The sequence below is a fragment of the Mus musculus genome, chromosome 9 (assembly GCF_000001635.26).
Source record: "Mus musculus strain C57BL/6J chromosome 9, GRCm38.p6 C57BL/6J".
NCBI lineage: Eukaryota > Metazoa > Chordata > Mammalia > Rodentia > Muridae > Mus > Mus musculus.
In genome coordinates this window covers 76,735,707-76,879,885 of record NC_000075.6, presented here as the reverse complement: position 1 = coordinate 76,879,885, position 144,179 = coordinate 76,735,707, and the positions used below count along the sequence as shown (strand labels likewise).

Here is a 144,179-nt window from a genome sequence, read left to right as displayed (position 1 = left end):
CAGCCTCCCTGAGGAATACTGGTTCATCTCCAATTCTGACTGTACATTAAAAAGCAGTGAGGCTACGCATAAGGAATCCAGTGCACTTGAAAATCAGGGAATGGGTAGTAAACCAGAATGAGAGACTCTTGAACTCCATTTGGAGCACATTTACCAGGCAAAGGGCGTACAGTGTGCTGTCAGCTTTATTCCCCACATTGAAGGATAGTGTGTTCTGTTCCATGTCAAGTGTTCTAGCATGACTCAGAAAATAAAGGGAAAGCACTGAGTCTGGCTAGAAAAATTCCTAACATTCTAACTTACTGTGCTTATAAAATTCTAAAAAGAAGTTGTATAGGATATGGTAAAAACCGTAATTCTGAAATACAGTTGAATATGCCACTGAAGTATATACATGCTCATTTATCCATTCATCACTTCTGTGTGCAATCACTGAGCTTCTCCTAAATATTGGACATGGTACTCTGCACTTCTCTCATCCATTGTAGATGTGACATGGGAACTTTTGAAGATACACATGAAAAATCAAAAGGCCACAGTAGCTAGGGGAGTGAATTATGCAAAGACCCAATTCAGGTACTCTGATAGGAAAAAAGATAGCACTCTGGAAATGACGTTTATTTAATATTCCAAGTACTTCATTAATGAAACAGACTAACAGTAAAAATACCGAACATGGAACCTTTATGCTTAAAGGTGGGGGAATGCACTTGTGGTCATGCTTACAGAAACGGCCATATTGGTGTGATTTTGTTTCATTTTAGCCATGAAGAATTTCCATGGTTCATGATGGTAGTTTCCAGACAGCAGGAATTAAGAGGAAAAAAGAAATATGGGAAAGGAAGGAAGGAAAGAAACCAGATATTTAAGTTCTGTGTAACAAGATACGTTGAGAGTACCTACCATCAGGAAAATGACTAGAAACAGCCTAATATTTCTAAAGAAGTGCTTGCTAATGGAAGCAAATGCTTCAGGATAAGTGACTAAAAATCCAGCATCAAAGCAATCTGGAGGCTCCCTAATGTGCATTGAGGTGTAACAGGCCTATCACAGACCCAGAAGCCCCAAACACACACAGGTTTAGTCAAAGGGGGAGATGGAAAAGGAAGATCACTGCAGGAAATGGAGCTAAAGGCAACATGAGAAGAAAGCAGTTTGCTGATAGGACTTCAGCAAAGCCATTTGCAGTTAATTATAAACCTCTTTTATTTTAGTGTGAACTTACATTGAAAACTCCTGTCATTCTGTAACATGTGCGGGATTTGGTAGGGACACCTTGATAGCTCTCTCTTTTGCTCATCAGATATGGAGCTTTGAAATAAAGCTTTATATCTGTGGAGATCCAGGATGAGGGCTGGGTGAAGGGAATGCATGCAGTTGTGGTTTTCTCCTGAAAACCAATTATAAATGAAACACACACACACACACACACACACACACACACACACACACACACACACTTTGTAGCCTTGTGTATACATGTTATTTCCTTAATGACTATGCTAGCTCTTTGTGGAGGTAATTTGCAGCTTTGTTAGGATGATCTAAAGCAGCCACTACTTTAGCGATGAAACAGCTCTAGGTCTCAGGATTAGGATTTCAGTGGGGCTGTGCTATAGTGAGTCAAATATTCAGGGTGCTCTGGAAGGTGCCCATAGCAGACTGGCATAGTGGCCCAAAACTCCTGGCTTTCCATGTTGTTGTGAGCTCCAGAGCCTTTTCGTACTTCACAGCTTTCCAGAAAACATGGTTTGCTTGGGTTTTGTAATTCAGTAAGCTTAAAAAATGGACTGCGTAAAGGATACACATATCTGAATATTATGGGCATATTTCATTGTATGTGAATATCTCAAAGAAGTACTTGAGGGAGAAAAGCATAAATTTTTCAAGAGAATGGGGCTGAGATAGAGGAAAAAAGCAAATAATCATAAAGAAAATAATTAAAGACAGCCATGAACAATCAATTAATACACACACACACACACACACGCACGCACACGCGCACACACGGGATCAAAAGAATGAAACATAACACGTATTTAAAACAAAAAGCATCCAGAAAGAAACCAGAATTTTGAGTTGAGTTTTACAAATGAAAGTTGACCCAGAGTGAAGTATTCTAAAACATATTCTAGCGTAATTTTATATCTTAAGGACTCCTGGGACAAGTGGTAGGCTAGGAACTGCTTTTTGGTGAGTGACTATAAAAGAGAGAATAAGAAATGGAAAGAGGGAGCTCTGTTACAAAGTTAAAGAGAGGACAGGCTGTAGAAATTTACAATGATGGTAAGAGGCCACCTGAAAGGAACCAACTTATATGAGAAATAAGTCAAGCATGGCTCCAGCTACACGGGGCTTCTGTGTGGGGAGGAGAATCTGAGCATCTTCCACAGGTGAATCACTGACTTGTTTAGCCTGACGATAAGCCTATGACCCTCATCAGCTTCAGATCCAGTTGTGGGTTTTGATGACACAATGATTCCTCTTGAGGATGGATAGGCAGTAGAGGAAATCACTTTTGTTGGGCGCAGACAAAAGTGTTTTCGATACAGAAGATGACTGAATCTACTGTTCAAAATTGAATTGCCCTAGGAATCTCAGGATAGGACCCTCATTTTGGCCTGCCATAGCTCCAGGGTGTGCAGAGTCTTTTGGAGAGAGTTATAGAAAAGGACGAGAGTTGAACACTAACAATTCAAAGGGAGTGGGGTAGGAGATGGTAGCTCAGTCAAGGAAACTCTTCAGAGCCCTACCTTTGATGGTCAGGAGTGGGTCCCATCAGCTGAGTCTATCCTTGGAGTCTTAAAACTCTGGGTTTGCTGTGAGTGGGTGCCTTTAGAGCTATTTGCCTGCTGTTGATCACTGCAGAGTCAGAACTTACTAGCATCCAGACTGATCCCTCTAGCAGGGCGATTAACACCAAGTACCTCCGGAAACACCTAAGATAGGTCCTCTTCCAGTATGGATCTTGATGTTGTGAGAGCATTCCATATTAACAAAGCACTTAGAGTTTCCCGGTCAGATCCCTAGATAGGGCATTAGCCACCACAGGGGTATGTGCTCAGCAGATACCTCAGGTATGGGAAACACAAAAACTACCACGCTGAAGACAGCTCTGGTGGACAGCAGACACTTGTCCAATACAGATTAGACAACTGTATGTAGAAAAGAACAAAGCAAAACAAAACAAAAACAAGAAAACAACAAACAATGGAAACATGAGTTTACAGATTTTGTGTCAAAGCGCCTTTTGTCTCTCTTTTCTTTTCTATCTCTGCACATTTTCCTTCTTTCCCTATGATATACTTTTAATAGTATTTTGACACCAGCTTATTTATTCTTAAAATATACATGCTCTTTAAAATTCCTCTTCTTACATTCATCTAATTTTGTCTTTGAGCATTTCCTCTACTGAGAAATAATTTTAGTGTTTTCTTCCCTCCATTTCCTCTTCCTAAAAACAAAATTCTTTCCGTCTCTTCACGTTAAGCCTCCCCTCATCTCTACTTCTCACCATCTTCTTTTATCTCATTTGCTTGCCATTTCCACAAATGCTTTAAATAATTTAAACGTCAGAGCTTGTGCAATGATAGAGTCAGAGCCTAGTGGAGCTGGTTAGGATGATCACGGACTTCTAGCTCATCACATTCACTAACGTGCTGGGCATGTCGCTTTTCATGCTTCTGTTTTTTTGTTAATACGTGGCAATCAACAATCCCAAAAAGCAGAAATGAAAGTGGCATTTTTCTCCTCTGCGGAATTCGAGGACATAGTCTGAGGCAATATCACTTCACCTCTCCTTCCATCACAGCATACATAGCAAACACACCTGGATATTTCCGAACAAAGTGACTACATTCTTTTCTACTCCCTCCTCCATACATACACATACACATACACATACACATACACATACACATACACATACACATACACATACACATACACATACACATACACATACACATACACATATACATATGTACCTATGTGCCTATGTGCCTATATACCTATACACCTATATACCTATACACCTATCACATAAACACATATACATATATAAAACATAGAATACATATATTTTAAATTTTATTTTATATTACATATAAATAAAATACATATATAAATATATATGTTATATATATAATATGGTACATATATTTGTGGTCAAAAATAATTTTAAACTTTATGTCATATCTACACTATTTCTACAGTTTTTTATGATTATTAGTGAAACTTTCATGAATTTAACTGATTTTAAGTGTATGTGTGCATGTGTGTATGTGTATGCGTGTGTATGTGATATGTATGTGTGTGCCTGTGTGTGCCTGTGTGTGTCTGTGTGTCTGTATGTGTGTGTGTGTGGCCTAGTTTAATGTCGGTGCTGCTACAGCAGTTTGATTTTTACTCTGTGTGTGGTCTGTGAGTGGAAGCTTCAGTAGCAAGCTGTTCAAAGATGTTCAGATCACAGTGCAAGAATGCAGCAACCACAGAAAAGCAAGGCAGTGCGCCTTCTTTAAAAGATTATAACTACGACTCATGGGATCAAAACTGAAACAGAAAAAATGCCAAGTCAGGATTTCAAGTTTACTGACAAAAATGCTCAAGGATCTAAAAGGTGATTGAAACACACAATGAATTAAACCCAGGACCTGAAGCTTAAAATCAGCAGTGAGGACAAGACACATCAGGGATGTGGATGAGAAAATTCCCAGCACGTATGAAAAATTAAGCAAGGAAACAGAGACTTTGGGAAACAAACAAAAAGTGTCAAGAGTGGAAAACCGAGTGAGGAGGGGTCTCCAGCTCTGCCACCCAGCATAACCTCGGGCTTGCTGGCCCAGGAGCTCCAGGGTGAGTCCTCTGTCTTCATCTCAAAGCTCACCATAGTTCTGGAGCTGACTACAGATGTGTGCTATTACACCCAGGCTTTTTACACTGAGTCAGAAATTAAACCCAGTTTATACAGCAAGTTCTTTAATTTCTTGCTTTTGAATTACAAAAGCAGATTAGAGTTCTTGTGACAGAAACTACACAACCCATACAAGGTAAAGTATTTACTATCTGTACATCACAAAAGGTTCATTAATCCTAGTTCTCAATAACTGCTCACACCAAAACTTGCCATTATTAGTCATTTTTATAACAACTTTGCGTAGTTTAAAGTGGCTTATTTCACTTAACATAATACTTTAGGTCCATCATTTTCTTAACTTCAAAAATATTAACTTTCAATAAAATTATTGATATTATCGCCAGCATATTACTTAGTGTAGAAACTCCAGAATTATACTTGCTACTAAGTATTATATATCCTACCGTTCAATACTATACTGGTGACATTTAATACAGTTAAAACAGATAGGTCAAAAAGTATATCCCATTCTAGGTGGTATTGCTATATACTTAGATAACTCAACAGCTGTTGGAAGACTGCTATTAAGGTCATAGTCCACCATGTTCAGATAAGCTCTCAGAGCTTGTCACAAATTGGAGGACTCCCTTTCTGAGCAGGGCTTCTTTTTCTCTGCCTGATCTTGTCTGGAGAGTGTCTCCTAGCACAGTTGCCTGATCGTTTCTGGAGGATGACCCTGTACGGAGCTTCCATCAAGTGCTGCATGATTCAGCACATTAAGTCTCCCTCAGCTTTTCCTGCTGAATGATAGATAGAATCATTCTTGGAATTTCTCTTCATGTAAATGAAGCATTCCTACATTAGTCAATTTCCACCCTGGAAGTTCTTACCCGCTCTTCAAGATCTATATAGTTCTCGTTCACCCCAAATAAAGTTGACCTCTCTGATTTTGGCAGTCAATCCATGCAGAACCCCCCCCCCCCGCCCCAACCTTTTCTTCTGCTCCCTTTGTCCTTAAGAATCAGTGGCCAACAGCCTCCAGGGAGAAGGGAAGACCACAAACAACCCATGATGAAAATTTAGAGTGTAAGGGAATTCAGTAATGCTGAAGGCAAAATAAGCATGTAGACATCGATGGCCTTTATATGAAAGAATAAAACAGCTTTTTGAAAGATTTATTATTTTTATTTTATGTGTATGAGTGTTTTGCCTGTATCCTTAATCATCAGGGAAATGCAAATCAAAATAACCCTGAGATTCCACCTCATACCAGTCAGAATGGCTAGATTAAAAACTCAGGTGACAGCAGATGCGGGCAAGGATGTGGAGAAAGAACACTCCTTCATTGCTGGTGGGACTGCAAGCTGGTACAACCACTCTAGAAATCAGTCTGGCGGTTCCTCAGAAAATTGGACATAGTTCTATCGGGAGATCCAGTACTGTATACTGCACTTACGTCTGTTGCTTACAAAAGCCAGAAGAGGGCATCATATTCCATAGAATGAGTTATAGGTGGTTGTGAGCAAATATATGGATGCTGGGAACTGAACCAAGGTCCTCTGCGATGGCAGTAAGCATCTCTCCCATTCCATCTTGGTTGTTTTTTGCTTGTTTGTATTGTTTATGTTGTTCTGAGACACTGTTTCTCTATGAAGAAATCACAGAGATCTACCTGCTTCTGTCTTCCAAGTGCTGGGATTAAAGATGTGTACCAACAAAACATGGTTTGGATGACTTGAGTTAAGGACTTTTTATGTTTTCTGCAAATAACTTGTATTTATTATTACATATCATGTGATTTCAGCACCATAAAGATATGGTTGCAACTATTCAATCCTGCTGCTTTAACATTGAAGCAATCACATATAACACAGAAGCAAATGAGCATGGCTGTATGGAAATAGAAATTCATTTTGAAAATGAAACATTCTGCTATTTTTGGTCCTTGAGCCATAGTTTGTCAATTAGTGAAGTAGATGACCAGAAAAAATAATTTATATTAGCAAAACCAATGTATGCTTTATGTGGAATTGGTATTTTCACCCTTTAATTTATCTGCTCAAAATAAAACACAAGAGTAAACAAGGAGGCAATAAGATTGATCACCTACAGCATGCAAGGAAACAGGAGAGGTGTGAGATCCATCATTCACAGGAGGTGCAAGAGAAGGAAAGAGCAGAGGAAGCAAGGAAGAGGAATGTCTAACCATGCTCAGGTGAGACACCACATATCCAGGTATATTTGAGATGGACAAGTTTGTCATGAAGAGTATGAAAAAAGAGACACAAAGCTGGATAGGCAGGGCAGGGAGGAGTCTGGAAACAGTTGGGCAAGTGGGCTGAGTATGAGCAAAACAGGTTGTACAAAACCTGCAACTCACAAAGAACTAAAAAAGATATAAAGGAATATAAATATAGATGTGTGGGTTTGCTTCCTATCTCTGTGTGTATTGCCCAGATGATCTGCCGAGAAGATCCAGAAACGGGAACACTCTAAGTACTTGAAAGCTCTTAAACTGATTTCCTCTCTCCCTCTCCCTCTCCCTCTCCCTCTCCCTCTCCCTCTCCCTCTCCCTCTCCCTCTCCCTCTCCCTCTCCCTCTCCCTCTCCCTCTCCCTCTCCCTCTCCCTCTCCCTCTCCCTCTCCCTCTCCCTCCCCTCCCCTTCTCTCCCTCTCCCCCTTCCCTCCCTCTCCTCTCCTCTCCCTCTCCCCTCCTCTGCTCCCCTCCCCTTCCCTCCCCTCCCCTCCCCTCCCCTCCCCTCCCCTCTCCTCTCCTCTCCTCTCCTCTCCTCTCCTCTCCTCTCCTCTCCTCTCCTCTCCTCTCCTTTCTTCCTATCAACGCCTTCCCTTCCGTTTTGTTTGTCATTTCAGAAATCTGAAGCACCCTCAAATCTTTCTACTCCTAAGGGTTTCCAAAGACAAATTACAATTTAAAAACTGAAATTTAGGAGGAGGAAGATATTGCTACTCCTGGAATGTAAGTACATGACAATCTGACTTATTCTAACTTTCTAGAGTGTAATGAGATGTTTAAAGAATCCAGAAAGCCAAATAACCCTATTTAAAAAAATAGGGTACAGAGCTAAACAAAGAATTCTCAACTGAGGAATACCAAATGGCTGAGAAGCACCTAGAAGAATTTCAACATCTTTAATCACCAGGGAAATGCAAATCAAAACAACCCTGAGATTTCACCTCACACCAGTCAGAATGGCTAATTAGGATCAAAAACTCAGGTGACAGCAGATGCAGGCAAGGATGTGGAAAAAGAAGAACACTCCTCCATTGCTGGTGGGACTGCAAGCTGGTACAACCACTCTGGAAATCAGTCTGGCAGTTCCTCAGAAAATTGGACATAGTTCTACCAGAAGATCCAGAAATACCACACCTGGACATATACCCAGAAGATGCTCCAACTTGTAATAAGGACACATGCTCCACTATGTTCATAGCAGCCTTATTTATAATAGCCAGAAGCTGGAAAGAACCCAGATGTCCCTCAATAGAAGAATGGATACAGAAAATGTGGTACATTTACAAAATGGAATACTACTCAGCTATTAAAATCAACGAATTTATGAAATTCTTAGACAAATGGGTGGATCTGGCGGATGTCATATTGAGTGAGGTAACCCAATCACAAAAGAACACACATGACATGCACTCCCTGATAAGTGGATATTAGCCCAAAAGCTCAGAATCCTTGTTAGAAGGGGGAACAGAATAGCCATGGAAGAAATTACAGAGACAAAGTTCAGAGCAGATACTAAAGGAATGACCATCCAAAGACTGCCCCACTTGGGGATCCATCCCATAAACAACCACCAAACCCAGACACTATGGCAGATGCCAACAAGAGCTTGCTGACAGGAGCCTGATATAGCTGCCTCCCGAGAGGGTCTGCCAGTGCCTGGCAAATACAGAAGTGGATGCTCACAGTCATCCATTGGATGGAGCACAGGGTCCCCAATGAAGGAGCTAGAGAAAGTAACCAAGGAGCTGAAGGGATTTGCAGCCCCATAGGAAAAACATCAATATGAACCAACCAGTGCCCCCAGAGAAAACATATGGTGGGACTTGTGGCTCTAGCTGCATATGTAGCAGAGGATGGCCTAGTTGGTCACCAGTGGGAGGAAAGGCCCTAGGTCCGGTGATCATTCTATGCCCCAGTATAGGGGAATGCCAGGGCCAGGAATGGAAGTGGATGGGTTGGTGCTCAGGGGTGGCGGGGGGGAGATAGGGGATTTTTTTGGGGGGGATACTAGGAAATGGGATAACATTTAAATTTTAAATAAAGAAAATATCTAATAAAAATCATTTAGACATTTCTAGAAAAAAAAAGAATAGTGAAGAGATGTCAAAGGGTTTGGGACCTAATTTCAAGGGATTATCACTTTTCAATTTTAGAATAATTTGAATGCTAAGAGAAATAAAACTAGTGAAGAAATATAATGCAGCAAATAAAATAGGGATTAAAGTTGGCCTGCAAGTAGAAAAGTAGATAGAGTAAAAGAAAAAAAAAACAGAATGGCAAACAATAAATGAGAAAGAAATGATGGGATTAAAATAACTACTGGACTGTAAAAAAATTAAAAATAATAAAAATAAATAAAAACTTATAATATGAAAAAATGACCATCTAATACTCTCTTAAAGCAAGAAGCATCAATAGGTCATAAGACTGGGTTGGCAGCATAATTTATAACTGGTGTTTCCCTCAGTCTCAAAGTGTATTTCCCTAGCATCCTTAATTTCTTTTTTGTTTATTTACTTATGTATGTGTTTATTTATTCAGTTTATATCCCAATTACAGCCCCCACTTCTATTCTTCTCTTACATAGCTCCTCCCACTTCACCCCTCCCCTTCACCTCCGAGAAGAGACCGGACCCCTGGGTACCAACCCACCCTGGCACCTCCTTTGACTGCAGGACTAGTCAAATCCTTTTCCTCTGAAGCCAGACAAGGCAGCTCAGTTAGGGGAACAGGATCCACAGGCAGATAACATAGTCACAGTAAGCCCCGCTCTTGGGAAACCCACATAAAGACCAAGGTACACATCTGCTACATATGAGTGGTGCAGCCTAGGTCCAGCCTCTTAAGGTTGATGGTTCAGTATCTGGGAACCCTCAAGGAAGAGATTAGTTAACTCTATTCTTCTTGTGCAGTCCTATTCTTACACTTGAAGGAAGTTCCTCAATCCTTCCCCCAACTCTGTCACAAGACTTCCGGAGCTCAGGAGCTCAGTCCAATGTTTGGCTGTGAGTCTCTGCATCTGTTTCAGTCAGCTGCTGGGTAGAGCCTCTCAGAAGACAGTTATGCTAGGATTCTGTCTATAAATCTAGACTGACAGATACAAACATAGCCTGAGTCTCCAAGGTAGTTGAAGGAGGAAGACAAGCCTACAATGTGTTCCTATTGATCCCTGAGGACAGCTCAGCACATCACCCTGCTCCCAAATTTGTAGGGGTTGCTACTGAATTCATTCATGTCCGTCCCACACAGGGCACCTGTATATCTGCCAATTGCTTGTATCTGCTGTGAACAGTGAGTTGGAAATTGATGAATGTGCATACCAGCCATGTCTACACAGTGCCACGTGTCAGGATGTTTTTGGGGCTTACTTCTGTGACTACACTTATGGATTCTTTGGGAACCATGATGAAGTCAGCTTTGATGAATGTGCCAGTCAGCCATGTCTTCATGGAGGTCTATGTGGATGAAGGAAACAACTGCTACTGTGACTGAACAGGTAGTGGAATCACAAGGACACACTGTGAGACTTTGATGCCTCCTTATTGGTCAAAGCCTTGTCACAATCATACAACATGTGAAACATCCTTAATTTCAAAAGAAAAAGTAATGCACACATAGTAGACACAGTTAGCAAAGGCCACATTAGCCAGTTGATCTTAAATTAGATCTCATTTACTGCTGTTTAAATTAACAGCAGTAAATGAGATATCACACTGGCATTTCCATCTTGATATGTGATGTCACTGTGGTGAAAAGTCTTTCAAATGCCTGATTACTTGTTAGGATACATCAGACAAACTGAGATTGAAGTAGCTTCTAAAAAATTGCTAGTCTATATTTTGAAACAAACATGACACTACACAAATTTCCACCCATGATGCAACATAGCTATTGCATAGATGAACTCAGGACAGCTGTGGTCACCTACAAAGGACCTGTAAAAGATCAAAACAACTCAAATTTAAATATAGAGGAAGGAATATGCCCTGTGACGCCACTCCTAGATAAGGAACTATTGGCAATTGATGGCTGAAGGGAGTGGGAGAGTTATTTTTCTTTGAGGTTGCCACAGTGAATCACCTCACACCTATGTGCAGAACTACAGCACTAATCTTGACTCAGTAGACTTAAAACTATCTCATCATGCAATAGTGTCTGGGTTTGGTGGCTGATTATGGGATGGATCCCTGAATGGGGTAGTCTCTGGATAGTCCATCCTTTCGTCTTAGCTCCAAACTTTGTCTCTGTAACTCCTATCATGAGTATTTTGTTCCCTATTCTAAGGAGGAATGAAGTATTCACCCATTGGTCTTCCCTCTTCTTGATTTTCTTGTGTTTTGCAAATTATATCTTGGGTGTTCTATGTTTCTGGGCTAATATCAACTTATCAGTGAGTGCATATCTAATGACTTCTTTTGTGATTGGGCTACCTCACTAAGGATGATATCCTCCAAATACATCCATTTGTCCAAGAATTTCATAAATCCATGGTTTTTAATAGCTGAGTAGTACTCCATTGTGTAAATGTACCACATTTTCTGTATCCATTCTTCTGTTGAGGGACATCTGGGTCCTTTCCACCAAACCGAGACACTATTGCATATGCTAGAAAGATTTTGCTGAAGGGACCCTGTTATAGCTGTCTTGTATGAGGCTATGCCAGTGCCTGGCAAATACAGAAGTGGATGCTCACAGTCATCTATAAGATGGAACACAGGGCCCCCAATGGAGAAGTTAGAGAAAGCACCCAAGGAGCTGAAGGGGTCTGCAACACTATAGGGGGAACAACAATATGAACTAACCAGTACCCCAGAGCTCATATCTCTAGCTGCGTATGTAGCAGAAGATGGCCTAGTCGGCCATCACTGGGAAGAGAGGCCCCTTGGTATTGCAAACTTTATATGCCCCAGTACAGGGGAATGCCAGGGCTAAGAAGTGGGAGTGGGTGGGTAGGGGAGCAGGGTGGAGGAAGGGTATAGGGAACTTTCGGGATAGCATTTGAAATATATATAAAGAAAATATCTAATAAAATAAATTTTAAAAAGCTATCTCATCAAATAAATTTTTTAAAAGACTTGAAGTTGAGAGGGCTATATTATGAAGGAGTCCTGAGGGCCAGTGGTGGGTGGGTGAATATCATCAAGATACATTGTATACATGTATGAACACTTTCAAAAAATGTTATTAAAAACTTTCTAGTACACACATTTAAAAAGTAACTATGTTTCTCTCAGAATCAAGGAAAATTATAAAGAGAGGTAGACATAGCAGAGTAAAATAACTATGATAAATATTTATGTTAGTATTTCTCAAACCTGAGAAAAAAGCATGGGAAGCATTTATATATATATATATATATATATATTCTCACAGTGCTTTTAGACATTTGCTGTAAGTCACAAGAGAAGGTTAAGGAGAGTAAGGACCACATCTTCCCCCAAAAGCATCCTTACTGCTCATGACCTCCATATGGGAGCCTGGCAAAAATCCATAGTTTAAATACAGATTGAAATATCATTTACGATATGAGTCTTGGCAGTATAATTTCTGAATTAAGATTATGTATTTCCAAGAGGCCACGTGACTTCTCTGTGCCCTTAAGTCTGTAGAAGGCCATAGAACCAAGCAGGATTTTATCCTAAAACAAAGACAAACTTTCTGGGTTGAATCAACTAAGAAAACTGTGATAGGACTGCATTTAGATGAGAAAATATAGAATAAAAGATGCAGGCACAGTCTCTCCAAGATCTGCCAGTAATTGATGCTAGATTAGTAACCCTTCCTAAGGTATACAAAAAAATTAATGGACTGCTCACTGATAGTAGTGTCTGTTATAATAAATTATATAATTTTTATTTATTTCAGGTAATATCAGTTGTTTAACATTCTTGTACCCTCATTGGAAAACCAAATATACACTGTGGAAATATGACCCCTGTTCAAATTAATTATGCAATCTTTCATCAAGGGGATCTTCCCAGAATCATCTCTCTGAATTTCTGTAATTACTCAACTCCTCTTAACCAGTACTTCCAGCTCTGTGTCTTTGGGAGGTTGCATTCCATTCACACACCCCAGAGGAGCTTCTTTTCTTAACAACACTCTGAAATGGAATGAATGGTTTATCCTTCATTTTATTCAAAAAGCTTTTTTTGTTGTTGTTGTTCAGAGAGCTTTTAATGAAAAAGCCAATAAAACTGGCTTTCCCAGCAATAAGTGGGAAAGCTTGCTGTTAAATCTAATCTCTTATTCTTTATCACCCCCCCCTGAGAGTTGGTTTTGTTTCATTTCAACATCATATATTCAATATAGTAATCTATACAACAGTTGGAGACATCCACCTATAATCTGTTAATGTTTAGTTTATTTAAAAACAATTTTAAAGCTGGGAAGGAAATTTAAAGAAAATAGGTATCTTAAAACCATTTAATTGGTTTTTTTTCTTTGTTTATCTAAATGTGAAAAAAAGACCCATGTTTCAATTAATTACCGCATCACCCATCTGTCCATATCGTGGCTAGAACATTCATTATCATATTAGATAAAAAGTCTTAATCACTTAGTTTGCATTCTAATGTTGTCTGACTTTTAAGATTGAGGAAGTTGGCGCATTAAAAGTCTTAAAATATGGGATGAGAAAAATCAGAGGCCAGCCTGTTAATGCTTTTAAACATCTGTGTTTTTATTTACACCACTTGCTGAATGTAATTCCTAAAATTTCATCTAAAGAATCATGCAACTGGTAAGAAAATGTAATATGATTGCTATAATAAAATCTACTAACAATTTAAGATGTATTATGCAACTCATATCTATTTTTAAACTTCAATCAGGCTAAAATCTCTTTTTAGTGCTAGATAGAACACTTTCCTTATCAGTGTATGTTGTATTTGCAACAGACAACACAAAGTAAAGGTTAATATTGAAGAATTATTTGTAAGTGTAATATGAGCAATACACTAAATTTAAAAAGAGATTTGAAGAGTTCTTATTTTTACCAAAATGATAACCTATATACATCATATATCCCTTGTCTCTGTCACTCGCTCACACATACATACAGTGTATTCTTGTTTCACTGATCTAGAACACAGCAAACTCTGGGCTGACTGAAAGATTTTTATACATACTCTCTCCACGTCCATAATGTCCTTTTCTTTTCTTTTTGCACACCACATACACATAAAAAATCCACATCTTGTCAGACCAATGGTGCGATGAAGGGAGCAAGGTAGAATGAGCATATGTACAGAGTTGTTTGATACATGATAGTTAGTGAGGAAGTCCACACACACACACACACACACACACGCTGAGCCTTTGAGATGAATATCTTTATCATATATAAGAAATTGTCCAGAAGAAAAGTCCTGATGTAGGAGATTGAATCACAGCAGCCAGAGAATTACCTGGGGTCAGTTCATGTAATACTTTGGAAGCCATTTTAGCAAACGTTGTTTATGACATGGCTTCAGTCTCCTGAGCTCATAGCGCCTGTATTGTTGTCTATGACATGGATGCATGTTCATGAACTTCAGATTTTCAGCGCACTTTGGTACAGAGGCTTGTGTCTGTTCTACTCTTTGACCTGGCTATCCTGCAATAGCTGGCAGCATGCAGCAGTTTGAAGATATCTTTGCACCAGTTCAAACATATTCTGCCTCTTCAATAAAGGTTTACATAAAATATTTAATGTATCCTTAATTTCTCCTTTTTGGCTACTCATAATATTACCTGTTTAAAATTGTTGTAAAACATTCTGTAATAAAACAAGAATATTTAAATTTTAAATTGGTACAGAGAGTAAAAAAAAATGTGATAATGAAAATTCATAATAGACTTATGTATCAGATAATGGTAGCTTTTAGTGTTTTTCTTGTTTCCTTTGCTTTATTTTGTGATTGTAATGTTGTCTTCATAAAATTTATGACCATCTGGAAACTGAGAATGTCACCTTTTGGGAAATAAGCTCTTCTTACATGTAATTTGTTAAAGAATTGTCTTAATTTATTTATATTACTGTGATAAACACCATGACCAAAAGCAAATCACCTAGGATTTGGCTTCCTGCTTCCAATCCATCCTGAAAGGAGAGCAAAGCATGAATTTAAAACTTGGAGGCAGGAATCAGAGCAGAAGGCATGGAAGGATGCTACTCATTTGACTGCTTCCTATAGTTCAATCAGCATTCTATTTTAGATCACCTAGAACCACCTGCCCAGGCCTGGCACTGCCCATAGAAGTCTAGACACTCACACATAAATCATTAATCAAAAAAAAAAAAATCCTCCATGGAATTTTCCTACAGAACACTCTGATGGGGGAATTCTAGATTGAGGCTTTCTTTTTCTTTCCAGGTGACTTGAGCCTAGGTCACAAAAAGACTAATCAATACCAGCCAGTCTGCTAAGACATGACCACTCATGCAGTAGTGGATTAGATATCAGGGGAGTAACCAATCACTTTCTCGTTGAACTTAAAGCGTACTCTGCAAGATTAAACTCATACCTGACACCATTATTGAGAAAAAGGATTATGGCTAGATAAAACACACAAGTAGAAAGTTTAGGAGGTGCTCCATTATTCTGCTAAATAAAAACAGTATGACACCAACTCATAGTGACCTGTCATTATTTTGATAGTTTAAGACATCACTCAACTCTCATCAGAGAAGCTTCTATTTGCAGTAGATGATAATTATCATCAACACTCACAGCTAAACAAAGTTGAAAGAATAAGGGATTGCGGAATGTCCAGCACTAAAGGGATCATATAGGGATCATAGTGGAGGTAGAGTGGAAAAAAATGAACCAGAGGTGGTGAATGACTGCAAGGAAACCATGCATTTTCTGGACACAGCAGGGAAGTTGAACTCACAGCTTTTATGAACCATATACAAGACTTGTGCAATTTTAAGTTAGATGAAAACCAAGCATGGAGAAATGAGTTGGGCATTAGGGTTAAGCCTTAGCCAAGGAGCTATTGACAACTCTCAGTTGCTGGGAGAGGAAGGAATGACTTTCTCTAAATTTCTGATAAGTTTATTTTGCTCCAGTGGAGGGCCACACATCCAAGAAGAGTTGGTAGTACAAATTAGCTTGATGTGTGAAAAAGGATGCAAGTTGGGTAGAGAGAGATGGGAGGAGATCTGAGAGAAGTTGGGGAAAGGAGAATGAATACAAGGGAACCATATTATACAAAATCCTCAAATATTGTAATAATTCCTATATTATCTGGTTTTGTGTCAACTTGACACCAGCTAGAGTCATCAGAGAAGGAGCCTCAGTTAAGAAAATGCCTCCCTAGCATTCAGCTGTAAGACATTTTTTTTTCAATTATTAATCAGTGGAGGAGAGCTCTGTCAACTGTGGGTGATACCATTCCTAAGCTAATGGTCCTGGGTCCTATAAGAAAGCAGGCCTAGCAAGCTGGTAAGCAGCACCTTCCACAGCCTCTGTATCAGCCTCTGCCTGCAGGATCCTGTCTGGTGTGAGCTCCTGTCCTGACGTCTCTCAATAATGAGCAATAATATTTAAGTACAAACCTAACAAACACTTTTCTCCTCCGCCTGCTTTTTGGTCTTGCTCTTTCGTTGCAACAACAGAAACCTTAACTAAGATAATTGCTAATAAAATTTATTAAAAACAAAACAAACAAACTAGTCAGCACATACAAGAATAGGAACTTAAGACAAAATCTCCCTGAAGGTAGTGTAGTCACCATAATGAGAGGAAAGACCATCAGAACAGAGAAGACTACAAACATGAGACTCAGATGTGCTGAGCACAGCCACTGAGGGCAAGCGATCACTGGACCTTTGGAGGTGATACAGTAAGATGACACCCTGCTTTCAGAAACCTGGTACTCAGAACCCTGAGAAAAACCTCCCATGCCATTTGAAACCACTTGATTTATAAGCCTTTTTGGTAGAAGCTCTAGTAAACAAATGCAACATTCATTTTAAGGCTTTAATTCTTTTCTTTATCTGAAACAGGGTTTCCCCATGGCAGTGGTTCTCAGTCTTCCTAATGCTGAGACCCTTTAAATTTCTCATGCTGTGGTGATCACCAACTATGAAATTATTTTATTGCTACCTCGTAGCTGTAATTTTTTTACTGTGATGTAAATCTCTGATATGTAAGTCCTGAAAAAGGTCTTTAGGGGATCACGACCTACATGTTGAGTACTTCTGCCCTATGGCATACAATGTTGTCACTGAACTTGTGGCCACAAAAACTAACTCTTCTATCTTCCATTATTAAAAATAAACCAAAGAAAAGCAAAATAAAACAGTGGATGCTGAAAAGAGAAACCAACCAGCCAACGAACAACCAACCAACCAACCAATGAAGCAACAAACAAAACCCACAGAATCCTTCTAGAGAATCCAATTTCAGGTTCCAGTATTCATGTCATGTGACTCCACTTGCAGGGGGATCCCATACCTCTGTCCTCTTCAGGTACCTATAGAACCATGATCATACCTGCACAGACATTATCATATCATTTAAAACAAACTGAGACTTTAAAACGAACACAATATAGAATGTGTGCCTTGTGTAGTGATCCATGTTTATCATTCCTGGAAAGTGAGGTAGAGGGATTGTGTCAGTTCACATATTTGAGATGACCCTAAGCAACATGACTCAACAGAAGAATAGCATTGGAGAATTGCTCCGCACTGACCCGGATAGAGAATATTAGTGTGGCTGTACTATCATGGACTTCAGACCCAAAGGTAGCCAGAGCAGCCAATTCTATACTCTTCACTTTCTTATTCTCTATGGATAGAGGCAATTCAGTTGAAAGCCCTCAAAATAAAGTATGAGACAACTGGTGTTAGTAACTTATCAGACCTTTGTTTTCTCGTTGTGTTACTTAAATGAGCTCTGAAATAGTGTTTGTCAATTTTTTTCCTTTTCTTTTTACCTGTCCATATGAGGCAGAGAAGAGCAAAAGACTGGGAAGAAAATAATACCTGTATCTCTGCCCCCCCTTCGTCTCCTGTGTGCGTGAGCTTTGCCCTAACTAGCATACAATCCATCACTTTTATAGTTGGTGTGTTATGGTGGAAATTGGGATTGATTCCTACAAAAATGAAAAGAGAAAGAAATAATTCATATTAAATGTTAGACGCCCAAAATTTGATTTCTAAAACTTCAGGAAAAAAAAAAAACAATAACCTTAGATTCCTTGGTTATGTAAGCATGACTTCTTATCTATCACACAGAAACATAGATTAAGAACAGATTTGTAGAGACAAGAAGTACACGAATAGATTGTTAAGAGTATCATAGTTTGGAACAAATGATGGGCTCAAGCCCTGAAGAAACTTGTTTTCTTTTTCATTATTATATTGATATTTATTAACTGTGCAAATTAATGGACGTTTAATAGTGTTTTCATAACGCACCCATCATGATGCGCTGCCTCTGTCCATCCACCTCCCCCTACCAATGTTCTACTCCCTAACAGACTTGGGGAATCACAATGTTTCTGCCAGGGGCCAAGTTTACTTGAAGCTTTAGCCATCACACTAACCACCCCAGGAAAATTGGTTTCAGCCTCACAGTTTGTAATTAGCATCATATATGCTTTTATAATTGCTGTCAGATCTAGAAAGCTCACTGTGTATACCATCCCATTTACCTTTTCAGTACACTTTAGATCTTCTTAAATGCTTTTGAAAAGGACTACAATATTCCTAGGAATTTTTCAAAACTGCTAGCAATAATTTAACCTACACTGTAATGGCTGCAAACCACATTACTCTAATGTTCTCTCTCTCTCTCTTTCACACACACACACACACACACACACACACACACACACACACACACACACACATTTTGATTGTGAAATGTCCCTAGGCAGATTACAAAACATATGGACATATTAATATTATCAAAAAAGGAGGATGGTGACAGAAGGAAAAGCAGAGGACAAACAGCCAGGGTGGCTGATGTCTAAAGTATCTTCTTGTAAGTAGATTGCGTAGCGATGGGGAAGGATCTTTGAAGCTTGAACTGTTTGTCCTCCTCAGCCATTCAGGGCTAGCTGGAGAGGAGTGGCATTATGTGGTTGTTTCCTTTGTATTTAACCATCCTCTCCTAGAGAAAGGAGTTAGAATCCTGAGACTCGGGAAGCAAATGATTTTTAAGAGACTCTATACTCTCAGGAAATTGCAATACTTCAAGGATCCTCATAAATGTCTTAAGAGCAGCAATAGGCCTGGCTGGGTGGGACACTCTTTTAATTCCTGCACGAGAGGCTGAGGACAGCAGAACTCTGAGTTCAAGGCCAGAGTCTGGTCTACGTAGTAAGCTCTAGAATAGACTGGGATACCTTCTGGGAACATGTCTCAAAAATGAGTAAGTAATTATAGATATGGAGAGTCTTTGTTAGAGCTAACTTTCAATTGTTAACAGAGAACTCAAGGTTTGCAACTTCTTTGAGTTACTCTTTCAAGTAATCTCCCACTCATGCTCTGAGGAGCAGCTTCTTATCTGTGCTCCTTTGAGTAACCTCTCACCCTTGCTTCTGTAAGTAAACCCCCATCCATGCTCCCACATACACTCCTATAAGCAACCTCCTTTCTATGTTCCTATAAGTAATCAAATGAAATCCTTTGATTGCCAAGTTGGACTTGGGTGGAATTGTTGAAATGCCCTCAGTTCCTTCCCTGGGGTAAGTGTACAGTTGTTGACATCCTTCTGGTGAAAAGGCCATAAGGCAAGTCTTTAAGTTTAGTGAGTGAGGCAGTTTGAATATGCTTGGCACAGGGAGTGGCAGTAATAGGAGGTGTGGCCTTGGAGTAGGTGTGGCCTTATTGTAGGAAGTGTGTCACTGTGGGAGTGGGCTTGGAAGTCAGTTTTCTTCTGTTTGCCTTTGGAACAAGATGTAGAACTCTCAGCTCCTTCTTTGGCACCAGGCCTGCCTGAATGCTGCCATGCTTCTTGCCATGATGATAATGGACTGAGTCTCATATCCAGTAAGTGGGCCCCAATTAAATGTTGTACTTTATAAGAGTTGCCTGGATTATGGCATTCCTTCAAAGCAATGGAAACTCTAAGATAGTGCGAAATAGGAAAACAAAAATATCTAAGAAATACGAATGATATTAAAAAGGAGTGTGCAAGTTTAAAATACTTTCAACTAATTCCTATCAAACCAATGCTATCATATTAAAATAGATGTGCCGATTTCCACTTAGATCCACTGTTGATGATTATCTTGTCTTTAATTGTACCATTCCGTTGTGTTAAGTTATGTCTTTAATTATGTCTTCTCGTTATTGGAAATGTATAATAAAGGCTTTACGTTATTACATTTGCATTGTTAAGGACTAGTACATCAGAAGTATAATGATAGCAACTAACTTATCAGATTCCAGGTATAATGAGTCAGATGGTTCATTTCCCTCTGAAATTGCAATCTTCTTTCTTCTCAAACTCATGATTAGACAGAGGTAACAGCATAAGGTAGAAAAAAATATTTGTCCAACATCTGCTTTCACTACTAAATATATTGGTGCCTGTGGCATTGAAATGAAGATTAGACTCCAAAAACCAGATGTGAGCTAATAAAATCACACCAATTACTTATAGCAAATCTTCACATTGTATTGGTGACTTGGGACATTCCCTTCACTGCTAGCATACAAAGATGATAAAATGATAAAGACAGGGACACAGTCCTACAATAAACACTCACTTCTGAGTTCCATGTCTGTGCTCAGCAAGAATGGCTTGAGGCTTGAGGTCCATGCTGAGCAGCCAGGTCCACATGACTCAGATTTACTAGAATACACAGCAGTTCAAGTTCCTTAGGCTCAGGATATCTTCCTTTCCCCCAAGACCTTCCCGCTTCAAGATAGGGTCTCACTATGTAGTGGAGGCTAGCCTCCACCTCCAGAGTTCTGGGATTAAAGACAAGCACAGCCATGTCCAGTCTATGAACTTATGATATATACAGAAGATTAAGCTTCTGTGCTCTTGGGTTAGTACCTGTTGAGATTTGTTTTGCTTTTTCTCGAGTCATGTTCTCACTGTGTAGCACTGCTCTTGACTTTCTCTCCCCACCCTTTTGTTATTGTTTTTTTTTTCAAGACATGGTTTCACTGTGTATTTCTGGCTGATAAGCCGATCTTGAACTCATAGAGATCTGCCTCTGTCTCCTGAGTGCTGGGATTAAAGGTGTGTTTCACTATGCCTGGCTTCACTCTATCTCTTCAGTGTGGAGATTATAGGTTAATACTATCATGCCTAACTAATGTCTGTTGCTGCATATGACATTTGAAGTTTAGAACAGAAAAACAACTATATGTATGAATTTATATTAAACTAATAATAAGCTAACTATAGTTTCATATGAACAGTATCTGTCTTATTTTTAAACTTGTTTCTGACCCAGGCAGTGGTGGCACATGTCTTTAATCCCAGCATTTGGAAGGCAGAGGCAGTCAGATCTCTAAGTACAAAGCCAGCCTGGTCTACAGAGTGAGTTCTAAAATAGGCAAAGCTATACCAAGAAACTCTGTCTTGGGGGTGGGGAGTTGCTTCTATGATGGTTGTTGTTGGTTGTCAATTAGACTACATCTAGAATGATCTATAATCTAGAAATGTAAAGAGAGATTTGTTTACTTGGTTTGAAGTAGGTGAATTTATTTCTAGTCCGTACCTTTGAGGAAGAAAGACACATATGTTTGATCTAGAGGTTGAGGTGGGAAAACACACACACAATCTGGGCCTCCTGATGGACGCCTGTATAAAGACATAGAAGAAGGAAGGTCTTGCTCCCTGCCTGCTTGCTCTCACCTTGCTAGCTCATCCATTCCCTCACTGGCATTGGACTCTTCTTCTTTGGGATTACAGCACATACTGAAGACCAGAGGCATCCAGCATTATGGACTGAGCAACTACTTGATTCTTGGACTTTCAATTCACAGCTTGCCGTTATTGAATTTACTGGGTTGAGAGACAGTCATCTTATAAATTCTGTTAGAGAATGCTGACCAATATAATTTCTGAAGTAAAATATATTTTCTTAAAAGAATATTAAATATTAAGAATTTAAAAAAGACAGGGACACAGTCAGAGCTGTGTGGGTAGATTCCATTTTAAAAGCATTACATGCATTCTGTATGTTCCTACTGCTATGTACTGAGAATAGGCAACAGAACTATAAAAGGGGTTTTGATTGTGGTGAGTATAATGTTGAGGAGAGGTCTTCTAAAGCATAGTATATCTAGTGTACTGGCTAGTTTTGTGTCAACTTGACACAGCTGGAGTTATCACAGAGAAAGGAGCTTCAGTTGAGGAAATGCCTCTATGAGATCCAACTGTAAGGCATTTTCTCAATTAGTGATCAAGGGGGAAAGGCCCCTTGTAGGTGGTGCCATCTCTGGGCTGGTAGTCTTGAGTTCTATAAGGGAGCAGGCTGAGCAAGCCAGGGGAGGCAAGCCAATAAAGAACATCCCTCCATGGCCTCTGCATCAGCTCCTGCTCCTGACCTGCTTGAGTTCCAGTCCTGACTTCCTTGGTGATGAACAGCAGTATGGAAGTGTAAGCCGAATAAACCCTTTCCTCCCCAACTTGCTTCTTGGTCATGATGTTTGTGCAGGAATAGAAACCCTGACTAAGGCACTAGGTTAGATGGGAGATGGGGAAATGTGTTATGTAATGTATAGGATAAGTGCCTTAAGGAAGAGGGAATAGCATTTCAAAGTAGAAGTGAAGATAAAATATGTTGGCAGCAGGCACAGCTGCTGTAAAGATGGAAAGGAGGAAAATGGGGAGATACTCAGGAAGGAGAACATAAATAAATAACACTAAGAATGTTTGAAAAGATCACAGAGAAACATTACATTTTATAAGCTAAATTTGTGTGTGTGTGTGTGTGTGTGTGTGTGTGTGTGTGTAGAATGTAGTTATGCCACATAGATAGCAGTTTTCTCCCCAGAGCCATCTTTAAAAAGCCTACCAGTATGACAAGTGAACTCTTTCCCTTTGAGTTGTTGGTAAGAGGAATGTGAAACAGAAACAATATCTGTTATTCCCATTCGCCTTCACTGTTTCCCAGAGCATGGAGGAAAAAGTGTTAATGATGCCAATCTTCTCAACAATTACATCCTCTCTTCCCACAGATGCCTTTGTAGGACATTCCCTATCCTCTTGCTCTCTGAATGGCATGTTTTGTACCTCTTTGCCTTCCTTGCTCCTTTTCGCTGTACACTTTTATACACATTATTAATAGCAACCATGCCACAGAGGCAACCTTTTATAGTCTTCAATTTTCCTCCTCCAAAGAAAGTAATCAATTACCTTTTTAATTTAGCCTCAAGACCTGAGGGCAGCCATATTCTTTGCCAAAATCCCAGGAATGACCTCCATTCCAGTGGCTAATGTTGGACCCTTTTCAAACTTCTTGAGCTGATTCTCTACAGTCTATTTTGCTCTTACACTGTTGTCCTTTCAGACTCCTGTGATGCCCTACTTACAAGTATTGGATTATTTTTTTCTGGTTTAAACTTTCATAATCTTCCAAGTTACTCTGCAACAATCGCCCACTCCTTTTGATCCCAATTTCTCTAATAGTTACTTTCCTGTGGCTGTGATAATACATCATAACCAAATGAAATTTATGAAAGGAAGAGTTTATTTGGCTTACCAGAGCCAGAGGAATAACAGCCTATCATGACAGGGAAGGCAGTAACAGCCGGCTAAGAGCTTACATCTTCAAATGCAAACACAAAGCAGAGAAAGAACTGGAGCTGGGTTGAACTTTAAACTCTCAAAGCCTGCCTCCACTTGTGTACTTCTTCCAGGAAGGTTGCACTCCTCCATAACCTCATCAGACATTACCAACAGCTAGGGACCATGTGCTCAAATGCTTGATCCTGTGAGACACATTTCTCATTCAAACCAGCCCACATAGGCACCCGACTGTGTACTAAAACAAAGAGTAGAAAGCAGTTATGTCTTGATACTCCATCATCAAAATCCTAATTGGAACTGAAAGTCCATCATTTTATATTGAGGGTGTGGTGTTTTGAATATGTTTGTCCCCCAAAGATTCATGTGTTTCAGAGCTTAGTCATAGAGGATGATACTATTAGGAGGTGTGGACTTACTGGAGTAGATGTGGTCTTGTTGGAAGGACTAAATCATTGTGTAGGTAGGCTTTGAGGTATCCTATGATCAAGCTCTGCCCAGGGAGGAATCAGAGCCTCCTCAGGGATGCTTGTGGAAGCCAGTATCCTCCTGGCAGCCTTTAGAACAAGATGTAGGACTCTCAGTAACTCCAGCCCCAAGTCTGCCTACACACTGCCATGCTTTCTGCCATGGCACTAAACTTCTGAAACTCTAAGCCAGTACCAATTAAATGTTTGCCTTTGTAAGAGTTGCCTTAGTCATGGTGTCTCTTTACATCAATAAAATCCTAACTAAGACAGAGAGTGAAAACAGGAAATTTTCAAAATGAGTTAATTTCATTTGATCTTGCATGGCTAATAATTTTCAAACATAGAACACAGAAACATTTACTAGGTACTTCCATATGTGTGTGTGTGTGTGTGTGTGTGTGTGTGTGTGTGTGTGTTTGTGTGTGTGTGTGTATAAAATCAAATGGAAACCTCATATACATATTCTGAACCTGTAGACTAGAGAAACTCCTAACAATATTTGATCTTGAAGTTAAAATAGCACACAGGATGTCAAAATTTGTACCTAGGTCATCCGTATTTGTTGTCTAGAAAGTGTAGCTACTTAATAAATTTTCATTTTGACTAACATCTTAATCCAACCTCTACTACTTTGCATTTATCTCATTATGTAATTTAATGCACTATTATATAAACTTCAGATAATATATAACAATAAGTTGCAAGTCTAACATGCTGACAATGTTTGCATTTTTACGGCAAAATCTCAAACTCAAAAGAGATCTTAAACAAGAAAATGCATTATATATACAAAGCTGTGTCCCAAATTTCCAACTTTTCTGATGCAGTGCGCATTCTGAGTCCAGAACAATCAATTACACTCTTCCCTCCTGGTGTGAATATCTGAATACCAATTAAAAATGAGACACATGTTCACAACATCTGAATAAAGATCAAAATTATTACTCAGATTAGTTCAGAATGTTCATATTGGGCATAACTATAATCAGGAGAGAATCACATGTACTCTCATTAACAGTGGCAAATACCTCTATTAGTTTTGAAAGGTCACAATTTATCAAACAGAAGACATTTTAGCAAAAAGCTAAAAGTTCTCAGGTAAGTGATGCAGTATTTGAGTTTAGAAGACAAGAAAGGCTACAGTTTCCCCACGAGGCTACTCTGGTGAGTCTGATCAACTCCCCCTTCATAAATCCTTCCCAGTTCACTATATCTAGTCTGGGTCCCACATTCAGTGCCCAGGCCTATTCTTGCAACCCTTTTCTGTGCTGCAACCAACCAACAGTACTTACCCAACTCACTCCTAACCCACAGGTCTCTCTCATACCACATCTAACACCTCTATACAGCCAGATCCACCCCACTCCCCAATGTTAGGCCAGGATGAAGATTATGCATATGAGCCCAGACTCCTCTCCATCTGACTTTGCCCTACCTAAGCCATTTACATCCATCCTGTAGGCCCAACTCATCCACATAGCCCTTTTATTGTCTTAACCTGCTGTCTCTATATCAGACAATGATCTAACAAAAAAAAATCTCAAAAATACAAGCAATAATAAAGATCACATTATATCTCTCCTCTACAAGCTGTCAGTACTGTAAAAATGTTTTCCAATGAGAAATACCAAGATAAATCCCTGAAAATGAAAGTTAAACATACACAAATAAATTTCATGAAAATTTTAACTAATTTAAAGACACAAAGATACAGAGCAACGAAATTAAGAAGGAAATTAAGGAAACTAAATTCCTGAATGATGCACGATGAAACACAAATGCGAGGCTGATGAAAATGACAATGATGATCCAGGACTTGGATATAGAGTTCAAAAATAAATAGGAACACTGAATAGAATTCAAGATAAAATGAAGCTAGAATTGAAGGATGTCAAGAAGTGCTTGCTGACAGGAGCCTGATACAGCTGTCTTCTGAGAGGCTCTGCCAGAGTCTGACCAATACAGATGCAGATGCTCACAGCCAACCACTGGACTGAGCACGGGGTCCCCAGTGAAGAGTTAGAGAAAGGACTGAAGGAGCTGAAGAGGTTTGCAGCCCCATAGGAAGAACAACAATATCAACGAAGCAGACCCTCCAGAGCTCACAAGGACTAAACCATCAACCAAAAAGTCGGCCATCACTGGAAAGAGATGGCCATTGGACAGGCAAACTTTATATGCCCCAGTACAGGGGAACGCCAGGGCCAAAAAATGGGAATGGGTGGGTAGGGGAGTGGGGGGTGGAGGGGGGACTTTTGGGATAGCATTGGAAATGTAATTGAGGAAAATACGTAAAGAAAAAAAAAGTACACATGGAGGGATCTATGACTTCAGCCACTTATGTATCAGAGGATGGCTTTGACAGTCATCAGTGGGAGGAGAGGCTCTTGGTCCTATGAAGGCTCAATACCCTAGTGTAGAGGAATGCCAGGGCAGGGAGGTGGGAGGTGGAAGTGGGTGGATGGGTGGGTGGGTGGGTGGGGGAACACCCTCATAGAGTCAGGAGTAGGGAGTTTCATGGGTGGTGGTGGGAAAAGGGATAACTAAAATGTAAATAAAGACAATATCCAATAGAAAAGAAAATAAATGAATTAATTAAAAAAAGAAAGACCTAATAATTCTGCTTCCCCTACAAATAAACCTGAAAGGAAATCATTATAGGTGAATAAATCAATCAAGCAGAAAGTAGAATATTGTGATATTGGTGCTACTAAGTAGAGGATCTAGACAAAATAGGCAATGGACATGAATTTTTAGAAATAGTACAGGATAGGAACATACAGGAAATGTGGGACACTGTCCAAAAACACAAAAACTAAACTTTGAACTATAGGTGTAGATGAGAAAGAGGAATCCAAAGCCAATGCCATAGATCACATCTTTAATAAGATCACAAAAGAGATTTGTCAAACTAAGGAAAGACATACAGATACAAGAAACCAATACAACACCAAATAAACTGGACCAGAAAGAACATTCCTACAGCATATCACAGTCAAAACACCAAGTATACAGAATAAAGAGAGTATATTGAAACCGCAAGGAGAACAAAACAAGCCAAAATGAGAACAAAAGTCACATACAAAGGAATATCAGAACAACCATTTACTTCTTAACAGAAATTTGAAAACCACAAAGACCCTGGAACCATGCACTCCAAATTGTACAAGACCACCTATATAAATATACCTAGCAAAACTATCCGCTATAGTTGAAGAAAAATATAAACTTTGTATGATATTAATAGCCTAAGAAATTTATATCCAACAATTCAAACCTGAAGAAAATACAGGAAGCAATATTTTAGGCAGAGAGGAGTGAGCATATCCAAGAGAGTGTAAGAAGAAACCATGAAGTCATGATCATTTAAACACTAAGAGCTCCCACAAAATAGTTGTGGCAACACAAACTGTACCACAAAAATCAACAACACAATGAATGCAAGTGACACACACCTTTCAGTAATACATCTAAATATTAATGATCTCAGTTCTCCACTCAAAGGACACAATACTTGTACAAAATCAAGCCAGCAAATATTCAGTCATGGAGCAGAAAGGATTTCAAGTTCCATGCCTCCTAAATGAGGAGCTATAGACAGTTGATGACTACTGAAGAAAGAAGGATCCCTTTTCTTTAAGAGCATAGTTTCTGGTTTGTTAACCATACTCCAGTCACTGGCCCCACATTCAGGAATATATTGGCATCACAAATTAGTGAGAATACACAAAAAATAAAATATAAACAGAACACAAATGTAGGTATTAGGGATATGGGGATAGAGAGCTAGGGGGAAGGGTTGGGTGATTATGATAAAAAATATACTGTATGACAGTCAGAAAGAATTAATAAAAAATTAAAATTGAACAAAAAAATCAAACAAAACATCAAACACAAAAGTTCAGGTATATATTATACTCACTTTAATTCAATATTTATGAACAGTATCAACTATGAACTTTTAAGATTTGTATAATATTTTAGTATCTATTTATGATTATTTGGTCTTATAAAATGCCATGTTTTTGTAGTATAACTACATGTGGCTGTAGGTTTCATTGCTTAGACCATTTAAAGTTAGAGAAACTTTGAATATAGATAACTTTATGTGTTTATGAAATTGTTATTTGAGATATGAAGCAGATAGGAAAATTTTAACTCGTGAACCATTGTTTCAGAGTGGTATATTCAAAGAATTAAGGATTTGGCCACCTTGGTCACTCTATTGGCATTTTGGAGAGCTTATGATAGAAAAAATACTATTACTAATCTAAATTAACTTTATATTATCTGCATAATGATACTCTTACTACATGCATCTATTGAGGAACAATAGCTAAAATATATTGACTGTATTTGAATTGATTCCATACTAACATTTTTGCCTTTCTATTTTTTGTGGAGATCTTTGTGTTAAAGTATGAGTTGTTCGTTTTTCTATTCCATACAGGACTAGGTTGTGGCAGGCATCACAGCTCACTGTAGCTAGAATTCTGCATGGGCTCCAAATGGCCCTTTGCCTAGCTTGAAGGAAAGATTTCCAGTCATTATAATTATGCTGATAAATGCCCTTTCCTTGGGATGGATGCTATTTCGATTGACTATTGTGGTTCTTGGAACTGCACTAGCAGTTCTTTTCGCTGTGATGAGCAAGCCTAAAGCTGATGCAATATGCAAAAAATAATAGAAAAGAAAGATTAGGAAAATAGCTAGAGGGGTAGCTTAATGGTAGGGCATTGTTTGGCATGCGCACAGCCCTGGCATTGATCTCCGGCTCCTCAAGAAAAGAAAATGTTAGACAATGAAGAGGCTTGGTCCTCACTGACTTCATCAAGCTCTTGAAGCAACATAAGAATTCCGTTACCTCAGAAAATTGCCTTACAGGGAGCTGAGCTCTATTCTGCACGCTCACTGAATTATGTTCCAGTCCTAACTTGTACAATTTGTGAGTCTGGTAAAGAAAACACTTTCAACCTGAATTCCATATTTGCTTTGATGTCTTCTAGGCACTGCAGTGGCACACAGCACAGGGCAATAGACCCTCATCTATATTCTCAGGGCAATTAACTTTCCATGGTTTTTTGGAAACCAAAACTTTATCTTCTAGACAACATCCTAGCATCCAAGACAACCTTTCCAGCTCTCACAGTATTTGTCTGCAGCTACTCTGCAACAGAATTGCAGTTAAAATTCTGTTTCTTGATGTAGACTTTTCAAAAACATTAAATGAGCCTTCATAGTTAGGGTGCCCTTTCTCATCCTCTTCCTACAAGTGGACCTGGCAGTCCTGCCTCAACATCTAATTTTTGGTTTTGCTTGAATGTTTTCTAGTCTTGATTTTTCAAGTTATAGTACATCAAGTAAATTGGAATCCATCCCTGGATGGATCATTATACAGATCCATATCCAGAACGTATGTAAATACACCAAGAGTAGCTGCAAACAAATACTGAGAGAACCGTAAACGTTGTCTTGGGTGCTAATGCTATTTTCCAGAACATAAAGGCACAAGCTTGCCTTGTGCTGCATTCGTTTGTCTTATAATTGATAAATATAGCAGGAAGTGCTTGGGAGTTTTGACATCTTGTTGGTTTAATGAACACACAATTGCTCTAAGTCCTAGTTCGTGTTGATTACTATGAAGAGCCATTATCGACTATAATTTATACAAAGAGTCAATGGCTTGGGGAGCTACGACTTATCCTACAGACAGACAGCTAATCTGACTGCTCAAGCACACATTAGGTTTCCTGTGTGAGATTTCATTCTTTTCAGTGACTGGTTAGAGATACTGATAGTGGAAATTGCCAAGAAAGTTCAAACAGCCTCTGGTCCTTTCTCTACTTATGGAAACGGTGGGGACCACATTAGTGTTATGAATTACAGTGGGTATGGTTATAGTGAGGAGACAAGGTTTGCCCTGCCAGCAACTACAAGAAGGGGTCTATAATTCCAGATTTGGGAAATAAAACACTAGAGACATTTGCTTATGACTTAGAAAGCATGGCATCAAGCATAAACGTTATTCAGTGTTTGATGGAAGTGTGAGTCATATTCCAACATACCAACAAGGTGGAACACAGACAGTAAAGTATGAACACTTGAACTCAGGCTCCACCTTAGTCTTGTGTGGTTTTTGTTTTTGTAAATTGTGATGAAGGTGTTTAGATAAAGATAAATGTAGAGAAGATTCTCAGAAAAGTTACAGAAATAGAAAATATCAACTATCTTATTTCCAAGGCACTCATGTTTGATCTCCTTGGTTACAACAGCATTGCAGGTGATCAGAACAGGAAATGAAGAACCTAGTGTAATGGCTCCTAGAGTTGTTTGAATATATTCTATGTCACTTCATCTTTTGCAAAAATGTCAAAACGGTATAAATTGACATAAGCAAAATTTAGAAAAGGGACACTATAGAAGTCTACAGCTATTGACCACATAGGCCCTGGAGGCTTCAGCATCAAATGATAAATGATACTGAGTGTTTTCTACAGTAAGTGAAACAAGTAATGTATATTTAGCCAATCATCATGACCCAGATTCAGAAAGGCATACTTGAAAAGTTTGCTAGTGATTGAAAATAAGTTCAGGCTACTGGCTGCCCAACACAAACTATCCCTCTGGTACATGGCTCATTGAGGGCAATGGTCAGGGTACCACGGGTGCTTTTCTAGTGGACCATACCTATAAGTTGAAACAATGTTTCCTCCCTGGAAGGAGTATTTGAGATTTCAATCACCAACAAATACTTCCCAGGCATGATATTCCTACTAGCTCTCTTCTCAAGTGTGGTCTCAATAAGATATACTAAGTGGTAGAAAATAGCAACTGTTAAAATGTGACTCATCTGTTCCATTTAAATGTCAACAGCTAGTCGTATACTAATGAGGCTTTACCCTTGCTAAAGCATGCTTTTCATATAGTCCTTTACAAAATGTGAAGACAGTCTCCAATTGTACTTCTTCCAGGTACTACATAATTTAGCCAAATATGTGCCACTTTCTGAATTAAGGAAAATATGGGCCTCAGTCTGGACCTCCTGGTAGTTCCAGCAAACTTCAAAATTCTCTGGAGTTCTGCCCAGTGACACTTGCCTTTCTCTTTTGTCTTCATGTTCATTCTCAGGAAGACTTTCATACTATAGCAATTTTAATCCTCTGTAAATTATCCACTGACATGCAGGCACAATGTTATATGTTTTGCAGCAGAAACCCACTTTTCTTTAGTGTTAGGTTCACTATAAGCTTCTAGAATAAGTGCCTAACAATGGGATGTTAATGCAAAGGACCCCAAGATGTGAACTTAACAGGGCAAGGTGTGCATGGCACAGTCTATTCTGTGAAAGGTTTGCAGAATACTGGATTAAAACTGCCCTGAAGTGAAAATAGTCTGTTTAGAGTCAAGTCTCTGTACCCAAAGGGCACAACCTGTTCCTGGCATTCAACACTCTTTGGGTATCACTACAATTTTTCATTTCTCAGTCTAACTCTATGAGATCACAGAACTTCACTCTGCTCAACTTTTAGAGGAGAAAGAAAGGAACTTAGCACCTGGCAGATAACTCCAAACAGAACAGTTTGAAACTTGCTGGGACTGTGAAGATATCCAGACTGGGACCTGTGTTTACCTTAATTTGGAGAGAAGCTAATTATATTTGACTGAATGATAAAATATGTGGAGGAAATACATTTGGAGATTTGTGCCTTGGGCTTTTGGATGCTTACCATATAAAGAGCATCTTTAGGAAAGAGACTAGCACTCGTTACTATAGAAACAGTTGTTAACTTTTTAACTGACTGGATGATGGACATCTTGACAGTTGCTATTTTCCCTCCTGGTCTAGCTCATTTTCTGGTTGTGAACTAAAGACTACAGTGTCACAGATGAAAGAAATGTGGACTGTCTGGGCATGATGGGCTAGCCTCTTGTTGCTAAGGTAATTCTATCTGCCGACATGGCCATGGAGTGACTGTGTCAGTTACTTCTCTTCACCGGGAACACTCCTTTGATGTCTGTACTGAACTGAGGCCATGCTACTTTTGCCTCTGGCTTAGACTAATTTATTCCACCAATCACCAAGCTCCTTCATCAATATTATTCTATCATTGAATTCACTTTTTAGAAACAGAGGTAAGATACTGAGCCAAAGTCCAGGCAAGAACATACTGTTATTTTTCACAACATGAATATCAGGGTGATCTTATGTAATGATAACTTGACTACTGAGAATTCATTTGCACCAAAACATACTTCACTATGATGGGCAAAAGTTCTTCCACATGCTGTGTAGTAAATTCTCTTAGACAACATTTTATACACATTGCTGCTTCTCCAACATTCAATTTAAAAACTGAAGGGAATTAGGAACAGCGACTGCACTGTTAAAATCCTGAGGTGCGCAGGATTGAAAGAGACAGCACACGAGGAGGCAGTAGACTACACACTACAGCAGACATGAAATCTTGGACTTGTAATATTACAATTAAAAGATCAACACTGTATGAAAAGGAGTAAGTCTAATTTCTTAAAGGAAGACATTGAAAATATTGAGAAAGAGAGAAATCTATGTCACTGCCTTTATCTGTTAACCTGCTGAAAGCTAAGGAGAAAATAGATCTCAAGATGACTTGAAAAGTATTTTTCATGTTAGCCTATAAAGCAAGCATGCTGTGTCAGCTGATGAACTAGGTAAAGGGCAAAAGAAAATAATAAAAGTATAACACTAGAAATGAAATTCTATTAAGTTACTTATAAAGTATTGTAAATATTAAAAAGTAAGTGAACATAACTAGAGAAAGCAGAGTTTACTTCTTTTAAATTTATTTCTATTACAAAAGGTTCAATTAACATTGCATATACTTGAGAGTATATTTATGGTTATTTTGTGTGAATCATATTCTTGGGACTTTCAAGGGAATGTGCTGGATTTGAGTGGCCTAGGAAAGGGCATTTTAGCAACATTTTTTTTCTACCAGCCATGAAATAGCCATCTTTCCCTCTTCTCTTGCCTATTACAGTTTCTTCCTACAATCCTTTTTGAAAATTATAGCGGTACCTGTGGACATTGGCTACGTTTATGTAAAACAATATATACTTTTTAGGGCATCAAAAATGTAGTTGTTTTCCTGACTTCTTTTTCAGAAAATTCATTGATACTATATGGAAAAACTACCTGTTTTTATAAGGCTATATTATATCCCGCTACTTCACTGAAAGTGTTCTAGGTTCTTCTGTGGGAATTTTTAGGATGTGTTTAGTATAGGATTATATCATATGAAAATATAGGTCATTTGACTTCCTCATTTCACTGTCTTTCTCTTGCCTGTTTCTCTCGCAGTTTTAAGGCAGTGTACTGAATAATAGTGAATATAGTGAGCAATTTCATCTTATTCCTGGCCTTGCAAAAAAATGCTTTTGTGTCTTATGCATTCACTATAATGGTAGCTCAGAGTCTATGATATGTAGTCTTTATTATATTGAGATAAAATTTTAGAGGATTAGTTTCGGGACCATTTTATCATTAAGGACTGTTATACTTTGTTGAAGGTCTTTTCTACATCTTTTGGGGCAATGCACGTTTTTGGCTTTGTATATACACTATATTCCATCTATTGATTTGCCTAGAGTGATACAACGTTGCATCTCTGAAGCAAATCCATGTGATCATGAGGTCTGATTATTTTTGCACTGTTGAACTTAATGAAAGTACTTTATGATGGAGGTTACTATTGTTATTACTTACTAAGAAAATGTATCTAGAGTTTCTTTTTGCATATTTACCTGCTTTTAGTTTCAAGGTGACACTAGTGTCATAGTCTATACTAGTTTTGAAATTTGAAGCATTCTTTTACTCTCTGTTTCCGAGAATAGCATGAAGAATATATACTGTTCACTTGAAATTATCTCCAAGAATTCAGCACTTAATTCAGCATCTGATCTTTAGATTTTTTTGTTGAGAAATTATTTTAAATTACTATTTCAGTATTATTGTTTGTTATTGCATTATTGAAGTTTTAAATTTTTCTCTGTTCAGTATTAGTGTCTAAAATTTATTCATTTCTAACTGATTTTGGGATAAAGCTCATTCGTGTCAATGTAGTTAACACTATTTGTCATCAGGAAAATCAAAATCAAAATTAAGAGACCCATATTCTGTCTCTTCCCACTAAAAATTACCCTCTGAAAAACAAACAATACTAGGTTCTAGCAAGAAATGCAGGAGAAAGGGATTGTTTCTACTGCTCCTAAAGTGGCTAACAACTCAACCCACCCTGAAAATGTGTATAGAAAGAAGACTCTCACCATTAAAATTCCAGCTTCTACATTACAGTGATTCCACAGGCCAATCTGACGGAGGCCATTTCTCAACAGAGATTTGTTCTTTCCACATGTGACTAGGTATGTGTAAATATGACACATCGAACCAGTTCAATGTAATTCTTCTCAACTTTATGTATGAGTACACCACTTTAAATGATAACCTTTCTTTTCTCATTTGTCCCAAAGACCATTAATATCACAATATAAAACACATAACAGCTTTCAAAGCCCCGTGGTCTTAAAAAAAAAAAAAGGTGGAGTACTTTAAAATTTAACGTTTCTTTAAAAGTTCAAAGATTCTCAACTGCAGGATCCTGTGAAATAATTATATATACACACACACTCACACATATACATATATACATACACACACACACATATATATATATATATTTATATGTGTGTGCACACACATATTTCTTATTCTAGGAGGGAAGAACAAGAGCATGGCCACAATCAGATAAAAATAAAACACAGTTCTACTACTGTAGCTCAAATTCTGTTTCTATGTGTCTGACATTTAAAACTCACAGTGTTCTGGGTTCTCTAACATCTTCAGGACTTACAGCTTGCTCTACAGAATCAAACCTGCTCCACTCTTGCTTGCCACTGCCCTTATCTGTTAACTCACATTTCTGGCATCTCCAATGTGCAGAGCCTCCACCACAACTGACATTACCTCTCCATCAATGGACTCTCCTGGCTTCTAAAGGACTCTGACCCTGCCACATGGTGACCAGGCTCAGTATTGCTCCATGACCGTCTCGATCCTGTAGTCTCCACTGTAGCTTGGGTTGCACATTTACCAATACCCTCTTTTGGCCTCTCATACCGCAAAGACTCAACTGCTATCTATAACTCCTTCAACCCTTAAAAACCAGGAACTGTATAAAAGTAGCTTACACATTGCCAAGTTCAGCTTCCAGCTTTAAATGTATCCTTGGCCCTATTTAGAGCACAGCTTCTGTATGCTGACCCTTGGAAAATACTTCCCAGAAGGTTTTGCTTTAATGGTGTTGATCTCTTACTATTCATAGCTTTTTAGTCTGAGCTAATTAACACAATTGTTCCATTACAACAAAAATTTCAACTTAGTGATATTGGTCTCTTATTAACTATGGATGATTCTCCAGCCCCAGTTGATCATAAATCAGAGATTCTTCATTCAAAATATGCATGAACAGTTTATAGACTCTTTGAGGAACTCTTACACTTTCTTCTGAAACCTCATTATCTAGGCCTCCATCATCAGCATTTACCTTCAAATTCTTATCTGCCAAGCTTTGATAGAACAGCTCATTAGACTACTGACAATGAGTTTTCAGCCCAAAATCTCTAAAATCCTTCCCAGTCATATGGTCAGTCCATCATAATAAGATTCGATTCCTGACACTAATTTCTGTCCCATTTTGCTTTTTTGTTGCAGTGACAAAAGACGCTTGGGAAAGGAAAGGGTGTTTTTCATTTTGCAGAATATACTCCATCCTTAAGGGAAGGTAGGATAAGAACTTCAGACAAGAACCTGGAGGCAGGATCTGAAGCAGAAGCCATGAAGAAATGGAGGAAGACTGCATAATTACTGGCTTGCTTCAAGTTTCACTTTTAATAACATTTCTTACATAACTTAGTATCCTCTACCCAGAGATGGCAAGACCTACAGAGAAATAGGTCCTCCCACATGGACTGTCAGTTAGAAAATGATGCAGAGACATGCCTGCAGGCCAATCTGATGGAGGCCACTCCTCTGATGAAGTTACTCTTCCCAGGTATCGCTAGCTTTTGTAGTTGACAGGGTGTAAATAGGACTGTTTACCTTTTGAGGAAAGCCGAGCAAGCCCTGCATTTTTTACTTCAAAATGTCATCCGTTCACAAAAATAACATTTCCTAAAAAGCTCTGAGCTTAAATTTATCTCAATGAGGAAAAAGCTCACTTGGGTGTAAAAATATTCTACTAATATTTTGAAAGTATTTTCCAGGTATTTAATATCTTTTTCTTAGAATAACACATCAAAATATCTATCTACCATGAAAAAATAAAAAGGAACAGGAACAGCCTTGGTTGTGAAAGATTTTGCAATTAGGTCTCTCATGAGACTTTTACACGTGTTACTGTTTCTAAGCAGTGGATAGAAAGATTGTCTTTCTTTGCAGGGAAGTAATTAATGACTAACATGTTGTTTTCTTCTTTTGATGGAAGTTTGGGTCATAATTTTGATTACTTTTCAGTTACTTTTTTGATAGAGTTGTTAGAAGTTTATAGAGCTTCAGTTTCGCCAAGACTGGTTGCAGAAGGATGTGAACACATTTAGCAGAGTACAGAAGCAAGGCTTCAATTGGCCACAGTGGAATGGATTTGGATTTGTTTTATTTTTTGAGACAGGGTCTCTTATGTAGTCCTGGAGCTTTCTATATAGACCAGGCTGGCCTCAAATTCATAGAGATCGTCCTGCCCCTACCTCTTAAGTTCTGGAATTAAAAACATGTGCCACCACACCTGACCCATGATATGCTTTATACAATATGTCTTTTACCAGAAATTAATAGATTTATGACATAATGTGTGAAATATTTCTAATATATTCATATTCAGTAAATGGATTATTATACAGAATATATAAGAAGTGCAGCACCATAAGCAAAAATGACCTAAGCTAAAAGTTAATGAATGCCAAGAGTAAGGGAGCATAGCAATAAGCACAGAACTGAGGAGATACATGTAATAATAGGATTATAGTTTTAGGGCCATAGTGAGACTCTATCTCTTGTTTGAGCAAAACAGCCAAATGACCTGAATAGACATTTCTTAACAAAATGTACAAAAGGCTAAATGTAAAAACTACCAGCACCATTAATCACCAGGAGAAAACAAGTCAAAATAGAATGAGATCGCATTCATGTGTGTCAGAATAGCTATTATCAAAAAGATGGAGAAGAACAAATGCTGGCAAGGAAAAAGAAACTCCAGTACACTGCTAGGAGTGTAAATTAGCACAGCGATTATGGGAAATAACACCAACTTTCTCAAATTTGCCAGAAGTACAATTGTCATGTGACCCTGCAATACCACAAATAGTACCTGCCCTTCCATACCCACTGCAGCGTCATTTACAAGAGCAAAAACATGGGATCAACCTATGTGCCTATCTATAGATGACTAGATAAAGAAAACATGTTACCTATACACAGTGGAATGTTATCCATCCATACAAGATGAAGCCTTGCCATTTGGTACAATCATGTGAAACTGGAGAACATTTTCTTAGGTGGAATTTCTGTTGTACAACATTGAAAACTTCCTCCAGGAGGAGTGGGAGGCTCATGAGCTTCAGAGAGTAAATTAAAAGTCACAAATCTGGAAGAAAAGAAACTTACAAGATTCCTGGAATCCCTTCCTCAGAAGCATAGAAAGAAACAATACAAAAATAAAAATGGCTTTTATTTTTGTTATTTTGATTTCCAAATAATTTGCTCACATTTTAACTTTATTTCTATTTTCTTTTAATATTTACATTCATTGTAATATGAGAACACATTTTTTAGGATTTCTCGTCTATATTGATGAGTGGATTTTAAAGGCAGATTTTAACTAACTTTGATTGATTTTTCTGGGAAAGCTTGAGAAGATTCCATGTCTGTGTTTACTAGATAGTGTTAGATTAAAAACAAAAACAAAAACAATTCACACAGGTTGATTGATAATTCTGTTCAAGTCAAGTGTATCCACATTGATTTCTTCCTATCTGTCTGTCTGTCTATCTATCTATCTATCTATCTATCTATCTATCTATCTATCTATCACTGAAAGGAACATTCTGAAGTCTACCACTTTGGCAATGAATGTGTGTGTGTGTGTGTGTGTGTGTGTGTGTGTGTGTGTGTGTGTGTTTCCCCCTTTGCAAATCTATCACTTAGAGTCTGTTGTTGGATAGACAAATGTTAGGGGCCAGAGTGCTTTGTTGGATAATTGATTCTTTTTGATCATTATGGAATGTCACTTCTTTCGTTTTTGGTGATTTTACTTGTTTTGAGTTTTCCTTGTCTGAAATAAATATAGACACATTACTTTTAACTTTTGACCTCCCTCTTTGTCTTCTTTCCTTTTTTTTTTTTTTTTCTTGATTTTTGTTTTGTGGCTCAGGAAGGTTCAGAAATTACCATGTTCTCCATGCTGGATTGTACTTGTAGTACTTCTGCCTTGGCTTCTCCACCAAGTGCTAGGCTGTGCCAGGCTTGCTTTGGGAAGGATCTGCTGACATGTTTTCAAGCACACTAGTCCTTTCTTTTTTATATTAGATATTTTCTTTTATTTATATTTCAAATGTTATTCCCTTTCCTAGTTTCCCCTCCAAAAATCCCCTATCCCCTTCCCTCTCCCCCTGCTCACCAACCCACCCACTCTAGCTTCCTGGCCCAGGCATTCCCCTAGAGAACCTTCACAGGACCAAGGGACTCTCTTCCCATTGATGACTGACTAGGCCATCCTCTGCTACATATGCATCTAGAGCCATGAGTCCCACCATGTGGTTTCTTTGATTGGTGGTTTAGTCCCAGGGTGCTCTGAGGTACTAGCTTGCTTATATTGTTGTTCCGCCTATGGGGCTTCAAATCCCTTCAGCTCCTTGGGTACTTTCTGTAGCTCCTTTGTTGGGGACCCTGTGCTCCATCCAATGGATGGCTGTGAGCATCCACTTCTGTATTTGTCATGCACTGGCAGAGCCTCTCAGGAGACAGCTATTATCAGGCTCCTGTCAGCAAGCTCTTGTTGGCATCCACAATAGTGTCTGGTTTTGGTGGTTGTTTATGGGATGCCCAGGTGGGGCAGTCTCTGGAAGGTCATTCCTTCAGTCTCTGCTCTGAACTTTGTCTCTGTAACTCCTTCCATGGGTATTTTGTTCCCACTTCTAAGGAGTGGGAAGAAAGTATCAAAGTATCCACACTAGTCTTTTCAATGTTTGTCTTGTCTATTATAGCCCTTCAAGGATATGTTTCAGTCTTTTCATGATTCCATTTCTAGTAGTTCCTTTCCATTCTTTCTTGGTTTTCATCTCTTTCAGTTTGCCTCTTCCTTTTTACAAAGGTTAATTGCTATAGCAGTCTATGCTAGTGGCAAGCAGATATCTACTCTGTGTCCTAGATGTTTCTCTGGATTCTTAGGTAACATTTGTCCTACAACTTCAGTCTCATGATGACTTCTGATAATTTTTAGGATTTAGCTTTCTCTTTTGCTATCAAAATCAGATCTGGAACCTAGAAGTTCCCTGTAGAATTTTTTTTAATAGACCTATTCTGGGTTTTTAATTTCTTTGATTTTATAATGTGTAGAAATGTTTTACCAGAGAAAACATCTAAGTCACTTTGCATTTTTAAGAACTCCTAAGAAGCATCAAAGAAGAAAGCACACCCAGGTTCTAAGGAACAAGTACAGACAAATGGGTGATGGGTGATGTCCACCTCAGGGGCACTGCCCTAAAAAGTATTTGCCTGACTCCCGAGGAAAGTTAGTAAACCTGGGTGTCACCAAAAAAAAAAAAAAAAGACTTTTTAAAAACTTTATATGAAGTTAGAACCAAGATCCTGTTTTGATGCTTATTAAATACAAAATACAAAATACTTTCTGACCCAGATGAGGGAGAGAAATTCTCCTTTCCATACTTCAAGTCTCATAAAATCAAACCCAGAGGTCTGTTAAAGCTGCCTTTTCAATTCAGATACTTCCTACATGTTCTCTTCTGAGACATATTTTGGCATAGGTATTTAGAGAGCCTTCTATCTTCCTCCCTTTTGTGGAGTTGAAAAGAGGCAAATCACATTAATTAATTTATTTATTCTTCTTCCTTTGCTTTATCCTCAGAATTTTCTTCTGAGGTGTTTTATTCTTTAATTCTTTAGTTTCTTTCTCTTCTTCAATTTTTACAAAATAGGAGTCTGTGTTGTTTCTCCTTTAATGTCATTGCCACTGTGTGTCCATCACTTGTTTAGAGCCTTTAAGGTTTTCAGACTTATGCTCATCTTTGCATCTAAATTCATGACACATCTTTGCTGCCAGTGCCACAATGTCTCAAATACAATAAACAAATTATAATAAAAAGAAAACTTAATGACAGTGAATTTCAAAAAGTGTAGAATAGAGCTGTCAACTATTCTTGACACACAGCTGCCCCTCTGCACTTCCTCTGTAGAATCAACCAATAGCAGTTGAGAAATGTGAGGGAAACACTTGTCTGTGCTAAACATGTACAGCTTGTTCGTAGATGTTCTTTTCTTTCTCTGTTTTTAATTATGTATGTGAGCGTTTGTATGTATGTGTACGTACATACATACCTGTTGGTGCAGGAGGCATTGAATCCCTCAGAAACTGGAGTTACACACAGCTGCTAGCTGCCAGATGTGAGTATCAGAAATTGCAAAAGAAGTTTGTGCTTTTAACCAGTGAGTTATCTCTCCCATTCTGTTGTTATTTGATAAGTTATACAATGACATAGGGATGTACATTGCAGTTACAGTATAATAAGAGTCATATAAATACCTATATGATTGGAAATACATGAGAGTATATGGATGAGATCTGCAAACATCATGACACCTTATAGATATGGACTTGAGGTGCTGCAGATATAATAGGAATCCTAAAGTCAATGTCTCTTATTATTATATTTAAATATGACCATGTTCACAGGCACCAGGTTCTCAAAACCAGAGGAAACAACTCTCCTAAGCTTAGTTTTTAGTCTTTCTCCAATTCTCTGTGTCATTGCTTCAAAACAGGAATGCCTTCATGATCTCAGAGTGACCACGGATGTAGAGAAATTTCTTTTTAAACTTATGTCTCTTTACTTTAGCTGCAAGATGGATGAGTAATTTTATTATTAATATATATTGACCTTCAGTCTGATTTAAGTGGATTCAAAGGTTTTATAAATTTTTATGGACATATCATAAGAGTGATTGTAGCTTGCCTGTCCAGCTTTTCGAGTCCACACTTGTCTTTGCATTGTGGACTTAATTTAGGAGGCAATTCTGTGAAATCTATATTTAAAATAATTTTCATCTTTACGTTCCAGAATAGGGCTCTTTTGGACTTTAACTCTGATTTACATATCTGTATGCTGTGCTAGCTTATCATATTCAGTTTCATTATCTCTATACATGTTCTGTATATTGGGAGCAGGACATATGAGATGCATATGCAGTACTCTGTCAATGGTTTCTCTTCTGCTTGTCTTTTTTTAAAAGAGATTTATTTTACCTTTTAATTATATGCATATGTGTGTGGGTGTGTGGACCAGACCATAGTAGCCATGAAGGTCAGGAGAAGGCATTAGATAACTTGGAGCTGGAGTTACAGGCAATTTTAAGCATCATGTTTGTTCTGGGTACTGAACTCAGATTTTACTAAAGAACTATATCTGCTCTTAGCGGCTGAGTATCTCCCCTGTTCTATACATTGTGCTAGCTTATTGGTGGACAGAACTTTGTGTGTTTTGAACGTTTTATGCTGTCATAAACAATACTGCCCTTGCATCTGCATTTTGAACCATAACTCTATCTTGTTTATCTAGACAATTAAGCTTGTTGACATTTTTCAAGTGATTATGTGAATCAGATATTTCTATTTAAATATCTGGAAAAAGTACTTTGAGGCCTTCAGATGCATTATATTAACCCCAATTGCCTTTGTACACTTACTACAGCATTCTTGTAGATTATTATTTTCTTAAACTCAATTAGTTGGGTTTTTTTTTTTTTTAAGACAAGCTTAACTCTTGATTTATTTTCCTTTTGGAGTCTCAGATCATTAAGTTAGATGTATTTTTGTCTCTTTCTTTGTAAATTTATGTATACTATCTAATTAGACAGCAGTTTTTAATTAGTGTATAAATTTAGAATTAAAGTAATTCTGAGTTATTTCTATATAAAATACACAGAAATGACTTCTTTCAAAGGAAGAAGCAAGATTAAAGTGGTATAGATTTCAAAATTACTTAATTTCCATGGGTAAACATTATTCTTGATTAGCACAAGATGTAGATATGCTTTTTCCTCTCAATTCCCACTCAGTTTAGAGCTTTTGCTGGGAGCATCTGTTCAGGACTACCTTGCTTATTAATGAATAGTGACTCACTACGCTGAAAAGAATCAGGAATTTACTTTCAATCCTAAGGTCAAAGGTCTCACACCTGAGAAAACCCCACATAAAGAGTTTTGCTGGTTGGTTCAAGTGGAAGGATAGAACAGGATGTCTTAGAATACAAAAGAGAATGGCTGCCAGTACATGGGATGCCTGAAGAGAATAGCTGCTAACAGGGAGTGGAACCAGCCGAAGAGAGAGAAATATGTTGCAGTCAGTAAAGCTGAAAGGAGTTGGAGATCTAAAGAGCACTTTGCCCTCACACTTGGAGATATAGAATCTGGAATTTCATCAGCTAGATGTCAGGCTTGCTTTGGTCCAGTATTTCCTGACTATGTCCTTCCTTTTGAAATGGTAATGTGTATCCTGTGCCACTTTATGTTGGAAGTATGTGATCTGCCTTTTCATTTTGATTTTACAGGGGGTTACAGTAAAGAGATTGCCACAAGTCTCAGAAGAGACCTTGAACTTCTAATCAGTGTTGAGGCTGTTATAGAGTATGGAGATTTTGAAGTTGGAATGAGTGCATTTCTTCACTATAATTTGCCCGCTAGCCTATGGGGGTCAGAGAGTGGCACATGCTGGTTTAAATAGGAATGGACCCCATAGGCTCATAAATCTGAATGTTTTGCTCACCAGGGAGGGGCACTATTAGGAGACCTTGGAGTAATATGGCCTTGTTGGAAGAAGTGTGTCACTGGGGTAGGGGGTGGGGGGGGGTTGTCTTGAGATTTCAAATGCTCAAGTCAGGCCCAGTGTCTCTTTTTCTACCTGCTTCCAGCCAATTCAGGTGTAGAAGTTTCAACCCCCTCTCTAACGTATGTCTGCTTGTGCACCATCATGCTTTCTGCCATGATGATAATAGGCTTAACATCTGAATCTATAACCAGCCCTAATTAAATGCTTTCCTTCATAAAAGTCGCTGTGATCATGGTGTCTTTTCACAGTGATATGAACCTTAACTAAGATAGTATGCTAATAATGCATATAATAGGCATATTATTTTGATATGGTAATGTGCATAGGATAAACATGTTTTCAGTAAGGCAATGTGCATGATAGGTAAATGTTTTCAGTAGTTGCAATATTGGTACTAGGTGGGTGTTTTCTATCAATTTTTTTCTCAGTAAACTTTAGGAGCTGGACTTTGATCAAACATTCCTGCTATGCTAGCCATTTCTCCCTTTGTAAATTCACCCACTTATAATATTTGATCAGCTTCTAAAGTGAAGAGTTCAATTTTATTTTTATAATGATTCTATTACTATGCTAGCAGACTGACTACACAACGATTAGTAAGCAAGACCATTGTAAGTTTCATGGAAAATGTGTATACTGAGGACAATGATACCTGTGTTGTGTGCTTCCCCTTGCCATGACACATTGTAGATACTTAAAAATCTACTTGATTTGGATGGTTTGTGACTCAGTTGTCAGTCTGTCTCTATTAACCTTTCCCCCTGTCCTTTTTTGAAGTAGAAACTTCTGGTTTCTTTGGGAAGTCAGTTATGTCAAATGATATTTTCCTGGTTCACACAGATGAAGGGATGTTTTGCTGTGGCAGACATGTGGAAAGACACATGATGTTTAGAAATAATATAAATATGACCCCACAGACAGTGGGAGCTCAAGCATTGATTTGCTTTGCTCACCTTGCCAGTCTTCACTGACCACATGCGTGTATTGGTTCACCTTATATTACATTGCTGATATTCACTCGTGGTGACTTCATAGAGAGAAACTCAAAGAAGATCTTGTGAGATTCCTGCAGCATTTTGCTGTTTCCAGGGACATGGGCTGATTGGCAAGCCTCAAGGTTTCTTTTGGATTAAACTGCCCTTGCTGATTTCTGTGTGCTGTCTTCTGAGTGAACTGGACTGCAGCTGCTGATTCGTGTTTAGTGTTTGCTTGTGGACTACACTGAGAACAACAAATATTGGAATATCCCCAAAGAACTATTTCTAAACAGGTCCTCTTCCCCGTATCCTCATAACCTCTCTTTCCCACTACCTCTGGTAAGGGGTGGGATAGATGGGAAGTTGAACTCTTATTAAAGGAGGTTGTAAAATATATATAATATATGCCAGGTGTGGTGGCGCATGCCTTTAATCCCAGCACTCGGGATGCAGAGGCAGGCGGATTTCTGAGTTTGAGGCCAGCCTGGTCTACAAAGTGAGTTCCAGGACAACCAGGGCTATACAGAGAAATCCTGTCTCAAAAAACAAAAACAAAACAAAACAAAACCCCCCCCCAAAAATATGGCTACACATTTTGTTGTAATATGTCACACCGGAGCACATCTCAGGGCATGTGGAAGTTCTGAAATCTGCTTCCAAATATTTCCAGGTTGTGAAGAGTTCATTGCACTCTTGTGGGAAGGAGAAGTACTTCTGAATGTGCAGAACACTTGGATTCCATTCTGTGAATGAGAATTGCTAAGGGCCATTCAGTTTAACTTCATCAGTAAGCACCTAGCATATTTACAGGGGTGGCTTAAAGCAATTTGGAAGTTGTTTGCTGGAAAGTTTGTTGATTGGAAACAGTCATTGGGTTTTCATTCAAACTAGGAACCTCCTGCTGCTGTACGGCCTTTCTGTATCACTGAGAGCAAAGGGAAGAACCAGGCTGTGAGAGATATAGCAGATCCTGGCACTCAGCAATCTAGGTGACAGTGCCTCCTCTCTGATGAGTAGAGGAGTGGTCAGTTCTCTCCTAGAGATGGATAGTGAAACACCTAGAGAGGAGGCAGAGCTGTATAGAAAGAGGTAATGGAGACCTGAAGAAGAAAAGGCAAACCTTCAGAGATAGCAGTGAGGTTTCAAAGGCAGCACAGTTAAACCGATGGAGGAAACAGTGTTAAACACTCAAATCAAAGGACAAAGCCTTACAGAATAAACCCAATGTATGTTTTCACAAGCATACTTCAGTATGCCTTCAAGCTGCATTATATGCTTACAATGAGTTATTGTAGATTATGGATGCCTGAACACTACAATGACAATGACGATGGGTAAAGCTCACTTCTTTCTCACTGTTCTTTGACCTCCACAGTGCCTTGATTTTAGTAGAGATTTGTTATACATTCGTTCTTATGTAAGTATGTAAGTGTGTGTGTGTGTGTGTGTGTGTTTGTATGTATGTATGTATGTAAAATTTAAATAACATCATATATTGAGAAGTTCTACATATAATCCCAAGTGTTCCGCACTGCAAGTAATCATGTTGTAAATCAATCCCACGGCCAGGTGAATATCTCTTCGTGTTGTTCTTTCTCATGCATGCTCAATAATGAACATCCTAACCCCCTTCTCTCTCTCTCTCTCTCTCTCTCTCTCTCTCTCTCTCTGCCTTTCTCTCTCTAGTTTACTCTATTTTTTCTCTTCCTCTCTTTAAATCAGGATCTCCTACAACCCAGCCAAACCTCAAACTCACTGTGTTTCAGAGGATGACCTTAAACTTCAAATACTTGTGCCTATATCCCCCAAGTATTGAGATTACAAGTGCATACCATCACACCTGGTATAGATGGTGCCGAGGAGAGAACCCAGGGCTATGTGCATTCTATGTAAGCATTCTACCAACTAAGTTATATACCATAATCATTCCTCAAAATATTCTATTTTCTGTAGCCACAGCTTAATTTTGCTGACTGCCATTTAGAAGAAGAATAGTGTGTTTGACATTTTCATTCAACAAGCTTTCAACATGATGCTGCGTTCTCACCTTTATTATTTCTGTTTTTTCTTAATACCAAGTAATATTTAACTGCATAACCATAATGTAATGTTTTCCACTCAGGGTTTAGTGGGGATCTCAGTTCATTCAGTTGTTCTCCATGTGTGTGGGGTATGTGTGCATGTGTATGCAAAGTGAGTGCAGATATATTCACACATATGTGCAATAGTGGAGGAGGCAAGAGGATTTTAAATCTTAAAGCATATTCTTTCCAGATTTTAGAAAATAATAATCAAGGTCATTATTAAGGTGTCTATTCTGACTAGAGAAGAATTCTATTATCCCTTAACCCTACGTGTCCTCTGTAGTCTGTTTAACATTTCCACCCACTGCAAGTATTCCTTGGTGGGAACAATGGAAATCTGCCTTGCATATATGCAGTCTAGTATTAAACAACAAAGGCACATAGAGATAACTAGGGTGACCTATGTGAAGGCAGTGCTTCTTTGGTTTCTATCCAACGAACTTTGAATACTTCTCTGGTCCTGAGGTCTGATCTCTGCTTCTTTATCATGAGCAGGTTCGTCACTATTTGAGCTTCACCTCTCAGTGTATTCTTGGCATTTGTTAGTTTTCTACCACGTTGATAAGATAGCATGGCAAGAGGTGAAATGTCCAACATTATGGGGCAGTTTTCTTACTGAAACCACCACAGTAGTTTAAAAAAGTGCTTCCTGAGAAGTCATAGTTCTGACTTCTTTTTTTCTCCAAGAGGACTGCACTATAGCCATTGTCTGAAGATAGTTGTCTCAGATAGCATTATGGTTTTGAGGCTTTTCAATATTCAGAGAACATGTTCTTCAGAAGTTCTTATATCCTGGTGAGAAATAGAAGCCAGTCAACGCTGTAAACATTTAAAGAGAATTGATTAGGTAATTAGAACTGGGAATTCCTGAGGAAAGCATCCTGCCATCTATGAGCACTGCTTACAAGCGTGTTAACAATGGACATCTACTGTATTTAGGCTGCTCATCTCTGTTCACTGTTTCTTCAAATGTGCTATATGTTGCTTATTCACTCACAAACCACATTTATCATCGAAATTTATCCTCTCCTCCCTGTTGATTTCTGCACAAATCTCTCAGTACTAATCATTCTGTGGTTTTTGCGTTGCTCACATTTTTTATACACACTAGAGAATTGTTTTTGGATTTTATAGTTATTTTATTTTTGCTTTTTTTTTTTTTTTTTTTTTTTTGGCTTTTTGAGACAGGGTTTCTCTGTATAGCCCTGGCTGTCCTGGAACTCACTCTGTAGACCAGGCTGGCCTCGAACTCAAAACTCTGCCTGCCTCTGCCTCCCGAGTGCTGGGATTAAAGACGTGCGCCACCACGCCCAACTATTTTTGCTTTTTGAGACATTCTTACTATATATCTCTTTTGATTTCATTTCATTTTGATTTCATGTTCACTGTGTACCCTATGTCTTTGCTACATTTCTATTGCTGTGATAAAGACCTTGACCGGAAACTTGGGGAGGAGGAAAGACTTTATTTCAGCTTACAGCTTACAGTCCCTCATTGATGGAGGTCATGGCAGAAACTTGGAGGCAGGAGCTGAAGTAAAGAAAATGGAGGGCTGTTGCTACTATCTACTCCCCATAGCTTGCTCAGTTTGCTTTCTTATACAACCCAGGTTCATCTCCCCAGGGACAACACTGCCTAGTAATCTTAACCTTTCCATACCAATCTTCAATCAAGAAATATCTTACAGGTTTTCCTGCAGGCCAATCTGATGGAAACACTTTCAAGTGAGGTCCTCATCTTCTCAGATAACTCCAGTTAAGTCAATGAAACATTAACTAATACATCCATGCTGGCTTCATAGCCAGGGTGCTCAGGTGTCAGATTCTTACAATTGCAGCTACCACACCTGTCTGAAGCTTTTTAGTATATCATACTCATGCGTTCTCTCTGGGATTTTCACCTATGTGAAAAGTCTATGAAATAAGTTCATTATTTCTTGATTCTATCTTTTCCTCTTTGAAAGTGATCACTATAGAATATCTGTTTAAAAAAGGGTTGTAGCTTTTATTATATCCCTATAACAAATGCATTAATTTTCAATATTTGATATGATGAGAAAGTATACACACACACATATATATATATATAAAGTATTACAACTAGCAACTAGTAAGCAACACTTCTCCATATTCTCTACACATATAAATAATATATATGTATATAATAACGTATATATATGTATGTTAAGTATGATACATGCAGATATATATACATGTAGATATATAAATGTATGATATATATTTATGTAGATATATACATGTAGATATATTTGTATGTAGAAATATACATAAATGTATATGTAAAGAATATATTATATATATTATATATATATTATACACACACACATATATATATATATATATACACACACATAGCAACTAGTAAGGAGCATTTCTCCATATTCTCTACATATATAAATAATATAAATATATAATACATTATGTGTGTATTATGTGTGTGTATAGTGTGTATATATATATATATATATATACATATACATACATTTAGATATATATATATATATATATATATGTATGTAGAGACAAACATATATATATTTATAAAATATAAGACACATGTATATATTTATAAAATATAAAATATATATTTATATATTATTTATGTATATAGAGAGTATGGAAAAATACTGTTTACTAGTTACTCCCCATAGCTTGCTCAAATTGCTTCCTTATAGAACCCAATGTATAAAAAAATCATTTTTCATATATGGTTCCTGAGTTATAGTTCTCTTCTCCAAGGAAGAGCATAAGACCTGAATTTTCTGCTCTGTAGGTGACCAGAAAAACACCCTCATTTCTCTGAGAAGACCGTTATTGGAGAACTCTTGCCCCCAGCCCTGGACAAAAGCAGCCACTACATTTTCACACCTACCCAAACAGCATTAGATAACAACTTTTGCATCCAATTTTATTTTTGCACCATGGTTCATATTTCAGTCACATTCATGCAATTGATGCGGCCCATTCTTCAATTACATCTATCCATAAAAGGCCAAAAGGAACCCGGAGAGATGGTTAAGAGTGTGGACTCTTGACAAGGAATCACATTTGATGGCCAGCAGCCACTTCAAACAGCTCACTGTTGTTTGAGCAGGCTTCACTTTTGATCACCATCTCCACCTGTATTCACACGTACAACGGACACACACATCCACACATTTTGTTAAATATATATTTTAAAAACTGAAAAGTTAAGGATTTAGAGAATGTCCCGGAGAACTGAACCCAGCGGTCCCTGAGGGACAGTGCACTTAGAGGGGGGCCTCTAAGAGACAATTCACACTACGGTGCTCTTCCTGTTTATCTATTGTGAGATCTATAACACCAGAAAACAAAAGTGTTTACCTAAGTTTTGTGAGCCACTTCAGCAAATAAATCAAAGAAGGAGGTCCAAGGAACTCCAATTTATTGTCAACCTGCCAGTCAGAGGCGAAAATAAAACAAACCCAGAGCTTTGGACAACAAGAAAGTGGGGGAATGGCCTGTGTTGTGAGCCTGTGAGATCTGACACTCTCTCTAGGTACACAGTATCACAGTCATTTGCAAGAGAGAACACCAGCTGGGGCCCATTGCAGAACGAGTTATGAGTTATGTGCTTGTGGGGGAGGAGACATTCCCACACCTTTTGTGGCCGGGGAGATCTTCTCATTGAAGTCTGCGTTGGTGGTATAAGAGCAAAGGAAAAACACCTTCCTTTTTCTGAAATAACTGATAATTGGAAATTTCATATCTTAACCTCAAGATGTTACCTTTCTCTAAAGATAAAAGAGATAAATGCCACCCAAGCCACTCAAACTAATAATCTACCCTCAGAAAGCTGAACAAAAACTCCCTTTCTATTTTCCAAAATATTTTGCTGCCCAACTAAAAAACAAAATTTAAATTATGGGGTGCACATTTCCATTATCCATCCAACGTGAATTATTCATCGTGCTTTTGAATTATTTTCCTCGTCCATTAGTTTCCCTATTTTTATTTCTTCAATCCTAGTTGAATCTTACTGCGACTCTCAACAGAATTATGGCCATAGTTTCCTAAACTTGTTCCTCCATTGTTGACATACAGCCAAAGGTACATTTCTGAAGCAGACTTCTAATGTCATCTCATACGGAAACCTTTGCTAATTATTTATCAATTTTTTAAACAGAACAAAATAAAATGAGTACATTTCTGACCATGGATCTGATCCACTACGCCTGCTATCAAGTGTTTCTTTCAAATCTCTCCCCCACTAGCGTTGCTCATTCCCCTCTCTTGGGATGGCGTATTCTTGGCATCAGCTGTCACTTCTAATCTTTACTATCTAGATCTGACATACTCATCACAATGCATTCTGTATTTGGGCAATCTACTGTCAGCTAATTGATTTCCCATCTTTCCTTGTCCTGAGCTGCAAACAGACATGCTCGCCATCCTTCAGCTTGGTTAAATTGATCACCTTCATGATATAAACCCTGACCTTTTTGCCCTTGTGCACTTGCTCCCATTTTGTTTTTTCAGAAATGCTCCTGTCTGCAGTGCTTTCAAATGTAATTTGCTTATAGCCTTCACACTTTTCTCTTAGAAAATTGTTGCTGTATTTATTGACTTCCATCTCAAAGTGTGCCAAGTAAAGTACTAAATACATTGTGTACTTTATTATATCATTAAATTCTCAGAATACTAGGACTGTCATTTTATATATGGCATATTACATAAATACCCACAATTCACTTCTAGACTACAGATCTTTGAAGAACAGGATTCAGATCAAGTTCCCCTAGTTTTTTCTTTAATATAATTTTACTGCACAATATGCAACTTCTTAGCTGAAAATAATTTGCCTTAATTTTTTTCTTCCCTTTGGCTTTTGTTCTCGCTCTCATTTTGTGTACATTTCCTGTCTATTTTTAACATTCACCATCCACAGTTATGGTGTAATTTTAACTAAACTCCTCTAGAATTTCACCAGTCAAAGAATATGGTGAAGTTATATATGAGTTGATATTTGGTTATCCCTGTCCTTTATTGCCACCCGATTGAAGTCATTAATCTTTGGGAGAATCAAGGGTGATGTGAGTTTTTGGATAGTTCTTTCATGTTCTGATTTGTTATTCTCTATGAAGACTTTTAGAAGCACTTTTCTACTATTCATATTTCCAGAAACGTTGTTTTCTGATGCTGTTCAAACAACATACATTCATTTTGATAATGCAAGACTGAAATGCCAGGGCCTTCCATGGCACCAAGGCTGAGTGGACTTCTCCGAGTAGAGGAAATGCTGGACTATCATTGAGATGGTCCTCCAGGTTGTTTTTTTATCACAGAGAAGTCCTGATTGTATTTCTGAGAAAAATGTCCATTACATTTTGACTTATGGTTATTACTTCTTTTTTATAAGGCACTGTTTACAAATGGTTGTTTTCTATTCCATCTTCTTTCTCCTTTTTTCTTCCAGTAACTTGACTTTTAGATGAATATCAAATCTTTAAAACTGTGTTTATATTTCTTGAAGGATCTGCATATCTGCTTTGTGATGAAGCACCTGATACAAGCCCAAGCTGCTTTATACGAAATCATAACCTAGCCTATTTTACATATGGTAAAATAAGTTATACCAGTCTAATATAAATTACAATTATATTACCATGCATTAAGTTACCATGGGGAGTATGATAACAGAGGTTTATCATTTTCTATGGACTTAAACCAAGAATTTTAACAGTCTTTTATGGCAGGATGGAAGTTAGTTACTTGAGACAGATAAGACAGAATAAAATGTAGGAAAGTGTAGTGGAGGGAGGCAAAGAAAGAGAGACAAAGGGGATTGTATCACATAAATGCAATTTTACAGCTAAGCCTAAAGCATGGTAATTGTTGGGTTTCTCAATTTTGCTGAGTAACATACTTTTTAGACAAGGTTTCATTATGTTATCTGAGACAGACTTGAATTTGTTTTTTGTTTGTTTGTTTTTTGTTTATTTTTGTTGTTGTTGTTGTTGTTTCAAACCCTCCTCAGACTTGAATTTATAATCCTATGTGTCAGCCTTCCAATAATGGAATAATAGTCATGTACCATGCCTTCATCTCAATATCTAACCAGTTGGGTTTCTGTTGCATAGCAGTTTTCTCTGAGATTAAAACCTTCCATCTTGGAGGGAAGCTCATTAAGACACAGGATGTTAAAAGCAAAAGGAGACAACATGATGTTTTATGGGGAAGGAAAACACACTATCCTGCAGGGCAACTCCATAAGCTTGGACAGGGAGTAACTCAAAGGCTTCAGGAAGGTTCTGGAATTGATACACTAGGCCCCTTCACCCCCAAGCATATGTAAGCTGTGTCAACTGTGGAGAAACAAGGTGAGCTGCCTGGAATCAAGTACAAGGCAAACTACTTTGGAAATCACACCTGTCTGAAGATTGTGCAGTATGCTCCAGGTTTTCAGTTCTCCTCACGTGTCACTCATATTGGTTGGGCATTTTTTGATCCAACAGTCCTTGAGTTATTTCTTCACCTGTGTGTAACCTCTGCTCTTATTCCTGTAAGTAACCCCAATAAAATTCATTGTTTCACCAAGTTGGACTAGGGTAGTATCCATAATTTTTTATTGCTGTTGTTGTTCTCCAATCTGGGGTACACATCTCCATAGGGATAATGTCACACGGCTGTATCTCTTTCTTGCAGCAAAGTCAAGTGAGAACCTGCATGACTCTACCTGGGCCATACTCTAATATAGAAGTCATAGCAACTGTACATAGTAAATAGAAAATACCAACTTAGAAATGCCATGACTTACCATCTGGCTATCCATGCAGATAAAACATTGCCTTTAGGGTCAGTACTTGACTTTAAATAATTCAGTTAAAACCCTTTATTAGGATTTAAAGTTGGAGACCTGTGCAAGGAAAGCAAATTCAGCCCTAGTAAGGATGGTTTCGTTATTGTGACAAGCCAATCCTGTTGAACAGGAACAAGAGCACGAAGGAAGACAAGTAGTTCCAGAAGCATCCAGAATTTTCCGTACAGTCCCCACTTTCCTGACCTAGATGGGAAGACATGAAGATGGGTAATGAGGAAGTGATGGATCAAGACTTATGTTCAGTTTTTGTGACCCCCCCCACACACACATTCATATCATTAGTGTAGCAAAGTATCATTAAAAATATATAGGAAACCATTGAGCTAATGTCAGCTCGACTGGTTTTTATGATTTGTCAGTTTCTGAAGATACTCCTAGCATCTGTGCTGTACTAGGAATGTTCAGTATGGCTAATTTCTCACCCTACACTCTAATATGATAATTTGCTCTCCAATTTTGAAAGGTGGACACATAATGAGATAAGAGTAAACTGAAGAGTTGTCTGTTCTTTTTCTGCAGGGCCATAGCTTTTTATAAGTCAGCATTTCTGCATAAACACTTTTCTCCTCAGTCAATAATTTAATACATAACTTTCTTCTGATCTTCTAAAAGTACCAGATTTCCAATGAATATGTATCATTTTCATGCCGTGATTAAAACCAGGAAAAATAACCAAAGGTCATTTATTATCCTCTTTTAGTCTATAATGGTCTTGTGAAAAAATATAAAATTCATTTAATTTAAATTTCTAACCTACATGCACTATTTAAGTTCCTGGGAAAAAGAGAGAAAGCCTCTGAAGATGAGGAATTAGTGCTTTTAAGAAGGTTTAGACACAGGTCTGAAAGGTCAGCTCAGAAACAGACATTTTTAAATTAAGATGTCTTGAGATAAATTTTCAAAAACTCCTCATGCTTCGCTTTAGTCAACAAAACCCAAATAAGTACTTAGTCAAAATGCTTAGAACTAACTTCTCTTCAAATTTTGTAGCAACTTAAAAGGACTATTGTGTGAAGCTCTGTCCTTAAAACACAGAAACAAACAAACAAACTCAACAGCATACCTGCAAGTTGAATAGAGTTACACATCAAAAACATTGTTCATCATGATCTTGTTAACTTAGTTCTAGGGAATCAGGAGTGGCTCTATATAGGTGAATTAATACATGTAATACATCATATAAATTGACCCAAGAATAGAAGTCACATAATGCTCTCAATAAATGCTAAAAGAGACCTTTGACAAAAGCAATGATAAAATCACTGCAAAGAATAGGACAGCTTGAGGTCAGGGATGGTGATTCCACCAGAGGTTCTTTTATTGTTAAGAAGGTAACCCAATCACAAAAGAACACACATGATATGCACTCATGATAAGTGGGTATTAGCCCAGAAGCTCAGAATACCCAAGATACAATTCGCAAACCACATGAAACTCAAGAAGAAGGAAGGCCAAAGTGTGGATACTTTGATCCTTCTTAGAAGGGGAAACAAAATAGCCATGGAAGAAGTTACAGAGACAAATTTCAGAGCAGAGACTGAAGAAAGGACCATCCAGAGACTGCCGCACATGGGGATCCGTCACATAAACAACCACCAAAATCAAACACTTTTGTGGATGCCAACAAGAGCTTGCTGACAGGAGCCTGATAAAGCTGTCTACTGAGAGGCTCTGCCAGTGCCTGAAAAATACAGAAGTGGATGCTCACAGCCATCCATTGGTTTTGAGCACAGGGTCCCTAGTGAAGGAGCTAGAGAAAGTACCCAAGGAACTGAAGGGGTTTGCAGCCCCATAGGAAGAACAACAATATGAATTAACTAGTACCCCCAGAGCACCATGGGACTGAACCATCAATCAAAGAAACTACATGGTGGGACTCATGGCTCTAGCTGCATATGTAGCAGAGAATGGCCTAGTCAGTCATCAATGGAAGGAGAGGTCCTTGGTCCTGTGAAGGTTCTATGCCCCAGTATAGGAGAATGCCAGGGCCAGGATGCAGAGTGGGTGTGTTGGTGAGCAGGGAGAGGGTGAAGGGGATAGGGGACTCTCAGAGGAGAAACTAGGAAAGGGGCTAACATTTGAAATATAAATAAAGAAACTATCTAATAAACAAACAAACAAAAACAGCAATTAAATGATACAATTATTTAATAAAAAAAGGGAGGTTAAAGTAGAGACTATGAGTGTAAGACTCCTCTCCATTCTTGTTTTCGTAGTCTTCTTCCCAGTCCCAGTGAAGTCGCACTCTCACTTCGTATTCAGCTTCAGAATCACCAGCTGTAGAAGACTTTGCTCCATTTTCTTCACCAAGTCTTTGCTGTTGAAAGTTACTGCTTACAATACCATCAACTACATCTCAATGTATGTTTGATTATACCATATATCTTTCCTCTTAGTATTACAAACAGGCTCCATATGTAATAGATAATGATAAAATAAAAAATGAAATGAAATGAAATGAGATGAGATGAGAAATGAGTGGAATCTTCCGAGAACTGGAGTAGCTGCTTTCCCACACTAGGTACACACTGGCTTGACCTGGTTTGTCAGAGGATCCACATGAGATGGAGGGCCAAACATGAGACTCAGATATGATAATTTTGTATATGTTATGCACTTATAAAGCCTGTGCGATGTAATGATCTCTAAAATGTGAGACAGAGTAGGGAATTCAAAACTACTAAAACAGGATAATTTTTTGAACTGAATAGATGTTGGAAAATACTTTGTGGTAGTTCTACATTCGTGATATTTTATATCAATAATAAATGTATGCTTCAGAAGAACAGATTATCTGCTGGACTCAATCATTTAGATAAGCTTGTGACGGTCAATTTTATGGTTTATTACATTTGCATTCTTGGTAGGATTCCCTGTGCTTGGTGGAGAGACAAATTTGAAGTTTCCTTGGAAAGTTTTCTGAAAGGTAGCAATAAATAATGTACAGAACAATGCATATTTTAAAAAAAAACGATTAGGGACAAAAAGAACCTAACTCAAAATGATAAAAGCTATATATGGAAAACCTATCACCAACATCATGCCAAGTGAAAAACCTTAAAGCTTCCCCACTAAAATCATGAATAATACAAGACTGTTCCCCCCCTCCACGTTCATTTATTATAGTGCTGGAGTTCTTACTAGAGCAATAATGTGGAAATCTACTTCTATAAAAGCTTCTGTGTGTGTGTGTGCGCGCGTGTGTGTGTGTGTGTGTGTGTATAAAAAGTTTTAATGAAGTAACATTCAACTGGGTTACTATAACTCAACTAATTATAGCTATAGTTAGTAAGTTGTAGTTATAGTTACTACATTATAGTTATAGTTATAGTTATAGTTATAGTTATAGTTATAGTTATAGACCTCATGGTAACAGAAAATCTCCAGTACTAGGAGTAGTTCCTTTGGAATTGTTGAACAATAGGTTCCCATAGAAACCCACACATTACTATTGCCAATACTCCTGACTAGTCTTCACATTTGACAATGAGAGTTGGTTCTGAAGATAGCAAATAGTTGAGACCTTGAACAACAAGTAATCAAGCTAGTTCTCTGCCACAGACCCTTTTGGTCCCTGTCTGCGTAGAACAGATCTCTGGTTGCAGGTGGGCAAGGAGTCGGTGAATGAATGACAGACAGAATCAACAGTCCTCATTGAATAGCTTCATTCCCTACTAGCTATCTTTCACAATGCTGTGATGTATTATACACACTATCAGGAGAAAAGTGTGAGTCTCACCCAGCTTTGAACCCTTCAAATTACAACTGGCTTTCTATATATGCCCACTAATACACTAGTGGTATGAATGTTTATGGGACTTGTCAACCATTTTTCGATTGGATCTAATGTGAAGTGAAAACTTCTGGTCTCTTTGGAAACTCAGTTGTGTCTTATCATGTTTCTCTAGAAGCTGTCTTGTGACAATGTTTTGCTAAAGCAGACATGTTTTGCTGAAGCAGACATGTGAGAGAAACACTAAAGAGGCACATGATGTTTAGAAAAAATATAAATATAGCCACACAGACAGTAAGAGGATGTTCTTACATTGACACATCTTACAATGCTTTGCTGGTCTCCCCTGGTCTTTAATTCGTAGAAACACCAAAGAACTTCTCATAGTATTCAGGCTGATTCTTGCCATTTCTGCTGACTCATGCTAATTCAGTGGAGCCTTGCAATTTCTGCTCAATCAAGCAGCTGCTACCGAATGATGTTTGGAGTTTGCTATTGGACTGGGCTGCTGATATCCTGACAACAAACATTGGAATTTCTCCAAAGAACTACTTTTAAGCAGGTCCTACACCCACTTTTCCTAATAAGCTTGCTTCTCCGTTGACCTCTGGTCAAAGGGCTAGAAGAAAGGGTGAAGCATTTAAGAACTATTGCCCGAGCTTTTGTCCCTGCTGGCAAGAACACACTCAGGACAACCGGAATCTTCTGCGGCAAAGCTTTAATTGCTTCTTTCTCAGGAAGACCCCGAACAGGGAAAATGGCGCTGCTTATATAGCCCGCAGCGTGACGTTTCAGCATCTGATGTGGCATGACAGCTCCCGATTCCTTGCTCGCCCATCACCCCATTACTACACCCCGAAATGGGCAGTGACTAGGCGTGAGTTCACTCTTGCACCTGCGTACAAGGCTTGTTTACTAGTTAGGCACAGCAGAGGCCAGCACCATCTTATAGTGGCAATTGCTTGCAGCACGCACAGCTCTCCACAGCGATTGCTCGCGGCACGGCTCTCCACAAAGAAACCTAATAAAAGTAAGTTTAGAAAATCTAAGTCTAGAGCTCCAGGGTACTGGTTAGTTCATAATGTTGTTGCACCTACAGGGTTGCAGTTCCCTTTAGCTCCTTGGATACTTTCTCTAGCTCCTCCATTGGGGGCCCTGTGAGGCATCCAATAGCTGACTGTGAGCATCCACTTCTGTGTTTGCTAGGCCCCGGCAGAGTCTCACAAGAGACAGCTATATCACGGTCCTTGCACCAAACGCTTGCTAGTGTATGCAATGGTGTCATCGTTTGGAGGCTAATTATGGGATGGATCCCTGGATATGGCAGTCTCTTGATGGTCCATCCTTTTGTCTAAGCTCCAAACTTTGTCTCTGTAACTCCTTCCATGGGTGATTGTTTCCAATTCTAAGAAGGGGAAAAGTGTTCACACTTTAGTCTTCATTCTTCTTCAGTTTCATGTGTTTTGCAAATTGTACCTTATATCTCACTATATTAAGTTTCTGGGCTAATATCCACTTATCAGTGAGTACATATTATTTGAGTTCTTTTGTGATTGTGTTACCTCACTCGGGATGATGCCCTCCAGGTCCAACCATTTGCCTAGGAATTTCATAAATTCATTCTTTTTCATAGCTGAGTAGTACTCCATTGTGTAAATGTACCACATTTTTTGTATCCATTCCTCTGTTGAGGGGCATCTGAAAGAGAGCCCCACTGGACAGGCAAACTTTATATGCCCCAGTACAGGGGAACACCAGGGCCAAAAAATGGGAATGGGTGGGTAGGGGAATGGGGGGGGGGGGTGAGAGACTTTTGGAATAGCATTGGAAATGTAATTGAGGAAAATACGTAATAAAAAAAAAAGAAAATCTAAGTCTATACCAATGTCTGTTTTATAAGATGGATATTATAGTTGGTACTGTTAAAGAGGCCAAGGGCTTATTGACAGATATGACATAGGTCCAAAGAAAGAACCCAATAGTATTATTTTGCTAAATGTGCATGGTATGAAAATGATTCTAATGGCTTACTGATATAATCATAACTCAGTTGGTTTTTCAACCCTCACTAAAAAAACTTCTGTTTTCAATAGACAAAAATTAACAGAGATACTTTCAACTGGTCAATGTAAAGAGAATACGAGATTATAGAGCACTCAGTCTTAAATGGAATATATGAATCAAATGCCTCTCCTCCAAGGTTCAACAATCCTTGTGGACAGTGACAGACTGGTAGAACCAGATATTGAGGTGATAAAAAGTAATTATTTTCTAGACACAATAATGCTGTTATATGTATGGATTGACAATGATTATGACAGCACACACAAGATCTGTAGAACAACTCAGATAAAAATATCACCATAGAGGCAAGAGTTGGGCATGAGATTCTACCACTAACAGAGACTCCATTGGCATTTTATCAGCTCTTGAGATGGAGAGTCAGTTTTCTTTAATGATATATCCCAGGTTGACCATCCCAGTTCCTACTTCCAAGACTATTTCAACAATACAAACTTGACTAGATGGGGAAAAACAAGAAAGCATTAATATCCAACTTGGTAGGATGAATGATGAGACTAGAGAGCTAAGTTATGAAAAGAGTTGGAAAAGTGAGTGTGAATAGGTTAAAAATACATTAAATGAAATTCTCAAGAAATTAACTAAAATATTATTTCTAAAAAAGAACAAGGACATGAGATGGTGGAAGAAAGCATGCACATAACACAAGCATAACTCTGTGGCTGCCTGAGAAATCAATTTGAATTTATAATTCTTTTGAAATAAAAATGTATCACTTGTAAAAAATGAACAAGACATTTGAAAAAGTTTGCATAGTAGAATATATACAAAGGGGATGCAGGAAGGGGCAATAATTTGGTATAAAGTTTTAAACAAGGAAGGAGGAGAGGAGAAGAGTAGATAATGGAGAGGATTGATCAATATTATGGCTGTAAGAAGGAATATGGTCACTTTTGTTCATATAAAGAAATTCAAAAGTATTTTAAAAGAGTATTAATTGAATAACCCTTCACAGATGGATCATCCTAACCCTTAGACATGAGTGATCAAATGGGAATACCAGTACCAGATGTAAAATACCTCCTCATGAGTTTTTGGACAGGAAGTCTCAATAGTCTTACAAAACAGCATGAATTATTGCTGGTGCTTCTGGTTGCCACCATAACAAAATGATAAGACCTTATCATTGATAAAGACACATACCATGATTGTTGGACATAAATAAATCAAGATGCAGTTGAACTGGAAGGTCTCTTTCTGTTTGCTAGCAAACATATGGGCAGAAAGGTGCTATGAAGTGTGCTGGAAAAGAAGTGTCATCAACAGTGTTGTGTAGCTATGATATATAATATCAACCTGCAAGGAGAGATGCATTTCCTAGTGCAATAGTGGCATTACTGTCATGTGGATAACCAAATTCTCCATGGCTGGGATTGAGAATTCACACCTTATCCTAAAAACATGGTTAAAACACACAGACACACACACACACACACGCACACACACACACACACACACACACACACACACATACACAGTGGATGTCATATTCTCTAGAAGAGTATTTACTAATTTTATTTTCTAATTTGACAGGAATAAAACTACATTCTGAATATGCTTGTACCCATAGACAAATGTCACTCTTAGTTTGAGTGAGGGAAAATTCTCTTTATGATAAATGATGGTAAAGTCTAAGGCCCACAGCTACTCAAGGTATTGAAAATAAGAGGCTATTGAATGGTTGACACTAAACAAGGCATTGATGTCCCCTACTTTAAGGTGCAGTGAACATCATAGAAAAGGAGTAAGAAAAGTTTAAGATCCAGATGATACATAGAAAGGCTGAAAATACCATATGCTGTGTATAGCATGGCTATTCATTATGAATTTACAGCAACTGCAGTGGCATAGTGGCATGAATCATGTCTTCACAAGACTGGGCCTCTTTACTGTAAGTCATGGACAAAGAAAATATTCAAGCAGTTCTACTCATCTTTGGAGAACTACTAGTTATTGACAGTAGTGGGAGAAAAGACGTATTTATTTTCAATGAGGCCTTGGCTACAATGATGAAGGTCATTGATGAGAGTGAGAGCAAGAGATGAAAGACGTGATAGGAGGTAGGAGTAGTCAGAGCACACTACATACATGCATGAAGTTGTCAAAGAATAAATTTAATTAAAAGAAACCTCACCATTCTCTATCTTCTCTTATTTTTCTCATCATTTTTATACAATAGACAGGGTTGTCTTTAAGAAACTCCCATTTGGTCTTGATAACACAATCAGATGCAGGGTCTGAAGACAGCAGGTTAAAAGGGAAGAAGCTGATGGCAATGTTCAGGATGTCATCATCTCACTGAGCTTATTAAGCAATAAATATATTTTGATTGGTAATTTACATAATGTGATTAATGGCAAAGAATATGTCAGGGGAGCATTATCTAATGAAATTCATAACATAAGACTTATTTTTTAACCTGTCTTTTTTTCCTGCCAAATTAACTTTCCGGAGGAATGAAGTAAAACTGTTGATATGAACAAAAGAATTGATTTTGTTTCTAAGAGAACCAAAATGTGTATGATTTAAAGTTACTGTTCCCATTCCTCATTTTAAATTATAATCTCTTAGTTACTTATTTAATAATCATTTTTCTAGCCCTTGATATATCTCTAATAGAAAAATTAAAATAAAATTATGGGAAGAAAATAGTTGAAGAGCTCATGCCTATGTTGCAGAAGCCATCTTTATCATCATCATCCTAGTTTCAAGGGAAAATTAGAAATTAATGAGAAAAGAAATATCTTTTCCTTTCTGCATTCTCTACATCAACATCTGAAAGTAGCTTTAACATAGAGCTTTTTATTTTATTCAAATATGAATATGAGCAACGTAAATCTTTAATATGTTTTCCTATAGCTCGCTTAAATACTCTATGTTGCAATATACTGAAAAATTCTGATATCTGCTATTACAGTTGATAATAAAAATACAAATTCAGTAGGAAAATGAAGATGAGATGAAAGAATAAACATTAGATTTCTCTCATACAACCTCCACCTCTCGATGATTCTGCTCTCACCAACATAAATGCTTCTGAAGGTAATAATTAAGAAGAAAACCCCAAACACATCTACATATAAGCAACACTAAATGAACTTAGTCAATTTTATGTGTATAACTACATATCCATAAGACATCTACATATAATCAACACTAAATGAACTTAGTCAATTATATGTGTATAACTACATATCCATATGTGTATATATCTTTGTATGTGTATACCAATAATAATGAAATTATGAATTTAAGAAACACCATGATAGAGATGTGGGAAGACTTGAAGGGAAGAAAGGGAGGGAAGGAAATAATGTAAGTACAGTACTCATGTATGAAATATGACCCAAGATATGCATTAAACTCATTCTTTGATGTCCTCTTACAATGTCCCACCATGGCTCTAGAGCCAGCATTAGTTCAATCTTTGGGAGTCTGTCACCAAGTGGCTTATTTTACGTATATTGAAGCACAGCAAAATTTCGTGAAAGCTGTCTTGGTGATGATTAACTCAGTCCTGCTTGCCCAACAAAGCTTACATAAGTTTCCTTGAGGAACAAAGTAAGCTAAATACGGATCAGCTATGACTACATTGAGACTCTCTGTAAAGCCCATAAAGATAGGTTCCATACATTGACTGAAAAAAACAAAAAACAAAAAAGACAAGCTTACATTATGTATACGGAGGAGGGCCAGTGCCAGAAAGTCTTTAGCCACAGATAACACAAATGTCCCTAGGCTAGAAACAACATCAGCTCTGCCCTTTGGAGTCCATAACAGATATTGGATATCAGATATTCAAGGGTAACAGATCCTTCCCTTGAAGGAACAACCCTGTATGCTTATAACATTACAAGTTCCCACAGTGCTTTTCTGTATGCACAAAGACAGCTGTACCTCCTACAATCCAGAAACGTAGCTTCATGGGATCTACTCAAAGAACCTGAAATTTTCATTCTGCACAGAAAATTTGTATAAAATGAATGTATAAGCTTTGTTATTGTTGCCAACACTTTGTAGCACTGAAATATCCTTCAGTGAGTAAAGATAATTAAACTCAGGCATATTTCAATGACATAACATTACTCAGTGCCGAATGCATAATCTACTCAGCAATGAAAATACAGAAAGGAAACTTAAATGCATGTACTAAGTGAAAGCAGCTAATCTGAAACAATTATGTCTGATCTGTCATCTCATCTGCATGGCCTCCTGAATAAGTTCAGATTAATGAGGATGAAGCAAAGATAACTAGTTGACAAGTGTTGGCAGTAGGTAAGGAAAATCAGTAGACTGCAGAGGACTTTCATTGTAGGGAGAGCACTCTGTATGTGGGTCTATGGTGTCCTTTTGTCCTAGTTTACAGAAGTACATCTTCATCACAAAAGGTCAACATGGTAGTGAACTGTAGTTAGGTCTATTTGGATTTATCAATGAAAACAAATGTAAGTTTCTAGGTCAATGTGCTATTTATATACATGTGTGGAAAAGAGCTTAGGGGAAATATGCATTTTCTGTGAAATTAAAACTGTAATAAAACAGAACATAATTTATGATTAAACAAAAGGAAATTAAATAAGTAGATAAATTCCAACTGCTAGACACGGTCAGAAGAATGGTAATTTATTAAAATAGCCAGATGAAATCTCCAGGTTAATACTTCTAAAAACAAGATAGAGTCTAAACCTATGAATTAATGATAAGCAATCTAAGTTTTACTTTGCACTTTTACTAGATCTTTTGTGTGAATGTTAGAATAGCAGTTGTGAAGGATATTTAAAATGGACTAGAGTTTTTGGTAAATTTTAAATAAGCTTGAATATGGTGAACTCAAAAATCCTATTGACCGGCTGGGGAGGCGGCCTAAGCCACAGCAGCAGCGGTCGCCATCTTGGTCCGGGACCCGCCGAACTTAGGAAATTAGTCTGAACAGGTGAGAGGGTGTGCCAGAGAACCTGACAGCTTCTGGAACAGGCAGAAGCACAGAGGCGCTGAGGCAGCACCCTGTGTGGGCCGGGGACAGCCGGCCACCTTCCGGACCGGAGAACAGGTGCCCACCCGGCAGGGGAGGCGGCCTAAGCCACAGCAGCAGCGGTCGCCATCTTGGTCCTGGGACTCCAAGGAACTTAGGAATTTAGTCTGCTTAGGTGAGAGTCTGTACCACCTGGGAACTGCCAAAGCAACACAGTGTCTGAGAAAGGTCCTGTTTTGGGCCTTCTTCTTCGGCCAGGAGGAGGTCCAAATACAAGATATCTGCGCACCTTCCCTGTAAGAGAGCTTGCCAGCAGAGAGTGCTCTGAGCACTGAAACTCAGAGGAGAGAATCTGTCTCCCAGGTCTGCTGATAGACGGTAACAGAATCACCAGAAGAACAATCTCTAAACAGAGTCAACTATAACTACTAACTCCAGAGATTACCAGATGGCGAAAGGTAAACGGAGGAATCTTACTAACAGGAACCAAGACCACTCACCATCACCAGAACCCAGCACACCCACTTCGCCCAGTCCAGGGAACCCCAACACACCTGAGAACCTAGACCTAGATTTAAAAGCATATCTCATGATGATGGTAGAGGACATCAAGAAGGACTTTAATAAATCACTTAAAGAAATACAGGAGAACACTGCTAAAGAGTTACAAGTCCTTAAAGAAAAACAGGAAAACACAATCAAACAGGTAGAAGTCCTTACAGAAAAAGAGGAAAAAACATACAAACAGGTGATGGAAATGAACAAAACCATACTAGACCTAAAAAGGGAAGTAGACACAATAAAGAAAACTCAAAGCGAGGCAACACTAGAGATAGAAACCCTAGGAAAGAAATCTGGAACCATAGATATGAGCATCAGCAACAGAATACAAGAGATGGAAGAGAGAATCTCAGGTGCAGAAGATTCCATAGAGAACATCGGCACAACAATCAAAGAAAATGGAAAATGCAAAAAGATCCTAACTCAAAATATCCAGGAAATCCAGGACACAATAAGAAGACCAAACGTACGGATAATAGGAGTGGATGAGAATGAAGATTTTCAACTCAAAGGTCCAGCAAACATCTTCAACAAAATTATTGAAGAAAACTTCCCAAATCTAAAGAATGAGATGCATATGAACATACAAGAAGCCTACAGAACTCCAAATAGACTGGACCAGAAAAGAAATTCCTCCCGACACATAATAATCAGAGCAACAAATGCACTAAATAAAGATAGAATACTAAAAGCAGTAAGGGAAAAAGGTCAAGTAACATATAAAGGCAAGCCTATCAGAATTACACCAGATTTTTCACCAGAGACTATGAAAGCCAGAAGAGCCTGGACAGATGTTATACAGACACTAAGAGAACACAAACTGCAGCCCAGGCTACTATACCCAGCCAAACTCTCAATTATCATAGAGGGAGAAACCAAAGTATTCCACGACAAAACCAAATTCACGCATTATCTCTCCACGAATCCAGCCCTTCAAAGGATAATAACAGAAAAAAACCAATACAAGAACGGGAACAACGCCCTAGAAAAAACAAGAAGGTAATCCCTCAACAAACCTAAAAGAAGACAGCCACAAGAACAGAATGCCACCTTTAACAACTAAAATAACAGGAAGCAACAATTACTTTTCCTTAATATCTCTTAACATCAATGGTCTCAACTCGCCAATAAAAAGACATAGACTAACAAACTGGCTACACAAACAAGACCCAACATTTTGCTGCTTACAGGAAACTCATCTCAGAGAAAAAGATAGACACTACCTCAGAATGAAAGGCTGGAAAACAATTTTCCAAGCAAATGGTATGAAGAAACAAGCAGGAGTAGCCATCCTAATATCTGATAAGATTGACTTCCAACCCAAAGTCATCAAAAAAGACAAGGAGGGACACTTCATTCTCATCAAAGGTAAAATCCTCCAAGAGGAACTCTCAATTCTGAATAAATATCTATGCTCCAAATACAAGAGCAGCCACATTCACTAAAGAAACTTTAGTAAAGCTCAAAGCACACATTGCGCCTCACACAATAATAGTGGGAGACTTCAACACACCACTTTCACCAATGGACAGATCATGGAAACAGAAACTAAACAGGGACACACTGAAACTAACAGAAGTGATGAAACAAATGGATCTGACAGATATCTACAGAACATTTTACCCTAAAACAAAAGGATATACCTTCTTCTCAGCACCTCATGGTACCTTCTCCAAAATTGACCACATAATAGGTCACAAATCAGGCCTCAACAGATTCAAAAATATTGAAATTGTCCCATGTATCCTATCAGATCACCATGCACTAAGGCTGATCTTCAATAACAAAATAAATAACAGAAAGCCAACATTCACATGGAAACTGAACAACACTCTTCTCAATGATACCTTGGTCAAGGAAGGAATAAAGAAAGAAATTAAAGACTTTTTAGAGTTTAATGAAAATGAAGCCACAACGTACCCAAACCTTTGGGACACAATGAAAGCATTTCTAAGAGGGAAACTCATAGCTATGAGTGCCTTCAAGAAAAAACGGGAGAGAGCACATACTAGCAGCTTGACAACACATCTAAAAGCTCTAGAAAAAAAGGAAGCAAATTCACCCAAGAGGAGTAGACGGCAGGAAATAATCAAACTCAGGGGTGAAATCAACCAAGTGGAAACAAGAAGAACTATTCAAAGAATTAACCAAACGAGGAGTTGGTTCTTTGAGAAAATCAACAAGATAGATAAACCCTTAGCTAGACTCACTAAAGGGCACAGGGACAAAATCCTAATTAACAAAATCAGAAATGAAAAGGGAGACATAACAACAGATCCTGAAGAAATCCAAAACACCATCAGATCCTTCTACAAAAGGCTATACTCAACAAAACTGGAAAACCTGGACGAAATGGACAAATTTCTGGACAGATACCAGGTACCAAAGTTGAATCAGGATCAAGTTGACCTTCTAAACAGTCCCATATCCCCTAAAGAAATAGAAGCAGTTATTAATAGTCTCCCAGCCAAAAAAAGCCCAGGACCAGACGGGTTTAGTGCAGAGTTCTATCAGACCTTCAAAGAAGATCTAACTCCAGTTCTGCACAAACTTTTTCACAAGATAGAAGTAGAAGGTATTCTACCCAACTCATTTTATGAAGCCACTATTACTCTGATACCTAAACCACAGAAAGATCCAACAAAGATAGAGAACTTCAGACCAATTTCTCTTATGAACATCGATGCAAAAATCCTTAATAAAATTCTCGCTAACCGAATCCAAGAACACATTAAAGCAATCATCCATCCTGACCAAGTAGGTTTTATTCCAGGGATGCAGGGATGGTTTAATATACGAAAATCCATCAATGTAATCCATTATATAAACAAACTCAAAGACAAAAACCACATGATCATCTCGTTAGATGCAGAAAAAGCATTTGACAAGATCCAACACCCATTCATGATAAAAGTACTGGAAAGATCAGGAATTCAAGGCCAATACCTAAACATGATAAAAGCAATCTACAGCAAACCAGTAGCCAACATCAAAGTAAATGGAGAGAAGCTGGAAGCAATCCCACTAAAATCAGGGACTAGACAAGGCTGCCCACTTTCTCCCTACCTTTTCAACATAGTACTTGAAGTATTAGCCAGAGCAATTCGACAACAAAAGGAGATCAAGGGGATACAAATTGGAAAAGAGGAAGTCAAAATATCACTTTTTGCAGATGATATGATAGTATATATAAGTGACCCTAAAAATTCCACCAGAGAACTCCTAAACCTGATAAACAGCTTCGGTGAAGTAGCTGGATATAAAATTAACTCAAACAAGTCAATGGCCTTTCTCTACACAAAGAATAAACAGGCTGAGAAAGAAATTAGGGAAACAACACCCTTCTCAATAGCCACAAATAATATAAAATATCTCGGCGTGACTCTAACGAAGGAAGTGAAAGATCTGTATGATAAAAACTTCAAGTCCCTGAAGAAAGAAATTAAAGAAGATCTCAGAAGATGGAAAGATCTCCCATGCTCATGGATTGGCAGGACCAACATTGTAAAAATGGCTATCTTGCCAAAAGCAATCTACAGATTCAATGCAATCCCCATTAAAATTCCAACTCAATTCTTCAACGAATTAGAAGGAGCAATTTGCAAATTCATCTGGAATAACAAAAAACCGAGGATAGCAAAAACTCTTCTCAAGGATAAAAGAACCTCTGGTGGAATCACCATGCCTGACCTAAAGCTTTACTACAGAGCAATTGTGATAAAAACTGCATGGTACTGGTATAGAGACAGACAAGTGGACCAATGGAATAGAATTGAAGACCCAGAAATGAACCCACACACCTATGGTCACTTGATCTTCGACAAGGGAGCCAAAACCATCCAGTGGAAGAAAGACAGCATTTTCAACAATTGGTGCTGGCACAACTGGTTGTTATCATGTAGAAGAATGCGAATAGATCCATACTTATCTCCTTGTACTAAGGTCAAATCTAAGTGGATCAAGGAACTTCACATAAAACCAGAGACACTGAAACTTATAGAGGAGAAAGTGGGGAAAAGCCTTGAAGATATGGGCACAGGGGAAAAATTCCTGAACAGAACAGCAATGGCTTGTGCTGTAAGATCGAGAATTGACAAATGGGACCTAATGAAACTCCAAAGTTTCTGCAAGGCAAAAGACACTGTCTATAAGACAAAAAGACCACCAACAGACTGGGAAAGGATCTTTACCTATCCTAAATCAGATAGGGGACTAATATCCAACATATATAAAGAACTCAAGAAGGTGGACCTCAGAAAATCAAATAACCCCCTTAAAAAATGGGGCTCAGAACTGAACAAAGAATTCTCACCTGAGGAATACCGAATGGCAGAGAAGCACCTGAAAAAATGTTCAACATCCTTAATCATCAGGGAAATGCAAATCAAAACAACCCTGAGATTCCACCTCACACCAGTGAGAATGGCTAAGATCAAAAATTCAGGTGACAGCAGATGCTGGCGAGGATGTGGAGAAAGAGGAACACTCCTCCATTGTTGGTGGGATTGCAGGCTTGTACAACCACTCTGGAAATCAGTCTGGCGGTTCCTCAGAAAATTGGACATAGTACTACCGGAGGATCCAGCAATACCTCTCCTGGGCATATATCCAGAAGAAGCCCCAACTGGTAAGAAGGACACATGCTCCACTATGTTCATAGCAGCCTTATTTATAATAGCCAGAAACTGGAAAGAACCCAGATGCCCCTCAACAGAGGAATGGATACAGAAAATGTGGTACATCTACACAATGGAGTACTACTCAGCTATTAAAAAGAATGAATTTATGAAATTCCTAGCCAAATGGATGGACCTGGAGAGCATCATCCTGAGTGAGGTAACACAATCACAACGGAACTCACACAATATGTACTCACTGATAAGTGGATACTAGCCCAAAACCTAGGATACCCACGATATAAGATACAATTTCCTAAACACATGAAACTCAAGAAAAATGAAGACTGAAGTGTGGACACTATGCCCCTCCTTAGAAGTGGGAACAAAACACCCATGGAAGGAGTTACAGAAACAAAGTTTGGAGCTGAGATGAAAGGATGGACCATGTAGAGACTGCCATATCCAGGGATCCACCCCATAATCAGCATCCAAACGCTGACACCATTGCATATACTAGCAAGATTTTATCGAAAGGACCCAGATGTAGCTGTCTCTTGTGAGACTATGCCGGGGCCTAGCAAACACAGAAGTGGATGCTCACAGTCAGCTAATGGATGGATCACAGGGCTCCCAATGGAGGAGCTAGAGAAAGTATCCAAGGAGCTAAAGGGATCTTCAACCCTATAGGTGGAACAACATTATGAACTAACCAGTACCCCTGAGCTCTTGACTCTAGCTGCATATGTATCAAAAGATGGCCTAGTCGGCCATCACTGGAAAGAGAGGCCCATTGGACACGCAGACTTTGTGTGCCCCGGTACAGGGGAACGCCAGGGCCAAAGGGGGGGAGTGGGTGGGTAGGGGAGTGGGGGTGGGTGGGTAAGGGGGACTTTTGGTATAGCATTGGAAATGTAAATGAGCTAAATACCTAATAAAAAATGGAAAAAAAAATCCTATTGAGTTGTCCTTGGTATGAAGAGTCATTGTTTTCTCCTTAACATGGTGGTCATAATTTGCTTGAAAACTCAGTGACACTGACTGCATGAGCTGTTCTTATAGCCATGCCTTGCCAATCATTGTCTCTAATGTGTTGGCTCCCCTCTCTTCCCAAGCCCTGAAAAATCAAATATAAAGTGTGACCCAAAAGAATCACAAAATTTTTGCCAATATTTATTGGTAGAAATGAGAAACATGAGTAAGGATGGCAGACATAGTGAACTGTCATGAGTTAAGTAGAATGCCTTGATATGGAGCATGTAATACAGAACTTGGGGATTTATTGTCATAGCTCATGTGGCTACTAACTCTATGAGCTTCATTTCTTCACTAAAGTCTGTACTGCTGTACTGTGTGGTGTCCTACAATGAATTTTGCTTGAACAGGGTGGGATCCTTCAATAAGGCAAGTAACAGAGAAAATCTTTTAAATCTATTGTAGGTGACTAGCTTGTGTCCAGAAACAACCAATCCCAGATAGATGACAAGTATGTAACATTAGTGGTCATGTAACTGAATGCTGCTATATTTGATCCAGTTATCCATGATGTCAACACTGTTCCATTGAGAATAAATTCAGTCAAAAATCACCAAAGTGAAGAACAAATTATAAAAATTAATAGCAGCAATAATACAATAAGAATTATAATAGAAAATATACTAAATGTTCCAGCAAATAATCATCACTATCATAATAAAGAGAGGAAGAAGATGGAAGAAGACAGGAGTGGGAGATAGAGGAAGAGGGGAGAAGAATGAGAGGAGGTAGAGAGGAGGAGAGGCAAAAGAAAAAGGCAGGACTGCCAGGGATATCAATCTAACATGGCATATCAAGAAATCAAGGCACCTCCCCTCATATTAAGGCTAGATGGGGATATCACATACTCCTATACTATCTACTATGCAGACCCATGTGAGCTTCTATGAGGCTTTTCTGCAAGATTCCCAGACCTCCTCCTAATGTTTGGGAGTTCATAGATTCCATTGTACCTTCATAGATTCCATTGCACTAGGTTTCTACTCAATTTCAAGTGGGTCAAAGACTTTAACATAAAGCCAGGTACACTGACTGAAGCTGATAGAAGAGATAGTAGGGAATAGCTTTGAATGCATTAGCTATTCAGGACAACTTCCTGAACAGAATGCAAATAGGACAGGCACTAAGATCAACAATTAATACATGGGACTTTGTGAAACTGACACTGCTGGTAGAACAAACAGCAGCCTACAGAATGGGAAAAGATCTTTAACAACCCTACATCTGACAGGAAGCTTATTTTCAAAATGTATAAATAACTCATGAAACTAGACATCACCAAACCAAATAACCCAATTAAAAATGGGGTACAAATCTAAACAGAATTCTTAACAAAGGAATTTCAAATGGTGAAAAGCACTTAAAGAAATATTCAACATCCTTAGCTATCATGTAATGCAAACAACTCTGAGATTCCATCTTATACCCATTAGAATATCTAACATCAAAGTCAGAAGTGACAGCTCATTGTTGCTGAAGATGTAGAGCAAGAAGAATATTCTTCTATGGCTGATGGGAGCTACTTTGGAAATCAATATGGTGATTTCTCAGAAAACTGAAAATTGATCTACCTCAACACCTGCTTATACCACTTCTCAAAGGAAGTTCCATCATACTACAAGAAATTTGCTCGAATATGTTCATAGCAGCTTTATTCATAAGAGCCAGACATTGGAATAGATCTAGATTTCTCTCAACTGACAGTTGAATAAAGAAAATGCACATTTATACAGTGGAATATTACTCAGATTTTAAAAACAATGACATCATGAAATTTTCAGACAAATGGGACTAGAAAAATTCATCCAGAGTGAGGTAACCCAGATAAGTGGATATTAGCTGAAAGGGTTAAGCATGCTACCACCCACACATCCAAAGAAATTAAGTAGCAAGGGGATATCAAGGCTAGAAGCATTCATCTCTCAGAGAAGGTGAATTAGAAAAGACATCTCAGGTGGAGGGGTGGGGTGATCTCAGGTAGACGGTAGGCCTAGGAGGTAGAGGGGATGAGAACAGGAGGGATCAGGTTGCGGAAGAATGTAGAGCATCTTGAAAACTAAATAAGTTTATGAAATATACAAATAGGCATCAGAAAGTGTGTTAGCACATATATTGTTATGGCATACAAAGATAAAACAGAAAATCATTAGAAAACAAAATTCAATACAAATATCAGAATTTGAGAATTGAGGGTGTGTGTATATGTGTGCACATGCACACATGTACAAATACATTACAAATCAAATAGATTAGTGTAAAAAAAAAAACATGGAAATCTTTATCTATGTTAGGAATCAATACCTGGGAAAAGAAAAAAAGAAAAAGAAAATTCCCTTTAATTTATAAAGAAAAATAGCAGAGTTTTATAATATTTGAACAGTATAAAAAAGTTATGATGCAGAATAATGTTTATAAACTCAAGTTAAAAGTTATTTGGAAGCATGAAGGATTTGGAATGAGATAGAGAAGGGCAAATCATGACCTGCATATGCTATATGAACATTTTTTTCAATAAAAAATAAACAATAATATTGAGCAAAATTTAGAAGTATACAAGAAAAATATTTTTAAAATGCAGATTAAATGGCAATTCAGTATTTTCTGAAGTTATTTTGATATGAACTAATATTCAGTTGTGATTAAAATAATTATAATAGCACTGCATTCCTATGAATTACAAATGTATATAAAAATATTAAAGCAAAATCCAGGTATAAATGTTTATATTTCAATATATATATATATATATATATATATATATATATATATATATATGTGTATATATTTGTGTGTGTGAGTGTGTGTGTGTGTGTGTGTGTGTGTGTGTGTGTGTTTGAGTCAAAACAGCTATTTCTGTTACAGTCGGGTTCAGGGCAAGAGACTACTGTATTAATTTTCATAAAATGTTTTGCAATTTTAGAGGCAAATACAAATATTGAGATTTTAATTACTTGGTAGTGAAGCTCATTTCTGACTCATTACTACAGAGTCCAGTACTGCAGAACATTAGCTAAAGTCCATGCTATCTAATTGCTAACTAGTTCCTCCAAATGGTTTGCATGCTTAATCTTGTTTTCCACTCACAATAGCACTCCCTTAAACTTCCCAGTTTTCAAATGAGGAAATATTCTTACTTCATTGAGCAACTAGGGAGTGTGGGTGCCAGAATTCACAAGCAGGGAGCTGGACCTGGGAGAGCTCATTCTTAGCTAGCTAAAATTGAAAGTAGGTACAGAAGAAAATTATTTATTGGAAAGCAGGAATTAGGAAGGTCCTATCCTCATCACCCAAAGTATGCCCTCTGTTTGCTAATGGATCTACCCTTGGTAGAGCTTTTACAGGACCTAGTGCTTTCCTGTCTGTGTACTACTGACAGATTTGTTTGTGCTGTTAAGCTGGGTCCTCTCTGCTATTCAGTCTTTCTGATGTAAGATTCAAAGCAAGAACAACAAGGGGAGGAAATTAACAATTTTTTGTTCTTTAAAGGATAATCTTTCAACTTCTTGATGAATATTCCCCTTTGCCTGATCTTCCAGCTTAATTAATACTTGATCTGATGAGATTGTTACTTCAGGAGAAGATGTTAATGGTTGAGAGCCACCATGTGCGTGGTGACAACTTACCATCAACCTCTACAAGAGCAACAAGTGCCCTGAACAGCCGAGTCAACTCTGAAGCAACTCTGCTGCAGGTGCAATAAATTCTCAAGCATTTAGTGTGGTCTTCTTCTCACCAGGCATGCACTGGGTACATATGTACATATAGGTAAAACATGAATGCAAATAAAATAAATTAAATCTAAGAAATATACAATGAAAACAAATAGAATAGACAATTTGGCTGCCTGAATATATCAATAGGTTTAAATTTTAAGCTATAAGTGAAATGAATTTAACCATACTGTGCTTTTCAAAATGTATGAATACTTTTATATTGAATACAAACACTTTTATTTTATACCCTTTTCAATTCACAGCTTTCAATTCAATATCTATTAAGAATTTTGTTGCATTTTATAAAAGTGTATAAACCGTGATCTCTGCTCTTTGAATATCCCTGTGCTTGGAATTTTAATTCCATTACCCTTTAACCTGCAAGACTAGAATGACTTCTGACTTTTCTCAATATAATTGTCATTCTTGATCATGAGTTTCTCATTTCTACACCAATCAGCTAGTAACCAGCCACACCCTCTTGAGTAAGCCCATTAGTCTTTTCCCATGGGATCCAACACTGCTTGTTGATACATGAATCTCAGTCCGGCATTCTGATTCACATTGCCTGAGTATATCTGCTGGCCTTCACTGTACTGTCAGCTCTTTGGGTGCAGAGTTCAATGCATGACACATTGTAGACAATCACTGTATGCTTATTGAATGCCTAAGTCATTTGTTCACGCTACTATCAGAGCAATGCATACTAGCAGAGTTGTGCCTTGCTGATTTTAGTATTCCATCCTATGGAGCCACTATGAGTGACCATGACTACCCTAAATGCCATGTTCCAACATGGAAGCAGTTTTATTAAGTTTTAGAGTTTTACAGAAGAAAAATATCATATGTAAAGGAAGCTTAAAATATCTTGGTGGGAGCAATAGAGTGATAGTTTCAGCAAAACAGGAGAAGTTTTTCCATACAGGCCTAATATGCTATCTGATGATATTTTTAGAATTCTGGATGGAAGCTAATAGTCTACAAGTTAATAGATTCCAAAAGTTTTTTTCTGTTTTCATTTTTTTCTGTTTGTCATTTGATGCTAGCTCCATCACAGAGGTGGGCAAGGTATGGCAACTTAGGGGCACAATGCTCTCCACATCGCAAACCATGAGATCAGTTTTGACAGGCACAGCTTCTTTCCAGGAATTTTGCTTTACTGGGTTTACAGTGTTTCCATGGGTTCCTTTAATTCTGGGTTCTCTTTGTTTCAGGAATCATCCACTGCAAATCTCAGTATGTAAATATTTTTTCTCATTATTTTAAGGTTATGGTTTAGCCAACTACAGCGACTGTCAGGTGGTGATGGATAGTGAATGGCACCCAATGCTTTATGACCCTCTCATCATCTCACCTGCTTTGGGGAGAAGAAAAGATTCATCTTCTGATTTCAATAACTAATGAATTGCTGCCCAAGATAGTCATCAGGATGGTCTGATATTGAAATCATGCCATATCAGATATGACAATAACAACTGACATACATTTACTTGGCTTTAAGTTCAGGCAAAAAGGAATTATTTATACATTTATCAAGAAGTTAAAAGTTGGTCCTATAAAGGAAAAAACTGCTAATTTCCTCCCCCTTTTTCTTCTGGCCTTGAAGCTTACATCAGAAGGATGGAATTACAGAGAAGACCCAGCTTAACAGCACAAACAAATCTGTCAGCAGTACCCAGATAGGAAAGCACTAGGTCCTATAAAAGCTCTACCAAGGGTAGATCCATTAGCAAACCGAGGGCATACTTTGGGTGATGAGGATAGGACCTTCCTAATTCCTGCTTTCCAATAAATGATTTTCTTCTGTACCTACTTTCAGTTTTAGCTAGCTAAGACTAAGCTCTCCCAGGTCCAGCTCCCTGCTTGTGAATTCTGGCATCCACACTCCCTAGGTGCTCAATGAAGTAAGAATATTTCCTCATTTGAAAACTGGGAAGTTTAAGGGAGTGCTATTGTGAGTGGAAAACAAGATTAGGCATGCAAACCATTTGGGGAAAGTATTTAGCAATTAGATAGCATGGACTTTAGCTAACATTCTGCAGTGTTGGATTTGATAGTAATGAGTCAGAGAAGAGCTTCACTTCCCAGTAATTAAAATCTAAATAGGTTTATTTGCCTCTATAAATGCAAAACAATTTATGAAAATTAATATGGTAGCTTCTTGCCCTGGAAGAGGTATGCATATGGCCTGGCAGTCAGGTCATGATGCAGAGTTTGGATACATGCAGGCCTGTGGTGCTTCAGACACCAAGTGGTAGCAAGAATAGGCTACAGGATCAAAGGTGAGGGATGTGTTGGGAGTTCAGAAGAGTTCAAAGAGCCCCAGTTGGCAAGCACTGGAGGATGGATAGACCAGTAAATGATGGTGAGATAAGTTTGGAATGGGCAGGCCAGAAGAGGCAGATACATGCTTCAGAGAAGAGTTACCAGGGCATCTCTGGTCCTAAGAGATGGAATGCAGACTACATCAAATCAGAAGTGTTAGAGTGTGGAACACAGTACCTTTTTACACTTGCCCACTGAGCCCACCAATCTTCTCTTCTACCCAAATAAATTTTTACAAAGTACAAACCCAAGCGAGGAGAAACCACAGTACTCCACTGAAGAAAAAAGCTGAACTGACCTTCAACAGAAATAAGAGGCAAAGAAGATCTTGTCTCTTCCAAATGTTACAAATCTAATAAGGTCTCCAATGAGGTAGTTTAAAATTTGAAAACAGTTCTTAATGTGGATCCAGGATTTTCTAGTATTTCCCCACTACTCCTTTTGGTCTTTCTTTCTAATTAACCTTCATTCCTTTGTGATTCCTAATGATAACCAGATTGTCACAGTTGCCACATTTGACTGGGACCCAAGTAGGAAACGTGTATTCTCCCTTCTGACTCTTATTCTGGTATCTTTAGATTTACTCTTAGTTCCATTCTGCCTGCTCAAATAACCCCTCCTCCCATCCCACCCTATCCTATAAGGAAGGACCCTTGATGCAGATTTGGCTTCCATATTTCTTTCCTGCTACTGCTTTCAACCTTTCCTTCTAGCCCATCTCCACTTCTTTATGAGTCTCACTAACACAAAGAGCTGCTCCTTCCTAGAGACCGCACTTCCACCACACTTGTCTAGGACCAAGACTAGGCAAACAAATACCAAATAATGGTACACCCACTCAACAAATATAAGACCAGATACCTTCTCCAAGAAATACTTTAAATGGTATAACTCCAGATGCCTAGGTCCCAGGACAAAAAGACAAGCATGGACAACTAAGACAATATGCATCCTCCCAAATCCAGCAACCCTATTGTATTATGAACTAAGAAAAATCAATATAGCTGAAGCATAAGATAAGGACTTGAAAATAGAAATTTTGTATAGGACCCAGCAACTTATAAGGGATATGAATGAATACCTCTATTAAGTCTACGAAAATACAGTGAACTTAAATAATGAAAGCAATTCAACATATGAAAGTAGAATTTGAGAAATAAAATCATGACAGAAAACCCAGAGAGATTAAAACTGGAAATGAAAAATTCAGGAGGTCAAACAAAATTTCAGAGATCAGTTCATTGTTCAACCCCCATCAGAAATGTTCTTCCTGCAATAGATGGTAGTTAACACAGAGACCCAACCTGGACAATATGTGGAAAATGAGCCTTTAAAATATTCAGGCCTAAATAGCATGTCTTTATCAAATGCTATCTTAGTCACTTTTTTACTGCTGTGATAAGATACCATGACCAAGGCAACTTATAAAAGAAAAGGTTAATTGGGGCTAACAATTCAGCGGGTGAATCCATAAGCACCAAGTCAGAGATGGTATGGCAATGGACAGGCACGAATGACACTGAAGCAATTGCTGAGAGCTTATATCTAATCCACAGGCATATGACAGAAAGGGAGAGAGAGAGGAGGAAAGAGAAAAAGAGATGGGGGGAGAAATGGAAGTGCCATGGGCTTTTAAAACCTTGAAGCTGATCCCCAGAGACACTCCCTGCAACAAAGCCAATTACACACCTCTTGATCCTTCCCAAGGCGTCAAATGGTGACCAAGCATTCAAATATATACAACTATGGCAGGCATTCTCATTGAAACCACCTCAAAAACTCCTCCTCAAATCTCAAGGATCTATGTGAGGAAACAGCATCTTCCAGACACTACAGTATTGATACACATATGAAGTCACAGAGATTGTGACAGCATGTACAAGACTCATATACATTCAAATCATACACAGCCACAACACTGAGAAAGGGAAGTAGATATAAAGTGTCCCCACCACCCTGCTACTATCCCCAGCAAGTTATTTGAAACAGATACTTTCAGAGAAAGGGAAATAAGTTTTCTAAGATGTAGTGTTACTGGTTATATCAACCATATTCCAGGACAGGCTCAGTGCCCAAGAGTAGTTATTTGGTAATACAAAATGAACTCCATGTTGTTGCTTGGTTGGTTAGATTTTGGGGATGACGGGGTGTTTACAATTTTTGTTTTGATTTGGTATGTTTTTGTTTCATTGGTATTTGTCTTTGAGTTTAGTTTTTTGGGGAATTTTGTTTTCTTTTGTTTGGGGTAAAAAAGAACATGGAGTTCAGTGTTTAGGGAGTTAGAGAAGGACTGTGAGGACAAATTGGGGGGGGCAATATTTTCAAGGTGTATTTTATAAAAACATAATAAGATTTTATAAAAGAGAATTCAATAAAGAAGTAGAAATGCTAAAGGTTTTAAGTGAATATTTACTGGGAATTAAAATGCCAATAACTCAAGTTAAAATTCTCAGTGGAAAACCTCACTAATAAAATGAATGGTGTGAAGGGGAGAATGTTATGGTTTAAAAACAAGTTGGAAGAATTGGACAACTCCGCCAAGATTAATGATAAATTTAACGATAGATATGAATAGAGCATGTGAAAGCATTGGGCTCCATGAGAAGACCAAATTTATGATTCATGAGCATAGAAAAATGAGAAGAATTCCATGCTAAAGACAAATAAATTATTTTGAATAATATCATAAATGAAATTTTACAAAGTCTAGAGGAAAGATGTCTATATAAAATCAACATGCATAACACCAAACAGCATCAAAAATGGAAACCCAGACCAAACACTGAGTATAAAGAACAAAGAAAGAATATTGAATGATGGAAAGAAAAAAACCAACTCACAAATGCAGTTAGAACAATCAAAATAACATCTGATAAGTCAACTGAAACTGACAAACCTAAAGGTCTTAGAAAGATGTACTGCAAATTCTTCAAGATCAAGATACCAGGCTAGACTATAATACCCAGTAAGCCTATCATAAATGAAGAGATACAAACTTCTCACTAATAAAAACAGGCTAAAAGAGTTCATGAGCACTTAGCCAAACCCATGGGTAATCCTGGAAGGAAGACTGAAGAAAAGGATAAGCACAACTAAGAGGACACAGGTAAAAAATAAATGAGAATGGGGTAACTAGAGAAAGGAGCGCTGAACCCAGTTCCAGATAGAGAGAAAGGAGCACTAAGCTCAGGTCCAGACAGGGAGAAAGAAGCACTGAACCCAGGTCCAGGCAGAGCGAAATGAGCACTGAACCCAGGTTCAGATAGAGAGAGATGAGAGCTGAGCCCAGGTCCACATAGATCCACTAAAGAACTCTTCCAGAATATCAAAGAAGTGATAGTAAAGTAAATAATCTCTCCTTAAAAGCTAGTATTATGGGCTGGAGAGATAGCCTCCCCTTGAGCTGGATCCCACTTTGGGTCTGTTGCTGGACCTTCATTTCCTTAGACTCCTCTTCATTTCCATCTGTAATTCTTTCAGACAGGAACAATTATGGGCCAGAGTTGTGACTGTAGGATGGCAACTCCATCCCTCACTTGATGTCTTCCTGCTGGAGGTGGACTCTACAAGTTCCCTCTCCCTACTGTCAGTTATTTCACCTAAGGTTCCTCCCTTTGAGTCCTGAGAATCTCTCTCTTCCTAAGTCTCTGGTGCATTCTGGAGGGTCCCTCCAACCTCCTGTATCCCAATATTTCCTGTTTCCATTCTTTCTTCTGGCACTCAGGGCTTCAGTCCTTTTCCCTCACCTAACACCAGATCAGGTCCCCCACCCCCCACTCCTCTTCTCCCTGTCCACTTTCCCTCACAGATTGCTTCCTCCCTCCCCACTTGTGATAGCTTTCTTCTCTCTCCCAAGTGGGTCTGAGGTGTCCTCACTTGGGCACTTCAGCTTGTTGATCTTTTTTTTTGGGGGGGTTGTATTTTTTTTTATTACGTATTTTCTTCAATTACATTTCCAATGCTATCCCAAAAGTCCCCCCTCCCCCCCTCCCCTACCCGCCCATTCCCATTTTTTGGCCCTGGCATTCCCCTGTACTGGGGCATATAAAGTTTGCCTGACCAATGGGCCTCTCTTTCCAGTGATGGCCGACTAGGTCATCTTTTGATATATATGCAGCTAGAGTCAAGAGCTCTGGGGTACTGGTTAGTTCATAATGTTGTTCCACCGATAGGGTTGCAGATCTCTTTAGCTCCTTGGATACTTTCTCTAGCTCCTCCATTGGGGGCCCTGTGATCCATCCACTAGCTGACTGTGAGCATCCACTTCTGTGTTTGCTAGGCCCCGGCCTAGTCTCACAAGGGACAGCTATATCACGGTCCTTGCAACAAAGGCTTGCTAGTGTATGCAATGGTGTCATCATTTGGAGGCTAATTATGGGATGGATCCCTGGATATGGCAGTCTCTAGATGGACCATCCTTTTGTCTCAGCTCCAAACTTTGTCTCTGTAACTCCTTCCATGGGTGATTGTTTCCAATTCTAAGAAGGAGCAAAGTGTCCACACTTTGGTCTTCGTTCTTCTTCAGTTTCATATGTTTTGCATATTGTACCTTATATCTCGCTATACTAAGTTTCTGGGTTAATATCCACTTATCAGTGAGTACATATTATTTGAGTTCTTTTGTGATTGTGTTACCTCACTCGGGATGATGCCCTCCAGGTCCAACCATTTGCCTAGGAATTTCGTGAATTCATTCTTTTTAATAGCTGAGTAGTACTCCATTGTGTAAATGTACCACATTTTTTGTATCCATTCCTCTGTTGAGGGACATCTGGGTTCTTTCCAGCTTCTGGCTATTATAAATAAGGCTGCTATGAACATAGTGGAGCATATGTCCTTCTTACCGGTTGGGACATCTTCTGGATATATGCCCAGGAGAGGTATTGAGCTTGTTGATCTTTTTTGAGTTCTGTTTACTGTACCTTGGGTGCTCTGTACTTTTTTTTTTTTTTTTTTGGCTAAAATCCACTGATTAGTGAGTACATACCATAAATGTTTGTTTGGGTCTGAGTTACCTCACTCAGGATGATATTTTCTACTTCCATCCATTTGCCTGCAAAACTCAGGATGTCCTCGTTCTTAATAGCTGAGTAGTATTCCATTGTGTAATTGAACCAAATTTTCTATATCCATTCTTCTGTTGTGGGACATCTGGGTTCTTTCCAGCTTCTGGCTATCACACATAAGGCAGCATTGAACATAATGGAACACATGCCCCTGGGGCATGGTGGGCATCTTTTGGATATATTCTCAAGAACAGTATAGCTGGGTTTTCAGGTAGATCTATTTCCAATTTTTTCGAGGAAACTCCAGATTGATTTCCAGAGTAGTTGTACCAGTTTTCAATACCACCAGCAATGGAGGAGTGTTCCTCTTTCTCTACATCCTTTCCAACATGTGTTGCCACCTGAGGATTATATCTTAGCCATTCTGATTTGCATTTCTCTGATCACTAAGAACTTTGAACAATTTTTTTAGGTGCTTCTCAGCCATTTGAGATTCCTCAGTTATGAATTCTCAGTTTATTTCTATATTCCATTTTTTGATTGGTTTGTTTAGTTTTTGATGATGAACTTCTTGTGTTCTTTATATATTTTGGATATTAGCCCTCTATTGGATGTGGGGTTAGTAAAGAATTTTTTCCAATCTGTAGGTTGCCGATTTGTCTTATTGTCTTATTGAATATGTCCTTTGTCTTACAAAAGCTTTCCAGTTTCATGAGGTCCAATTTATCTATTCTTGATCTTAAATCATGAGGCAGGAGTTCTGTTTAGGAAATTTCCCCCTGTGCCAATGAGTTCAAGGCTCTTTCCCACTTTCTCTTCTATTAGATTCGGAGTATCTGGTTTTATGTTGAGGTCTTTGATCCACTTGGACTTGGGCTTTGTACAAGGTGACAAATATGGGTCTATTTTCATTCTTCTACATACAGACAGCCAGTTAGACCAGCACCATTTATTAAAGATGCTTTCTTTTTTCCATTGTATAATTTTGGTGTCTTTATCAAAGATCAAATGACCATAAGAGTGTGGTTTTATTTCTAGGTCTTCAAATCTATTCCATTGATCAACCTGTCTTCTCTGTACCAATATCATGAGTGCCCTCTGTAAGACCCAACGAGCAGCTGAAAGAATCAGATGCATATATTTGGACCCAATCAATGGACAGAAGCATCTAACTCCTGTTGTTGAATTAGGGAAGGATGAAAGAAGCTGAGGAAAAGGACAATCCTGTAGAAGGACAAACAATCTTAATTAATCTGGACCTCCAAGATCTCTCAAACATTGGACTACCAAACAGGCAGCATATACCAGCTGATATGAGGCCCCCAACACACATACAGCAAAGGACTGCTGTGTCTGCGTTGATTCAGAGATGATGCACCTAATCCTCAAGATACTGGAGACCGCAGGAAGTTTAGAGGTCAGGTGGGGTAGGGGGTGGGGACCTTCATGTGGAGACAGGGGGTAGAGAGGAGATATGAAATATGGAAAGTTGGGAGGGTGGATGGGGGGGGAATAAAATCCTGAGTGTAAAAATTTAAATTAATTAATAATAAAATGAATATACATCATAAGCACCAACTAATAAGTAAATGTTAGCCCAAATGTTTGGAATACCCAAGATTCAATTCGCAGACCATATGAAGTCCAAGAAGAAGGAAGACCAAAGTGTGGATGCTTCAGTGCTTCTTAGAAGGGTGAACAAAATACTCACAGGAGGAAGTATGGAGACAAAGTGTGGCGTGAGACTGAAGGAAAGGCCTCCCAGAGACTGCCCCACCTGGGGATTCATCCCATATAGTCACCAAACCTGGATGCTATTGTGGATACCAACAAGTACTGGCTGACAGGAGCCTGATATGACTCTTCTTTAAGGCTCTGCCAGAACCTGACAAATACAGACATGGATGCTCACAGCCATCCATTGGACTGAGAGCAGGGTCCCCGATGGAGAAGTTGGAGAAGGGACTGAAGGAACTGAGAGGGTTTCCAGCTTCATAGGGGGAGCAACAGTGTCCACCAGCCAGAACCCCTAGAGATCCTAGGGACTGGACCACCAACCAAAGGGTACAGATTGTGGGAACATGGCTCCAGCTGCATATGTGGCAGAGGATGGCCTTGTTGGTCATCAATGGGAAGAGTGAAGGTGTTCGATGCCCCATTGTAGGGGAATGCCAGAGCTGAAATACTGGAGTGGGATGTTGGGTGGGGAAGCAGGGGGAGGGGAGATGGGACAGGGGATTTCCAAAGAGGAGTCCTGAAAAGGGGAAAACATTTGAAATATAAGTAAAGAAAATATCCAATTAAAAAAAATTCCCTTAAAAAAAGGAAAAGAAGAAAAGCTAGTATTACTCTGATTCCAAACCCAATAAAGAAATAACATTTAAGAAAGAGATAAACTGTAGAACAATTTTTATGAACATACATGTGAAAATTCATAAAATAAAATCCTTGTATTCTTTCATCATTTCAATAGATGTAGAAAATTCCTTTAACAGAATCCAATGTCCATTCTTGATAAAAGCCATGAAGAGGAAGGAGAGGGATAGAAGAACAATGTCTCAAAATAATAAAACCTTTAAAAGAATTGTTTGAGAATTAGTTGCTTTTCTGATTGTAACTTCAGTTGCTCAGCAGGAAGAAATTCATATCTGGTTCTGTACACTTGATCAAAAAACACCATGGCTGAAGGTGTCATAGATCCTATAAAGAAATTTAATGTACTTTTTTTCTAAACACACTTTGAGTGAAAGTATTTTCTAATTATTTATGTTTACACCTATAGATGAGTGTTGTTCTCTAAGGCCCAGAAACATCACAGAAGAGAGGAAGGGAAAGAATATGAGAGACAAATGATGGAGAGGAAGGATGTGAAGTTCTATCTCTTAGGCATAGCCAGATTCTGTAATTATGAATTCATCACTGTATTTATTTGCACTACACTAGGGCTATCAAAATTCAGTCATGGATACGAGAGAGGCTTGTGGGACCCCACACTTCCCTGAATAAATGCTTATTGATGGATACTGAAGAAGGAGTGTTCATTGGCTTTGATAGTATAGTCACTTGTAAGACCCCTTTGCACCAGTGGATAGCTCTATATTCATATGCACGTGGATGGCCATATTAAACTGGCAGAGGTGGAGGTTGGTGAAGGTCTCAGGGGAGTAGAATAGTAGAATGGATAGTGAATGAGTGTAATCAGAGTGAGTCATCAAAGAAGAAATATAAATGGGCAAATCAACACATGACAAAATGTTCAACAAGTTTAATCATCAGAGAATTGCCAATTAAAATAGTTTTGTGATTTCATCTCATCCCAATCAGAGTGGCTGTAATTGAAAAACAAAAATACTAATGACCACAAACTTGGCAAATGTGGATCCTTTATCAATTGTTAGTGAGATTATAAACATGTGATTATCATAAAAATAAATTTGGAGATTCCTTAACACATGAATAGACCTACACTGTAAACCGGATGTCACATGTTGATACTCAAAAACCTGAAAGTCAACGTACTGCAGAAATATATTTACACAACCATATTTCTTACTGCAGTATTCACCATAGCCAGATAATGAAACAGTCTGTATGTTTCCTAATAGGCAAATGAAAAAAGAAATATGATATTATGCATGAAAAAATTTTCATTCACAAAGAATATTAAAATAATGATGTATACTGGCAAATTGATTATGGGTGGTTAGAATGGGGATGGGCGCAGTAGGCTCATGTTTGAATACTTGGTCCCTGTGGTTGAATAGTATGGGTAGGATTAGAAGATATGGCCGTGTTGGAGGGCTAGTCCTTGAGGTTTTAAAAGTATCACAACATTCCCAGTCTCTCTGTGCCTTTTGCTTGTTGATCAAGATGTGAACCTTCAGCTGCTTTTCCCACTGTGATGCCTTTGCTTCACCATCATAAACTCTAATCCTTTAAAACCATGAGTCCAATCAAATGTTTTCTTTTATAATTTGCCTTGGCCGTGATATTTATCATGGACACAGTAAAGGAACAATGACATGGCTACTACAAAGCATTATATTAAGTGAAAGTAGCCAACTCAGCTAGACCAAAATAATTGCAAACTTTTCTTGCATATGCAAAAGCTATACTTTAAATTATACACATATGTACAAATGTGTATGTATATATACATAGGTCATCAAATGACAAGAATTCCAGAAAATGAAGGAAGAGATCATAAGAGGAGAGTATAATGGATATATATGTGATAAGGAAATAGAAAAAAAAGACCACCTGTGGGGCATAAGGGAATAAGCCAGATCAAGAAGAAGAGGGAATGTATATGGGGGAATAACAGTGGAGGAGGGGAATGAATAAGAACAAATTGTAGCCTACAGCCACACACACTACCTTGACGATGCTCTATCTCATGTAATCACATCTACACTTATAATTCAGAGTCAATTTTTTTTTTTTTATTTTTGGTGCTGTCCCACATTTCCTGAATGATCCTCTTTTGTACTTTAAAAAAATTTTTTTTTCATATTCTTTGTTTAGGTCTTCTTTATCTTCTGTTTTGTCTCTGAATCCTTATAGTCTGTCTTTTGTTTGATTCAATCTACTTGTAAAGTCACCCCTTGAATTGTCTAATTGACATATAGTATTTTTTAAATTCCATCTTCCTTTCAGCTTCTGCTTCAATGTTTCTATCCCTTCTTTGAATTCATTGTATTGAAGTATCTTTGTCATTTTGCTCGGTCCTGAACTTGTATTTTCTTGAACACCATGAAAGTTTTTGTAGCTATCATCTTAGACTTGAATAAAATGTTTTTCATATTTTATCTAAATTATTTGAATTATTAGAAAAAGTTTAAGATTTTTTTTTTAATTTTGTGCCCAAATGTTTACCTGTGTGGTTTTCACTAGACAAAATTTCTATAGAACCAGTGGGCTTAATGGGAGATATGTTATTTATGCCATTCATGTTGTTTTGATGTTTGCCTTAGACATGTGAACTTCTTTCTTTGATAAAGTATCTAATATGATAATGTGACCTTCCCTGTATTGAATCAGTGCAAGAGCTGAGTGACATGGCAAGGCCAAATAAAGTCTTGGATGAGTTATTTAACTGAACCAGGTAAAGATGGCTTCTAAACCATGTGCCTGAAGTGAGGCTGGTGGGTTCAGAGATGACAAGCGATAGAAGAAAGCAGTGGCTCACCAGTCAAAGGTGGTTCTTGAATAAAGCAAGTTTGAAGGCCAAAGATTTGGACCTAACCCTGTAGATGTGTTGATTGCCACAAGCAGTAGATATAGAGCTACAAAGAAAAAAAAAGTGATGGGAAATGGAAGAAACAATGACTCTGGCAAAGGTGGCTCACAAACAAAGTAGGTTCATGAATTGCAGATCTGGAATTAGGCTTGTGGATTTACAGATCTATCTTGCTATTTTTACCACATTATTGAAGATACACAATTTAAATAAATTAGTAATAAGATCTACTTAATGCTCATCCTCTCAAATATTATTGCTAAAATAATTATTGGCAGATGTTATATGTCATAACTATTAAAGTTTTGCTAAATGAAATGGAAATACAGTCATGAGTTGCTTAATGAGGGGTAAACACTGAAAATACATCATTAGAAAACTTGATAGTGTTTTAAAAATCATAGGATGAACCTACAGAAATGGTGATAAAATCATTAGGAGACATAATCTTGTAGTTATACCATTTTATATATGATTTATCATTCACCAAACTATTTAATGTGACACATGTCTATCTCTATAGTCATAAGAGTCATTGCCTATGAGCCAAAACTCAATAAACATATGAGTTAAGTAAGAAGGATTTGTAAATATCAAGGGAAGGTTATGCTAACAAAATTAAGTCAATTTTTTATATCTAATTTCTGTGAGTAATACTGCTCAAGGATAATAAATTTGACATGTCATTACCAACCATTCTACTTATTCAGAATAATCAAGATGTCAAGGGCATCTCTCATCTTTTAATCTGATAATAAACCTAAACTCTAAAATGATGTAACTTGCTTCTGGGTCTTTTAAAACACAAACTAATGAGGAATTGTCATTGATTATTTTCAGAGCTAGGTGTGGAAACAGATCAATGTGAGGAAAAAGAAAAGCTGAGCTCACCTTGAAAGATACAGAAAGTGTTAGGTTTGATATTCATGCTAATTTGAAGAATTCAAATAATCCATATGTATTTTTCTCACCCGCAGAAGGACCTCTAAAATAACATTGGGCTAGCTATATTTCTAGTTGTGTTGTGACAGCTCTAGGTAACTAAAAATTGAAAGTAGCTTGACATGAACAAATCCATTTTCTTTTGCCACTGGGAGGAAGACAGGTGATAGGAGTGGGTGCTGCCCAGAGGCAGGTCAGTGCTCAGCTGCAGCTTTTTAACTGACTGGTGTTTATCTTCCATTATGAAGCTACGTAACTGAAGAACACTTGGTTGCCTTAAAGTACCCATCACTAGAGACATAACCTAGAATTGTTAGGATCAGTTAGGGAACATGAGTACATTTTGGTCAGATTGTCATTTTTTTTTTGAGAGAAGTTGAAAGAACTAATATTTACCTTTCTTAAAACACACTAAAATGTTCTAACAAATTAAAGCAAAGACATGTATCAAGATTAGATCGCTAAAAGCATCTGTACTGCATCTCTAATTATTATTAAAATGTAAAGGGAACTAGATCTTTTTTCTTAAGTAAGAAAATCCTTCATAGAAGCATTCTTAGACAAAACAATGCTTCATCAGCATAAATTTAAAAATAAACTTAAGAACAGTAAAATTAGGGAATTAACTGACAGCATTTGAATTAAAAACAGAAAAAAATGCAATTACTCCAGTTATTACATGGAATACAAATGTAAATTTTTAATAAAGGTTTATAACACCAATTAATAATTGCTACTAGCAGAATGAGAAAAATTGCAGACCCTACCAACAAACATTACGAGACTGACAGAATGGTAGAAAGGAATATAACTTGCTACTCTGCTAAAATGAGAAATGTGTTTTGCATTCAAGTAATTATATTATGGGAAGAAAAATGAAATGAATAAAATTAAAATAATTTCCATACCTTCGGTATTACTGCAAACATTTTGAGAGTTTAGGAATGGACTAGAGAAATGAATCCAGTGTTTTTAAAGAAGAAAAAGAAGAAATGGAAAGAATATAAGTAGTATCAAGAAAGCACTACACCAAAGATTGAAAAATCCTTAAGCAACACTATAATATAGCAAACAATCCATTATAACAATGAATATAATAAGAAAATATAGCTATTGAAGTATTGCTTTCATTTAAACATTAAAATTTTCATGGGTGTAAGATGTTGCATTGATACTCAAATACTATCACTGAAATATGTAGATATAGGACAGAATACAGCTTAGTGATAATATGCTTACTAGACATGAATAACTCTATAGGTTTTATTCCCAGCCATATCAAAATAAGTAATCAAAAAGTAAACAAGTGAATTAATAAAAGAACAAATAAGCAGAAAGCTGAAAAGACTATGCAAAAAAATGAAAAAATAGTATTAAAAATTACATGTTTTGCAATGTATAATATGTAAATAGGTAATACTATTAAAAATTACATGTTTTGCAATGAATAATATGTCAACAGATTACATAGAAGAATAAAAGCCATGCTAAAACTATTGTCTAATATCTATAACATGACTGCAAATATTAGAGCTAACCTGCCATTTTATTTGTACTTTGCTAAACATGAAATAGTAGGTTAGACAGTACTAGAAATTAAAAGAGAATTTTGCAAAGCTATAACAATGAAACATTTTTATCTTCTAGTTTTAGTGAAGTAAATACAAAAAATATTTAATCAATCATTGTGGAGTCCTACATTTTTTAATTGCAATATGTAACCAGAATATGTATTGGAGTACATGGATCATTAATTTTAAGTTGATTATACATCCATACATAAACAATATCTCAAATGGAGAAAAAGGCTTTTACCATCATTTTATCAAATATACTCCAAGTAATAAAAATTCAGAAAAAAACTTAATTACTTAGAATTTTATAATTTCATTTTTTAAAAGGGTGTATTTTAGAAAAAGCAAAATTTCAATTATGAAGTAAAACTTTAAAAGTCACAAACGTAAGTAAAAAAGAAAAAGCACTAAAGCACCAAGAATTGCACATGACTGGGGTGTTGACCTATGTCTGTATAGAATATAAATCATGTTAGTAAAATGTCACGTACTGCTTACCCTTACTGAGATGCTTACTATGGCAGTGGGGTGGCTCCTCCACCCACATCATACCTAAGCATGCTTCTATGTGTCCTTCAAGTCTCTAAGTCAGCCCCTGTCCCTGTGACAAAGGGAATGGAAAAGAGTAAAAGATCAAGGGATTTGCAACCCCATAGGAGAAACAACAATATAAACTAGCTGTTACCCCAGAGCTCCCAGGGAACTAAACCACCAACCAAAGAGTGCACATGGTGGGACTCATGGCTCCAGCTGGATATGTAGCAGAGGATGGCCTAGTTGTTCATCAATGGGAGGAGAGGCTCTTGGTCCTGTGAAGGCTCTATGCCCCAGTATAGGGGAATGCCAGGGCCAGGAAGCAAGAGTGGGTTGGCTGGTGAGCAGGGGGAAGGGGGAGGAGATAGGGGGAGGGAATTTTCAGAGGGGAAACCAGGAATAGGGATTACCTCAGACCCCAGTTGGCCTCTCTCAATCCGCAGAAATTAGGGGTTTTGGCAAGTGGGCATGGAGTTTGCGCGGAAAGGGTGACAAACACAGACACAAGGGAGTGGTGTATCTGGATGTAATTTTTCACAACGTGAACACCAGTCTTACATAATACAGAAAACAAAGGAGTAAGGTGTCACAGCAGACATGGTACATTAAAGTATCTGACACAAAACAGAGGAATGCCTACAAAGGACTGACAGGAATCAGGTAATGTTTACAGTAAAGATAAAACAGCCCTGCCTAGAGTCAGCTAATGACAGGTAAGGATTTCACACCCTAGTCACTGAGCCTTGTGAAAGCTAGCACCAGGGGGCTCTGCTCTAGCAGACCTTATCATGAATGATGCAATACCACAACCCCCCTTTTTCCTAGGCCTTGGTAAAATCTGTATATGAGAATAACTTGGCTGTTCTTTTAAGTATCTGTAGGGAATCTCCATTTGTCAGAAGAATTCACCAACTTTGTTCTAATATGCAATGTAGTCTGCAATACCTGGCTGTAATGAAGATTCTAGGTATAATTTGCTAAGCCTGCCCTGAGACTTCTAACTCTTATCTAGTAAAATACTGTAAGAAAGCATGCAAGACCCTCCACAATATTGCAGGAACAAATCTGGGGCATTCTAGCTATGGGAATGCCAAGGTTCCAGGGGGCTAAGTTTCTGTGGAACTCTTTGCCTTGTGACTGCTTCCAGGCTTTTAGGCCTGCCAAGCGAGTCACTACTGGAGTGGATGTAGCAAGGGATAACATTTGAAATGTAAATAAAGGAAATATCCAATAATAATAATAAAAAGAGCAAAAGATCCCAAAGCTTAACACACAGTGCCCTTAAGAACAGAAGGAAAGTAAATCATTTGAGAGAACACTGTGTCCTTGACAAAAGCCAGATGCAAATCATACCCAGGAATGTTTGGCACCACACCAAAACTTCAGGCTCAGGCACAGTTTACATCATAATAAAGAATGCTGTTGGTAATGGTTAATTGGAAGTCATTATGTCATTGATCTTTTTTTATTAATCAGGGCCTGTAGGTCACTGTTCCTGGGCTACTACAGTCATTCTTGCTGGATAATACAAGAATTATTGCCTGCTCTGATGTTCTGCTATTTCTCTGCCACTTGTTCTTTTCTTTTTTTTCTTCTCCTTACTATTCACTCAGTAAACTCACTTATTCAAAATTGAAAGCAAGGATATAATGGATCATTTTCTGTGGTGCAATATGTTTTCAGCTTCCCATGAGTAATGAATATGCTTGCCTATATAGGTATTCAGGTCACTCAAAAGAGAGAAATAAGCATAAAATAAGGATAGAAATACCAAGGCTTTTATTTTCTTTTAGATCAGTGGTTCTCAACCACTCTGTGCTATAACCCTGTAATGCAGTTCCTCATGTTGTAGTGACCTCAGCCATAAAATTATTTTTGTTGCTACGTAATAACTGTAATTTTCTACTGTTATGAATTGTAATATACATATCTGTGTTTACTGATGGTCTTAGGTGACCCCTGTGAAAGGGTCCTTTGACCACCAAAGGGGTCATGATTCACAGGTTGAGAGCTGGTAATTTCAAGGTTTCATGAGTCCAGGTGAAAGTTTTTTTTTTTTAAACAAAACTCATTTCTAAATTTTTATTATAATAAAATTTAAGTTTAAAAAAAAACAAATTGGTTAATTTAACTTTTTGGTTAAAAATAAATTCTCTCTGGGACTGTTAATATGCTCCCTCTGTATAATTTAAATAAATTAAGACACAATATACATGTTTTCTGTGTGTTCCTATATCCATGTTTGCTTTTCCTACATTGGACTTAAGAGGCAATACCAGAAATTCATAGAGGGTCCTTCTAGATTTGAAGTAATCATTTTATATAATATACCACCTAAAGATTGTAGATTCCCCTGCAGCCGAGCTCTTCCAAAACATTGTCACCAGAATAAATGTCTCTTTCTTTTGCTCTTTCTCTTTTCCTCTCTTTCTTCCTTCTCTCTCTCTCTCTCTCTCTCTCTCTCTCTCTCTCGGACCTCTCTCCCTCTTTCTTTCTACCTTTCTGGGATCCATTCTGATCATTCTAAATCTGTTCAAGTAGGAAATTTATGCCAAACCATACCTTGACTCTTTATTATTCAATAGGTAGACATGTTGATGATTGCAGTCATGGTAACATGTAGGTATTGGCCCTCTCTGAACAGGAAATTTTGTTCCCACCAATTAAGGTCTTTCTAAAGCTCAATTGAGCATGTTCACCCAGTTCCTAGTCAACTTTTGTGCCTTGATTCTCACCAACTGAGTAATTTCAAAACTGAGTGGGGCGTGCTACTACTTAAATGGTTCTTTCAAGTGGAGCCTGACTAGGCATGAAGCCTGCTCTCTACCTACAAAGTTAACTTCTGACTCTCAGGATCAGGATAATTAATTCCTTATAGATTCCTATTGAATTTCTACTCAGATATATGTGGTTTTCATAATTGGCACAAATTGGATTTATAAACCTCAAAAATAGAAAAAAAAAAAAATAATAAAAGACCAAAAGTTGTCAGTTCAGTCTTTTATATCTGTTTTGTGGAAGGCAGGGAGAAACTTCTCTGAAGTTCCAATAAGTAGCTCCCGATGCCCTCAACTCATATTTATGGATCAGAAAAGTTAAAGTTTCATCATGTACACAGTCTTAATCACCCAACAGAAAAGTATAACCAAAGAGTTACATGATTGATACAGTGATAATACAATATACAATGATAATACAAAATAAAGAGAGATAAACTAGAGTTACAACAAAACAAAACAAACACCAGTTTAAAAACTATGATTCAGGTATCACATTAAATCTTGAGTTAAGCTACTGATATACCATGTAAGACAAGCCTAATTACCTCAGCTATAGTACTAAAATAAGTTCTGTCTTAGTTTTTTATTTATTTTTTTCTGTTGCTATGATGAAGTAGCCAAACAAAAGGCAATTTAGAGTAGGGAAGGGCTTATTTGATTTAACAATCTCCGTTTGTTGGAGCAGGGAAGACAATGCCAGGAACTCAGACAGCTCATTCCACAGTCAAAAGCATAGATACATGAGTGGTGAGTACAGTCTCTGTGCCTACAAGACTGATTGCTAACTTTCTTCACTGATTGCTAATGTAAGACCCCCAAAGCTGGGCCTCCGCTCAAGTCCCGGGATGAGCTGGCCAGCACCCCAGTGACCCGAGAGAAAACCACACCTGATGCAAACTGCAAGAAGTTTTATTATCAGCTAGCTGAGGAGAAGTCCCTCTGCCAATGCAGGGCGGTGACAGTAGGGGGCTTTTAACAGCTAGCTGAGGAGTTGGGAGGAGTTGGGAAGACAGTTCTTCTCTTCTGGGTGTCCTTGGTGAAATTTACAAGGCAGGAGTGGGGAGTGAGTTCTTTCTGAATTTTTATCTCCGTGTCCTCGGCACAGGAAGGCAGGCATCTCTGGTTGTACAGTATAGAAACAAAAAGGCTTTTTGCTGGCTATAGAGAACAGATTCTTTATGGCTGTATTTTTAGAGATCAGGGAAAACAAGCTTGGAGAACATCTAGGGGCTTTACCTTCCAGGGAGAAACACTCTAAGTCGGGGTCTCACACTAACTTTCTTCACTGATATGCTTAGTTCAGGACCTGGCCAAGGGAATTCAGCTGCCCACAATTGGATGGACCCTCCTATATCATTCAGCAACACAGTCCCCCACAAATGTGTTCATACATGCATTGGATGTAAATAGCTTCTCAACTGAAATTTTCTTCTCAGGTGCTTCTAGGCTGGGTCAAGTTGACAAAACAAACCAACACAATTTCCAATCTCTAAACCTGTCAAGAGATGAAATTTGCTTTATGTTTTGGTTCTCTTCATTTTTTTCTTTTGACACTGTATGGTCACACTGTTTCCCCTTCCCTTCCCCCCTTCCCCTCCCCCTCCTCCTCATCCTCCTTGTCCTCGTCCTCCTCCTTCTTCTTCTTCATCTTCCTCTTCCTCTTCTTTCTCCTCTTTTCCTTCTCCTCCTCCTTCTCCTTCTTCCTTCTATTCCTCCCTCCCATCCTCCCCCTTATCCTCCTCCTCCTCTTCCATTCCAGTATTGGCTTGCTCCTACACATCATTCCTTTGGATCCTGCTACATTTTAAATATATAAATATATAACCACAAAGGCTTTTTGACAACCATATGAGAAAAAAAACTCCACAAGGAACAATCATGCTGGTTCTTCCCTAACTGTTGCCCTTCCTGGGATCATGTTACTTTTGCTTAAACCTTGTGTTTTAATAGTTTTTAAATTGTGTCTTCTAAGATATAATTGCAAACTTTCTATTCCCCAGTACAGGGGACTGCCAGGGCCAAGAAGTGAGAGTGGGTGGGTGGGGGAGCAGGGGGTGGGTGAGGGTTTAGAGAACTTTCGGGAAAGCATTTGAAATGTATATAAAGAAAATATCTAATAAAAAAGAATATTAAACTGAAATCCTCATGATACAAATGATCCAAAGATACAAAAAAAGGCTTGTTTTTAGTCCTTCTTAGGCAAGGATTGTACTACTTATGAGCAAGATAAAGTTTAAACAAGATAAACTGATCATCACCCCTCTGTTGAGTAACAATTTCCCCCGAGGTTAACACTTTCTATCTTGAAGGCAAACTTCTTAAGACACAGTGTGTTAAAGGAAATAAAACAACAGGATATTTTAAGACAAGGTGTTTACAAGGAGGCAAAGCAACAGGATGTTCTAAGAGGAGATGATACACTCTGACCTGCAGAAAAACTATTTAAGACAGGAAGTAAACAACTCAAAACTGCTTCAGGAAGACTCTGGAGCTGACCAGGTTCATTAGGCCCCTCAATTCCCAGGAGTATAAAAACAGTAAAGACTGTGGCGACTCACCGACGAACCCTGCAGCCTGGAAAAAGCAGAGTCTCCAAACTACCTAAAAGAAAAAAAAATACCAGCTCACTTGTCTAGACTATCAACTGAGCCACGCAGGAAAAAAACAACTTCTAACCTGTTGAGCAGCCTGCAGGTTGTGCAGTCACAGCCTAGGTTTCCAGCTTTTGTGAGCTGCCACCAATGGTAAGATGTACATTGATAATACAGTTGTCTTTGAGTGGTTCCTGTGTCAGTAAGAAACCCATCACAACATCTCCTGTGCCTCAGAAAGATATTTGGCACCACAGCAGTTAAGAAAGTGTTATACAGGACATAGGGACTATAGAGTCATGACTAACATATAAAATAAGGTAAATAACACAACTGGAGTCATTCACCAAGTGGACTACATATGTGCGAGGGGAAGAAAGGACACAATATGCAGATACAAGGCAGGCAAGTGCTATGTAGTTGTCCAGTGAAGGATCAGGAGCTTCCGTGTCCCATGCTTTTGGAAATGAGCTTTGACCCCGCTCACTCTCCCACTCTCCCTCATGAGATAGCTTTCCTTTCTTTTACCATCTTTTCCTTTATTTCTGACAATGTGTCCCGGGTGCAATCCTTTATGCTGAAATAAAAGAACACAAAGAACTTCAGGGGAGCCCTGTAAATTCAGGCTCACATATTTCACAGTATGGCTTGCCTGTCTATATTTGGGTAGGAAATTAACTCTTCAGAAGAGTTAGATACGTGCTCCTACCACCACAGCACTCACTAACCATAGGTGAGATGTGAAACCAGGGCAGGTACTCACTGATTGGTGAACAGATTTTAAAAAATGGCATGTATAAACAATAGAGCACTTTTCAGATGTAATAGATGTTATTCTATTCATCAAAGCAGACAGTATCACATTAAACAAAATAATCCACATATGAAAAAAACATGCCCTGTTGGTTCTTGTGTGCAAAACTAGAAAAACCAACTTGAAAATTACTAAAGATTTGGAAAGGTGTGGAGAAGAGAGTAGAAAAGTGATGGTTGAATATGGTAAATGTCTGCCACAGGCATATATGGATAAGTATATCATAAAGAACACCATTGATGTGCACAAAGAACATGCTTTAGGATGTTGTCTGTGCAGCTGTAATTAATTTCTTAAAGACATATGTCTCAACTTTGCAGTCCTATTGTAACTTTTCCAGGGACATGGAGCTCAACTAAGTTAACAAGGAAGTGCTCCTAGACTGTTATTAATTTAAGCTCTGTGAAATGTACCATCATGTGCAGATATCAGGATGCTTTCAAGTATTAGGAGTAAAGCTAAAATTCTATACAACCTTTTAACTGAATTAAAAAAAATCTATCCTCAGAATTAGCTTAAATGGAGATTTAAAATGATAAGAAATAAACATCATCTCCTTCTTATAGAAAGATATTAATTATTTGAGTTAGAGAATCTGAACACCATTTTTTTTTTTGGTTTTAGGGAAAAGAAGACACAAAGTCTTATGAATGTGGCATAGTCTATCATAGAGCAAGTGTCTGTTAATGACAACATCCTATAGCATTTAGCATGTAATCTTTATAAACTGAAAGAAATATCCAGTTGTTCTTTTAGGGAAGTTTCATTAACTCAGTTCACTGTCACTCTTATTGTTCCTTGCAATGAACAACCAAATGTCTGTAGCCAGTCTCCAGTGGACCATAATTATTACCTATGTCCCCACATAGAGCATTTGAAAATAAGAAACAACTCCATTCTGAACACCCACTAGCATCAAATGAGCATGCAGAAGCAAACTTTTCTTCACTAATATGGCTCCCTCAACTTCCAAATTTTCAACAGCTATTTTTTCCAACTAATTCTGAACAAGAATATTTTTGTTCACTACTGTGAAATCTCTTGAAGTGATCTTGTAAATGAATCGCTGAAAACAGAATGAATAGCTAATTGATAATGCTGAGAAAATGACACTCAATCAACATGATTACTGGAATAAATGAAGATGCTTGCATGGCTTTTGTTATTACTGCTAAACATATGTTGCATAATATGCCTGATATACGTCAAGTAAGCAATCATTAGAGACTTTTCTTAGCCAAGAGATGCGACAAAGCATATCAAGACATCCCAACCCTGATAATATTTTCAGTGGGATTTTGAAATGAGGCCTGAAACATTTGTCATTGAAATCTCTGTGCAGCTTCCTTTGGTTCTGAATACAAAGGTCAACACATGCTGAAACAAAGAAACCCTTTTCATCATTTGATGCTTGCCTTTCTTTCCTGGCAAGTTCTCCCCACTGAGAGCACACAGCTAAACTTCTTCCTTGAACTATAGCGCTATTGCATGCTTCACCCCTTTCTTCTTTATCTTCAGGAAAGCCATCTTATACTTTTGTATGATGTCGCTATTGTTAGCAACCAGAGTTAATGCTGTGTATGTGTTTGTATCTGTAACTTGTAGTGTTCAGTATCTTGTGCGGTTAAGTATGGCTACTTATAGTAACAAGCTACATTAAACAGAAGTGCTTTTACTCACTATTCTGTACGGTTATAGTGATATATTAAAGGATAGTCAGACATTTCGATTGTATTTGTATTTCATAATAGAGTTGATTTTTATGTGATATGAGGCTTGCTGCAATTGGAAGAAAAACACATTAAGAAGCCTGAAATCTTCCTTAATTTTGACAATCAGATCTATGTACCTCCGTGAATTTACTCTACTGCTTAAACCCTGTTTTCATTATATAATGAAATGCTCCTTGCCTTTGGACCCCATGTTTTTGTTGAATTTTTAAAGCTCTAATAGAATATTTGAAATTTTAATTAGTATTACTCACTCAGTTGCTTTCTTTGATTGAATAACATAAAAATCATGGTGACTTTTCTTTTGCCCAAATAAGGCTATGACATTAAAATGAATCAGTTACGCTTCTAGTGTATGCAGCTTGGTTTTGTTTGTTGTTTGGTTGATTGGTTTGTCTTTCTTTCCTTTTTTTGTTAGACTTTTAAGGAGAGTCAAAATTAAAATAGCTTTAAAAAGAATAAATGCTTAATTTTGATGGATAGTTTTGTCAGCTTGACAGAAACCAGAATCATGTGGGGAAAAGGAACCTCAGCTTGGGAATTGCCTTAATTTGGCTGGAGGTGAGTATGTGAGGACATTTCCTTGATTAATTATTGATGCAAGAGAGACCAGCCCACTGTGTGCTGTGCCACCCCTAGAACAATGGTCCTAGATTGAATGAAGTACACAACTGAGCAAGCCACGCAAAGCAAACCAGTAAAGAGGAGGTCTTCATGGCCTCTGCTTCAGTTCCTTCATTTAGGTTCCTGCCTTGAATTTCTGCCTTAGCTTCCCTCAGTAATGAACTAGATAATCTGTGAATGAAATAAAATCTTTCCTCATCATCCTTTTTTGTTATGGTGTTAATCATAGCAATAGTAAGCAAACTGAAGTCATTAACATCCAGAAGAAATGACTATAGAACCTGTAAGATAGCTCATCGGGAAAAGATCCAGAACAAATGACTATAGAACCTGTAAGATAGCTCATCGGGAAAAGATGCTTGCCATCAGTCCTGACATTTGAGTTCAATCCCAAAGAGACACACAAAGGGAAGAAAGAAGTGAATATTGAAAGTTTTCCTCTCTATACATATACCATCACACACACACACACACACACGTGTGTGTATATATATATATATATATATATATATATATATATATACTGAAATTTTAAATTTTTTTCAAAGATCTATAAATTTTCTACTAAAATGAGCTCCTATATAGAACATCCAATCCTAAGTAGTTATCTGTGGATACATGCACATGCAATGAGTAATAAATGTACTCAATAGGTTATATAGACATACATACATACATACATACATGCATGCATACATACATACGGATATGTGCATGTATACACCAATAATAATTAAAGAAGACATCATAGATTTGAGAAGATGGGTAGAGAAAAGTTTGAGTGTTAGGAAGTGATATAGGTATATTGCCCATATAGTTATAAAAAAACTGATATTTTTGTTATTTATGTGAAAAGAAAATTTTTAAAAGACAACAAAATTCTAGACAAAATCTAACAATGTAATTAATTTGTTTTTCATAATGTCTGTGTGAAAATGTCTTAGAATTTGAAAGGTTGCATATTAAGGATTGAAAACCAGAGTCTCATGCATGCCAGGTAAATGGAACAGCACTGAACCATAGCCTCAGGCAGGGGAAGGAGAGTGGCAGAGTAAAGGAAGAAGTCAAAGTATCAATATTCACAGATGATAAAAGAGTATACACAAGCAACATCCACAGCTGATAAACACCTTCAGTAAAGTGTCTGGATACAAAATTAACTAAAAAGAATCAGTAGCTCTTCTTTATACAAATATAAGTGGGCTGAGAAAGATATCATGGAAACAACACACTTCACAACAGCCACAAATAATGTAAAATATCTTAGCAAGGCAAAGACCTGTATGACAAGAACTTCAAGTCTTGAAAAAGAACAGAAAAAAAAAACAGTTGAAGATATCAAAAGATGAAAAGATCTCCCATGCTCATGGATAGGTAGGACTAATGTAAGAAAAATGAAAAATGGTTATCGTACAGAAAACAACCTACTGATTCCATTTTATCTCCATCAAAATTCCAACATGATTCTTTACAGTCCTGAAAGCCAACAGAAAGAATGGAAACATGCAACCTCAGGAGGTAGGAGGTTTTGGGGAACCATCCAAAATGTACCAGATACCTGGGAGGTGAGAGACTCTCAGGACTCAAAGTGAGGAACCTTAGAAAGAATTGCCCAACAGGAAGGAGAGGTAACTAGTAAAGTCCACCTCCAGCAGAGAGACAGGGCATCATATGAGGGAGGTGGTTGCCATCCCACAGTCACTCCTCTGACCTATAATTGTTCCAAACTGCAGGCATGGAAATGGAGAAGAGCCTGAGGGGGTCCAGCAACAGGCCCAAAGTGGGATCCAGCTCAAGGGGAGGCCACAAGGCCTGACAGTATTACTGAGGTTATGGAGTGCTCACAAAAAGGGACCTATCATGACTGCCCTCAGAAAGACCCAACAAGCAGCTGAAAGAGTCAGATGCAGATTTTTGCACCCTACCAATGGATAGAAGCTGCTGAGCCCTGTGGTTAAATTAGGGAAAAGCTGAAAGAAGCTAAGGAGGAGGCAACCCTGTAGGAGAACCAGCAGTCTCAATTTACCTGAAACCCCGAAATCTCTCAGACACTGGACCACCAACCAGGCAGCATACACCAGCTGATATGAGGCCCCCCAACAGATATACAGCAGAGGACTGCTGGGTGTGGGTTTAAAGGCAGGAGGCCCCAGGTTGTTTAAAGGTCTGTTGAGGTTGGGAGGGGTATCCTTGTGGAAACAGGGGGCAGGGAGGTCGTTTGGGATGTGGAACAGTCAGAGGATCAACTGGGAGAGGAATAAAATCTGGAGTTTAAACAAAAAAGAAGAAATAAATAAAATTTTTAAATAAAAAAATTGAAAAGAACAATCTTTTTTTTCTTTTCTTTTATATACATTTCAAATTTCAAATGCTTTCCCAAAAGTTCCCTATACCCTCCCCCCACCCTGCTCTCCTATCCACCCACTCCCGATTCTTGGCCCTGGCATTCCCCTGTAATGGGGCATATAAAGTTTGCAAGACCAAGGGGCCTCTCTTCCCAGTGATGGCCAACTAGGGCATCTTCTGCTACATATGCAGCTAGAGAAACAAGCTCTGGGGGTACTGGTTAGTCCATATTGTTGTTCCACCTATAGGGTTGAAGAGCCCTTCAGCTCCTTGGGTGCTTTCTCTAGCTTCTCCATTGGGGGCCCTGTGTTCCATCTTATAGATAACTGTGAGCATTCACTTCTGTATTTGCCAGACACTGACATAGCATCATACAAGGGTCCCTTAATCAAAATCTTGCTGGCATATGCAATAGTGTCTGGGTTTGGTGGCTGATTATGGGATAGATCCCTGGGTAGGGTAGTCTCTGGATAGTCCACCCTTTCATCTTAGTTCCAAACTTTGTCTCTGTAACTCCTTCCATGGGCATTTTGTTCACTATTCTAAGGAGGGACAAAGTATCCACCCATTGGTCTTCCCTCTTCATGATTTTCTTGTGTTTTGCAAATTGTATCTGGGGGGTTCTATGTTTCTGGGCTAATATCCACTTGTCAGTGAGTACATATCTAATGACTTCTTTTGTGATTGGGTTACCTCACTCAGGATGATATCCTCCAGATACATCCATTTGCCCAAGAATTTCATAAATTCATTGTTTTTAGTAGCTGAGTAGTACTCCATTGTGTAAATGTACCACATTTTCCATATCCATTCTTCTGTTGAGGGACATCTGGATTCTTTCCAGCTTCTGGCTATTATAAATAAGGCTTCTATGAACATAGTGGAGCATGTGTTCTTATTACCAGTTGGAATTTCTTCTGGGTATATGCCCAGGAGAGGTATTGCTGGATCTTCTGGGAGTATTATGTCCAATTTTCTGAGGAACCTCCAGACTGACTTCCAGAATGGTTGTACAAGCTTGCAATCCTACCAGCAATGGAGGAGTGTTCCTCTTTCTCCACATCCTTGCCAGCATCTGCTGTCACCTGAATTTTTGAACCTAGCCACTCTGACTAGTGTGAGGTGCAATCTCAAGGTTGCTTTGATTTGCATTTCCCTGGTGATTAAGGATGTTGAATAGTTTTTCAGGTGCTTCTCAACCATTCAGTATTCCTCAGTTGAGAATTCTTTCTTTAGCTCTGTACCCTATTTTCAATGGGGTTATTTGAATTTCTGGAGTCCAGATTCTTGAACTCTTTGTATATATATTGGATATTAGTCCCCTATCAGCTTTAGGATTGGTAAAAATCCTTTTCACAATCTGTTGGTGACCTTTTTGTCTTATTGACAATGTCCTTTGCCTTACAGTAGCTTTGCAATTTTATGAGGTCCCATTTGTCCTTTCTTGATCTTACAGCACAAGCCATTGCTGTTCTGTTTAGGAATTTTTCCCCTGTGCCCATATCTTCGAGGCTTTCCCCCACTTTCTCCTCTATTAATTTCAGTGTCTCTGGTTTTTTGTGGAGGTCTTTGATCCACTTAGACTTGAGCTTTGTGCAAGGAGATAAGAATGGACCAATTCACATTCTTCTACATGATAACTGCCAATTGTGCCAGCACCATTTGTTGAAAATGCAGTCTTTTTTTCCACTGGATGCTTTAAGCTCCCTTGTCAAAGATCAAGTGACCATAATTGTGTGGATTCATTTCTGGGTCTTCAATTCTATTCCATTGATCTACATGTCTGTCACTGTATCAGTACCATGCAGTTTTTATCACAATTACTCTGTAGTACAGCTTAATGTCAGGCATGGTGATTCCACCAGAGGTTCTTTTATTGTTGAGAAGAGTTTTTGCTATCCTAGGTTTTTTATTATTCCAGATGAATGTGCAAATTGCCCTTTCTATCTTAGTGAAGAATTGAGTTGGAATTTTGATGGGGATTGCATTGAATCTGTAGATTGCTTTCGGCAGGATAGCCATTTTTACTAAATTAATCCTGCCAATCCATGAGCATGGGAGATCTTTCCATCTTCTGAGATCTTCTTCAACTTCTTTCAAGAACAATCTTCAACTTCATATGGAAATACAACTAAAAAAACAGAACAAAACAGGATGGCTAAAGAATCCTGTACAATAATATAATAAAAGAAGTTCTGGAGGTATTACTATCTCTGATTTCAAACTATATTTGAATTGTGCAGGGCAATTGTAATAAAAACATCACAGTATTGCCATATGATCAATGGAATCAAATCAAACATTCAGAAGTAAAGTCACACACTATAGACACTTGATTTTTGACAGAGAAGCCAAATTTATACAGTGGAAAAGAGAAAGCATATTCAATAAATGATAGAGATCTAATAAGAAGTCTGCATGTAGAAGAATGCAAATAGTTTCATATTCATCAGCGTGCACAAACCTCAAGTCCAAGTGGTTCAAAGACCTCAACATAAAATCAGATACACTAAACCTAATAGAAGAAAAGTGGGGGTGGGGGGTGGTGAGTGCATTGGCACAGGGCCAGCTTCCTGACCAGAAAACCAATTGCAAAGGCACTAAAATCAACAACTAATAAATGAGATCTTATGAAAGGGTCTCATTTTGTGAGAGCTGAAAAACTTCTGTAAGCAAAGGATAGCATTCAAAGAATAAAATGGCATCCTACAGAATGGGAAAAGGTCTTCACGAACCCCACATCTGACAGAGGGCTGATATTCAAAATATATAAAGAACGCAAGAAACTAGACATCAACAAACCAAATATTCCAATTAAAAAATGGGGTACAGATCTAAACAGAGAATTATTGAGAAAGGATTTTCTAATGGCTGAGAAATTACAGAAATTTTCAACATCTTTACCCATTAGAGAAATGCAAAATAAAATGACTCTGAGATTCTATCTTACACTTGTCAGAACGGCTAAAATCAAACACTCAAGTGACAGCACATGCTGGTAAGGATGTGGAGCAAGGAGAACACTCCTGCATTGCTGGTGAGGGTGCAAACTAGTACAACCACTCTGGAAATCAATTTGTTGGATTCTCAGAAAATTGTGAATTGATCTACCTCAAGACTCAGCCATACCACTCCTGGGCATATACCCAATGGAAACTCTATCATACCTCAAGGGCCCATTCTCAACTATGGAGAAGAGGTAGGGGTGGGGGAGGACTGGAAGAAGAGAAGGGGAGAGTGCAGTGGGACATAAAATGAACAAATTTTAGAAAGAATATACTTTGTTGAAAAGTAAAAGAAATAACACGTGGCAGAAGATGTGGAAGATGGGCAGAACACAGCTGTTGGAGTCCAGGTGCCCACCATAATTAGCACTCCCGTATGTTCCAGGAAGAGAAATGTCTGAGCAGTCGTTACCAACCCTAAACCTCCAGTATTTCCACTTCATTTCCCATGCGATATAGCACAACATCCTGATAGTTTTAAATTTGGAATTATTATGAAATGCTAAAGAAATGTTTAGTGCCATTCAACTTAATACACATTCTGGAATAAATTTAAAATCTGGATTGTTTGGGACTTTTGTTTTCCACTATAAAGACTTTTCTACAAATGCTAAAATCAAGAAAACATTACACTTTGTTATAAACCAAGATCAATATGTAAGTTTTGTGACTAAGTCAAGAAAAATCTAATGGGAAAGTAGAGAAGGGAATGTATTCAAGTTCTCACGGTTCAAAAGCCGATCGGTACCACTGTTATTTAAAAGGACTTGAAAAATAACAAAAATTTTTTAAAAGGGAGTTGAGTTTTATATTCTGTGTGAACCTCATAAAATTAAAAAATTCTTACCAGCTAAGCAAAATGAGTTTCAAATTGTAAATTTCTGATGTATTGTACCTTTTGTGATATCTTCAATGACATGGAAAATTTGGGGGAAACAGACATTGTCTAGTTAAAGTTGCGGTAAAATTCAGCCGCTCATAAAGATATTCTCACTCAAAACCTAATGCAACACCAGATAATAAGTTCATACTGTTAATCTCTCATTTTCCTTGTAAGCTATTTAAGCTAACAATTTATCATGCTATGGTGTATTTTCATGAATCCTGTTATTTAATCACAAAAATGAATACTATTAACCCAAACCTTCTAAATGGTGGAATTAATAATATGTTCTCAGAGCAAATAAAAATATATAAAAATTAGAAACATCTCTGCAAGATTTTAATAGAGGAAAAATGAAACTGTTCTTAATATTTCCTGTGTATTGTTCTGTAGCAATTTTAGCAACTTGGAAATGGGATAGGACGTCAGGCATCTGATAACTTAATAAATGCAGCACCTTTGCAGTCATTGCATAGCAGTGACATGCTTCACTGAGGAAACAGCTGATTTCAAGGTATGTTAACTCTGATCAGTGTAAAAGTATCAGCATTTAAACCCAAACGCTCTGGCTTTTCCACGGCCCTGTCCTGTTTACTGTCTGTTTTACCTGACAAAATTTGACTCATCTCTAAGCTTCAGGACTTATTTTTTCATTTTTTGAAAAATATAATAACAATCATGGATGTTGAAAGAATAGATTTAGGTGACAAATGTAAAATAAACTTCACAAACACCGTAAACCCCAAGCTCAGTGGGAGAATACCAATGGGCCAGCCACAGGGTTGGAGGCATTTCACACAAGTTATCCCCAAGATAAAACCAAGATGACCCAAGTGTTTCTGATCCAAGAAAAATGGCATTCTTGTTTTAACTATGTTTTATTAAGATTTTTTTGAATTTAGACTACAGTATAATCCAAGATGTCTTTCTACTATAAACCATAATATTTGTTTCTCTCTTACAAATAAATTTGTAAAACCTTTCAGAGACAAAACAACTGAAAATAACTATGTTTAATATATCAAATATTTCTTTTTCCTTTCACACTGTAATCTTTGCCATTTTTTCTGTTTCCTTTCACACTGTAGTCTTTGTCATTATTTCTGTTTCCCAAGTCACATATCTTTCCCAGATTTTGATTAGCATAGAGAAATCATTTTTTTCTGTTCTTAAAAAACATGCCTGCACTTATTATAATGTTCTCAAGTGACTTTGGGCTTTCCTCTTTAATATTTTTATCAAGCTTTGGAAAAGATTTGAAGATAGTGATAAATTTTTCAATGAATGGTAGACTTTAATAAAGTACACATTGTTATGTAAAAATCTACTTAATTTTAAGCCATGTATTTGATAAAGGCATTCATCTAGTATGTATAAATACCTCTCAAAAGACTTACATCAAAGATACATGAATTAAAAAGAAACACATAGAAAGACTTGACATTTGGGCAACTTCTTCATGTGACTTGCTTGTGCCTTCAGGGGCCTATTGCTGCTGTGCATGTCCTACTTTATGACATTTTGGGTCAGATAATACCCACCTCATAATGGGCAGTTCAGGTCACATGGTAACTTGGTGGCCCATTGTCAAATGTTTGGTTTTCACTAAGGCCCAATAGCAGACCAAGCACCATCTTTCAAAGGAAGAATAATTGTCTTCAGATGATTGTAGATTTTTGTTCCAAAATTCCAAAGATCTGTGATCCACCCATAGAGGCCTGCCAATGGCTCCAAACATCATCCCTATCTGCCATGGACACCTCAAGAAACATTGGGTCTACTAGATCATATTGTCCAAGTAGACAACAGGTAGAGCAGCTTGCACAGCAGCCTGAACTTGAAGTCTTTTGTTCCATCCCTCATACAAAGCCAGCAGCTTTCAATGTCACTTTGAGATTTGAGGACAATAAGGTTATAACATCTGTCACTCCATTGATTGACAGGGTTGATTTGTCTGATCTGGCTGGTTAGGTGGATATCCTCTTCCTCCCTTACTGGTCCATTGTATCCCTCCTAGAGCTGCATGCTCAGTCAAAAAGGATGACCTTCCTTGAATAGAGGAGGACCAGTCTTGGGTCATGGTATATGAGTAGCTGTGCTCCTCTGCTAGAACCTCCAAACAAGCTCTCAAAGTCACTTTGCATATGGGGCAGAGGAACATACCCAAGTAAGGAATGTGATGCCTTCAAAACCTGAAATGACCCACTACATGCTATGCTTTTTTCTTCGTGGTAGGAGGGACAGGTGCAGTAAGATTCTTCACCTTGGAAGGAATATTGCTGTATGCCCACACTTAAGAACTGCACTGAGGTAGAAGGCCCTTGTATTATGGTTAGGTTTATGTCCCATCCTCTGATGTGTGTATGTGTTACCAATGAGTTCAGAGTGGTTGCTAACTTCTGCTCACATGATCCAATCAGCATAATGTGACACTATAATGCACCAATGTGATATTTTGAGGAAGAGACAGATGATCAAAATCCCTTCTACTTAGGTTATGACACAGTGCTAGGGAGTTAATATATCCTGGAAGAAAAGCTGTAAAGGTGTACTGCTGGCCTTGCCAACTGAAAGCAAATTTCTTGTAGTGTACCCTATGGAGAGGTACTGAGAAAAAAATGTATTTGCTAGATCGATAGCTGTACACCACATACCAGGAGATGTATTAATCCATATCTAGATGAGAGCTGCAATCAGAGTCACTATTTGAATGAATTTTTGATAGCCAACTATCATTCTCCATGATTCATCTGTCTCCTGCACTGGCCAGATAGGAGAGTTAAACGGATATGTGGTAGAAACCACCATTTTGGCATCTATCTTAATTGTAGTACTAATTTCTGAAGTTCCAGGGATGCAATAAGGGTTTTAGTTCACTATTTTCCTGGACAGAAGCAACTTTAAGGACTTCTATTTAGCCTTCCCAGCAATAATAGTCCCCATTCCACAATTCAGGAACCAGTGGGTGAATTCTGCCAACTTTTTAGGCTGTCTATCCCAATTATACATTCTGGAACTGTAGAAATAACCACAAGATTGACGGTTGGCCACGCACACACCAGTGAAGTCTGCTTGGCAGGCCGAGAGGCCTGGAAGCACTCACGAGGCAAAGAGTTTCACGGAAACTCACCTCCTGGAGCTTTGACATTCTCATAACCTGTATACTCATACCCTATCCCCATGTTAGTCTGGTGTATGGATCCATGTGCTCTCTTTTAGTATTATTTTATTATAAGTGCCTTTTAAGATTGAATTCTGACATAGCTAAGCCTTTGCCAGTATTCCAACGTCCTAGAAAGTCCTTGAGCTGACCATGGGCTTAGAATTTAGTAAGAATGTTGCCTATTCAGTGACATTCAGAATTGCCTCTGGTATTACACTATCACTTAAAATAAAAGCCAAGTTGCTCCCATATACAGGAATTTACAATGGTTTATGAAGTAGATTGGGCTGTGGTTTTAGAGTATTGCATTATTCATGAGATGGTTAGCTAGAGCAGAACTCCCTAATTAGAACCATGACTTGGGAGTGAAAGCCCTTGCCCTAGGAGTGTAAAGACCCCACACCTGGCTTCTAAGATTATAGCTGACCTTAGATAGGGCTGACTTTGTTTCAGTTGTTTTATTGCCCAATTCCTGCCAGTCTTTGTGTTTACATTCCTCTGTTTTGTATAAGAGTCATTAAGCACCCGGTAACCTCATTTGTACCTTGCCGATGTGTCACCTAACTTCCCCAATTTCTTCTGTATAAAAAGTTTGGTGCTCAATTTGAAAAATTACATTCAGATTCTACACAATCTCGCGTGTTGGTCTGTCTGTCATTCGCTGACTCTTTGCCCACCTGTGACCAGAGACCCGTTCTATGCAGACAAAGGGACCCAGAGGGTCTGCGGCAAGGGTCCACTATCCCTGATTGCCCTTTGCACATCAACAGTCTCAGGATGCAGAGTGATGGAGAGCAGAACCCCAGTGACATGAGTGCACTGGGTATCAACAATTTCGGAATACTGTGTCAGAGGACAGTTCAGTTATTTAAATAGTGGGGCTAGCTTATATAGCTTGAGTCATTGGGGACAGGGAGGAAAAAGGACAAAGGAGGAAGTGCTGGAGCAGGGGCAGGGACCTTTTAAGTGGATCAGCTAGATTAGCAGGCTACTGATTACGTGATTTGTGGGGAAACAGAAGTTTTCCTGGCTTTATCATGATAGGGCCTTTGTCTCTATGGAGTTGAGTAGGCTCAAGCCTGATTTGGATAGGGAACAGCCCACTCCTGCTGTGTTCTCTGAGAGATGTTTCAGGTAGGGGCCACAGTGCTCAACTGTCCCTCCTCTGGCTTGGGAACCCACACAGATAAGTTCAGATACCCACTGGACTTACTGTGCGTCAGACTTCTGCCAAAACCCAATTGGTCACCTGACAACCATAAACCCCTACTTTAACTGGGGGACCACAATGTTTCTTGGAGTCTCCTGTAATTGGCATTAATTAAGAACCAGTATCCAAAAGACCCTGGAAAGTCTGATTGTTTCCCTTCTTCCAGTGTAAAGGCTCATAGGTTCCACTGAGGAAGGACTGCAGAAAGTCTAAAGGTAACCATTTTAGGTATTTTAATAAGATCCTTTCTTCAGAGGAAACTGGCTGTTCCTACATTCAAAATGAGATTCATTTTTGAAATGATTCAGGTAGCCCTTCTCTCATTTGTTGAAGAATCTTTCTGCTTAGATAGATGAAACAAATGTAGTAGGCTTCTTACCTATTTTGTGCCTGGAAACACCATGATTGATTAGCCACTACCAAAGGTCCATAGGAGTCATGCCACCATGAAATTCATTTTGCCAGTTCTGACCATTATAGGTTAGGCCATTATAAACACTGCTTTATGTAAGTCCATTATGATAAGTATGAGCACCTTGCCTTTGATGGTTCAGTGCTGCCACTTGACCCCTGCTACCTTGGGGTCCAATGAAACCCACTGCATTTAATTCATCCAACCAAGGAGTAGCATCTCCAGTGCTAAGGGCTGGCACAGGAAACAGGCAACAACAAAATTCTTCAAGTGTGCTGGTGCCCCTCTCACCATTTAGCTTCTTATATAATTAGTGAATGGTATGTCTTCTGGTTATTTCCATTGTTGAAGAATAAGTTTTTCCACAACATACACACTCTAGCATTGCAATTTCCCTGAACCTTAAAAAAAAAAAAAAGAAAAAAAGAAAAAAAACTTTCATCAACACTATGTCAAGAGAGATCAGGCATCTCCAACTCCCTTTCAGTAAGCTACCTTTTAACAAATGCTTCAACCATACAAATCAGCTTTCAACATTTTCTTTAACTGGAAGCTTTAAAAATAAACCTAGAATCACCCCTCAGAGGGCCCACACCAATAAACTCAGCTTGACTCAGTTTATGTTCCTCTCACCATTACTTCACACCCTTAAAATTCATTCTCACACATATTCTCAGACTTTTGAGTGAAAAAACTGACAAACTCATTGTGCTCTTTAGTAGTGTAGTACACCCCCCTCATGGACTACATTTTCTACCTTCCGTTTAGGGGCCTGGCTTTGCCTTAATGCAACTACTGGTGGGCCCTGAGGGACATCAGTATTGTCTTTCCTGATATTTTACTCAGAGGAAGTAACTGCTGGATTAGCAGACAATGAAGGATTAATTTCCCCAATCAAAGGTGACAAAGAGGCATTGTTTCAAGGGGTGAGGCTAAAGGTACCACTTCCTCAGGGTGAGATTAAACCCTTGAGAATCTGAGGGTTTTTTAGTGTCAATAGGGTGCTCCCACAAATCCCCATCCCAAATTACAGGATTCCATTCTTTACCAATTAATGCACTTACTTTAACCACCAACAAACACTCTGAGGCTGAGATTTGAGACATATTCTGGGGATAAGTCTTGAATTTTTACTGTAATTGAGCCAACTTTATAGAGGGCTTAAGTTTGATTTTTCACAACTTGAAATCTGTGGATTTTGGAAAGAAAATTCTCTTCTAGGGCACACTTAGAAATATTTAGACTGTTTATGCATATTTAGGGCCATTCGATTTTATCACTAACCTCAATATTGTCCTTCACTGTATTCTGAAATGTTAGAATTTGGTCAATTTTGTCATATAGTTCATTCCTATTTTTTGTCAATTTATCTAGAGATGCTAAGAGCCACCAAACAGCAGCAGCATTTTCCTTATTTTCCTGCAAGCCATCAAAAGTTTTATAGACAGAGTCAAAATGTCTGTTGCTGCACACAACTAGTGAATTAGGATAATTAAATGCATTAATCCCCTTAAACTGTAGTATAATTCACAGCATATTTTTCAGTACTCTCCAAGATCCCAGGAAAGGCTTCAATAACTGGAGAGTCTTTGGTAACTGTAGGTGTTGGCAAATTGGAAATGATTCCAGATACCTAAAGGATTTATACTTACAGTTCTGTTGTTGTAGAACCACTTCTGGTAGCCAAATCTGTATTAGTTAGGGTTCTCTAAAGTAACAGAACTTATAGAATAAATCTCTTTATATATGTGTAGAAGGGGGATTTGTTAGAATGGCTTACATGCTATGGCTCAGCTAAGCCAACAATGGCTGAGCATGAACAGAAAGTCTGAGAATCCAGCTGCCACTCAGTCCATCTCAGTTTCAGTATATGCTGGAATCATGAAGTGCTAATGTCAGTGAAGGAAAAGACTTGCTAGCAAGGCAAGGAAGGGCAAGCAGACAGACCAAAAGCTTCTGTCTTCCATGTCCTTATATAGGCTTTCAGCAGAAGGTGTGGTGGCCTAGATTAGATCTGGGTTAAAGATGTGCATTACTCCCTCAAAGATTCTGAATTAGAAGTAGATCCTTCTACTTCAAATTAAGCAGCCATCCCTCATATGTGTGCCCTCCATTTTTGGGTCTTAGTTATTCCCAGATGTACCCAATTTGACAACCAAGAACAGTAACCTATCACATGACAAGGCTAAAACAGGGGATCCTAAGATCACAGTCATATTTCCTCACACTGAATATCATAGACAGGATTCTAGCTCTGACAACACCAAAGATCACCACAGGACCAGCTTTTAGCACCAGAAGTTGCCATAGGGCAGTGCAGGCCAAGTGCTTTGGTATAAGTGGGATCAGAGTTCGCTAAGATGCACCTCGTCAGGTCACCTGAGCCCTGAGGTTCTAATTGTAGGCAGCCTCCAGGTGGTTCACAGGTTTCAGCATGACTTGGATTCATTCCTAAGTGGATTCACTTCACGGCGGGTGTGAGAGGAAATAACTGTAAGAATGTTATACTCAGTAAAGTCATACTTCAAAATTGCTGAAGAAATAAAGATCATTTAAGTCAAACAGAAAATAGGAAAAGAAACTGGAGACATAAGTAGAATCATACTCATGCAAGAAATAGCATTAAAGTTGACAAATGGAATTACATGAAATTAGCTTTCTGTACAACAAATGAAGCTAAAAACAGGTTGAAAATGATAATCACAATAACTCTTAGATGGGGCATGAATGAGTAAATTTATGGCTATGCCTTAGTTTGAGTTATAAACATTGATTACTTGAGAAATCCAAGGCAAGTAAGGCTGATGGTTCCATTGTTCTCTTAACAGGAAGTTAAACAGGCTGAGTACAGAGTGAAGTTTCAGAGTGACCTCCATGTGTACTATTAATTCTGGCTGCGAGGTGCAGCAAAAGTTCCAGCCGCTTAGAATGTGAGAGATTTTCAGTCCACTATTGCAGAGCTAAACTCCTGGTCATGCAGCAAGTGCTTTACCTCCTGAACCATCTCTCTAGCCCCACTTTTATCTAGTATTTTCCTTTTAATGTGATTGGCTCTGTACATTTTGATCTATATGTTGAGATGATAAGGATATTGTAAAGTGGTTGTTTAGCTCTTTCTGTGTAACTGTGGATACAGTGTGATCAACTGTCTGCCTTTCCAGCCACCAGTCCTTCCTGTCAGAATGGACCATATCCCTTCTCAAAATAACTCCTGTTTCTATTCTCTTAGGCATTTTCTCACAGCATCAAGAGAAAAGAAAGCAGACAAGAAAACTGTGAATTAGAGCCCAGCTGGAAGCCCTCTCTCAAAGACTTCCTGCCAGCAGCCCAAATAAAGCTAGCAAGGAAAGAATAGTAGAAATGGCAAGGAACTTGCTGCTGATCATATACACCAGACCTGTTGGACCAGAAGAGACCTTGATGGAGTATGACCCAGAGGAAAATGTAAGGAATGGGCTGACAACCTCTCTTCTCCCACCCATGAACTCTTCAACAATACGGATGCCTGCCTAAGACCTACCTGCAAATGTCAGTCTAGTTGGCATCCCCTCACCTCACCCCTCAAGAGAATGAAAATTTGTCAAGGTCCCACCATTATATGAAGAGCCATAGGCAGTAAGGGCTGGGAGGTAGATTTGTTCAGGGATGAGACCCCAGTCCTAAGTAGTTAGCACTACACACACACACACACACACACACAGAGAGAGAGAGAGAGAGAGAGAGAGAGAGAGAGAGAGAGAGAGAGAGAGAGAGAAAATTATAAAAGAGCACATGAATTTTAAAACACAGTGGGGTAAACACAAGAGGATTGGAAAGCAGAGATGAGATATGTGGAAATAAGGCAAATGCATATACTCATGAAATTCTCAAATAAACTAAAATATTAACAACAAGAGTATTGAGCAGACCTTCCTCTTCTTTAATGGTACAGTGCCATGTTTTACAAGAATATGTTACACGGATTTCTATGGACAAACTTATAGTCCACTATACTTTTCCATGAAGTTTTGTAATTTTCCAAGAACTACAATTCCCAGCATTCCAGGAAATTATGAGATTCGTGGGCAGGTGGGGCTTACAGGTTATTTTGGGATTTACATACAAATGATAACAACACTTTGGGGGGGGGCTGTTGTTAATTTTAGTGCATATCAGTCATAAATATACAGAACTGCCTGATATATTTGAGGTACACTTTGGGGACACTATTCGAAGTGTCAAGGGCTTTCAGTTACTATCAATCTGAGCTGTTGGCTATGTCCCATGCCCTTTCGAACTTAAGCTCTGTGACTATTAACATAAAACAGGATGCCAGAGCCAGCTACCAGCCTTTAAAGTATATGTCCCATGCTGTCACATTTTGTGATGAAACCTAAAACACCTGAGTGAAAGAGAACAAGAAGAACATGGGTAGGCAGATAAACTGAGGGCATGCTCTCTGACATGGCCACTTCTTGTGCCCACAAGACTCTGAAAGGAGAAACAGAAGGAAGGCAGAGGGATAGGCATTTATACATAACCAATAGGGGAAAGGTGAGTACCCAGGGGCCTTATGAGATACCTAAGCTGGTGTTTGTTTGGTGGACTTTCAACATTGTGTTTCTCTTATCCCAAATATACAGTTGTTACTTTTCTATTCTCTGCATCTTGGTCTTCGGTGTGGTCTTTCAATTTGTTGTTTATGCCAGAGAATAAACTCCTTTAGGTAGCGACCAGTCCATTTGTTACATGAGCTGGAGAATAGCCTGCCTGTTGCATTACACTCACTGTGCTGTGTTCTAGCCTTCCCCTAAGAGAGTGCCCTGGGGTAAGTAATGTTTGAAGCAACTTATCTTTGTCGTTAGCTAACCCAGACCCTACTAAGCAACCTTATGGTGAAGATGACTAGTGCACTTTAGCATAGTATATAATCTAAAATGGTAGTAAGGCAGACTATGGACTAATCAGAAATATTAAGATTAACATGAAAGCATCCTGTTTGCAAAGGAAGATTGGAAGTCCTTCTTTACCTGGGATTTATCTAAAGGGCAGCAAGCATAAAAATAAAATAAATAAAATCTAAAGGGAGGTTCTTGGATGTTGCACATAAGGAGTTGTATACACAGCATGGCCAGGTGCTTTTTATAGCTCCTTACTCAGCTTATGAGGCCATAACCATTTTCAAGTATAATTTTCCTTTTATAACAAGCTGTTTCTATTTCTTTGGGTTTTTGATTATTTTGTTGGTTGATTGGTCGGTTGGTTAGTTGGTTAATTTGGTTTGATTTGGTTTGGTTTGGGTTTGGGATTTTGAGAGAGGGTTTCTCTGTGTAACCGTGGCTATCCTGAACTTGCTCTGTAGACTAGACTGGTCTCAAACTCACTCTGTCTGCCTCTGCCTTCCTAGTTCTGGGATTGAAGGCATATACCACCACATCTAACTCTATTTCATTTTGTAAGAATGTGTCCATAGTTAAATCCTTTGCATGGAGCTCAAGAGACTTGGATGGCTGCTTTCTGACTTCAGATCCCTGGCCCATCACTCCAAAGGAAGCTTCCTATGATCTTCTGGGCTTCTTCTATTTCTCTGACTTCAAGGCTCAAGGAAAAATCATGACTGTAGTCCTCACATCCAACCCTCTGTAAGTTGCTAAGACTTTCATCTTGTATGTACCACTGTTTGCAACCCAAACTCTAAGAAAATTTTCCCCAATCTTCCTTCTGCAGCTGTTTTTAAACTCTTTTATTAATGAGAGCATTTACTGAGGAGGAGAGCTTCAATTTCCTAAGTCGTGGAAAACGTTAACCATACAAAAATTCTTTAACGTGGGCATAAGACACATCTAGAGTATATTTACTATTCCAAAGTACATCTTATTATTCATAAGAGCAGGAAAATGCAGAAGAAATAAAGTACAGAACAAGACAGTGTATTATAAGTGGATGAATCACGGTTAAAGTACAAATGAAGAGCAGCATGAAGTACTAAAAAGGGAGTTATAGACAAATATGTAAAGACTAAACAGTACATGGTAGACACTACCTGTATTTGTATATGACAACACACACTTTACCCAAGAAGCAAGTAAATAACTAGGAATCAGCACAAGTAAGCAGATGATAAACAAAGACAAAGAAGAAACTACTATACATCAAGTTTCATTTCCTTCTGCAAGAATGTGACAAGGAAGTAACGCAGTTGGGACTCAGCCCTAAGTGATGGCATTCACTTTCCTATGGAGAGGAACACCCAAGTGATCAATGCTTCACTATTCCTTATGTGTTGATGCATTTATTTATTTTATTATTTTACTGATTATAGTCTAATAAAGCCAAGGACACAATGAAAAAAAAAATAAAACAAAATAAACTTCAATATTATAAATAAAATTCTGCCAAGTATGAAAATAGCCATGGAAATGCATGCCCTTATACATTTTTAAAAGTTTCTATTGTGACAATAATTTTAGGAAATAAATCTTGAAGTGTTCCAAAGGAGAAAATGCATGATCGGACTTGAATGGACAATGGAACATTAGCCAAGTACAAGGCTGACAGAGTGACCTGACATAGGAAAGGACCAGGGCTGACAATTTTTGCAGTTCAGATGCTATGTGAGAAGAAAGGAACTCCAGGACACTGTATTCTTAAAGACAAATGAGCCTCGGGGAAACACAGTGAAATGGAGCAAGTTGCAAACATGAGTCTACTGAAGCTCTTCTTTCCCTTTTGTTCATCTGAATATGAAAACAGTAAGTTCTTCCTAATGCAAGTGGAATTCTTCCCTTCTCAAAGCATTCTTATTCACAAAATAAAAATAAGAAGTTTCTGCTTTTGAGGAAGTATTCTCTAGTAATATACCCAATACCTAGATAGCCACACCCACCGACCTTGTTAATTAACATTCCCCAAGACATGTCACAGGATAACATTTTCATGGAATAAGGTATAGCTTACAAGCATTTGAAGCCTTATGTTTACACTATGTTTGTAAATGAGATCTAGCTAAAAGATAGTCACGGATGGATCTCAAGCCAAGAACTTAGTGCAAGAATGCCTGACTAGTCTGAGTGACCCACGGAGACACAGTTCACAGAGCTAAATGGCAAAAGTATCTGGGATATGTTTCTACTCCTCAGAGTGTGATTCTCATGATGATCTTACAGCAATTCCAAAAAAGTTCAATAAAATGCAACAGGAATTTGATCATAAGGAGATAAGAAAAGTTAGTCCACTAAGTATAATTAAAATACTCAGAGACATAGTAGAAAAAGTAGAAGTCAAGAACATGAGAAAGCAGGTTAACATTTTTTAGCTTTAAGACTGTTGAGTGTTTTGCCTATGTGTGTATTTGTAAAACCTGGGTCCTTTAGAAGAGCAGCCGGTGTTTTTAACCACTGAGCCATCTCTCCAGCCTTGAGCTCAACTTTTTGAAAATTAGTTATCTGAGTTAATTATTAGGAGGAGACTTTTTGAGCCTTTGAGGAAAAAAAAAGATTGTACAGTAATTATGTAGTTAGTTACTTCCCTTCATTATAAAATCCCTATGAAAATAAATTTGCAAAAAATGTAAACCATCCAGGCAGCTTTTATTTTCTTAAGAGACTCCCATTTATTGTATGACTTCCTTCCTCCCAAGGGTTTGTGAATGAATGCCACAAACATGAAAGCTGTGTGTGAGAAGTGGGAATGAAAGTCTGTCCCATCACTGCACCTTAGAGTGAGGTCTTAGTTGTGTATCATGCTTCTGTGTTACTTGAAAAATGGGCACACAAACACACACAGTGGGGTTGTGAGTACTGCATACACAAATTCAGCTAAGCCATTGCAATCCTTTTCCTGCTTAATGAAGCCAAATGGAATTCTGTTGGAAACATATGATACAATTAAGTTGAAACTTTTGTAGGCTGCATGTTCAGGCAATAACAGACAAATTGAAAGAGTTGCATAATCATGAAATTTTCGGCCATAAGTCCTTTGCCAAATTAAGCTCAGATACACCAAAATATGAGAAATTTAATTTTTGTATTCTCTCTTATAACTTCAGTAGAGAAGATAACATTTAGCTATCTCTTTGAGATCCTAAATACATAATTTGAACAACATTTTAAGATCAAAATTACATTTGCTGTTGCATGAAAAAGCATTAAATTATAGTCCAATCAGGACTTGAAGTGTTCTCTGATTCTCTTAGAATATTTGATTAAAAAATAGATGCAGGTGTCATCAATAATGTATATATATTCAATCAGGAAACTTAATTTTCCCTTTAGTCTTTTAATTGAAACCTTGAATATGAACATGTTTTTAAAGCTCTTTTATGCTCAGAAACTAGCTATCTCTATGTAACTATGTATTTTTAATGTCTCCAGCAATTTCCTTCAAAGAAAAGATGTAAAACATTTGTGCTCATGAAATATCCACCTCTGTGTTCCATCAGTGGAGTAACAGCAAAACTGGAAGTTCTGTTCCTTATGTCAGTCATGCTGTGCAGGAATTGAAAAATATGCCTGTATTTTCTCATTTTCATAAGAGGCATATTCTTAGGCTATGGGAAGCTCAGCACATATCAAGCCACTTTCAGTTAAAAAGGCTTATACTCATGTTTGGGGGGGGTAATGAATGCATCTAATATTTACAGATGATGAGATGAGAGAGGGAGAGGATTTCTACATCAGAGTAGTACCCTAAGCCTGAACAGTTTCTGGTGAGTGCTTCTCTTTCTGTCAGCCTGTATTCTAACATGCCCTGAATATGGCTACTTCTCCTCCTGTGTCACGTATGTAAATCTTCCTCCTCCCTGCATCATTATCTGTCGTCAACTCTCCCTCTTAAAACCACCCACTTGAGTATCAGGACTGGAGTAAAAGAATCAGGGTGGGGCAATATCCGGTCCCCTGGAGTAAAATAGCACAATTTTTATTACTCATTATGTTAGTGGTAAAAGATGAAGAGCAGTTTGTCCAGACTTGATTTTACGAGAGTCACACCGAAATAACTCAAAAGTACATGCTATTTCAAAATGTTTCTGAAAGCCAGAATGGGGATAATTTTCCAAAAAAAAAAAAAAAAAAAAAAAAAACAACCTGGAGGTTACAAAGAGATGTGATAGTAAGTTCAGTTGTAAAGAGGTTGAACAAGAGAGGTTCAGCAGTTGGGCCTGCAGTAGAGGGAGATCCCCAAGACCTTTGGAGTCTCTGCAGCCCTCAGTGTCTGCAGGAGGACAGAGGAACAAGTGGAGCTTGAGGAGCAATCGCTGTTCTTTTCACTCAGGTTTAAGGGAGGTGTTTGTTTGTTTATGTTTGTTTGTTTGTTTTTCTCCATGAGCTTCCATTCTCACCAGGCTCCATGCATTGGACTGCTTCAGAGATTGGGGCACATAAGTGTAATGAAATGAAGTTTTTTGAAAGACCCTTGTTGGTTGCCAGTCCAAAGGAAAAGTATCTAGTGGGGTGAGAAGCGATGCTTTCACTCACAATTTCAAGTAGACACATTCTCCACATTGATTCAGGCTTCCACCCAACACCTACACGTAAGTGTCTATTGCAGATTTGGAACAGGCCAGCCTGGCTAGATCAAAGGCCGGCTTTGGAAGTCATTAATGTCTGTTGATGCACAAAATACACGTTTCAGAAAAATGTATCTTGGGCATCCCTTGGAGGTGCAGATATACAAGTTTAGTGTACTGTCCTCTAAAAGAGAATTTTTTTCTATAAAAAAAAGATATTTAGATGTGGTTAGCATGCTAAGCTTCTCTGGGAAAAAAAACAAAACAGAAAAAGTATATAAATGCTGATCTACAGAAACATATGGAGTGTCAGCAGGTGCCAGGAGACCTTGCACATCAGTGAGTGGAAATGGGAGTCACTTTGAAAATGGGAGTGATGAAAACTACCTTGTGGAAAAGCTGCTGGAAGTGTTCCCACCTCCAGATTTGCCCTCCAGAGCATCTGTTTCACCTAGAATCCAAGATCAGTGAAACAGAAGAAAAGTCATGTGGATTATCTGGTTACAAAGAAAGTACCACAAACATGCTAGCATTTCTGTTTCATTTGATTCAGGTCTGGCCTTGTATATTTATTATATACAAGAGAGGTATGCTCTGAAATATCCAGTAATGGTAACCTGGAAGAGAATCCCTGTAGGCTAGATCCAAAGCTACTATAAATGAAATAGGTAACTGGTTGCAGTCTGGTGAGTATAGAACATGAAAGTGGTATCTAAATTCAGAATGTCATAGTCTTGGTGAAGAAAGACAAGAACTCTCAGCAGATGCTCAATATAAGATATTGATATAATCGAATTACTGTAAGTGTTGAGATGTCAAATAGTATAAGAAGAAACTGTGGCACTCTAGCTTTCCTCTTAAAGCCATGGAACCTTGATGTCTTTTCAATGTAAATATCTAAATGGTTGCACTACCCACAACAAAAAGGACACTGTATATCATGCTTCATATATGCCAAGAAGATAAAACGGTTTTGAAATAAACCCTGCTCAGTGTGCAGACAACCACTTTAAATGATTATACTAATTTATTTCACCTATTAGAATTACATATTTTAGTAATATAACCCTAAAAATTTAGAAATCAGGCTTTTATATTTGTTTACATGTATGAAAGCAATATAATAACTTAGTTTATGTTAATTATCTGTGTAAATTATCTACTTTGAGAAAAAGGACAGTGGATACATCCCTCTGTTTATATTGTATATTTTTGTTTGTCACTCTCCTGGGATGTAGAACATATCTTTTATCCTTTAAATAAGTTCCATTTTCCCATTAGGGAATGTATTTTTTTTTAATGTAAAGACTTTGTGTAAACCTAACCAGGTAAGTACCTTTTATACAAAGAGGAATATTTTACTCTTAAATTCTTAAATCTTCAGTTTCTCTGTTGCTTTAGAAGTTGTGTGTTTCATTGAGTAAAATGGAACATAAAAGGGGAGAAGGAAGTGGGAAAAGTAGGAGGAAGAGGAAAAGAAAGAGGATGGAATATATATATATATACAAGTATGTGAAGATACATTGTAAGATCCAGCATTTTGCTGCATACAAGAAACATACTTCAACAACAAAGACAGGCACTATCTCAGAGTAAAAGAATGTAAAAAGTCTTTCAAGCAAATGGTTTAAGAGAACATTTTAAAGTGCTTTGACAAAGATAAACTATGAGACATGTTTCATAACAGCAGTGAGGGGTAACAGTCTTCAAGTATAGAATAGACATGAGTTTATAGAACTAGATGCTTCATGATAAAGAGATGTAGACATTGACTAGTATAAGGTTAACCATAAGAATAGCACTGTCTATGAAGGAAAATTATGGGTTATAGAAAACTGGAACAATACTGGCAGATTGATAAGGAATTCCAAAATAAAAAGTGTGAAAATAAAACTTTCTGTTAAGGTAGCAAAAAACATGTCTTTTTAAAAAGTAAATGAAGTCTACAATGAACAGTCATTATAAAAATAGTAGGATGGCTTTTTTTTTTTTACAATATGGGTTTTTCATCTGATGTCTTCCTCCTTTTCATTTATTTATTTATTTATTTATTTATTTATTTATTTATTTATTTATTTATTTATGTATTAAAGTTATATTTGTATGTTTTGTATGTGTTTTCCATTTCCTTGGTTATGAATAGTCCTGTGTGTGTGAGTGTGTGTGTGTGTGTGTGTTGTGAGTAAGTTTGTTGCCCTGATTCATTTTTCAGTATGTTTATTATTGACATATAGGAAATATCTTGATTTTTATGTTAATTTTTGATACTGCTACTTTGATGAACTTTTAAGCTCTAAGAGGTTTTTGGTGGAGTATTTATTTTTCTTAAATGATCATATCAGTTGTATGCAAAAATTTGAAGTCTCTTTTCCTAGTTGTATCTTTTTCCTGCCTTCTCTTGAGTTATAGCACTTGGTAAACTTTCAGGCACTGCACTGGACTGACTAGGTGTGGGAAGAATGGACACCTTTGTGTCCTTGCAAGTTTTAGTGAAAACTTTGAGGCTTTAAGTTTTTCTTCATTTTAATATGACGCTAGCTGTAAGCTTGTTGTTTATACCATTATTAGCATATAGCCATTATTATCTTGACTACCTTTGTTTCTAATCCCTGTATCACTATTTTCATGCAGAGATATTGAATTTATTAAAAGGCTTTTTCTTTATCAAATGATAAAGTCATATAATTGTCTGAGTTTATTTACATGATGGATAACATTTATTGATTAATATTCATACTGAAACATTTTTGAATTTCTGCAGTTAAACCCATTTATTTGTAGTGAAAGGCCTTTTTGACATGAATTTGAATCTGGTTTGTCAGTATTTTTTAAGAAGATTTATTTATTTTCATGTTATGTGGTCAGTGTTTTGCCTACATGTATACAAGTGTAACATGTGTGCCTGGTACCCACGTGAAGCAGAAGAGGTCCCTGAATATTCTGTATCTTGAGTTATGGATAACCTTGAACTGGGATGCTAGGAAACAAACCTAGGTCCTCTACAAGAGAAAGTAGTGCTGTTAACTACTGATCCATCTCCTCAGTCCTGTAGATTGGTGGTACTATATTGAAAATTTTTATATCTACATTCATCAGGAAGATCAAATTTTAATTTTCCTTTTATGTTTTGACTCCATCTGGATTTGTTATCAGGGTAATGTTGATTTTATGAGGTGAATTTGAAAACTTTCCTTCTGTTTCTAATTCATGAATGATTTGAATGATATCGGTAGTGATTCTTCTTTGATATTCTGAATATATATATGTATATATATACATATACATGCATATATGTGTATATATATATACATATATATTCTCATAAACTTCTGTATATATGGGGTTTATTATATTATTATATTTTAATATGCAGGATCCAGCACTGGATAAGACAATATATTATAATGTATTATATATCAAATTATCTTAATATGGTAATATTATAATATGCTATATCATATATAATATATATTACTATTACAAATATAATATACATAATATGTATATATTATATAATGTAATATTGTATAATATGTTGTATTATACAATACAATATGCATACTGCATAATATTATATACATTATATAATTTATTTATAACATTATATTGTATATATGGAGTTATTATAATAGATTACAGGCTATGGTCCAGCTAGTCTAGCGATGGCTATTTCCCAGTGGAAAGTTCAAGGATCTAGTAGTTGTTCAGTCTAAAAGTAGTAAATATAATAAAAGGAGACAGTAGAACATAGTAATATGAAATAATGAGTAAAAGTAACCAAGAGCTATAGCGTTAAGTGGGCATGGGAGAAATTATGGAAAGGAAATATGAAGTAGCGGCTACATTCATTAACAAAAACTAAAGATGTATGAAGAAGGCTTATGAATCCTTAGTTAGTTTTGTAATTTAACTAAAGCCTATTTTAAAAACAGTTTAAACAGAGATATCCCATCAGTTATTAAATGTAAATCTCAGTGCCAGACACAGGTTACCTACTTATCAATTATTTGTCAGGAAAGCCTGAGGAGCACTCAAAACAAGAAAAAATAAATAAATAAATAAATAAATAAATAAATAAATAAATAAGGCAAATCATCAAAAACAACTTGCCATTTCTTGATTTCTCCATAACTGCCTGGTAAGACCCTATGGTCCAAGATATTAATAAACTTCAGGTGTAGAACCTTGTGAAATCAATATTGAACTGTCCAGAACCCTGCTGACTAGGTTTCACTGAAAACATTGTGCAGGCTTCTGGAGGAGAAAAAGTCACCAAAAAAAAAGTACTACATAGTGACTTGCTAGGCAAGGTGTGCCCACTAGTGCAATCGTGGTATGACTATTTATGGGAATAATCACCTACTATCTTGATTGGGCTTCAGCCCTTGATATGTAGGATGAAATGGATGCTTAGCATGGTAAACATAGTCAACACCAGTGGCTAGAGAAGCCATAGATCCTAGGTGAGAAATGTATTACTGTTGTTTTGATAAGTGAAAGTTGGCAGTGCAAATTCTGAAGAGGCGGCTCCATTCTCCTGGTGTCTCAGAAAGTGGATCTTCTGAGAGGCTATACAAATTTTCCATGAAATTTGAAGAAGGTAATTTTCCCTAAAATACAGGGAACCATGGAGTTGGCATGAACAAGATGCCTTGAGAAGCATGTGTCATAGGTTTTTCAGGGTAGAATCCATGGCTCTTAGGGCACTGTGTGCCTCTCACTTCCTGAGAAACCAAGGTGTTCCCTCAGGCAGTTAAGCATTCAGGCAGCCCTGTGTTTCTCTGTATATTCCCTTGGAAGTCAAGGAAACAGAAGCTTGACAGAACAATTGGATGTAGATATTATTCTTGTGTGCCCTGCATAGCTTGCAAACATCATTGATCCTGGCAATTGACACCATATTCTAATTCTGAGTATAAAAAGTCTGATTGTTTTTAATAAAATTGTCACAGCCTCAGTCTTGATGTGGCCCCTCCAACCTGAGCTGGGTTTAACTTCCCTCTGGCCATATCATGTAACTTTGGAGGGCACTTACCTCAAAACAGTTGGAGAGGTCTGAAACACAAAGCAATCTCATTATTATTATTATTATTATTATTATTATTATTATTATTATTGAAACTACATTATTCTCTTACATAATGCATCCTTACCACAGTTTCTGCTAACACCAGTCTTACCTACAACCTCCTCTCTCTCCCAGATTGACTCCTTGTCCATTTTACTTCAGAAAGGAGCAGGCCTCCAAAAACCAATAACCAAACATGACAAAACAAAATAAAATATAAATACAAAAGGCCTCCTATCAAGGCTGTACAAGGCAATTCTATCATAGGAAGAGTCCCAAGAGCTGGCAAGAGAGTCAGAGGTACACCTGCTCCCACTATTAGAAGACCCATAAACAAAACAAGCTAACAGTCCTAATATATACACAGAGAACCTAGTGTAGACCTATGCAAGCCCCATGCTTGCTGCTCTAGTCTCTTGGAGCACATGTGAACCATGCTTAGTTGTTTCAGATGTCCATGTTCTCCAGGCATCCTCCATCCCCTTTGATTCTTATAATTTTTCCTCGCCCCTTTTCCTGGAGATCCCAAAGCTTCAAGAGGCAATACCTAATGGAGACCTCCAACTTAGACTCTGCTTAATATCTGGCTGTGATTCTCTGCATTCACTCGCATCAGCCACTGGAAAAATCCTTTCTGATAGTGACTGAACATGGCACCAATTTATGAGTATGTCAGAATATCATGAGGAACATTTCATTGACTTTTTCCTTTGCCAGTTGTGTTTGGTTCTACCCTAGGTCTCTTGGCTATCCAGTCTGTCTTCAGTTCCTGTCCATCCAGGCAGCGGCAAGCATGGATTCCCTGTCATGGTATAGAACTCAAGTTAAGCCAGACATTGGTTGGTCATTCTCACAGTTCTGTACCACTGTTGTCCCAGCATCTTGCAGGCAGATCAGACTAGGTAGAAAGCTCTGTGGCTTGGGTAGTGCACAAAAGTGACTAGAATATAGAGGTGAAGTTTCCATGCAGGCACTAACTCAGCCTCTCTACATTCAATGAGCTGTGTGTATTTTTAGGCTTATTTTTTCAAAACCTACTTTAATAAGTGTACTTAAATGCTTTATCCTCCTTTCTAGCCCACTACCCACCAGAGGTGTAGAGAGGAAAGGTTAATAGGGCAACGGAGAATGTGAACCTGTTTAGAAAGAGTTCTTTGGGACGAATCCCATCTGCGTGATCAGGATATCAGCAGTTCAGCCCACATGAATTAGCTGTGGTAGCTCTTAATCCACTCACAAACACCATTCATGAATCATCAATGGCAGTTCCATACAGAAGACACAAATGAGGCTCTGACAATTGGTTTTTCTGTGGAAGCTGCAAGAAGCCTCTGGAACACCACCAGTTCTGTGTATTTTTTTTTCTTCTATGAAGTCACAGTGAACTATGATCAGCAAAGAGTGGCAAAGTGAACCAATTCCACACAGTGTCATCAAATGAAAACCACCATCAGCAATGTCTAAAGACCAGCAAAGATTGGTAAGGCAAACCAATACCACACAGCCTCATTCACTGTCTGTTGGATTATAGTTATACTCTTTTCAAACATCACGTGTTCTCTTATTCATCCTTTATAGCAAAACATCTACATGCCCCTTTTCCAGGTGGCTTGCAGAAAAACACCATGTGTCTACTCTCAACAATATATCCTTTCATGTGTCTGCTTCAGCAAAAACATCCTCTCATAAGACAGTTTCCAGGAAAAAAAAAATCACATGACACAACTGAGTTTCCAAGGAAAACAGAAATTTCAACTTTACTGTTGTCCTTGGTAAAGGGTCCCTGCTGTCAGTTTTCAGCAAGTGACTCTCTGTCCTACCATCAGCCTGTGTTGTTTGGAGGTCTCCACAGGACACTATCAGTCAATAGCTTGACCAAATACAACCATGGACCACAACTAGAAGCCTTGCCTGGCTACAAAAGACGGCAGTTCACACTCCATATTCTCTAGTACGAGGAGTCTTCACTAGCTTCACTCTTATGGATTCCAGGAAGTTTCTACTGCAATAAGTTTGCACACTGTCCCGCCTAATGCCCCATCCTAATACCAGCAATCTTTCACTGCATTTTGTCACTCCTTTAAACCCCAAACCTGATCCATTCCAGTCCACCTGCAGAATTTATTCTATTTTCCTATCCCAGGGAAATACATATGTCCTCACTAAAGCCTCACTCATTACATAACCTCTTTGAGTCTGTGGATTATAGCTTAATTATCTTGTATTTAACATCTGGTATACTAATAAGTGAATAAATACCATTTGTTCACTTATTAAATAATAAATAAATATATATTTGAGTAAATAAATATTTGAGTAAATAAATATTTGTCTTTCAAGATTTAGGTTACCTCATTCAGAATAATATTTTCTAGTTGCATCTATTTGCCTGTAAATTTCATTTAACATTTTTTTCACAGCTGATTATTGCTCTATTGTCTAAATGTCTCACATTTTCTTTATACATTCTTTTGTTAATGGACATCTAAGTAGGTTGCTTCCAACTTCTAGCTATTATGAGTAAAGCCACAATGAACATAATTGAGCAAATGAACTTGTGGTAGGATGGAGCATCCTTTGGGTATATACCCAAGAGTGAGTGATACAGCTGGGTCTTGAGGTAGGCCAATTCTCAATTTTTTGAGGAACTGTCATATTGACTTCCATAGTGGCTGTACATTGCACACCCACCAGCAATGGAAGAGTCTTACCCTTGCTCTACATCCTTACCTGTTACTTGTGCAATTGAACTTAGCCATTCTGATAGGTGTTAGATGGAATCTCAGAGTCATTTTGATTTGCATTTTCCTGATGGATAAGGATGTTGAACATTTTTGATGTTGTTGTTTAGCCATTTGAGATTCCTCTGTTGAGGAATCTGTTTAGATCTGTACCCCAGTTCTAATTGGATTTCCTTTTTTGATATCTGGATTCTTTGGGTCTTTAAATATTTTGGATTTTAGTCTTCTATTGGATGAAGAGTTGGTGAAGATAATTTCTCATTTGATAGGCTGCCACTTTGTCCAAGTGATGGTGCTTTTACCTTACAGAAGCTTTTTCAATTGCATGAAGTTCCATTTATTAATTGTTGATCTTACTGCCTGTACTATGGATGTTCTGTTCAGAAAGTTGTCTCTTCATAGACTTCTATGGAAGGAGTTACAATGTTGCCAGCTGACTATATACTCTGCTTCCTAGTGAAATGCTACAAAGGCAGTTTCTGTAATTTTGATGTAAAAAGCCGATGTCCTCTAAATTTATAAGGCAGACGAAAGCAATGATGCATCTTGAAAAGATTCAGTAAAATCAAGGCCAAAGTCTTAATTGAATAAAAAGAACAGGTGGTTCCCATCATGGCCAAAATAGATGAAAATGCAGGAAAATACTTTAAAATTCAACAAACAAAAAAGAAATGTAGCCTCTTCAGAGAGTGAAATTAAAGCACAGAGAGCTTTTATGAAACAAGAAATATAACACTTGAGTTTTAGTGCATTACAGGGTAAAAGAAATTGGTTACTTTGGTGATCTGAAAAAATTAATAGACCTGCTTGATAGACAGTGCACATACACTAAAGTGTAACAACCACAATGCAAAAGATGAGGCAAGGAAAATGCCTTGCATGTCCATGGGATATAGGTCGCCTTAACAATACCAACTGAGAAAAAGGTAGATATTTTTTATGTGAAGAAAAACATGTTTCAATGTGTTGTCAAGTAACCTTACCTCCTGATATTTTTATTGAATTAATTCTTAAAATACTGAAAGTTGCTCAATTCATTGTGCTCCCAGGTTAAAGACAGCCATCCCAAGTACAGATAGTCAAGTGGGCTGTTAGAAACTAGTTTTAAATTTTCCTTACTATGAACACAATGGAAATTCATGTTTAAGACTATGATTTTTGTAAATGTGTATCATGAATTGCAAAAACTAATAGACGCAAGATTCTCAGTGTGTATCCAATCAAGGCAACGGCTACATCTTTGTTAGATTATTTTTCAAAAATTATTATTATAAGGCTGTGGTGGTAAAGAAAAGGGAAATCACTACCTATCAGGAAACAGCAGCCAGTCAAGGGTGGAAATCTACTACTGTGGAATAAAATTACTTTAGAAAAAGAAAAAATAAAATTACAATAAAGCACAAAAAATGCATCAAATATCTCAGTCATAGTGAAGAATTTAAACAAACAAACAACAACAAAATCTACCATGTCTATTTGATCTAAGGAAATCAGAATAGCCCATAAATAATATTTGTATATGGGTGAGTTGACTGAGTATTTTTGATGTGGTCAATTATGAGGATCTGAATAAAATAGTATTATTTTACTAACATTATAGCCTATATTTTTACTGCAATGATGAATTAGTTTCACAAGAATACTTTTTGTAGTTCTATATTTCCATGCCCACAAAATTCAACCCTTGATTGGTTTTATCCATCTTACTGGGAAGTCCTGCCATTCTTTGGGTAAAATCAAGATCTTATGTACAGCCCCTGTTCCTCTGAGGTGACATAACCTACCTACTGGTGAATTCATTTAATTAAACGTGACTATGACTGCCGATGGCACCTCACCATGACTGCTGCCACTGGGTTTCTATCTTCCCTAAGATGGAGGACAGCAATGTTTTTTTTTTTTTCCTGAATGATGTTTCCATTTGTGTATCTTCTGACCGCTACAGCTTACTCTGTTTTTCCTGACATTTTACTGCATTTTTTATTTAATAAGATTCATAAAAAGATACGTAAGAATGTGGCTGTTACCACATACTGAATCAAAATTGCTAAGAGTTCTTTTTTAAAATTGAACACATTTTTGCCTCCTTATTTTTCTATTTCTTAATTAAAATGTAGCTACAGCCTTTCCCTCTTCCCTTTCTTCCCTTCTATCTCTCCTATGTCTCCCTGCCTGTGCTCATTCAAATTCATGGACTCCTATTCTTTTATTGTGAGTATTATTACATGGATATAGATGAATACATACATAAATGTAACCTGTTGAATATATATATTTATTGTTGCTTCTATGTAGTCTGGGGTTTTTGTTGGTGGTCATCTGTTTGTTTGTGATTTGGGGGGCTGCCTACTTGGAATTGGATAACCATTTAGGGTGCTCATCTTTGGAGAAGATTAAATATCTCTACTTCCTAGGTTGTTAATTATTTGTAATTCTTTATCGAGAGGTGGAACCTGGTGTAATCTCCTTCATTCACAGCATGACAACTAGTGTCAAGTCATCTTTAAGCAACTGTGTTGTTGAGTTATCATAGCTATAGTTTCCCTGTCATATCAAAAAGCCTCAATCTTCCAACATGCTGCCTGGTTATCTGGCTCTTATAACCTTTCTGCAACGTTTCCATAATGTTTCATGAACATTAAATGTAGGAATGTAGGGATTGTGTTGTAGGTATGCCCGTTGCAGATGGATAGGCCATGATCAGTTGGTCCCTGCATTTTAACTACCTGTGAATTTCTGAATCAGTCTCCATTTACAGCAAAAACAAAAGCTTCTTAGATGAAAACAGCTATACTTAACTGTGGGTGCGAGTTTTAGGATACATTTAGGAATCACAGTAACCTAATAAGGAGACAGTAGTAAGTTCTGGTCTAAGACGCATGATCTCACTAGCCCTGGGTAGTTAGGTAAGTCTCTAATATTTGGCATGATTTCCTTTTTGCTAAGTGGGCCTTTAGTTCAATTAAATATATGTTGGTTACTATCAAGATGTGAGAACCACCATTGCACCTGTAGGAATATTTTGCCATACTGATCATTGTTGTGGTTCATATACATCACAACCTCCCTTTGTTGGTTGCATACCACCTTCTCCTCCTCTGAAAACTAGCATTGGGCTTTGGGGTCCAAGTTTTCTGTCTGAAGTACAATGTCTTCACATTCAATGTTTGGGAGGTAACTAGGGGCAACAGCAGTAGCCTATATTATTTGAGGAGTCCCATGGACTTCCCTAATCAAGAATTAGAAGGGGGCTTTTATCGTTCCTGGAACTGGGATTTTGTTAGATATTCTATGGCTTCAGGGCGGAGTATTGTCACCTAAAGTGGCAATTTATTTAAGCTGCATATATACACATGAAATGTAATTTAAATAAATATGAAGGAATCTTATTCCTTACAGATTTTTCAAGTATCCTTGGTCTTCCTTATGCTCTTCTCTTCCTCTGCACATGTACTGACCTCCCTCCCTCCCCAGTCAAAAACCAACCCCTATTCCCCCATTTGTACCTTCACCTCAATTCTGCTATTACCCTGCCTATGGCTTCCCTCTCACCCCAAGTCATTTTTACTTGCCTGGTTTCTATAGACATCTGAGGTTATATGCCTAAGAGGTATTTATAGAACATCTCTCCCAAACACAAGAGAATAGACCAAGTCTCAACACATACATGAAAATTAAAATAACCCCTGCATCCTATCAGACCTCCATGGATTAAAGCTGGGTATCAAAAACAGAAAGAACAGAAAGCATACAACAAACACATGGAAACTGAACAATTTCCACTCAACCAAAATTGGCCAAGAGAGAAATAAAGAAAAATTCAAGACTTTCTCAAATTCAATGAAAATGAACACAAAACAAATCCAAATTTATGGGATTTAATGAAAGCGGTGCTAAGAGGAAAGTTCATAGCACTATGTGCCTACCTTAAAAAACTGCAGACATCTCAGACTAGAAACTTAACAGCACACCTGAAAGCTCTAAAACAAAAAGAAGTAAGCACACCCAAGAGAAATAAAGTGAAAGAAGTTATCAAATGGAAGGCTAAAATCAATAAAATAGAGACAGAGAGCAATACAAAGAATCAGTGAAACAAAGAGTTGGCTATTTGAGAAAATCAACAAGATTGTCAAACCCTTATCCAAACTAACTAAAAGACACACAGAAAATATCCAAATTAATAAAATCAAAACCAAAGGAGATAGTGGCAACATAACAACAGATACCAAGGTAACCCAATAAATCATAAAAAAATACTTTAAAAATCTTTATTTCCCATAATTGAAAAAAAATCAGAATTTTTAGTGAGATCCATATCCCACTTTTTTCTTTATTTATTCTTCTTTCATCTATTACCTCCCAAATGTCATTTCCCCTCCTTCCTCTCCTCCAAGTTCCCTCTCCATTTCTTTTATCCCCAAGAGCCACTCTTTTTCCCCCTCAGAAAAGGCAGGCCTCCCAGAGTTAGCAACTGAATGGGACATATAAAGACTCGGCACATTAACTCATATTAAGGCTGGACAAGCCTAATCCAGAAAAGGAAAAGGATTACCAAAGCAGGCAAAAATGTCAGAGATAGGCTTCTGAGGCAGACCCCAATTCAGGCTCCAGACCTTCCCTGCCAGAGGAGAGGTGTCCACCCCACCCTAGAGGGCTTTGCCGGAGCACCAGGAGAGCCATCTTGGTTCCCTGATTTCGCCAAGACTAGTCTGCTCAGATGAGAGTGTGGACAACAAAAGCTAACAGCTTCTGGGACAGGTGGAAGCCACAGAGCTTCTGAGGCAGACCCCATTTTGGGCTCCAGACATCCAGGTACCTTCCCTGCCAGAGGAGAGGTGTCTGCCCTGCCCTGGAGGGCTTTAACAGAGCACCTGGGGTAGCCATCTTGGTTCCCGGATCCCACTGAGACTAGTCTGTGAAGGTGAGAGTGTAGACTACAGGAGCTAACAGCTTCTGGGACAGGCACTGTTTCAGGCCTTCATCATCTGCCAGGAGGCAGATCTGAACGCCAGATATCTGTGCACCTTCTCTGCAAGAGGAGAGCTTGCCTGCAGAGAGTGCTCTAACCAGTGAAACTCAGGAGAGAGCTAGTCTCCCAGGTCAGCTGATAGAGGCTAACAGAATCACGAGAGGAACAACCTCTAACTAGAGACAACTATAACAACTAACTCCAGAGATTACCAGATGGTGAAAGGCAAACAAAAGAATCTTACTAACAGAATCCAAGACCACTCACCATCATCAGAACACAACACTCCCACCTCAGCCAGTCCTGGGCACCCCAACACACCCAAAAAGCTAGATCCAGATTTAAAAGCATATCTCATGATGATGGTAGAGGACATCAAGAAGGACTTTAATAGCTCACTTAAAGAAATATGGGAGAACACTGCTAAAGAGTTACAAGTTCTTAAAGAAAAACAGGAAAACACAACCAAACAGCTGATGGAAATGACCACAACCATACTAGACCTAAAAAGGGAAGTAGACACAATAAAGAAAACCCAAAGTGAGGCAACTCTAAAGATAGAAACCCTAGGAAAGAAATCTGAAACCATAGATGTGAGCCTCAGCAACAGAATATAAAGATGGAAGAGAGAATCTCAGGTGCAGAAGATTCCATAGAGAATATTGGCACATCAATCAAAAAAAAATGCAAAATGCAAAAAGATTCTAACTCAAATTATCCAGGAAATCAGGAACACAATGAGAAGACCAAACTTATGTATAATGGGAGTAGATGAAAATGAAGATTTTCAACTTAAAGGGCCAGCAAATATCTTCAACAAAATTATAGAAGAAAACTTCCCAAACCTAAAGAAAGACATGCCCATGAACATACAAGAAGCTTACAGAACTCCAAATAGACTGGACCAGAAAAGAGATTCCTCCTGACACATTATAATCAGAACAACAAATGTACTAAATAAAGACAGAATATTAAAAGCAGTAAGAGACAAAGGTCATGAAACATAAAGGCAGGCCTATCAGAATTACACCAGACTTTTCACCAGAGATATGAAAGCCAGAAGATTCTGGACAGATGTTATACAGACACTAAAAGAACACAAATGCCAGCCCAGGGTACTATACCCAGCCAAACTTTCAATTACCATAGATGGAGAAAACAAAGTATTCCATGACAAAACCAAATTCACACATTATCTTTCCACGAATCCAGCCCTTCAAAAGATATTAACAGGAAAAAAACCAATACAAAGATGGAAACCACATCCTAGAAAAAGCAAGAAAGTAATCCTTCAACAAACCAAAAAGAAGACAGCAAGAACAGAATACCAACTCTAACAGCAAAAACAATAGGAAGCAACAATTACTTTTCCTTAATATCTCTTAATATCAATGGGCTCAATAACCCAATAAAAAGACATAGACTAACAGACTGGCTACATAAACAGGACCCAACATTTTGTTGCTTACAGGAAACCCATCTCAGGGAAAAAGACAGAAACTACATCAGAATGAAAGGCTGGAAAACAATTTGCCAAGAAAATGGTCTGAAGAAACAAGCTGGAGTAGCCATTCTAATATCTAATAAAATCGACTTCCAACCCAAAGTTATCAAAAAAGACAAGGAGGGGCACTTCATACTCATCAAAGGTAAAATATTTCAAGAGGAATCTCAATTCTGAATATCTGTGCTCCAAATACAAGGGCAGCCACATTTATTAAAGAAACTTTAGTAAAGCTCAAAGCACACATTGCAACTCACACAATAATAGTGGGAGACTTCAACACACCACTTTCATCAATGGACAGATCATGGAAACAGAAACTGAACAGGGACACAGGGAAACTAACAGAAGTTATGAAACAAATGGATTTAACAGATATCTACAGAACATTTTATCCTAAAACAAAAGGATATACCTTCTTCTCAGGACCTCATGGTACCGTCTCCAAAATTGACCATATAATTGGTCACAAAACAGGCCTCAACAGATACAAAAATATTCAAAGTGTCCCATGCAATCTATCAGATCACCATGGACTAAGGTTGATCTTTAATAACAACATAAATAATAGAAAGCCAACATTTACGTGGAAACTGAACAACACTCTTCTCAATGATACCTTGGTCAAGGAAGGAATAAAGAAAGAAATTAAAGATTTTTTAGAGTTTAATGAAAATGAAGCCACAACATACCCAAACTTATGGGACACAATGAAAGCATTTCTAAGAGGAAAACTCATAGCTCTGAGTGCCTCCAAAAAGAAACTAGACAGAACACACACTAGCATCTTGACAATACACCTAAAAGCTCTAGAACAAAAGGAAGCAAATTCACCCAAGAGGACTAGACAGCAGGAAATAAACTCAGGGGCGAAATCAACCAAGTAGAAACAAGAAGAACTAGTCAAAGAATCAACCAAAGGAGGAGCTGGTTCTTTGAGAAAATCAACAAGATAGATAAACCCTTAGCCAGACTCACTAGAGGGCACAGGGACTGCATCCTAAGTAACAAAATCAGAAATGAAAAGGGAGATATAACAATAGATCCTGAAGAAATCCAAAACACCATCAGATCCTTCTACAAAAGGCTATACTCAACAAAACTGGAAAACCTGTATGAAATGGACAAATTTCTAGACAGATACGAGGTACCAAAGTTAAATCAAGATCAGGTTAATGATCTAACAGTCCTATATACCCCCAAAAGAAATAGAAGCAGTCAATAATAGTCTCCCAACCAAAAAAAACACTCAGGACCAGATGGGTTTCGTGCAGAGTTCTATCAGACCTTCAAAGAAGATCTAATTCCAGTTCCTCACAAACTATTCCACAAAATAGAAGCTCTAGAACAAAAGGATGCAAATTCACCCAAGAGGACTAGACAGCAGGAAATAAACTCAGGGGCGAAATCAACCAAGTAGAAACAAGAAGAACTAGTCAAAGAATCAACCAAAGGAGGAGCTGGTACTTTGAGAAAATCAACAAGATAGATAAACCCTTAGCCAGACTCACTAGAGGGCACAGGGACTGCATCCTAAGTAACAAAATCAGAAATGAAAAGGGAGATATAACAATAGATCCTGAAGAAATCCAAAACACCATCAGATCCTTCAACAAAAGGCTATACTCAATAAAACTGGAAAACCTGTATGAAATGGACAAATTTCTAGACAGATACGAGGTACCAAAGTTAAATCAAGATCAGGTTAATGATCTAACAGTCCTATATACCCCCAAAAGAAATAGAAGCAGTCAATAATAGTCTCCCAACCAAAAAAAAAAAAAAAACACTCAGGACCAGATGGGTTTCGTGCAGAGTTCTATCAGACCTTCAAAGAAGATCTAATTCCAGTTCCTCACAAACTATTCCACAAAATAGAAGCAGAAGGTACTCTACCCAATGTGAAAATACTCAATAAAATTCTCGCTAACCGAATCCAAGAACACATCAAAACAATCATCCATCCTGACCAAGTAGATTTCATTCCAGGGATTGAGGGATGGTTTAATATATGGAAGTCCATCAAAGTAATCCACTATATAAACAAACCAAAGACAAAAACCACATGATCATCTCATTAGATGCAGAGAAAGCATTTGACAAAATCCAACACACATTCATGATAAAAGTCTTGGAAAGATCAGGACTTCAAGGCCCATACCCAAACATGATAAAAGTAATCTACAGCAAACCAGTAGCCAACATCAAAGTAAATGGTGAGAAATTGGAAGCAATCCCACTAAAATCAGGGACTAGACAAGGCTGCCCACTTTCTCCCTACCTATTCAACATAGTACTTGAAGTCCTAGCCAAGAGCAATTCGACAACAAAGGAGAAATATCACTTTTTGCAGATGATATGTTAGTATACATGAGTGACCCTAAAATTCCACCAGGGAACTCCTAAACCTGATAAACAGATTTAATGAAGTAGCTGGATATGAAATTAACTCAAACAAGTCATTGGCCTTTCTCTACACAAAGGATAAACAGGCTGAGAAAGAAATTAGGGAAACAACACACTTCTCAATAGTCACAAATAATATAAAATACCTTGGCATGACTCTAACTAAGGAAGTGAAAGATCTGTATGATAAAAACTTCAAGTCTCTGAAGAAAGAAATTAAAGAAGATCTCAGAAGATGGAAAGATCTCACATGCTCATGGATTGGCAGGATCAATATAGTAAAAATGGCTATCTTGCCAAAATCAAACTACAGATTCAATGCAATCCCCGTCAAAATTCCAACTCAATTCTTCATCGAATTAGAAAGAGCAATCTGCAGATTCATCTGGAATAACAAAAAACCTAGGATAGCAAAAACTCTTCTCAAGGATAAAAGAACCTCTGGTGGAATCACCATGCCTGACCTAAAGTTGTACTACAGAGCAATTGTGATAAAAACTGCATGGTATGGTATAGCAACAGACAAGTAGACCAATGGAATAGAATTGAAGACCCAAAAATGAACCCACACAACTATGGTCACTTGATCTTTGACAAGGGAGCTAAAACCATCCAGTGGAAAAAAGACAGCATTTTCAACAAATGGTGCTGGCACAACTGGCAGTTATCATGTAGAAGATTTCGAATTGATCCATTACTATCTCTTTGTACAAAGGTCAAATCTAAGTAGTTCAAGGAACTCCACATAAAACCAGAGACACTGAAACTTATAGAGGAGAAAGTGGGGAAAAGCCTTGAAGATATGGGCACAGGGGAAAAATTCCTGAATAGAACAGCAATGGCTTGTGCTGTAAGATCGAGAATTGACAAATGGGACCTCATAAAATTGCAAAGCTTCTGTAAGGCAAAAGACACTGTCAATAAGACAAAAAGGCCAGCAACAGATTGGGAAAGGATCTTTATCTATTCTAAATCAGATAGGGGACTAATATCCAATATGTATAAAAAACTCAAGAAGGTGGACTCCAGAAAATCAAATAACCCCATTAAAAAATGGTGCTCAGAGCTAAACAAAGAATTCTCACCTGAGGAATACTGAATGGCTGAGAAGCACCGGAAAAAATGTTCAGCATCCTTAATCATCAGGGAAATGAAAATCAAAACAATGCTGATATTCTACCTCACACCAGTCAGAATGGCTAAGATCAAAAATTCAGGTGACAGCAGATGCTGGCAAGGATGTGGAGAAAGAGGGACACTCCTGCATTGTTGGTGGGATTGCAAGCTTGTACAGCCACTCTGGAAATCAGTCTGGAAGTTCCTCAGAAAAGTGAACATAGTACTACTGGAGGATCCCACAATACCTCTCCTGGGCATATAGCCAGAAGTTGTTCCAACCGGTAAGAAGGACACATGCTCCACTGTGTTCATAGCAGCCTTATTTATAATAGCCAGAAGCTGGAAAGAACCCAGATGCCCCTCAACAGAGGAATGGATCCAGAAAATGTGGTACATTTACACAATGGAGTACTACTCAGCTGTTAAAAAGAATGAATTTATGAAATTCCTAGGCAAATGGATGGACCTGGAGGGCATCATCCTGAGTGAGGTAACTCAATCACAAAAGAACTCACATGATATGAACTCACTGATAATTGGATATTAGCCCAGAAACTTAGAATACACAAGATATAGATACAATTTGCAAAACACATGAAACTCAAGAATGAAGACCAAAGTGTGGACACTTTGCCCCTTCTTAGAATTGGGAACAAAACACCCATGGAAGGAGTTACAGAAATACAGTTTGGATCTGAGACGAAATGATGGACCATCTAGAGACTGCCATACCTGGGGATCCATCCCATAATCAGCCTCAAACGCTGACACCATTGCATATACTAGCAAGTTTTTGCTGAAAGGACCTTGATATAGCTGTCTCTTGTGAGGCTATTCTTGGGCCTAGCAAATACTTAAGTGGATGCTCACAGGCAGCTATTGGATGGATCACAGGGTCTCCAATGGAGGAGCTAAAGTACCCAAGGAGCTAAAAGGATCTGCAACCCTATAGGTGGAACAACAATATGAACTAACCAGTATCCTCTGGATCTCATGTCTCTAGCTGCATATGTATCAGAAGATGGCCTAGTCGGCCATCATTGGAAAGAGAGGCCCATTGATCTTGCAAACTTTATATGCCTCAGTACAGGGGAACACCAGGGCCAAGAAGTGGGAGTGGGTGCGTAGGGGAGTCGGGGGGGGGGGGAATGGGGGACTTTTGGGATAGCATTGGAAATGTAAATGAATAAAATACCTAATTAAAAAAAAAGTCAGAGATAGCCCCTACTCCCACTCTTAGGAGTCCCACAAGAACACCAAGCTATACAACTGTAACATATGCAGAGGTCATAGGTCAAACCCATATTTTATAGACCATTTTCTAATTGGATCATTTGTTTTCTTGACGTTTTGTTTTCTGGGTTCTTTACTTATTGTGAATATTAATCCTTTTCCACTCTGTGAGCTTCCTCCTCAACTGAATGATTCTTTGTTGTTTGTAAGCCTATTGTTTTTGTGAGGACCTACTTGTTGATCGTAGGCTTTAATTCCTGGGCAAATGGAGTCCTCCTACTCAGAGTTCTTTCCCACCTAGGTATTCTCCTACTGGATTTGGTGCTTCAGATTTTACAATGAGATTTCTCAGCAACATTTGTTGAAGATGAGATCTTATGGTTTGACAACTTGGTCAAATATCAGATTGTTGTAGTTAGAGCCATCCATGTTTGAGTCTTCTATTTTGTTCTATTTTGTCTGCATGTGACTTTTGTAACACTGTACCTCTGTAACATATCACGAAATCTGGAGCCTAATACCTTGAGTACTCTTTGCATTGCTGTTTTATTTTGCTTTGTTTGTGAAAATTATGGATAATTTGATTTCTTTTTTCATTACTTTAATTTTCATTGCTCCAATTAGTCCTTCAAGGACAGTTTTGAAAAGAAGTGCGGTTGCTGAACAGCCTTGTGTCCTTCCTGATTTTACTGAGATTTCTTCACGTTTTTCTCAACTTAAGATATCATTGGCTGTGTATTTATCATATACAACCTTTATTGTGTTGAGGCATGTTCTTTGTACTTCCTCCCCTCTCTGTGAGTTCTACCATGAAGGCATATTGGATTATGTCAAAGACTTTTTCATTATCTACAAAGATGATTATGTAATTTTATTTTGAAGCCAATTCATATAATTTATTTTATTTATTGCCATATGCATGTTGAACTGTTATGCCCTGATTCTGTGGGAAACCCAGGGGAGCTCAAGAGCTGCAGAGTCCAATGCAATTGGGCATAGGAGTCTCTTTATCATTTTCAAGTCAAAATGGGATCACAAACATTCCCACAGCGCTGCGAAGGAGTGCGACTCCGAGCTTGGAAGGCTTGGCACGTATACACAGCATAGTTAGAGATTTTTTGAATGCTTAGAGTGATGGGGGGAGATGGATGAAGCAAGTCATAATTCAAACACGATAGCATTTGGTAAGGCAGAATTGCGCGGCTGAGAGGGGGATTCTTCTGACCTAAGGATTATCTTTATGAGGCTATCAGGAACTAGTTTTATGACTGGCCATAACTGTCTGTGACCCCCTGAACACCTCCCTTCCATGATTCAAACATGGGACCCTACACTCCTTTTTCTAAGGACAGGACCAGCTGCACCTGGAAAGTGCCCAACCAGTTATCAGGGAGAGTGCTAGCCTTGGTGTCACCGAGGTGAGGGAGGTTGTCATTCTTCTTACTCAGGCTGGCACCTGTGGCTCCTTGAGTTCTCTCTGAGTGGCCAGGTAGGGCTAGGAAGCCCTGTGTTTGCTGCAGAGGGGAGCAGGGGTTGGGGAAAGCAGAACTTCTGTGGGAAAGTGCAGAGGCAACTCACCTGTGCACTTCAGAACCACTGCTGCCTCTCCAGAATAAAGCATGGAGGATAAACTTTTTGATATATGCCTGTATTGTTTGTAAGAATTCTATTGAGAATTTCAGCATCTATGTTCATCAGGGATACAGGCCTATTTTTCTTTTATTGCTATCTTCACCTGTTCTATACTACAGTGATATTGGCTTCATACAGGAGTTTAAACCTGCTTCTTTACTTCCATTCTAAAAAATAGTTTAAAAAGTCTTGGTTGTTGTTTCCTAGAGTTCTGTGAACCAAACTGTCCCAAACTTTAAATTCAAAAGCCTTTTTCGTTACAGTTTCAACCTCCTTGTTAGTGTTCAGTTTAGATTGTTGAGCTCTTCTTGGTTTAATTTTTATGGTTTGGATGAATGTAGAAATTCATGCTTTTCTTTTTAGGTTTTCCAGCTTAATGAAATGCAGGACTTCAAATATTGCCTTATGATACTGTGACTCTCTTTGATGTCTGTTGTAATGCTTCCCTGCTTGTTTCTGGTTATGTTAATTTGGCCATCTTTTTCTTTCTTTTGGCTAGTTAACCCTAATGTCTACACATCTCATCAGTTCAAAGAACTAACTCTTAGATTCATTAATTTTTTCGTATTGTTTTCTTTGTGTTTTATAAATTTCTGTGCTGACTTTCATTATTTCTTGAGTTGTCCCCAAAGTTTCTACATTGTCTTCTCATTTTCATCTAGCTCTAGGGATTCTTTCTACTTCATTCTTGAGGCAATCGTCTTTCAGTGATGAGTGGTTTCCTCTCCATGAATCTATGTGCTCACTATAGATTTGTTTGCTATGGTTTTATGTTTTATTAAATTATGGTCACAAAGGATACACGAAGTTATTTCAATTTTTTCTGAACCTGTTAAGTTTATTTTGAGTTCTTCAATGATCTCAGATAGATTTGTTGGGTACAGTTGTCTGAGTTGGCAGTCACGATCTTTTAGAACTTGAAGTACATTTCTAAAGTGAAGTACAAGTTCTCCAGACTCTTCTGACTTTTCCATTTTCTATTTAGAAGTCAGCAGCTATTTGGATGGGTTTTCCTACACATATACTTCCTGTTTTTTCTCTTGCAGCTTTTGTTACTCTTTCTTTGTTTTGTATATTTAGCATTTTTAACAATACTATGTCACAGGTAGACGAAGTTTTTTTTTTTTTTTTCTGACCTTGTCTATTTGGTGTTCTATGTACTTCCTGTCTCTGGATGAGTGTGTCTTCCTTGGTTTGTGTTGGGAGCCGCGCCCACATTCGCCGTTACAAGATGGCGCTGACAGCTGTGTTCTAAGTGGTAAACAAATAATCTGCGCATGTGCCAAGGGTATCTTATGACTACTTGTGCTCTGCCTTCCCCGTGACGTCAACTCGGCCGATGGGCTGCAGCCAATCAGGGAGTGACACGTCCGAGGCGAAGGAGAATGCTCCTTAAGAGGGACGGGGTTTCGTTTTCTCTCTCTCTTGCTTCTTGCTCTCTTGCTTCTTACACTCTTGCTCCTGAAGATGTAAGAAATAAAGCTTTGCCGCAGAAGATTCTGGTCTGTGGTGTTCTTCCTGGCCGGTCGTGAGAACGCGTCTAATAACAATTGGTGCCGAATTCCGGGACGAAAAAAAAACTCGGGACTGGCGCAAGGAAGATCCCTCATTCCAGAACCAGAACTGCGGGTCGCGGTAATAAAGGTTCCCGTAAAGCAGACTGTTAAGAAGGATTCAACTGTATGAATTCAGAACTTTTCAGCTGGGGAACGAGAGTACCAGTGAGTACAGCTTTACGAGGTAAGTCTGATCTTGAACTTTCTAACGAAATTCAAGACAGTCTATCAGAAGTAAAGTGGAATATGTTTGGCCTTGAATTTTTTCTGGTGTTAGGAGCCCTTTTGTTCCTTTTCACATGTTATCAAGTAGTTAAGATAGGGCGGATTCTAGAGGAAATTCAGGACAAGCTATCAGAAGTAAAGTGGGGAGAGAGAGTAGGAACAAAGAGGAAATATGGTACACAAAATAAGTATACAGGCCTTTCCAAGGGTCTTGAACCCGAGGAAAAGTTAAGGTTAGGTAGGAATACCTGGAGAGAGATTAGAAGAAAAAGAGGAAAAAGGGAAAAGAAGAAAGATCAATTAGCGGAGGTCTCTAGGAAAAGGAGCCTGTGCTCATCGCTGGATGGGCTCGGGGAGCCAGCTCTTGGTAGCTCTGAATCAGATGATGAATTCTCCTCTGAAGAAACAGACTGGGAGGAAGAAGCAGCCCATTACCAGCCAGCTAATTGGTCAAGAAAAAAGCCAAAAGCGGCTGGCGAAGGCCAGTTTGCTGATTGGCCTCAGGGCAGTCGGCTTCAAGGTCCGCCCTATGCGGAGTCCCCGCCCTGCGTAGTGCGTCAGCAATGCGCAGAGAGGCAGTGCGCAGAGAGGCAGTGCGCAGACTCATTCATTCCCAGAGAGGAACAAAGGAAAATACAACAGGCATTTCCGGTCTTTGAAGGAGCCGAGGGTGGGCGTGTCCACGCTCCGGTAGAATACTTACAAATTAAAGAAATTGCCGAGTCGGTCCGTAAATACGGAACCAATGCTAATTTTACCTTGGTGCAGTTAGACAGGCTCGCCAGCATGGCACTAACTCCTGCTGACTGGCAAACGGTTGTAAAAGCCGCTCTCCCTAGTATGGGCAAATATATGGAATGGAGAGCGCTTTGGCACGAAGCTGCACAAGCGCAGGCCCGAGCAAACGCAGCTGCTTTGACTCCAGAGCAGAGAGATTGGACTTTTGACTTGTTAACGGGTCAGGGAGCTTATTCTGCTGATCAGACAAACTACCATTGGGGAGCTTATGCCCAGATTTCTTCCACGGCTATTAGGGCCTGGAAGGCGCTCTCTCGAGCAGGTGAAACCACTGGGCAGTTAACAAAGATAATCCAGGGACCTCAGGAATCCTTCTCAGATTTTGTGGCCAGAATGACAGAGGCAGCAGAGCGTATTTTTGGAGAGTCAGAGCAAGCTGCGCCTCTGATAGAACAGCTAATCTATGAGCAAGCCACAAAGGAGTGCCGAGCGGCCATAGCCCCAAGAAAGAACAAAGGCTTACAAGACTGGCTCAGGGTCTGTCGAGAGCTTGGGGGACCTCTCACCAATGCAGGCTTAGCGGCCGCCATCCTCCAATCTCAGAACCGCTCCATGAGCAGAAATGATCAGAGGACATGTTTTAATTGCGGAAAGCCTGGGCATTTTAAGAAAGATTGCAGAGCTCCAGATAAACAGGGAGGGACTCTCACTCTTTGCTCTAAGTGTGGCAAGGGTTATCATAGAGCTGACCAGTGTCGCTCTGTGAGGGATATAAAGGGCAGAGTCCTTCCCCCACCTGATAGTCAATCAACTGATGTGCCAAAAAACGGGTCATCGGGCCCTCGGTCCCAGGGCCCTCAAAGATATGGGAACCGGTTTGTCAGGACCCAGGAAGCAGTCAGAGAGGCGACCCAGGAAGACCCACAAGGGTGGACCTGCGTGCCGCCTCCGACTTCCTATTAATGCCTCAAATGAGTATTCAGCCGGTGCCGGTGGAGCCTATACCATCCTTGCCCCCGGGAACCATGGGCCTTATTCTCGGCCGGGGTTCACTCACCTTGCAGGGCTTAGTAGTCCACCCTGGAGTTATGGATTGTCAACATTCCCCTGAAATACAGGTCCTGTGCTCAAGCCCTAAAGGCGTTTTTTCTATTAGTAAAGGAGATAGGATAGCTCAGCTGCTGCTCCTCCCTGATAATACCAGGGAAAAATCTGCAGGACCTGAGATAAAGAAAATGGGCTCCTCAGGAAATGATTCTGCCTATTTGGTTGTATCTTTAAATGATAGACCTAAGCTCCGCCTTAAGATCAACGGAAAAGAGTTTGAAGGCATCCTTGATACCGGAGCAGATAAAAGTATAATTTCTACACATTGGTGGCCCAAAGCATGGCCCACCACAGAGTCATCTCATTCATTACAGGGCCTAGGTTATCAATCATGTCCCACTATAAGCTCCATTGCCTTGACGTGGGAATCCTCTGAAGGACAGCAAGGGAAATTCATACCTTATGTGCTCCCACTCCCGGTTAACCTCTGGGGAAGGGATATTATGCAGCATTTGGGCCTTATTTTGTCCAATGAGAGAGCAGCGTTGGGGGATAATGTCGATATTTCCACTCCCAATGACGGTGATGTATAATGCTCAAGTATTCTCCTGCTTTTTTACCACTAACTAGAAACTGGGTTTAGCCTTGATTCAGACAGCCTTGGCTCTGTCTGGACAGGTCCAGACGACTGACACCATTAACACTTTGTCAGCCTCAGTGACTACAGTCATAGATGAACAGGCCTCAGCTAATGTCAAGATACAGGGAGGTCTCATGCTGGTTAATCAACTCATAGATCTTGTCCAGATACAACTAGATGTATTATGACAAATAACTCAGCTGGGATGTAAACAAAAGTTTCCGGGATTGTGTGTTATTTCCATTCAGTATGTTAAATTTACTAGGGCAGCTAAATTGTCAAAAAGTCTTTTTCAGTATATGTTACAGAATTGGATGGCTGAATTTGAACAGATCCTTCGGGAATTGAGACTTCAGGTCAACTCCACGCGCTTGGACCTGTCGCTGACCAAAGGATTACCCAATTGGATCTCCTCAGCATTTTCTTTCTTTAAAAAATGGGTGGGATTAATATTATTTGGAGATACACTTTGCTGTGGATTAGTGTTGCTTCTTTGATTGGTCTGTAAGCTTAAGGCCCAAACTAGGAGAGACAAGGTGGTTATTGCCCAGGCGCTTGCAG

At 38.3% G+C, this 144,179-nt stretch overlaps 2 long non-coding RNA genes and 2 pseudogenes across 3 annotated transcripts; 3 read left to right on the top strand and 1 right to left on the bottom strand.

Annotated features, from left to right (window-relative positions):
* The first annotated feature begins 3,620 nt into the window (after positions 1–3,620).
* Positions 3,621–3,734, top strand: Gm34210 (annotated as a pseudogene).
* Gm18486 (predicted gene, 18486) lies at positions 10,123–10,696 on the top strand (annotated as a pseudogene).
* Gm47800 lies at positions 56,839–75,881 on the top strand. Its single transcript, XR_003948097.1, has 3 exons — positions 56,839–58,126; positions 73,899–74,053; positions 75,343–75,881. It is a non-coding gene; the product is annotated as a predicted gene, 47800 (long non-coding RNA).
* A 19,150-nt stretch (positions 75,882–95,031) lies between these two features.
* Gm34158 lies at positions 95,032–125,124 on the bottom strand. 2 transcript variants are annotated; one of them, XR_870928.1, is made up of 3 exons: positions 124,945–125,124; positions 123,776–123,795; positions 95,032–95,076 (listed from the first exon to the last, which is right to left on the bottom strand). It is a non-coding gene; the product is annotated as a predicted gene, 34158 (long non-coding RNA). The 2 variants fall into 2 exon arrangements; XR_379636.2 differs by lacking the exon at positions 95,032–95,076 and adding an exon at positions 95,602–95,643.
* Positions 125,125–144,179: the final 19,055 nt, after the last annotated feature.